The sequence below is a fragment of the Puntigrus tetrazona genome, chromosome 4 (genome assembly GCF_018831695.1).
Source record: "Puntigrus tetrazona isolate hp1 chromosome 4, ASM1883169v1, whole genome shotgun sequence".
In the NCBI taxonomy this organism is placed as follows: Eukaryota; Metazoa; Chordata; class Actinopteri; order Cypriniformes; family Cyprinidae; genus Puntigrus; species Puntigrus tetrazona.
This window is the reverse complement of record NC_056702.1, coordinates 3,618,875-3,753,874: the sequence shown is the minus strand read 5'-3', so window position 1 is coordinate 3,753,874 and position 135,000 is coordinate 3,618,875. Positions and strand designations below refer to the sequence as shown.

The 135,000-nt window shown below is 41.0% G+C and overlaps 5 protein-coding genes and 1 pseudogene across 5 annotated transcripts in view; 4 read left to right on the top strand and 2 right to left on the bottom strand.

The window, feature by feature from the left end:
• pnpla3 (patatin-like phospholipase domain containing 3) overlaps nt 1–1,508 on the top strand; it is a 7,373-nt gene extending 5,865 nt beyond the window's left edge. Inside the window, exons 7-9 of the mRNA XM_043237554.1 lie at nt 1–57; nt 318–425; nt 915–1,508. The exon at nt 1–57 is cut by the window's left edge and continues 76 nt beyond it. Coding sequence (XP_043093489.1) covers nt 1–57; nt 318–425; nt 915–1,176 — 427 coding nt within the window. The 3' untranslated portion in view covers nt 1,177–1,508. The remainder of the gene's footprint in view (nt 58–317; nt 426–914) is intronic.
• A 973-nt stretch (nt 1,509–2,481) lies between these two features.
• Nucleotides 2,482–28,699, top strand: ttll12 (tubulin tyrosine ligase-like family, member 12). The gene is made up of 14 exons (XM_043237959.1): nt 2,482–2,663; nt 2,872–3,014; nt 3,792–3,990; nt 4,936–5,095; nt 8,234–8,367; nt 8,504–8,580; nt 9,617–9,733; nt 9,812–10,006; nt 21,151–21,262; nt 22,375–22,526; nt 24,081–24,162; nt 24,243–24,311; nt 27,685–27,823; nt 28,488–28,699. Exons 1-14 carry the CDS (start codon nt 2,529–2,531, stop codon nt 28,637–28,639), a joined length of 1,866 nt encoding a protein of 621 aa, XP_043093894.1. The 5' UTR covers nt 2,482–2,528; the 3' UTR covers nt 28,640–28,699.
• A 4,050-nt stretch (nt 28,700–32,749) lies between these two features.
• On the top strand, nt 32,750–41,260 carry LOC122343407. The gene is made up of 2 exons (XM_043237851.1): nt 32,750–32,935; nt 35,410–41,260. The coding sequence occupies exon 2, from the start codon at nt 35,470–35,472 to the stop codon at nt 40,357–40,359; it is 4,890 nt and encodes a 1,629-aa protein (XP_043093786.1). The 5' UTR covers nt 32,750–32,935; nt 35,410–35,469; the 3' UTR covers nt 40,360–41,260.
• Nucleotides 41,261–52,660: 11,400 nt separating this feature from the next.
• adipor2 (adiponectin receptor 2) lies at nt 52,661–75,630 on the bottom strand. The gene is made up of 8 exons (XM_043236806.1): nt 75,486–75,630; nt 68,564–68,845; nt 57,974–58,126; nt 56,004–56,175; nt 55,154–55,340; nt 54,305–54,492; nt 54,018–54,211; nt 52,661–53,929 (listed from the first exon to the last, which is right to left on the bottom strand). The coding sequence occupies exons 2-8, from the start codon at nt 68,609–68,611 to the stop codon at nt 53,801–53,803; spliced, it is 1,071 nt and encodes a 356-aa protein (XP_043092741.1). The 5' UTR covers nt 68,612–68,845; nt 75,486–75,630; the 3' UTR covers nt 52,661–53,800.
• A 2,951-nt stretch (nt 75,631–78,581) lies between these two features.
• On the bottom strand, nt 78,582–93,258 carry LOC122343370 (protein Wnt-5b-like). The gene is given in 6 exon segments (XM_043237790.1): nt 78,582–79,238; nt 85,133–85,168; nt 85,171–85,430; nt 87,478–87,725; nt 88,229–88,359; nt 93,044–93,258. Coding segments are annotated over 5 exon segments (1,095 nt in total). The 5' UTR covers nt 88,321–88,359; nt 93,044–93,258; the 3' UTR covers nt 78,582–78,779.
• A 16,464-nt stretch (nt 93,259–109,722) lies between these two features.
• Nucleotides 109,723–111,495, top strand: LOC122342409 (annotated as a pseudogene).
• The last annotated feature ends 23,505 nt before the right edge of the window (nt 111,496–135,000 follow it).

Sequence of the window (135,000 nt, the reverse complement as noted above, 5' to 3'; positions counted from 1 at the left end):
CTACATGCTGATGCCGTACACGCTGCCGGTGGAGTCAGCGTACTCGGCAGCTCAGAGGTCAATATCATCATTTGAACTAATCGGGACAGTTTTAATACACTAGCTTTAAAACGTCGGGGTCAGTAATGTTTTTAAATGCCACTTTGAATCCTTCAGCTCAGCAAGGTCGCATTAAATTACAAAAAGATGATGTTTCAGATAAATGCTTATTATTCACCAAGGAATTCTGGGGATCATTAAGGTTTTATAGGAAAATATTAAGCAAATATTTGCGTGAATGTGACAGATGCGCTCTTAATTTCGGCTGTGTTTGAAAGGTTTTGGGAATGGATCCCAGAAGTGCCTGCAGATGTGCGCTGGTTTGCTGAGGTAGCAGGAGGTGTTTATAGACTGGCATGGAAAGGTGCAGCGTCAGACACAAGCAGGTAAATTATTCAGGGTCACCATTAAAGGTTAACTAAAAATCTAAACATACTCTCTCTCTCAAGCTATAAAGGATTTAGTTGAGGTTGTGTCTTCGTCAGAAAAGATTTTAAGCATTACGTCGCTCGCTCACCATTGGATCCTCTGCAGCGAATGGGTGCCGTCAGAATTAAACAGTCCAAACAGCTCATAAAAACATTCACAGTACTATTTTAATCTACTACAGTAATACACATAGCAAGCTTTTTTTAAATATTATTATATGTTATAGAAAAAACATTCAAGAATCAGCTGTTTTCAACCGCACTTAAAAAAAAAAAAATCTAGATATGGGACTCTCAATAATTAATTGATTGGCATAGATATGAAAGATAAGCTATATTAAGTATATATATATATATATATATATATATATATATATATATGTCTAATAAGAGAAAAATTCTCCACAAAACAGCCAAAATGTTTACAATGTCTTGTTTATTTCGCAGTGGCGCCCATTTGAGAAGATGTGTGAGTGAACCGCCAACGTTAGATACACAAATGTCCATCTCAAACTACAACGAACACATACCTATTTCTGCCAGCAACCTTGATACTTACAACTGGACTTTTCCGAGCGATATGAAAGCAGCTCCGTCTGTCGACCCGAGGGACAGTCCCGTCAAAGACACCGGCACCTCCCCTAGGCAGAGGTGCTTTTATGTTGGCTCAGAGAAGCAAATGGACCAACTCAGGACCTTTTCGGCTTAGTGCAATATATACTGTGCCTGATTGCTCTGGTCATGTCATGCTGCAGATTTGGGCGGGCGGAGAGACTGAGCAAACGCTCGGGAATCCAGCATCAAGAATAAACAAACATGACATGTCAAACGCTCCTTTTGGATACTATCCAAACGTGCCTTCCTTCTCCATTCCAAACCAAAGACGTGTTTGATCTGTTGTGTCAGCTTGTACCTTGCGTTTCGCTGATGATTGACTCTGTTTGTATGTCAGAGTTTACTTCGCAGTTGGTGCTAATACTCAGAGACCTCGAAATACTTGACACGAGGTGTACAATCAAATAAAGAGTCTGAGGCCATGAATCTTTTGTTTGATTTCATAAGACATGCGCTGTATAGCCTGTTCGTCATCGTTTCTTATTCCCTCACATCTTGGCGAATGGTGACATTGTTAAAGAAAATGGTAAAAAAAAAAAAAAAAAAAAAAAGCCTTTACAAAAAGCTAAGTGAAGTTCTGAAAATACTTCATTCTGATTGGTTAATCGTACTAAGGCCATATATTTTCACTAGTGTACTACTTTCACTCCGCGTCTCGTATCCATCCGCGGTCTCTCTCTCTCTCTCTCTCTCTCTCTCTCTCTCTCTCTCTCTCTCTCTCTCTCTCTTTTAGTAAAATAGCGCCATCCTGAGACCCTGGGCGGTTACAGAGTGCAATAAAAGTGCAAAAGAGTTTAGTATTGATTTTTAGTCTTCGCATAACACGCGTTATAGATAAAGAAACGCGTTATAGATAACAAAAACTTAAGTTTCTCTAATTAAGGCAAAAAAAAAAAAAAAAAAAAAAAAACGAAAGAGCAACGAACCAATAAAGTACACGAGAGAAATTAAAATATAAAACAAATTCAGATTTTTGGCTAATATTGATGTGGTGTTGGTCTTGTTTCTATGCTGTTTGTTTTATACATTGTATGGATTTTTTTTTGTTTTGTTTTATTTTTATTAGTACGATAACAAATTCATGTAATTTATCTAGAAAATTACTAAAATAATGTCTACATTATACTTTGCACGGTAAATTCAGAATAATACATTAATTTCATACAGTCCCCCATTGTTTTGACCACTTTGCAAACTTAAAATCAGCAGAAAACGATCGACCTTTTATTATTATTATTATTATTATTATTATTATTATTATTATTATTATTATTATTATTATTATTATTATTATTATTATGCAACAGAACATACATTAAAAGAAAATTAATAGACTGTAAAATCAACCGTCGCAGTAAATCATACGCTCTGGCCCTTTAAACCGGTTTCCCATGATGCACCGCTCCACGGTTCACGTGTGAGTTGTCAGAAAGAAAACTATCAAAGATGCAGAACGGCAACGAAAGCGGGGAAGAGGATAAAGAGTATCAGCTCTTCCTCTCTCAGCACAGCCCTGCTTTAAAGGCGGCGAGAATCCCTCCGCTTTACTGGAAGAGTCTGCATTTAAAACTTGCCAATGAGGTAAACACTCCAGTGCCAGTTTGACAGGGCATTGAATTAATTTTACTTTCGTGACATCCGAGTTATTAACTAATACGTTCGTGCATTTGTTTTCGTTAACTAATAGTCAGAAGACTTTAAAATAATAGACTTGGTGTTCTGCGTTTAAGCCCAGGTACTCCAGTGTTGGTATGGGCGGGTTAATTCATCCACTCCTTTTCTCCTTTAGGTATTTGATGCTGGTGAGGTGTTTGGGATCATGCAGGTGGAAGAGGATGAGGAGGATGAGCGCAGAGTCAATCCTGGAGATGATCTGTCTTATAAAGTGATTGTGACCAGAGAAAACGGCCTGCAGGCTGCAGATCCAACCAGGTGAGGGCAGCAGCGAGCTGTTAGAGAGGCTCCCTGCTCGTCTTATTGGAAGCATTTTGAGGTTTGTTAGGATGAAGGAGTCAAGGAAAAATATCTTATATGTGTGTTTTTATGTAGGGTTTCTGAATTACGCTGGGGAAGTTTTTAAGGTTAATATAGAGGAATGTCAAGCAACGGTGAATATCATCGCTGGGGACTGCTGAGAAAACACACATGAGCAGATAAATAGACTTTTAACTGATGATCATCAGTGTGATAGAAATTAGTGTGACGTGTTTCGTTTTCGGTTGAGTGATTCATTAAGAATGCACCTGTTTTTTGGTGAGCAAACTTTTTAGACTTTCTTATACTAAATAGGCTAATTCCTATACTATTTTAAATTAGCTTTTTTTATGTGTGCACCCACCTTTTTTTTTTAGCAAACGATTTTATACAATTTAGTAACAATTTAAGTGTTTCTATTGTCGTTACGTGGGTGCAATAAATAACCTTTTTAAGTTGTTTGAGAGCAAATTAAAAATGTTAAAAATAGCCTAGACCTATACTGTAATAAAGATGATAACACACAAATACATAGTTTCTTCCTTAAGGTGGAAGACCCGAGACTGTAACTAGGCTCTAACTTTCTCGATTCGATACTTTTCGCATAATCAGAGTGTTAGGTGAAGTGGATACTGGAAATAAACGAATTCAATTGCTGTTATTTGCTAGCACCTTGCTTCATTGTATGAGCATGACTTATGGTTTTATTGACTTTCTCTTTCTTGTGGTTTGTAGTGTGTTTCTTGTAGATCACGCCTGGACGTACAGGGTGGAGAGCGCCCGGCAGCAGCTGCTGGAGATTCCTGGACTGCTGATCCGGATGGCCAGTCTGATGGGTTTGCCTTTTCACGGAGAGGCACCTGATCCAGACATCGTGGATCTGGTCCTGGACAACATGTGGAAATACAACCAAACCTATCAGCTTTCCCAGGGGGTAAGAGAAGGAGAAAAGTCTATTAAAGGAGTAATAGAATTGTTACTCCCAGGCCTCCCGAAATGTAAACGAGTTCTGGATCCTCTGCAGTGAATGGGTGCCGTCAGAACGAGAGTCCAAACAGCTGATAAATGCGTCACAAAAATCCACACCACTCCATTAATTGAGTGAAAAGCTGCATGTTTGTAATGAACAGATTCATCAAGGCATTTTATCCATAATATTGCTTAGTTTGTCCAATGAAAAAGTATGAATTATGGTTATTTACTTTTAAGATTTATGCAAATATTAATCAGTGCAGTAATGCATATGCATATATATCCCATAGTGATCAGGTTTTTACATATACTTTATAGAAATAAGGATTTTCTGTGCTGACTTTTTATTAGAGTGATATATGCGTATATGTGTGTGTTCGTACTTTAGTTTTTGGGCTCTATTTCAAAGTAGCATGATTCTAAGAAATAAAGCGGAACTGAGAAGCGTATTATATTGTGGCATGCATGTAAGGCGTCTAGAAGTATGTAATATATCACTTTGATATCTTGCAATCAAGTGTTAGAATTATTTTACTAGATCAGGCGCGAATATGACCAGTGTCTTTTATCGTATGTTCTGTATACAGTTTTGTAGACGGGAGGAAATATATAGAGAGAAGGTCAGAACTCTAGTTTAGTGTGTACTTTCTGTACTCAACCTGCTCTTTGAGAACCTTTGCTTATAGAGCTGGTACTAACACAGCTTTGTTTTTTTTGAACACCCATTCTGACGGCACCCATTCACTGCGGATGATTCATTGCTGAGCAAGTGATGTAATGCTACATTTCTCCAAATCTGTTCTGATTTTTCTGGTCTTCGGCATGAGTCTGATTAAATGATCATTAAATTAATTTGATATGTTAATTAGTGCGATCGTTTGATTTGATGATAATGACAATGCTTCAGTCTGCAGAAGAAAAGGTGCCTGTGTGGTACGTCATGGATGAATTTGGATCGCGGGTTCAGCATTCTTCCCAGCCGACTTTCTCTATGGCTCCTTTGTTCTACGCTCCACAGCAGATCGCTTACTCTGTGCTGTGGCCACTGCAAGACCTGGAGAACGGAGGTATGCATACACAAATATGTGTAACAGAGCAAGCGATTTTTAATACATCGCCACCTCCAGGTATTTTGCTATATTAATGTAATATTGAACAGATATCAGACACAGCCATATATACACCTTCCTGTGTGTCTCCAGCTAGGTGGATGATTTCCCTGAGTGCATATCCTTGACTATTCTGATAACAGGCTTTAACATACTTGTTTTATTAAAGGAGTGCAGACTGTGTCTGCTGCTTTGATTTAGTTGCTTTGTGCCAGGTCAAAAGTGATGAGATATTTCATTGTGCTTCAGCATTTTATGCTTAAACGCCTGTTAAATTAATAGACTCACACCTTACCCCATGTCTCGGAGCTCTAAATTCAAAATAAATCTAACACTTGATTGCAATATATTAAAAGTGTCATATTCCACGCCTTTCGACGCCTTGCATGCATGAGCTATAAAAACATATTCTTTCGTTTCCGCTTTATTTCTCGTAATCAAATTACTCAGAAACAGAACCGAAGTACATTAGGTCACGCATACACATAGATGTACAGATCTAATATTGTCACTAATTTAGCTCTTCATAACAACTGGGTTGCTCAGGACACATCTCAACATAGAAGTTAATATAGAGAATACTTATTCCAATGTAAATATGTATATGTAAAACCTTATGATAGCTATGCATATGCATAACTAAAGAGATTCATATTTGGATTACATGCATTTTGCATAAATCATAAAAAGTTGATAATCATAACTGAAATTTCTTATTAATCGAGGTGAAAATCCAAACAGGGTTTTGTCTTTTTTTATTTCTCTGCAGAGAATGATCTGGTTTACAGTCGAAAGTATACATTTCGAAATGACAAAAAATACCTTGCATCTCTTGCATTAAATGGTTAAAACATATCACCCCATCTTATGCACTGATGTCTGGTTATTCTCCGCTCAATCCTTTCCTGGTACGGAGTCTCCGTAAGATAAGTCCATAAGTCGTTTTTCATCTGCAGCAGTCACATACAGAAATTCTTTCATTCTTACACAAAATCACAATCATATTCTACCTCATAAACTAATGATTCAATTTTAAAAGATAAGTAAAACATAGATGCATTCAATTATTATAAAGTAGATGAAATAATCAATGTGTTAGTTTGTCTTTGTATGTAATTAGTGAACTAGAGTGTTCCATTGCATCGATAAACATAACTTCTTAATTTCAATACACCAATATTATATAAATATTATAGTTGTTTTATGGTTATTCGTGAGATGTTATAACACGTAAGGTTTTTATAATGCATTATGTATGCATTAAAATGCCTTAAGAATACTCTTATAATGAATTATAAATACAGGCTTTATAGAAAGTGTTGCTTAATATTTTTTTACTGATGTGCCACTGTAAGCGAAACAGGTCACAGGGAGTTAATAATTGTATTTATAGGGACTTTTGACAAAATCGCTGACCTTAATCATTAATTGTGTCTTTGCATTGAGTTAAGTCTATGAAAAATATTGAGGTATTGTTCGTTTCTTGCACTGCGTCTGCCTTCTGCTGCATAATTCTCTGAAACGATGGAATTGGGAAGTCAGTTGTGTGTCATAACGACATGAACTTTATACATAATATGCATATATTTATACGTGTTTTGTGATTGTAATTGCATTCTAAATAAATAAAATATTCCATATCAGAGTGACAACTACAATGGAGAGAAAAAAGTTAGACTAGGCTGATTACAAACATGAGTGATTTTAGGAATTACCTAATTTATTTTGCCATGCAAAGGTAGTCCCTGTGCCGTTTAGAAAGGCACAGAGGACTTTAGTCTTGTGTTTAAGGAAGAGGCCAAAAGGTCTCAAAAAGGAATCTGTTTTTTAGCTGTTTGAAGTCCTGGGAGGACAATCTCCCTGGCATTCGTCTTCGGTCATGATTCTTCATGTGATAGCTGGAATGTGCCATCTTCTGGCCCACTTATCTTGAGTTAACATCTTAAAGTTGGCTGTGCCGGATGGGGATATTATAACTCATACAATAGTTGGAGGAGTAACTAGTTAACTCAGACTTGCTGGTTCCATATTGACAGGATCTCATTTTATGGTCTTATTTTTTTAATCTCATTTTGATCACTTTTGTCAAGGTTTAACTTCTTCATTAGCCTGTATCCCCGTATCGCTGCATGCTTTAAAGAACTAATACTACACCTCGCTCTTTTTATGTCTTGAATGACAAGATCAAATAGACTTCTATCTGTCCTTAATGCTCCGCAGGGAACAAAGGGGATTACACCACAGGCTGCACCCCCCATGGAAATGAGCTTTTTTCACATGTGTGTGTGTGCATGATGATAAAAGACAGAACGAAGATGCTCCGTTAGGTGTAGCAGGCAGACATTTAGGTCGCAATAGGCAGGTGTTAATATCAGATGTTAACAGGACCTTTATCATTCAAAAGGCAATTTGCCGTCTCTAGGGCTCTAGGTCTTCCACCCCAGAAAAAACAGAAAAAAACAAAGAAGATTATCATTCACACCTTTTTTCAAGTTGTTTACGTCTTGGCTAGTTATCACGTAGCAATTAGTTGTGCTTGTTTGATCCTGATAAGTCCTTAACTCTCTGTAGTCTGGTACACATGATAATGGACACAACGTACTGTAAAATAGTTTGTAAATGTAAATCAATTCGTTCTTTATAATAGCATCGCAAAATCCTTATACTTAGATGCAGATAAATCTAGCCAGATGAGATGATGATGATATTGCATAATAATGGTGAGAATTGCAATTGCCTTTGATGCTGTGGCAGAAAAACAGAATTGTGAGAAAGCCAGGATATGCAAAAAAAAAGGTCACAATTAGCATTTTTTAAAATCCAGGTGATAATTTTCTAAAGAAACACTGTTGTTAATACCATTGTATCAAAAAAATAATATTTGATATGAGATCATTACTCCTGCAGAAACACAATGTTGCATGTGATACAGTAGGCTTTAAAGGGTTAAGTATTATGCAAAGGTTCGCACGCATATAAAAATGTCAGTAAAAGTTGCTTCTGTTAAAAAGGACATTAAACTGATGATTCTTTAAGCATTGTGAGTAAACGTGATTTATTCAAATGTATATTTTTGATTTAATTTGACTTGATCAGATGAGGTGACTCGTGATTTTGCATATGGAGAGACAGACTCTTTGGTGAGGAGATGCCGCCTGTTACCATGGCTGCCTGATGAGCTCGAGGCCCTGAGCGACGACGTCCAAGAACCGTCTGACCTTTACTATGAAGTGAGTTAATTAAATTATTCTTAAAATATTATTTGCTTTGGAAGTGTTTGTCTGTGTGGGATCTTATTGGTGGTTGGCACGTGAACTGTTAAATCACTAAGTGCCATTTTCTCTCCACATCACTGCGCTTTTCCAGACGATTCTGCAGGAGAATAAAGAGCAACTTCCTATAGACATCCAGCCTTACTGTGTACCAGATGGAAAAGTGCTGAAGTAAGTCATTGCGTTTATACTTTTAGGTTATTTTGTGTTTTTTGCAACTTTAAAGTTTTCTTCATAAGTTCAATATTTGTTTAATAACTGTTTACTAATGTATTTACTAACAATTTTAATCAGACATGATTAAAAAGGAGAATATTGAATTGGGATCATTTCTGTTGAAAGCAATGATTTTACATTTATATTTTAAACATTGTCTCACTGTCTGACCATGATTTTTGGTTTATGTTCTGTGTCTAAAATCCAAATATCTAACCCTTTTTATTCAGATTTTAATCATTATTCATATTTCAGTCATTTTAATCCATCATATTTTTGTAAAATATGGATGATTCGTAAAAATTTGTTAGTTTTAATTAGATATAAAATATATATGTTCTCTTTTATAAAAGATTGAGCTCCTAAAACGTCCTCAGTTGGACAAAAACATGCAATAATTTACAGCCCCTAATGAAAATCTATAAATCTTGGGTCACAAAGTCAGCACTTTGTGTTCTTCGTCTAATTAAAAACATTCTTCTTCCTTCAAGGCTGGCGGGGTTTTAAAAAAATCTTCAAAGCTGTCAAGTATTCAGATAAAACAAGTATTAAAGCAAGATTAAGCAAGTATACTAGTTGGCACCAAAAATGCAAACACAGATTAGACATAGGCATGAAACAATCACTTTAACCTCAGTCAACCACAACAATCCCTTTACTGCTTAACACACACTCTTATGTGGTGTGTATCCTTTGCTTTCTCTATCACACTCTGGTTTGGGCAACTTATTGTATGGTTTAATGTTTGCTATTTATGTAGCTTATGTAATATAGCTCTCCAGCAAATTTTAAAGGCCGTAGAGCAGATGGAAAATGCTTATTCTCATGCACATTCTTGACAAAGTATTTATACTTTGAATAGTACCTGTATTTATATGCCTACACGCATAATATAGAAAATATTTGACTGAAACATAGAAAAAGCATGATTCTTATTCACTATGTGTGTGTATTATTCACTTGGTTGCCGTTTCCTGTGTACACAAATCAGGGTCTACACTGAGATGAAGCAGGTTTTAGACCATCTGAAGCATCCACGTTTCCAGTTTACTGAAAACAAGGAAGAAGCTGATATAATCTGGGCCTTCTCCCATATCCGAGATTATAGGTGAGCACGTTCACGCTCAGGCTTTTTCTTGTTTTACTGCAGTGATTTTCTTTGCTCAACCGACTCATTTACTTTTAGAAAACTAAGTGAGGAACGGCCTCATGTCCTGCTCAACCAGTTCCCCTGTGAGACGGTGCTGACCACTAAAGACTGCCTGGCATCTGTGGCACGGAGAGCCAGGGGAGGTCAGGGGGCGCCGTGGCTGCCTAAAACCTTTAATCTACAGACTGAGCTCCCTCAGTTCAGCAGACATTACCTACAGAGACAGGAGAGGTGAGCGTCTGTATGATCACAGTGCTGGAAAAACATGTATAGGGACTGCAATAACAACCTTCACAAACTTGGATCTGACTAAAGGTGCTTGGTTAAAACATACATTATTGAAGAACTGTCTAGGAGTCACAGAATGATTTCAAAACATTTCAAGATTGCACAGACTAGGTAGATGTCTTAATTGTAAGACAGATCTAGTTATAGCATTCATTTGTTTCACTTTCCTTCATTGTTAGATGCACATTTGTACATTTTTGGATTTTAACATAAGCATAAAACATAAAATGGGAATGAACTCTATGCCTCTTGCTCATTTCCGATTTTCTAGTGAACTATTTTGTATTTGTAAACTCTGGTAGTTGCATTTGCTTTATGCTCTATTTCTATTAATTGTATTATTGAGTAGTATATAATGTAATATATTAGCTATAGTAAATGTAACATTTTTGTATATAGATCTAGGTCTTGCTGAACAGTTGCTATGGTACTGTGTTTGGTTACTAGGGAGGGGCTTGGCAACTACCAATGATTTTAGTCCAAAGGCTATTTGCCAGTATGAATGATAAACCAAGCCCCATGTCTCTATGACATTCAGATTTAAAGATATGTCAGTTTGGGTTGTTAGGTTGCTCGACAGTGGTTGCTAGGGTGTGGCTAGGAAGAGTTTAAGGTGATTTATGATTGGCTGTTTGCTGCCCCAAGTTAAATGAGCCCAGCCCCATGTCTATGACACTGTGATCCAAAGATAGCCATCTTGGCTTCATCTTCGCCTTTGGCTTCCCGCTCTGAACTATTTAGACTTTATTTAGAACCAATAAAGGAGGAAGTAAACGTAAAGAAGGGTGCAGTTCATACACTTCTTATACCTTAGCAAGATCAGATAAGCGAAGGCCTTCATGCTTATGAAAAGCACAACGTATTTCAAGGGTCAGCCCTGGCCCTATGAATTGTGACTTCAAATATACTAAGCATTGTGGTTTTTCACATCTTTGGACCTAAAATGATCTGGACATTTACCGAGGTGAAGCGTCTGCAACCTTTTGAACGTTCATTCCGATGGGAGGTTATCAAAACACATTTTTTTTCTCTTGGCACTCGGTTGCAAGCTAACAAGTTTTTAGCATGATTCACAAGTGACTAGCATGTTTCTAGCAGGTCTCTAGTATAATTAGACCCCAGAGATGCAACCAGTTGAAGACAAATTTATTTAAGTAAATAATTGCACAAATGCACATACACAGACGAAACTACTTTGAGGTCTAGTAGCTAGGCTCTTACTCTTATCAGGTACTATTCCCAATAAAAAAAGAGGTTTAGGCAGTATTTGACTTTTATTCTTTAATGTTTGAAAGGAAGAAAAAGTAAAAGCTCTGTTATTAATTGGCTTTGTATACTTGGGACCCTTCTTTCCTGTGGTACTGTGGCGAGGCAGAGGAAGCACAAGAGAAACAGGTGCAGTGAAACCCCGGAGTGTATTTATTAGATAATACACAGAAGGTGCGCGGTGAGTTCGAGGCGTGCGGGAATGCAGCGGTGCGTCCGGGAAGTGTAGCGGTGAGTCCGGTGAGTGCAGCGGAGCGTTGTCTTCAGTGCTTTCCAGTGCTCGGAGTGGTGAGGAGTCCACGGTGAGGCAATCGGGAATTAGCTCAGGTAGGCTCGTCACGGTGAGGCTTCTGGGAGATAAAGAGAAAGACAACAAGTTAGTGTGCAACCCGGAGTCTCGTGGCTCACTGAAGCCGTCGCCTGGCCGGGCTTATCTGGCCCGCGGCTGATGAGCTCCAGGTGTGGCGAATCCTTCGTTGAGTGGCTGGTGAAGGTGTTCCTGGTTTGTTCCCAGGGCAACGCTGATCCGTCCTCGGGGCGCTCGTCACCTCCCCCCAAGCGCTGTCCTGGTCCTGGTGGATAAAGCAGAACGTAGTAACGGGAAATTTGGGGTGGGTGGGGAGACCCTGACAGACCTGCAAAAGCCGACCACATCCGTGATAGGCCGTCGGCGTTGGCGTTGGCTGTCCCAGCGCGGTGTTGCACGTCAAAGTGGAAGTCCTGGAGCGCGAGGAACCAGCGGTCACCCTGGCGTTCGTGTCCTTAGCCCTGGCCATCCACTGTAGGGGTGCGTGGTCGGTAAGTAGGGTGAACCGCCGGCCCAGGAGGTAGTACCGCAGTTCCAGGACTGCCCACTTGACGGCTAGGGCCTCCTTCTCTACCGCGGCGTAGTTCTTCTCGGCGGGGGTCAGCTTCCTACTGATATATAGGACCGGATGCTCCTCACCCTCCTGGATCTGGGACAGTACGGCTCCCAGACCCACATCAGAAGCATCCGTCTGTAGCAGGAAGGGGCAGCCGAAGTCCGGGGCTCTCAGGACAGGGTCCGAGGTGAGTGCGGCCTTAATCCTCCGGAACGCCTCCTCTGCGTCAGGGTTCCACAGAACCCGTTCAGGCTGCCCCTTCCTGGTCAGGTCTGTCAGAGGGGCGGCTATGGAGGAGAAGTCGGGGATGAAACAACGGTAATACCCTGCCAACCCCAAGAAGGCGCGTACCTGGGTTTTGTTGGTGGGCCTCGGGGTCTCCTGGACCGCGGCGATTTTGCTCTCCTGTGGCCGGATCAGTCCTCTCCCAACTCGGTAACCCAGGTACTTCGCTTCGAAGAGCGCCAGGTGACATTTCTTGGGGTTGGCGGTGAGTCCAGCCCGTCGAAGATCGCGAAGCACCCTCCGCAGGCGCTCCAGATGGTCCTCCCAGGTCTCCGAGTGGATCACAAGGTCGTCAAGATAGGCTGCGGCGTACTGTTGGTGGGGTCGTAGTAAGACGTCCATTAGTCGCTGGAAGGTGGCTGGTGCCCCGTGTAGACCGAAGGAAGGGACCGTATTGCCAGTGGCGCGGGGTGGAGAAAGCCGTTTTGGCTTGGCTTCCTCTGACAGCGGGACCTGCCAGTATCCTTTGGTGAGATCGAGGGTGGAGATATACCGGGCCCTTCAAAGACGTTCCAGCAGTTCGTCTACACGGGCATGGGATATCCGTCAAACTCGGAGACCTGGTTGAGTCGCCGGTAGTCATTGCAGAAGCGGAGGGTGCCGTCAGGTTTTGGAACCAGGACGATGGGGCTGGACCACGGGCTCGCCGATGGTTCAATCACCCCAACTTCAGCATCTGATTTACCTCCTCCTCAATAGCTCGCCGGCGAGCCTCAGGGATCCGGTAGGGCCGCTGCGGGGCGATGACGCCGGAGGGTCCGGATCTCGTGCTGGAGGAGGTTAGTCTGCCCGGCGTGGGCGAGAACACATCCGAGAACTGACCGACCAGATGTTGGAGTTCCGTCTTCTGTGCGGGAGCGAGCAGGGCATTGGTGTCGACGACCGGGCCCTCCTGAACGGTGAGTGCGGATAGGTGTTCCCTAGTCCCCACCCACTTCTTCAACAAGTTAATGTGGTATATTTGTTCGGTACGTCGACGGTCTGGTTGGCGGACTCGGTAGGTAACCGGGCCGATCTTTTCCAGGACGGTATATGGGCCCTGCCAGGTGGCCAGGAATTTGCATGCATTGGTGGGGACCAGTACCATGACCCGGTCGCCGACCTGGAATTCCCGGGTTGTGCAGGGCGGTTATAGTGCCGTTGTTGTTGCTGCTGGGCCTGCGTCATGTGCTCCCGCACGAGGGCATCACCCGTTCAATCCGGTCCCGCATGGCTTGAACATGTTCCACGACCGACCTCTGGGCATCCGGCTGCTGCTGCTGCTCCCAGGCCTCTTTTGCCACGTCCAGCAGGCCTCGCGGCTGTCGACCGAACAGCAACTCGAATGGGGTAAAGCCGGTGGAGGCCTGGGGCACCTCACGCACCCGAAGAGGACGTGGGGAGCATCTGGTCCCAGTCGCGTTTGTCCTCGGAGACAACCCTTCTCAACATTTGCTTCAGTGTCTGGTTGAACCGCTCCACAAGTCCGTCCGTCTGGGGTGGTACACTGAGGTGCGCAGCTGCTGGATCCGTAGCAACCGGCAGAGGTCGGCCATCACCGGGACATGAGCGGGTGCCTTGGTCGGTCAGTATCTCCCGGGTATCCCCACTCTGGTGGACAGGGTGAAGAGCTCCTGGGCGTCGCCTTGGCGGTGGCTTTGCGGAGTGGGATGGCTTCGGGTACCGCGGGTGGCGTAGTCCACGATCACCAGGATGTGTTCGTGGCGCGGGCAGACCTCGGCAGCGGGCCCACCAGATCCATCCCGATGCGCTCGAAGGGCACCTCGATTATGGGCAGCGGGATAAGTGGACTAGGGAGGTGGCGGGGCGAGGTCTTCTGGCACTCTGGGCAGGCCTGGCAGAAAAGTTTCACGTCTCCGTCGAGCCCGGCCAGTGGAAGCGGTCCCGGATCCTCTTGATAGTGTTGGCGGCCCGAGGTGTCCGGCCAGCGGGTGGGCGTGGGCGAGCTCCAAAATGGTGTCCACTTTCCTCGGGGCACCACCAGGAGCCGTTTCCTCCTCCCCCGCCGGGCGACACAATAGAGCAGGCCGTTCTCTCCACAATAAAGTGGGGAAGAGGATGGGGGCCGGGCCGCGTCTCCTCTCCATCCATGAAATGTACCTGGTTCCAGCAATTCTTGAGCCGGTCATCCTCCCGCTGAGCCCGGCCGAGCAGGCCCCCTCCGACTACCTGTTGGAACACATCAAAGAAAACATTAGTTGTAGGAGGAGGGGACTCACCATCTCTTCCGCTGTCCGATGCTAGGAGAACGGCAGGGCGGCGGTTTCCTCTCCTTCTCGCCTCTTCCGGCGAGGGTTTCGGGGCTGACAGGCTGTGTCGCGGTGTGTAGCGCCTCCTCGAAGCCCGGCCAGTCCCGCCAAGGATGATTGGTACTGGCAGATCCCGTGACGACCCACCTCCAGGGGCCAGCTTCCTCCGGCCGTCGTCACGGTGATGAGGCGGGTGGAAACTTTCCTGGTGTCCCCGTGGACGCAGGTCAGTGGCAGCTGTTTCCGTGGTTCCGTGCGCGGGGTAGGAGGCGGGACTGAACCAGGCTAATGGTACTGCCAGAGTCAAGGAGGCGCTGAACTTCTGTCCATTCAGGCCGATGGGGATTTTTCGGTGCGGCGTGGGAAGCTCCCCGGTGGAGGCTGCAGCCTGCCAGCCACGCTCTAGGGGTTTGAGGCCTCTTCGGTTGGCATTGGCTCATCTCTCGCGGTCGGGACCGCCGCCTCTCCATCGGTCGCTGGTGCCCTCCGGCGCGCGTCGCTCCTGGGACACCCTCCGGGAAAAGATGGCGCCCGCTCCCGGCCTCGGACGCTGGGCGGCTTCCGCCAGCTCGACCGCCTCCACCAACTCCGCAACGTTCTTGGGGTTTCTCATACCGACCGCCTGGCGATAATTTGAGGAAGAGCCGCAGGAGCCGGTCTATCACCACTCTTTCCACAATGATGGCGGGGGTTGGTGTCCCGTCCAGGAGCCAGTGTTGCGCCAGCCGAGTAAGTTCGGCGGCCTGGGTCCTTGCCGGCTGGCGAGACTGGAAGACCCACTCTTGGAAGGCTTGGGCTGCGCAGACCGGTGACAGACCGACCCTGCCCAAGATTTCCTTCTTCAGGTTATCATATCCCTTCGCCAGGTCGGCCGGCATGCTGAAGTAGGCGCGCTGGGGCTCTCCTGACAGCAGCGGGGCCAGCGCGCGTGCCCAATCCCGCCGGTCCCATCCCTCAGTGGTTGCGACGCTCTCGAACATCTCAAGATAGATTTCGGGTCGTCGCTGGCGGACATCTTGGGTATCAGCTGTGTGGCTTGCATCCGGGGATCAGGCACGGCGGGGCGTGGTCGAGTGGCGGCACGGAGGGCAGCGAGCTCCTGCTCGGTCTCATTCTGGCGGGTGGCCAAATGCTCGACGATCTGTTGCTGGCGAATAGAAACCTCTGAGAGGCGTTGGAGGAACTCCTCCATCTTCGCCGGGAAGCGAGCGCTTTCCTGGGGGAAAAACAAAGAGAGAAGTTGATGTTGTGGGGGACCTTTAATAAAGGCGGCGACAGCGTTCTTCCTTTTTCTTTGTTTTCTCTGTTCTCTTGCGCTTTAAAACTGCGCGCATTCTCCACCACTTGTGGCGAGGCAGAGGAAGCACAAGAGAAACAGGTGCAGTGAAACCCCCGGAGGGTGTATTTATTAGATAATACACAGAAGGTGCGCGGTGAGTTCGAGGCGTGCGGGGAATGCAGCGGTGCGTCCGGGGGAAGTGTAGCGGTGAGTCCGGTGAGTGCAGCGGAGCGTTGTCTTCAGTGCTTTCCAGTGCTCGGAGTGGTGAGGGAGTCCACGGTGAGGCAATCGGGGAATTAGCTCAGGTAGGCTCGTCACGGTGAGGCTTCTGGGAGATAAAGAGAAAGACAACAAGTTAGTGTGCAACCCGAGTCTCGTGGCTCACTGAAGCCGTCGCCTGGCCGGGCTTATCTGGCCCGCGGCTGATGAGCTCCAGGTGTGGCGAATCCTTCGTTGAGTGGCTGGTGAAGGTGTTCCTGGTTTGTTCCCAGGGCAACGCTGATCCGTCCTCGGGGCCGCTCGTCACAGTACCTAGGCCTGTCAAGAAGGTCCTGGGAAGTACAGATGTGTTTACCATGTATTAGAACACTAGTGTGCATTAAAGTCAAAACTAACAAGTCAAACATCAATCAAGTAAGTCTAATTGTTTACTGATTAATATCTTGATTAAATATGGATTAAATGAGGAATTTGAAGCCATGCATTACAAGGATATAAGTGAATGCAGTCGGTCATGGTGTGCAAGAAGATGGGATCTGCAGAGAACTGTCAAAACAAAGCAAACATACATGCATGTATAATATGTGAGGACTTTAAAGAGCATGTCAATAAGACAACAAAGCTGAAATCTGGACATTTTGGACAGTGTAGAAGTCCTGGCTAGGACACGTCTTACGTTGCATGCAGTTGCAGACTGGTGAATTGAAATTGAACAGTTATGCTTATGCTCTTTATGATTTAAGGTTTATGCAAATAGTAACCTTTTTTTAGTTATTCATGTTCTCATACATAAATATACATGTACTCAGATAAACACTCTTATAAGGTAGTGTATATTCTTGATAACTCTCTTTTGAAATAGCTGCCCAGTGACTGTTCACGTCTGTGCAACTTGAACATCACACACATTCATATCACTTGAATGTAAAGAATAGTTTTACTGAAATGACAAGAAAAACAGAAAGCACATCTGTCCCTAAAATTATTGGCACAAGAAATTGATCTTGTCGTAGTTCCTTTCTTTCTCGTGAAGAATCAGACTCAGTCAAAGGGTTTTGATGCCAAACAGTGGACTTTATTTCCAACAGAATAAAGCAGAGTATCTCTCTGCAGAGGAGACCTCCAGAGTGTTTTTCGGCTGTGTCTTTTATACAGATTTTTAAGGCGTGGTCTATACATTTACCACAATTGACCTTATGTCTACAATAATGGACAGAAGGGGCCCAACCACGTGTTACGATAAAAAAAAAGAAGCCCTTTTACTTGCTACCCATCGAGAACACATGGTAAAGAAAAGTCAATTTAGTTTTGTCCACACACTTCAGGCTTCCCCCTATGCCAGCATGTGACCCAGGCATGATTTTAATTCCCAATATACTGGTTGCACATACAATTTTTATGTAATCTTTGTTAGCTGAATGAAAAATCAACGGATGGTCTGTTGGTTCCCACTTGCTTTGTTCTGCCTTTCTCATCATTGGTCCTATATCCTTTACTTCCCATTTTTTCCTACATATATTGCAACGTGTGGGATGGAATTAGTTACCTTGAACCATTTCTCCATAAATTTACCCTCTGGTACATTTAAAGCTGCTCCCTGTTTACCTACTATTAGATACTGTGAGACTATTTCAATTTGCTGTCCTTTTGTTTCTTCCTGCTATTTTTGTTATATTTGTTTCATCTCTCTCTGGATCATATATCACAGTGCAATGAAATTCTGATTTTGGTAGGTGTGCTTCAGGAATCTGAGCCTCAATAAACTTTCCCCACTTGTTGATTGTCTGTTCTAGCCAATTGACATTAGTTTTTGGCTCTGCAATCATCATTTGTTTTTCTTTTGCTATTGTGTTTATATATATCCCTTCTGGAGAACACCAAATTTGTAACCCTAGTTTACATAAGGCATCTCTTCCTAACAAATTGACGGGAGGCTGATTTGAGACCAGGATGGGTATGGTTATACTTTTGATTATTGGTTTGTAGACGCACTGGAGCTGTCATTGGAATTAATTGCATTTGTCCTGAGAATCCTATTGTCTTTGCAAATTTTCCAGACAAGGGGAGATGTGAGGCATATTTTAAATTTAAACATGTATAAACTGCTCCTGTGTCTAACATTATGGGTGGGGTTTTTCCCTCTATTTTAATTTGCATAATAGGTTCTTGATCAGCTTGAGTTGTTAACATTGGAAGCTGATTTTCCCCATTGGAATTCTCTGGGCACCATTAATAGCCCTGATTGGGACCTCCCCAAGGGTTTGCTGGGCCCTGCATTGTACCTCGGTTAGGCTGCGGCCAATTATTTTTATTTTATTTCCCTTTTGTATCTTTCTTCCTGATTCTTTAATTTTTGCTTCTATTTCTTCTTCCATAGCCTCTACTTGTGCTTCAATTCCTCTTTCTTTTCTCCTTTTTTCTTCTAACACTTCTTCTAACACGTCTGTTGGGTCCGGATGCCCCTTTAAGATTCTTTCCCGCCGAAGTCACTCTTGTTAAAATAAAGACACAACAATTTGTTTGTTATTTTCAAAGAGCTCGCAAGTGACGTCTTCAATTGCAAGCAAGAGCGTTTTCCAGTCTGCCTTGGTTTGCATCTGAAAGCCCCACCAGGAAACCTCCTTTTTATTGTGAAAAGATAAGAAAACACACCATGTCACAAAGTGGAACGTCTTAATCATCATAGCGTGACTCGTCCAAGGTTGAGTTCTGAGTTTAAGACCGTTTTCCCAAAACTTGCGAGAAAGCGGCCTTGGTATGCGATAAGCAGGAGTCCAAGATATGAGAGAACAAGCAACCTTGAAGATATGCACACACATCTGCTCTGGAAATTTCCATCATGCAGTCACTTAATGTCAACATTAAATCACAGAAAATCTTATTTCATCTAACAACTTCCCCATATCCATTTTTTCTTTCCTTCATCCTTTCTAATGCTATTCGTGCCTGTCTATAACAATCCAGTGGTAGATACCCTTTCTCGGTTTCTTTTGTCTGTCGCATCATTGGTTTTACATCTAGTTCCTTCTGTTCTTCTAATTCTATCTGCCCTTCTATCTGCATTTCCCATGAGACTTCTCCTGTACCTTTTAGTATTGGAAACTCTCCTTCTGATGGATATGGTGGTGGTTTAGAAAATAGTGTTTCTTTTTTCTTTGTCTCTCTCTACCTCCTTCAGTATTTTCCTTGCCTGTTTTATACTTTTTAATTCATCCTCTCCTTCCTTTTTGAACATGGCTATGACTTCTTTCTCTTTCTCTCGTTTTGCCTCTCTTTTTTTCTCTCTTTTACTGATGCTTTTAGCTTTATAGTTCTTAATCAGAGTTTCCATTTCCTCACATAATGCTACGTCAAAGGTTCCCTCTTTTGGCCATTTTGTCATCATATTTTTAGTTCTTTTTTGCCATTTGTTTGATACCTTGTTAATCAGCTCTTTACACAGTGAATATTTTAATCCTAACATTTCCACCGGGGTGGCTGCCATATTTTTCCTATATTACAATCCTTATAATCCTTAAATTATATTTATATTTCTTATATAGCAACTCAACTTGCTATTTATTTCCCCACTTAACTATTCTAACCTTTTGTTTTTTTCTTATCTTAGTCTTTATTTTGTGTCCTTCTGTCTAAAGCATGTCCACTTTTTTTATGAATTACTATTCTTATATTCTTCTTTACAATCACTTCAGTATGCAAAACTCCTCAAACTAATTTTTTATATTTTTCTTCTCTTCTCTCATATTTTAATTATTTTATTTTCTGCTTTTATAATTATTTCTTAATATGTTTAATATATTACATAATTTAATGCTTTGATCTCACTTCTACTGCTCTGATCTTCAGAAATTCTCACCTTCTCTTTCACAAAGACATCAACCAGGCAAAAGCATATAAAGCATCTTGATTCAATCTGTATTGATACTATTTTATTAATACAAATCTGTATTAATAAAATCTAAGAATAAAAGAATAAAATCTGTGTGACACTAGCTGCGTTTCACTCAAGGGAAATTTAAGAGTGGGTGCCTAGCTTTTTTACCTACGCCATACAGAATTTCTTTCTTTCTCAAAGCTTTACCATCCAATACACAGACACATATCCGGACACAGACATAGTTTTAGACACATACAGCCTGCCCGTTCAGTCCCCTATAACTCCCAAACACCTTTTACAGGGCGGTATCCACAGACCTTCTGCGCGCTTCCTATCATTTCTATACTATATCTGTTTCCCGTTTATTTCTGTCCCTTTCCGGCCCAGTCAATAAACACAGACCATTGCATGCAATGTATGTCTGCCTACACCGTCCAGTTTCAATTTAGGCTATCCATCGAGGCCTTCCCAACAGTAAAACAGATGTGCATGCAGCTATTTCTTTTGGAAACCCTTTTCTCCTTTTTATATTCTCTACATTCGGAGGAGCAGATTTGAAGTGTTCTTACCACCAAGGGCAGACCGACAAACAACACCTTTTTCTTTGGTGGCCACCGTTTGTGTTGCTCGTCAAAGTCCACCCCAAGTGGCATTCCACTCTGCTGCTTCTTTCCAATCCTGTTTGTGACGCCAATTTGTCGTGGTTCCTTTCTTTCTCGCGAAGAATCAGACTCAGTTGAAGGGTTTTGATGCCAAAAGATAGACGTTATTACCAACAGAATAAAGCCGAGGTCTCCTCTGCAGAGAGATACTCAGCTTTATTCTGTTGGTAATAAAGTTTAAATAAAGTCTGTATATAATATAAATTTTTCTCCAGGGATTTTCTCCAGGGATTTTCTCCAATATCTTTCTTTTTCTTATGTCAGAGGACGGTCCAGCAAATTGAGCCAAATTTTCATTCCTCACGACAATATGCAAATTCTTGAATGTCGATTCATCGCATAAAATAAAAAAATGCTTGACAACTTATTTTTCAATGATAATTTCAGAGGACTGGATAACCACTGGATCTGCAAACCTTGGAATCTGGCCCGCGGTCTGGACACACACATCACAGACAAGCTCAACTACATTATCAGACAGCGAGAGAGCACCCCAAAGGTATCCCACTTCTTCCTCTACCGAGTCATTTCCATTTCCATCTAGAGTATAGACATAACCTGTAGAAACTTCCAGCTCTCTTTTATGAAGGCTGCTGATAGTGTGGTGCTTTCCACTCCCTCCTGAATCCTGGGATTTTGTTGCCAGAAGATAGATTTTATTATTTGAGAGAACCAAACCGAGAGAGTGTCTGCACATTTCATACAGGTTTAAACATATATGTATATTAAAAAACCTTGTTGTCATTTTTTTAAGCATTTTTTTTAACCTAGTTTGGCTGTAACTGAAAGAAGTTATTTTTAAGTTGAAAAAAAGACCTCCTTATATATTTTGTTTAAAACGGGAATAACATGATACATAAATGCCTGTTCTCACATTGATCATAACAGATTAATTCATATTTTGATTCTTCATATTCTTGAGTCTTCCAATCCGTTTTCCAAATCTGTTGATGCACAAACAAACTCATCTGCATCTTGGACGGCCGAGGGCACATTTTCATTTATAAATGAGCTTTTCTTTTAAGCATTGATTCATGTTAGAATAAATTTATAGATCTGAGTCGAAGATGTGCTGCAAGCTTAGGCTGTGCAGCAGAGGAATCAGGACCCGGGAGCCAAGAATAACACAAACTAGACTCAACGACATGTCATATTTATAGTCATTAGAAAAGTATCTGACACATTACAAAAATAAGGTTATTTTTATTTATAAGGTTAGTTAAAGACGCACAGCACAGAATGTTCAGTTTGAATCTTACATTTCGAATTAAACGTGAAAGATGGTTATTATACAGAAATACTTAGACTAAAGACTTTTCTCATCCATTTCAGAATGACTATAACTACATTTAGTTGCTGTGTGAATGAGATTGTTCAACCTATCCTGTCTCATAGAGCAAAGTCACGTGACTATCTGACTCGGTTATGCACGTTTTTTTTAATGCACATTTTCTGAATTCATGCGCATCTTGGCATTTCCATCAAGTGTTTTTATGCGATTATTCCAAAGTGTGCATAAAAATAGGTGGATGGAAACGCAGCTATGTCTGTGCAATATTGCAAAATCAAAATCACGCCCATCAGGACTTAACCTGTAAGTGTCTTTCTCAGGTGGTGAGTAAGTACTTGGAGGACCCTGTGCTGTTTCACAGAGAGGAGGTGGGCATGGTGAAGTTCGACATCCGCTACATGGTGCTGCTGCGTTCTGTGGAACCTCTGCGTCTTTATGCATATGACGTCTTCTGGCTGCGGTTTGCTAACAAGTAAACTCCAACATACAATCCACACCATTCATCCAAATCTTAATAATGTCATCCAGTGTGTGGTCGTAGTTCCTTTATTTCTCGTGAAGAATCGGACTCAGTCGAAGGGTTTTGATGCCAAAAGATAGACTTTATTACCAACGGAATAAAGCCAAGTATCTCTCTGCAGAGGAGACCTCCAGAGTGTTTTTCGGCTGTGTCTTTTATACAGATTTTTAAGGCGTGGTCTATACATTTACCACAATTGCTCTTATGTCTACAATAATGGACAGAAGGGGCCCAAACACGTGTTATGATAAAAAAAGAAGCCCTTTTACTTGCTATCCATCCCCAACACATGGTAAAGAAAGAGGGCCCTGTTGAGACCATTTCACTCAAACGGCTCTTTACCAGGAAGGATCAACTCAAGCGAAATAAAACACAAGACAAGTTCTTTGGATTTTTAGCTTGCAAGGAATGCGCTGTCGGTTGCAAGCGGGAGAAAAGCAGGTTTCTCTCTTTTGCCTCCGAAGCTCAGATCACAAGTTGCTTTATTTATATAGGAAAGGACAGGGTGAGATAAGTAAAAAGGAATGAACAAACAAAGACTTCAAACATGTTGGCCACGTAAATTATCATCAACTACATATCTTTTGTGCGTCAGAATCTTCACTCCTTCAGATTCTTCTCGCGCCCATACCAGCCCAAGATATTATATGGAGGTCATGTTATGACCTAGAACAAAGAGTGAACCGAACTGAGACTGAAGGGCCACAGGTGCATATATGTCAATACACAATTCCAACAATGCACAACTCCAACAGGCCCTTTTACAGATAACGCATGTCTGTGTGTCCACACACTTCAGGCTTCCCCCTATGCCAGCATGTGACCCAGGCATGATTTTAATGGAGGAGTCACATGACATATACATGACTAGTTTCACATTGATTACACCTGATAAATCCATATTTTGACTGAATAGAAATCTTCTACAGATCCTGGACCACAAACCAAGTCTTAAGTATTTAGCAATAGCCAAAGATGCATTGTATGGCTCAAAATTATAGTTTTTTTTAATGCCAAAAATCATTAGGATATTAGATCATGTTCCATAAAGATATTTTGTAAATTTCATACTGTAAACATATATCAAAAGTTTTGGTTAGTAATATTCATTGCTAAGAACTTAATTTGGACAACTTTAAAGGTTTTTTTTTTTTTTTTTTTTTTGTGCTTTCAGATTTTAAAATAGTTGTATCCAAATATTGACCCTTTTGACTGGTTTTGTGGTCCACAATGGAGGGAAGTTAGCGAGGGAAGAGTGGGAAAAAACTGGAATGCAGCCCATGAGTTATAAATCAATATAAATCAAGTTTATTGCTGACAAGAATTTAGCTTGTAAAAGAATGTAAGAACATAGGTATTTTTTGTCTCTCGGCTAATTATTCTCCAACACTTAACATCACTTTATATTAGCAAACTTGTTTCTATGTAATGAACATATTATATGCAAGCATATAACACCGTGTTTGTGAACATAACTGCATTAAGATACTTGTCTTTTTTTCCCAGACCTTTCTCGCTGGATCACTTTGATGACTATCAGAAGCACTACACTGTGATGAACTACGCCACTGATGTGCAGCTCAAACAGGTACTAAAACTCTGCTTTGGCTGTATGTTTGGCTCTGTAGAGTTGATCTTAGATGATTGATGGTTTTGTTTTTCCGTCAGATTCACTATGATGAGTTCATCCCAATGTTTGAGAGCCAGTATCCACAGTATCCATGGAAACAGGTTGAGGTATGGCTTTATGCACTTCAGTTTCAATTTGTCCATCTCCACCACATCATACAGTTGTTATCTTCGGTTATATTCGGTTTTGTATGCCAGCAGTATTCATGCACAGATTTCCAAAAGGCTTCTAACGTCAGGTTTCATGCCTTTTATTCTTTAGCTAATTAATACTTTTACGATTCCATGAAAATATTGATAATAAAAAGAGCCTTCAAATCTGACCGGAGAAATGGCTGATGAAGATTTAATATATCATTACAGAAATAAATCATTAAATCTAATAAAATAGAAAATAGTGATTTTAAATTTGTAATAATATTTCACAACTATTTTTATGGTGTGGTAGAAATGTTCCTACCCACCGGATAGCCACTCAAAAAGAACAATTCTGTCATTTCTGTGTTTTTTTTTTATTCATATAATTATCATTTAATGTCATTTTTTAATTATGATTATCCGTCATTGATTAGTCATAATTACTCACCCTCATGTCGTTCTAAACCTGTATCTTCAGAACGCAAATAAAGATATTTTGGATTAAATCAGACAGCTTTCTGAATTAAAAATGAAAAATCAACTCTTGATGATAATTTTCGAAGCATCAACTGTTAGTACAGTTTAGCAACAATACCCTTATGATTAAACGAACACAGTCTACAATCAATAAAAACTATTTGAAATAAGTAAAGGTACCACCTGAATGAAATAAAAACCTTCATACAAGTTAAGTCAAAGTTTTTAAGGTGCACCCCGCTAGAAGACTGAAGCCCTGAAAAGGGGAAGTTGTAGGAGTATAAAGAAGAAGAGGAATCTTTTTATACACTTTCAAGATCTGATATGCAAATCGGATGTGCAAAGAACGTTGTGTTTTATCAGAAATGACGCTATGCATCATGGGATGTGACACAAAAGGACAGAATATCTAAATTAAACCTGACTAGTTATTGTAAGAACTTCTCTTCTTCAGTGTATGCGTCCCCCTGTGTCCGTTCATCAGCAGTACAGAACAAATTCAGGCGCCTGGAAGCAGCAGTCGGAACAAACCACACGAGTGAAATCAAATCTGGTTTATTCAGAATGCAGCTTAACACAGAGAGAAAAACATCAGCTTTTATAGCCCTTATGGGGCGCTGACCTCTATTGCATAGCTGGACATGCCTCAACTGCCCACTACGGAGAGCACAAAAGACCACTCCATATACGGGTTGAAGATTCACAAAACTAGCAGACTAGATACAAAGCAAGTCTATATAAGGAATGAAAGACTGAAACTATACCTGCAGGGCGAAAAGGGACTAGACCAATTGTCATACCTTGCTCACACACACACAGTAATAGAGGATTAATTCTCTCAGTTATAAAGTCCATTCATGGCTGAGTACAATGTGCCCTTCAAGTACTACCAGTTTGTGGTTTGTACCAGTTATTTGAAAAAAAAAAAAAAAAAAAAAAAAAAAAACCTTGCAAGTTTGAGCTATGCAGCAGAGGGAACTGGTACCTGGCAGCCTAGAATGACTTGCAGGGTATAAGAGTTGATCTGACTCACCCTAGCACGCCAACAATGCGGAAAACCTCAGAAGTCGCTAACCTACTAGAAAAGTTATTTCGGACAATATTATAAGTTAACCAAGATTAATGTTTATTTTGCCAGGCAAGAATAGTTTCCAAATTCATAGACATTTGCACAACTGATCAGCAGTACAAAAATAACACAAAACAAAATAAAACAAACTTAAAAGGTCATTATACCTGGTCTTTAAAAAGTACATAGTGTAGTGTATGAGGACACACACCACACTACGGGCCGATCTGGCTACAGAATCGCGCCTTGTTGTGCTTTGTCACTTTCCTTATATACTCAGACCAGACAAAGAGATCCCGAATTCAGTTGTGAAAACCTTTTGGTGTTTAGGTTCCCGTGCTCCTGGGTCACACCTGGCTGGAACACTTTCAGAGAATCACCAATCAAATGAGACCAAACATGAAAGTGAAGACCAATAGGTTCATAAGACACATGACATATAATGCCTTATTCCTAATAAACTCAATAAAATAAAATCAAAGGTTACTTGGAAAATAAACATCTGATTCAACAGATCCTTCAGATTCTCAATGATTCTCAATGAACGAGTAACAAAACCTGCATTATACAAGGTGCTATTATTAATGCAGTCAAAATCAGTAAAGCGATAGGTATGATGGTTTGGAGAATCCTGGTTCCCCAGGCACCCCATAGGGTGCCAAACCTTTTTTCGAGGTCTACATTGTATGTAAAATGTATTGGTTGTGTTTTCCAAGTTGTTCGCAGCTGCATGCAGAGCTATCATTCTCCATCTACCTCATTTTTCAGTACTTCTCTTTGTACGAGTGCTAGTGCACGTGTGCTCCTATATAGTCTATGTCTGTTTTTAATACACCCTTTGTGTCAGGACAAATTTATCCAATATCAGTCTTCACATAAACTTCAATTGTTTGGTACGCATCCAGCCACAATAATATGTTCCTGCATCAGTTACTCGTACATTACATTTAGTAATCATGAATATCTTACGAATCCATCTGACCAAGTTACTCTCTTCATTACACAGCACAGAGTGTTTGGTTTAAATCTCACAAACACTTTGGTGCATTCATGCAGATGATTATGCACTAATATCTGCTATTTCTTATATTGTCAGTTGCTTTTTGTCATGTTGATCAAAACATATTATTCCGGTTTCGGTTCCTTGCATGAGTCGTTAAATGCAAAATGGTTGAAATGGCTGTGAAGCATGTTTTCTATTCATTTTCACTAGACTCTGTTTGCAAATATCTCCTGAATTGATGACTTGGGCAGGTCACTAATGAAAGGAAATGTAAAGCATTAGATCAACTAGAGATGAACCAGTTCTTTATAATAATTTGGATGTGCGTCTTGTGTAGTTTAATATAGAGAGAGCACAACACTGTGTACAATTTCTGATAATGGATGAACAATAAGAAAAAAAAACAGAGTCAACAGCCTGGCCACAGAAGAGAAGAGAAGAAAGTACAATGATATATTCGTTGACAACACTTTCTTTTGAGAGATGATCTGAGGATTTTAAGTCGTGGGGCTATAAGTTGGTATAAATGTCAAAAATGCACTGGAAAATTTTAATGCATTAAAAACATGTTTTTAAATTTTTAAAAATCTTGTAAAAACCAAAATAGTTTTATTTACATATTAAATATTAAACAAAGCTACAATAAATCTCACCACGTACAGTACACCAGTGGTCTCTTGTGAAAGTATCCATTTGCTTAAACACTTCCCAGACCTGAAAAGTTGTCACTTTTGGTTCTTGATTTTCTCGCACACATGCAACACTCTCACTATATGCTCCACAATTTGTTGCAGGCGAGTATCTTCAAAGCGTTTTCAGAGCTTTTCCAAGCAGCTTCCTGCCGCCCCGCTCCTTACGGGGTCTGTGCCTACCCCTCCTCCAGAGCCATATACGCCATTGACCTCATGCTTAAATGGGACCAGATGACAGAAGGTAAGGTGTATACCATAGTTGGTCAAGTTGCACTCTCTCTAATAGCCATGCTACATGTATTAAGATTAGGATGCTGTTAACTTTAACTTTTGTTTAGGAGAGAAGTTTAACAAATTTCACCATTTTTATTCTTGTCAGACAGTCGTACAGAAACCTCAGTTTGAAACAGAGTGTGATAAAGATGGCTCTTCTCCACCTTATATCTCCTAATTTTCAAGGTTCCCCACTGCTAGCAGTGGTATTTTTTCTTGTATACGTCACTGTTTTTCTTTCTCATATACCACCTTTTCTCTTGCTACTTTTGTAAAATACTTCATGCATGTACTACTTAACGAAGTATTCAAAAATACCACCACAATGTGAAGAAGTGAATGAGAAGAATGAGAGAAAGTAAAGATTTTTGTACTCTTATACCCTGCAAAATCAGATCAGAAAAGGCTTGAAACTTGCAAAAAAAACCCTTAAAAACAGAGCAGTTCCTGCGAGATAAACAATGACAGTTAATTTACTATTTAGCATTTTTCATACATTTTAGCATTTTTTTTATATTTTCAAATTGTGAGAAAAATTCACAATCATTTTCTTATTCGATGGCGGAACAGACGTCCATAACAACCTGGAAAAAAACAAAACAAAGGAGTTAAACAATGTTTTTCTTCTTCAGGAGAACGCGTGATGCAGCCTCAGATACTGGAGGTGAATTTTAGCCCCGACTGTGAGCGGGCCTGTCGTTATCATCCCAAGTTTTACGACCACATGTTCCAAACACTCTTCCTGGATCAGACAGAACAGTGTCCTGTCACTCAGATTTTATGACCAACTCTCTCTAAATGACTGTCTCCGTGTTGCTAGAAATAAAGATGACTAACCTTTTAAGCGTTATTTTATTTTTTTCTAACTGACTTTGAAGAATTGCTTGCAGTGTGGTGGCTTGTGCTGCTTCGGTGAGAAATCACTCTTAAACTCTTTTTTTATTTTTTTTTATGTCTAATGAAGCTGTGTAGAATCTACAGATTCAGTCTGTGTCTGCACACTTTTTTTACACAGTCCTTCCATTTTACTCTCCTGTAGTCCTCCAAACATACATTGTTTATGTATGTCAAGCGAACTTATTTATTGTGTCTAAATGTTGCCATACGTTTCTCCGCTGGGTCAGAGTCAGGAAAGGGTCACGAAGGTAAAGGATTTGTGGTTTTGAAAAGAACATCTTCCAAATGCTAGCTTTCGGAAAGAACAATAACAAAATGTGCTTTTTGTATATCAACCCAAAATGTACTACGTGTACGAATATGAATAAAAATAATATGAATCTAAAATAAAACGAAGTATAAGTCATAATAAATAATTATATATAAATGAATAGAAATTTGCATGAACACGAGAGAAAGATATATTTAAAAATCTTCTTTAAAGACAGTATTGTCATACTTTAGGCTAACTTGCCATATTTTGAGTATACATATTTGTTTTTAATGGTAACTCGTAATAAGGATCCCCAGGTTTCGCGCCAGTTTGGAATGTCTCAGAAGGACCGAAATCTAACAGCATTTAAATAATAAAAAAGTATAACGTGTTTGAAATTAGCGCCGCTGTCGTACTGATTCACGGGAAAGCATCGAATCATATGAATGATTCCTAGTCGAATCGGACACAGACGTCAGGATCGTCAGGTAACTACATTTGCGACTGTTTTACGCTTTGTTGTTTTGTGGGGGTTGAAGTAACCGTTTCCAAAATGGAGTATAGAAACACAGGCGTGCTTGGCCTACGTCTCGGTGTTAGCAACGAACACGAATAATCGCGCGCGGATCTGTGAAACGTGTAAAACACCCGTCAAAGGCGGTAAATATCGCAGATCCTGCAGGTCATAAACATATTAAAGAGCAACTGGCAGACAAAAGGGCGCCAGCACTGAGGCGAATCGCCCCTCGTTGTCACTTCAGGTGTTTTAAGCAATGGCCATTAAATCGCTGAAGAGTGCGGTTCCCAACCCCCATTCACACCCACAGGGCAAGACACTGCCATTTGTAGCTTGAAAACACATTTGAAAGCTTGTAAAATACACATCACAAATGCGTTGCTGTTTTTGTAAACTTTTTGTTTTTGTGAAAATGCATTGTTTGCTGCATATGCATCAACACGGAGAATTTGAAACAGGGTAATTTCACTACTTAAGTTGATTTATTTTTTTATTTTTTGTGACTAACCACCATATATAAAGAGTTCCTGAGGGAAATCCATTTTGGAAATGAAAGTGACGCTCACTTTTTAACTCAGTATGCACTAGTATTGCAAGGAGACATTACACCTCCTTAGTCTGATTTGAATGCATTAGTAAAACAAGCCAGGAGAGCACCTGCAATGAGATCTTTTGAAAACAACTCTCAAATGTAAGAGACAGACTCAAGAGTTTTATTCGTGCGAGAAGGTCAGACGGTCGTACAGAAACGCACAAGTTTGCTGCAGAGTGCGACAAAGACGACACTCCTACCTTTTTATGCCTTTTCTCACCCTTAGGGGTTACCATTCTTAACAGCTGTACTTTTCCATGCATGGATAGGAGATCACGCCCTTCTTTTAATTGTGTAGTAGACCCTAAAGGTCGCATTCAGTTGAAACTAAGTCCTCCTGTTACTTTCAATCAAACCTCTCTTGCACGCTCAGCTCTTCCTTGCATTAAGAAGTGAAAAGACAGGAAAAATACAATTTCTGTTAAACTGTATAAGTGTGAGTTGCAATTCCCATCGCTAAATGGCTTCTCTGCTGGATATTCTTCAAATAAGTGAAGACTTTCTACAGCAAATAAGTGTGTATTATATTTATGTCGTAAGAACAAGAGCTGAGAGGCACTAAACTTCCCCAAGAGCTCCTCTGGAAATCTGAATTTAGCTCATTGGTGCATGTTAAATAATGAACTTCTTCCTCTCGTAGATAACTCTAGAAGGATTCTCGATCTCAGAGGGTGTGACGGCCGGGGAGCAAGAAAACACACAGAGACGTATATATGGGCAGTTTCACCCCTCTAGCCAATGAAACAAAAGATGACATATGTTGTATACATGCCAAAATATATGTACTTATATAAGATGGCGACATCAAAAGGAAGTTATATAAGGAATACCGAAAAACACTTCTTATTGCCAAGTATCAAAAGTGTAAAGCAAACCCATTCACCCCACGGCTCAGAGTAACGCACACACCAATGACCATCTGAACCCTTCTAACATCTGGACAGATGTATGGGTTAGAAATACTACAGAACACAAGAGGGAGACAAAAGGGGAACAGAGCAGACAGAAGAGTCTAATGGGAGGCTGTGTTAAAATCGAACAGTGCAAGAGAAAGCAGTAAATGTGACCTTTGTAGGACTTTGTTTCCATAGATCCTAAATGGTCTCAGTACTGACCTCTTTATTAAATTTTATCTAAAATATTATCATATGATGTGGATATACTCATATAGCATTGAGTGTCTCATAATTAGTTTGTCATTGCGGTGTATAAACCAGCTGATTGGACATGATCGGTGTGTAAATGTGTAACTAAACATTCATCGCTGACTTTGTGTCGTGGATTAGCCTGAAGGAGAATGTGATGAAAACAAAGCCCTTGCTGTCGGGTCTGGATGCCCCTTTAAGGTCCTTTACCACCCCGAAGACAGCTCAATAATTCAAGACTCAATAATAGACACAAGAATTTGTTCCGAAGGTTAAACTTGCAAGTGCCAACGCTTCAGCTGCAAGGGAAGTAAACTGTTTCCAGCTCTCTTCGGTTTGCTTCCGAAACGCAGCCCCTCACACGTCTTTATTTATGCATAAAGAAAGAGAAACACCCATAGAAAGATTACAATAGGGAACATCCGTTTCTGTGTGTTTGATCCTGATTAGATATCAGTTAGATGTAATCTGCTTGGGCGCGAGTTGAGCAAGAGTTGAGCAAGGTGTCAGCTGCGAACAGCGTCCGTTTTTTTACCCACACAGAAATTCTTCAAAACAACATTGATATATCAGACAATAATGTCAATAAAAATACGAAACAAGAATAGAAGTTCCAACACTTGCTGTATCTAATGCAAATTAAAACAGGCTCAGTTTCTTGCTTGCCTAAAGTTTGACATTATTTCACTCGATACAGAGCATATGTTTCATTATGAGGCTGAGGGTTATAGGAGTTCAGAAAACGTCTTAGTAGGCAATTTAAAAAAAAAAAAAAAAAAAAAGCTTAGATCCTTTGTGAATCATTTTGCTAATGCCACAACAATAAGAACAGCATCGGCGTCGTTGTACTAATTATTTTCTGCAATCCATGCGCATTCTTTTATCGAAGAGGAGACATAACTTTATATTCCAAATCATTTATTCGACAGATGCATATGATACAAACATCAGCTGCTGAGTTCATTCACACAAGAGAGTGTGTCCACACTCCAGCAGTTCTCAATATTTATCGTCGTCCCTCTTCAGTTCACACCCCCTCGAGTTATCTGACTCCATTGCCCATTCGGTGTTGTATCCTCTTTTCAAGAAAGCTGACCTCCTCATTCCATCTGTGACCTGTAGAACCTGAAGAGAGACATACATGACCCCTGACCCTCTCAACTCCCAAGCATGCAGCTTGCTTATCACTCCTCTGCACGCAGACATAGGCCAGGGACGTTAGCTGACAGTTCCCTGTTAAACTAACAATATATTGCTTGCACGAATACGATACTGCTTAAAAGATATATTTGCTATTTTGTATTTAAATACCATAGCTGATTATAATTGCTCAAAATAAACAGTGAATTAATACAAAACATTTGTATAAAAATATAAAAAATAAAACATCAGTAATATATATTCACAAAGGATAGAAAATATCCCACAGGTGGGCGGAGGGTGCGCGTTGAGCCAGCCCCTTCTTTTGTTGTGTCCTGGCGTTTCACGGCATGTGCTTATATCGCGGCTTCCGACGATCGCGACGCGTCTCGAGTCTCTTCCGCGCGCGTCGAACTTCGATGGCAGCGGACGCGTGTTTTGACGAGATCCCGAAATTCTCACGAGGATTAACATTTGCTTCGAACAGGAGAAGTTTGGAGTGGACACGGATTCAACGCGGAGATGATTTGTGAATTGTGAGTAGCCTATTAAACTATACGGAGTTAAGAGTATTAAAACTTGGCTGTGACTTAGAGAGGATGCTTAAAGCGCGTTTGATTTGTTTTACGGAGATGTTTACACAGTAGGCCTATGTGTAGTTTTTGCACGTTTCTTGCATCGTTCTTGTGGCGCTTTTACGCCCACTTCATTTCACACCCTTTGCGAGTTGCATAAAAACCCATCGACGCCCCTGCAGGAAGCGACTTTGAACCTCAATAAAATGTAATAAGTACAACTGACTAATTAAATAAGATGAGAAACGTGAAAATGTTGCATGCAATTTTGGAACAAACGAACGCGATTCGCTCGTTTGAGTCGGTTCACTTCAGTTCACTTGAACTCTTTCACGGTCCAAATGGAGTAGAACTAGATATTTTAACATAGAGAAAGTAAAGAGCACCACCTACAGTGTGTTGAAACCAAATTTGCAAATACATATAAATGTAAAAAAAGTGGTTTTATACCGCAGGTAAAGACAACACCAAATCATGACACTCAAGAGGCCATTCAAAAGAGAGGAAAATCCTCTTTTACCCTCACATGAATAAATAAAGTACTTTTTAAAATATATTACAATTTTTTTTAATAATCACAGTTGGCCTACAATATTGAGTGCTACTTATTAATTAGCTTCTAATAGGCTACTTTGGTGTTACTTCACCAATTGAAAAGTGTTATTTTATTAACGTAAATAAAGAAATACAGGTTAAAACGTGTTGTTGTGCGGCTATTACTAAAATGCTGTTGTTTTTATCTCTGCACATAACATGAATTACGTCTTTTATGAGCTTTCCCTTCCAAATAACATAAGTACAGAAGCCTCATATTGCACTAAAAATGAACACTGAATTATAGTTAGACAGCTTTTACGATCAAGCCTAGTCACAGCTCAGAGAGACACACATTTTAGGTGTCAGGAAAAAACTTTATCGACCAGTCTGAGACAGCCGCAGTCCGCCTCTCTCCTCTTGGTCTCCGTCTCTCCTTTTTAAACCCCTGCTAGCGTCCCACCCCACATACCATCAGTCTTAGGTAAGAACATCTGCGTTCAATCTTAGGGTTTTTGTTTCTGTCCCTTGCCAATTCTATAGGGTCTGTGTGTTTGACATGAGGCTCTCCTTAGTTATGGTTTCTTTCTATGAGAACTTGGTGACTACTGACCTTATTGAATTTACCAGTTCATTTATGTTTTGCAGACCCCACTGCCTTCGCACGCAATCTAGACCCCACTACCTTTGCACGTAATCTTCTAGCAGCAGACACCATTATGTTTAAGAATGGCACAAAAGTAACATGTAGTTGACTCGTAAATGTATAGGAATTATAAAATAAATAAATTTTAGGGTTTTTTGTTTTTGTCCTTTTTCTGTTCCATAGGGTCTGTGTGTGTGCGTTTGACATGAGGCTCACCTTATTTATGGTTTCTTTCTATGAGAACTTGGTGACTTATGACCTTTTTGTTTTACCAGTTGGCGTGTGTCTTGCAGACCCAACTGCCTTTGCACGCAATCTTCTAGCAGCAGACACCATTATGTTTAAGAATGGCACAAAAGTAACATGTAGTTGACTCGTAAACTTATAGAAATTAGAAAATAAAGTTGAAGGAAAACTTCGTCAATAGAAAGACAGCAAAACTTATTAACAACAGCTGCCAGTACAGCTGTCTACTGGGCTGAGATTGTATACATTGACTAAAATATGTTAGTAAAAAGTAAAATGTAATTTAGTGTGAGGTGTTATTAAGGTGTACAAGGTGTAAAATAAGGTGAACAAATGAACAAAATGACGCCTTAATACAGAGGGGAAAGATTAGCACTCATAATAAATAATCGCTTTTTATACCCTTGTTCTAATCAAATAATATATGGGTCATGCATCTTGCATGACATGTCAATGCTGCATCTTACAGATTTTCGTGGTTGTGATGAATCCAGGGAGAATACACAACAAAACCTACGACTAGATACATTATGTAACATTGCAAAAGTTAAACACTGACAAATTCATGCGATAACCCAGAAGTATTAGTTCAACTACTAAAGAGAAATAAAGTGAAAACAAAGTGTAAACATAAATGATGTATATAATTTTATATACGAATGCAGAATATTAACTGAAAACGCTGAAAAAACAAAAGGAACTTAGTGCATTAAGAAATCAGTAGTAAAAGTATGGAGAAATATGAGTATAGAAATTTAATAATGAACAATGGAATTTTGGATATAATAAAATATAGTCTATCTTCTGGGCACACGATTTTTCAGAGCAACGACAGAAGACACCACATACGCTAGGAGTTTTCATTCACTGTTAAGTTTCGGTAATTGTTTCTGCTATTTTCTTGTTTATCAATATGAAGCTGTTTTGGCACATTCTATATTGTATAAAGTACTATAGAAATAAATATGACTTGATTTTACTTCAATGACCAAAATTTTTTTTTTTTTAGAACTCTTATTGAATAACTCCACATAAAAGCAACAGGAGCAGCCACTGAGGAGCCTTTACCATGCAGGGATACACATGGGGTTCAAACCAGCATTCTTCACAAAGGTACCAGGATCGGCCTCCACCACAATATCAAGAACGACTTCCACCCCAGTACCATGAACGGTCTCCCTCTCTGTACCAAGGACAGTTCCCACCCAACTACCATGCTGTCAGGAATAATCAATCCTGTGCTTTCCAGGTACAGCACATCCCCCAACAGCAAACCACATTACAAACAAGATATCTCAATGGTCAACAAGAGGCTGCAAATCAGGGGAACGCTTGCTCAGGTAGTGCAGACTCTACTACGTTTCAGCAGAACTCGAAAGGATATGATTGGTTGAAGCTGACAAACCACATCCAGCACCAATCTGCAGCCTCTCAAACACCGCACCATTACCCACCTGACAACCCTAACGCATATAGGTATCATGCTCAGTGGCATGATTCCTCCCCACAGAACTACAGAAACACAGGCTGTAGTCAAGCTCTAGTGCACTGGACTCCACAGTCAGACCATGGCAGCTCTGTGGGTAACAGCAGGGGTTGGAGTTCCCACATTTCCAACAATGGCAGTTCTTGCTCCATGAACAATCAGCAACAGTTTCAAGCTCCTAGAATGGGTGCTTATCATCACCATCAACAACATCAAGAAATCTCTAGACAATATTCAGGCCAAAAACGCCAAAAACACCACGCACAATCCTCTTCACGGGCCTACCAAAAAATCCCTAAGACTCAAGCTCAGAGCAGGACTAAGGTCAATCTTATCACATGCGACTCTACGACACCACCTTCTGGAGCTAATCATTTAAATCAAAGTCCTATTTACAAGAACAGACCTGAACTTGGGTCAAATGCATGTCCAGATGTATTGGCCACCCAGCCTCAGAATAATCAAAATGCTGGACAACAGTCTCAGGGCACAAACATTGGGATATGCAATGTTAATCAGACCTCTCAAAGAACTCAGACCAGTGAAGCCAAGCTTCAGCCCCACACTAAAACTAATTTTAACGTGTCATCTTATGCTGACTTATTAATATATAGATTACTGTGTTCAAATGGCAATGGACAATCAGATTCCCCTCAGAACACTTGTCCAGAACAGTTGGAGGTTCATGCAAACAAAAAAACTGACAGTCACTCAAAGGAAGCTTTTTCTGATCCAAGCGCAAACTGCACAGTTGAACCACCCAGCAAAAGAATGAAGAATGCAGTGATTCAGAGAGACTGTTGGAACAAAGTGACAGTAGTAGCAAAAGACAAAAGTGATTTTGGGGTGCAGTCTGCCCAAACTGATACCCATCAAACAGGTATCATTGAGAACAGACGTAGCCAACACAAAATTCAGTACAGTGCGGACCCAGCAGACTGTCTTGAAGTGGTTTTTGCACTACAGAAAGCTGCTCAGCAAAGTTTGAAGGCCATAGCCATCGTCCCACCTATTTCCCAACAGGTCTCAAATGCTGCACCGACAGCTGATATTAGCCAAAACAAAGCTGAAAGTCCACCGTTAAAGATTGATTGCGTTTGGTCACTTGTTGATGAGTCTAATGAACAAGCAACTTTATATGAGAAGCTGTCTGAATCCTCCTTGCAAGTCGCTCAACAGGACAACAAAAGCTTTGAAAACACAACTGAATGCCACATTGCAGACCCAAATGCATGCTCTGTGAGCCCAGCAGGATGTGAAAATGATGTGCAGCAAAATGACTGCGATTCAAGTGATTTTTCGTATGACTTGTCCAGTGTGCCTCTGATTGAGCACACACTGGACAAATTGATGGACTTAGTGAAGTCTTTAGAGAAAACAGAGATATATCCTGAGTATTCTGACAGTGTTTCCAAAAGGATCTTGAAACTCTACTGGAATGGGAATCCTTCCAATGTCTTGGAGTCTTTGAAATCATTTGGGGATATACAGCAGTCATGCATAGCATATGCAAGGGATTACAGCTCTGTGGTATGCAGAAGCATCGAAACTGAAAATCTGAAGAAGCTAGCTCATTATGACATTCTCAAAAATGAGATGTATTCATCGTCAGAGGAGTTCAAGTCTTCTTGGTTAAATGTTGATGGACTGCCAGCTGATATTGAAAAGGTACTTTCCGAGCCACTGTTGAATGACTCAACTGTGTTCAAGGCAACATCACAGACTTCATCCAGTTTAGGTGTGAATTCTCTCGCAGACATGCCTGAGATTTCAGAGGAGAGAAGTGTGAATCCACACACGAGCAGTCCAACAGAACTTTTCAAACAAAAGGCAGGAAATGACAGTGAGGAAGTGACTGCAGGAAACAATGAGCATTCACATGTAGAAAGCAAGAAAGAAACATTCAAGAAGAAAGAGGACATCAATCAAAATCTGAATTTTAATACAGAACTTTCAGACATCTCACCTTTAGCTGAAAGGCCTACAGAGAAACCTGCAGACCTCGGCAATGCAAAAGAAGTAATCACACAAGATCATGAGCAAACACGTGATAATGTATCAGCTTCACTGTCGTTGAGCCCTGGAAACAGTGCTTCAGATGGAAAAAACTCTAAGGCGTCCTTCTCTATCTCTACTGATACATTGCAGGTGGAAGATATTTCTAATGATGAAAATCCAGGGAATAAAGAGGCTTCGAACAACTCCTCAGACACTTGGCTGGTAGAAGATATTTCAGACAATGACAATTCTGGAAGTAAGGAGGTTTTTCTTATTTCCTCAAACATCTGGCAGGTGGAAGACATCTCTGATAATGACAATCAAGGAAATATGGACACTGCTAGCAACACCTCAGACATATGTGTGGTGGAAGATGTTTCTGCTGATGAAAATTTGAGTGATGATTCATTGTTTATGGGAATCACAGTGCTGTCAAAAGAAGACGCTAAAACGTTTTTCCAACTGTTTGAAAAGGAATCTGATCGTAACATCAATACCAAATCTCAGTCAAACTTAGAGCAACCTGATCTTGTAGAATGCTTTGATGCATACAGTCAGCCTAAACATAAGTACAACAAAGCAAATACTTGCTTTTGCTGTGGTACAGAAACTGCAAAATCAAGTCCCTCTAATGTGTCAAAGACAGACAGTGATGCTGATTTTTTTTGCCCAGATTGTTGGAAACAGGCACCGCTTTTTGAGTTAGAAGAGGAGCCATATGAGGCCAAGTGTTCGGGCTCTGCTGCTAACCCCAAAAAACTGGGTCAAAATTATAGTATGCCATGTCTTAAGTTAGAAGTCAGTGAGTCAAATTTAGCTTCAACAAAGGAATGCATTGCGTATGAAGGACAAAAAAGTGATTGTCTGTTAAAATCTAAATTGGAATTAAATTGTAGTCCACCATTTCTTGAAACAGAAGTCAAAAAGTCAGCTGTCGCATCAAATGATGAATGCACTGAATATGAAGGATGGGCAGGACAAAAGAGTGCCTTTTTTGTCAAATCAGAACAGGGACATGATTGTAGCCCACCATCTGTTGAACTAAAAGACAAGAAGCCAAATGTTGCTCTACCGGAAACATGCATCGCAGAACAAGGACTCACAGAACAAAAAAGAGACTGTATGGTCGAATCAGAACTGGTAGAAAACTGTAGTCAACCATCTCTTAAACTAAAAATTAAGAAGCCAACCGTTGCTTCAACAAAGGAATGCAGTGCAGGAAAAAACTTTATAATGCAATCAGAACAACAACAGTCAAAGGTCGTGATGCCAAAAGTTTCCTCTCTAGAAGAATGCATTGCAGATGAAGGACTGCAAAGCCCAAAAAGAAACATTATGGCAAAATCAGAAATGGGACAAAATTGTAGTTCACCATCTCTTGGGCTAAAAGTCAAGGAGTCAAATTTTGTTTTACAAAATACATGCATTGCAGATGAAGGACAGATAGGTAAAAAAAGTGACTGTATAGGTGAATCAGAACTGGGACATAGTAGCCCACAACGTCTTAAACTAGAAGTCAAGGAGCCAACTGCTGCTTCAGCAGAGGGTTGCATTACAGATAAAGGACTGACAGGACAAAAAAGTGACAGTATGGAAAAATCTAAGAAAGTTTCTAAAATTCAGGGGTCAGCTGAGAGGGAGCTAACCAAGATTCAACCAAGCAAGCAGAAAAATGTAAAAACAGAGAAAATTAGAGTACCTAAGCCTCAATCTCTCATGCAGTGCAGAAAACCAATTTCAAAGAAAATTGCATTTTCTAGGCGTAAGCTAAAATCTGGTAACACTAATACTGGGGCTGATGATTCTGTGCTTTTCTCTCCAGATATTGTGGTTAAAATGAACTGGCCGCAAAAGAAAAAAATACCTGCAAACAAACGTCGTAGTGGTGAGAGTCAGAACCACAGTAATGTGAAAAAATTCAAAGAACACAGGCAAGAAAGACAAGATAATCCTGACAGAACCTCAACGAACCATAGAGAAAACCTACAGAAAAAGACAGAGAAAGTGTCCAGTCCATTTAATGACACACCACCCAAGGGGTCAGAAAACAAGCTGGAACTGCATGGTATTCTGTCAGTGAAGAAAATAACAAGCACAGAGCCAAAGAAAGTAAGGTTTGACTTATATGGGTCCAAAACTGAAAAACAGTATTACGTCAAAGAAAGACGTTTTTCAGCGCCAGCTACCTTAACAGTCTCTGATTGCACAGGTTTTACCGATGTGCTTTCTGCCAAACAAAAAGTTCTCAACCAGTGGAGTAGCACCTTTATACCTAAAACAAAGAAGACTTGTCCTCCCAAGTCACCACAGAAGAAAAAAACACAGAAACCTCAGGACCTCTTGAAGTCAAATATGAGTGCATTAAAAATACATTTGACTCACAGAGCCAAGCTATCATCTAGTAGCGACACAGAGAAAAGTCACTTTAGAAAACCCTTTTTTCATCAAAAGCTTTGGAGAACACTAAGCAGCTAACCTGTGTCGAAGTTGCTGAATTATGTCTTTTATTATGTTTACTTAAATATGTTTACACATAATAGCTGTAGCTGTAATGTGTGACGACAGCTTTCTGTTGATAACTGAAAACATGAATGTTTTACTTTTTTTTTTTCTTTATGAAGAAGAACTAAATAAAGTTTATTTTTCTACAGCATTATTGTTTGTAATGCTACTTTGTATGTGACTGAACGATGCCTTTGATTGCAGTCATTTTGCAATGTTACTTTTTTATTTTTACTATTTAAAGCACCACTGAATGTTGTTGCATTGATTATTGTTTTATTTTTGTAATATTTGAAGTACTTCCGAATGTTGTTGCATAATGTAAGATATAAATATATGTGTATGTATTGTATTTACAAATACATGATTGTAAAGTTGACTGGAAAGGCCGTTGTTGTTTTTTTTAATTATGCATTTAGTAAATAACTATGTGTTTTAAGATTCTTTGGTTCTGCTGCAGAAGCTTTGATGTCTTAAAACATTCACCACAAGTTCAAGAAACTAATACTTTTTTTATCATTCAAGTATGATGTGTAATTATTAATTGAATAATTATTATTATTTATTTATAATACAGAGTGGTGTAGAACAATGATGCAGCAAATGTGGTTTTATATAGTGGTGTAATTAAAATCTAAAAACAGCTGTTCTTGACGAAGTTTTCCTTCAGCTTTATTTTATAATTTCTATACGTTTATGAGTTAACTACATTTTACTTTTGTGCCATTCTTAAACATAATGGTGTCTGCTTCTAGAAGATTGCGTGCAAAGGTAGTGGGGTCTGCAAGACACAAGCCAACTGGTAAATTCAATAAGGTTCCCATAGTAAGGAACGTAAGGAAAAACCGAAAAGGTCAGAAGTCACCAAGTTCTCATAGAAAGAAACCATAAATATGGAGAGCCTCATGTCAAACATATACACACACAGACCCTATAGAACTGACAAGGGACAGAAACAAAAACCCTAAGATTGAACGCAGATGTTCTTACCTAAGACTGATGGTATGTGGGGTGGGACGCTAGCAGGGGTTTAAAAAGGAGAGACGGAGACCAAGAGGAGAGAGGCGGACTGCGGCTGTCTCAGACTGGTCAATAAAGTTTTTTCCTGACACCTAAAATCCTGCTGTACGAGTCTCTTTGCTTGAGAAGTGACTTCGCCTCCAGATCAACAATAACATTCCACATCATTCTTAATTACAATAATATTTCACAATTATTTATTTCATATTTCAAGGTATTCTCATTAAAAACGTACACATTCTCAGGTATTTGAGGGGCAGTTTCAAAGGCTACTATATGTATAGAGTTAGGGTTAATGTAGTAGCAATAAGCTTGTGGTTAATTAATATTACTTAGTACTTAAATGCATAATTACACCGAAACAAGGACACCTTAATTTAATCATCGACTTTTTAGAATAAGAGAGATCTGGTGGGTTTTGGTTAGTCGAAGAGTAAATAAAAGAGCTCTGGCATGAATGTGATTATATTTAATTAAAGAAATGTTTATGTACTGAAAATAAAACATGATTGTTTTTATTAAATAAGAAAAGAAAAGTGGGTTAGATCATACGCTTTAAACACAAAATAAATGCTTTAAACACATAATAAAAGAGGATTGCGATACTGAAAATGCACTTTCAGTATAGTCTAACAGCGTTTTGATTTGAAATAAATTAATGGATAAATGTTGTGTTTGTGCCCTGCTCAGATACGAAACTGCATATCACACAGATATCCCTTCATTGGCCAAAGTTTGCATTTTTTAATAACTCAGTTTCAGGGCTTAGAGCAAAAAACAGGCATTTTCAGTATTACATAGTTAAGTGTTTGTAGAGGAAAATTCCTTTATATTGGTTTTTGTGTGGCCTTTATGTAATGCATGCTTTTCTTATATATAATTCTCGATCTCATAGGGTGTTACGGCCGGGGAGCAAGAAAACACACAGTATATATCCTTACTCCAAAGTTTATTCCCAAATGCAATGGTTTATATAGACATTTCCAGAGGGGAGTTTCACCCCTCTAGCCAATGAAACAAAAGATGACCTATGTTGCATACATGCCAAAAAATATGTACTTATATAAGATGGAGATATCAAAAGGAAGTTAAGAACATATAAGGAATACTTTTGGACACAGAAAAACACTTTTTCTTGTCAAGTATCAAAAGTGTAGAGTAAACCCATTCACCCGTCCAACATCCAGACACACGTGACTATGAGAGATGTTACAGAACAGTAAGGGAAGACAAAATTGCACGTCTTCAGAAAAAGGGAGGAAAGCATCCATGCGGGAACGCAATAAAGAACCAGAGGACAAGGACATGAGGATCTCCCAGAGGAGAGTGTGTCCAAATCTAACAGACACGTTCATGATCTCGACACTATGTCGCTTGGGATAAATATATTTTTCAAGCAGTTTAAATGTATGTGATTGTTAACGCGCAAGCAACATTGTTTTTATGGCTTTTTGGAAGCTAGTCAGTGAGCCAGCTGCCAGTTTGTTAATAAATAAAACGCAGTTCTCCTCCGCTCCACCGGGCGGCGTAAAAGTGCTTCACTTTCAGCCTTAGCATCCTTGACGACAGTGACGCTTATTTACGTTCATGAAGACTTGATTCACGTCTCTGAGGCCGTGAAAGCACAGTTTCTGCTGATGACAGTTCAGTGACAGATGTTGGACTTTAAAGGCAGTCCTGCATGTTCAAAAATTGAAGAAAGGTTTTTTCCAATATCCTGAAGTTTTATTAATAAGATCTAAAAAGTTACAGTGCACTGGGTTGTCAGATGAACTCCTCACGCCACATCACAAACCAACAACAACCCAAATCATTTTCAGACATGCATATTTGTATAGAATCTTCCGACTCCTGCTTTGTAACTGGGTGAATCTTCTCCCCAGCAACCAATCTTCTTAGACCACGTTTATCTGACTCCATCCTGTTTTCTCGGTACCTGCACAAAGAACATCTTACACAGCACATCTGCCGCATCCTGAGGTTAACAAGTGTCAGAATCTACTTCCCTTAAGCGAAGTTGTACAACCCATAACTCATAAAAACATCAACTCATTCTAATACTCTTAATAAAACTCTCAGGTTTAAAACTCTCAGAACATCCATCTGCTTTTGCGGTTCCACTCACATCCGTTTTGCTCCACTTAGTAAGTCACACACACACAGTTTATACTTCTGTATTGCTTTTGTCTTCTAGTAGCAAGCACATCTCATGACACGCAGCATATGATAAAAGACATGATGAATAAAATGAGATGAATAAAACGAATATATGAGTACAACGTCTAAAGCTCTTATTAAAATCCCACACAGACTCTTATTAATGTCGCTCAACAGCCAGCAAACACACTTCAAGAGACTCACCTGTGAGTAGCATTTTATGACTATATTAACTTCTTAGATTTTAGGTATTCATGAACAGGTTGTCTTATATAAAGGTATATCTCCTGTAGTTTCTGTAACCGAGGGACTACTTCGAGTGTTTGCTGGTCAGTGTGTAACCTACAAAAAATACACTTATCACTCACTAGCGAAACTATGTTTCCCAGACGCTATTTGCTGTACGTTTATAGAGCTAAGATAGATGATATTATTCGATTATTAACAGCTATTCGATTTAGTTTTGGACATAGGAAATAGCAGTCAAGGTTAACAAGCAAATCAATTAATATATAGTTTGTTGACCCTAGGTTTTTCTTTTTTGAGAATTATCTTTTGAGAAAAAAAATGTAACGAGCAAAAGCACGAAAGCAATGACTTTTCAGCAAAGTTTTGGTCACGTCGATCATTAAGATGGGCTAATGCTCATCTTCCACCCTTTAGTCAGTGTTTTGATTTCAGCCAATCACGTTGGCAAACATCGGCAACTTGATTAATATTCATGAGCACAGGCTTTAGACTAAATGAGGAAAAAAACATTAGAAAAGAGAGGTCATCTTCTTGAATACATTACTTTCTTAATGACCGAGCAACAGCACTAGTTCTGTTATTATGAAGAAAATGTTTACAGTTAGTTTTAATTATATATGTTTATTTGTTATATTATTTAAAAGAATGCTTGAGTGACCGATGTATTAATCATAATACATTTTTATGTTTTCTTTTCTGCAGGCTTGCCTCATTGTGATGCTGCTGTGTTTTAATCATGGTGCGTTGAGTTCAAATTCCTCCTCTGCTTTTGTAAAGCAGTGGAGGTTTACTTATAGCCTTACATATAACACTCATATAACAATGAGTGTTATATGTAAGGCTATAAGTAAAACGTGGCTTCAAGTCTTACCTTTGGCTGCTGGTTCGATCCCAGCTGGTTCGATCCCAGACGGTTCGGGTCCCTCCTTTTAGTCCCAGAGAGATATCCAGCAGCGGTTATGCTTTTTAGCCTGAAAACAAATGCATTGATGCATCCTAACGTGAAAAATGCAAACTAAATCAGTAAATATGAGCGAAGATTTTTGGTTTGTCTGAAACACACATTCTTGCAAGACTCTGCACCGATCAGATTTATTACCACAGATGTAGCATCCAGACAGAGAAGATGAAGAAATGTCTGTTGTGGGCGTTTTGTGGATGAAAAGTAGCACCTGTCAAGCACTAAATGTGAGTAAATGTTCTGTCTGGTGTTTGTGGTGTCACTTGCCGCTCTGTTAAGTGATAATTTCATAGTTGTTTATCTGAAAATGTGCACCGTGGTATGACTTCTGTCAGTAATTATAATCTCATTATAATTTAATCAAAAATGCATTTGAAATGTTATATTTATGTTGATAAGTGACGAAGGTTAGTGATGTTCAGATGTGCAGTCAGTCTTGCAATTCACCAAAATGACCACAAGGGGGCATAACCTGTAAGTTCATTTATTGCAGTGATGTACTTCAAAAAATCACCACAGGAGGGAGCAACCATGTTTATTAGATTCGATCTGCAGCTAACACAAACATTTTAAAGCCTATAAAACTCTATACATCTGTTCATTGCACTCGAAAATTAAGAAGTATGGATATTATTTTAGGAAAGAACAAACGCAATATATATATATATATATATATATATATATATATATATATATATATATATATATATATATATATATATATATATATATATATATATATTACAATACAGTTAATGCAATTAATTAAATGGTAAAATAATGTTGTAATCAGTTTTGCATTTAAATAGACTTTGCACAACAGAGTAACAGAAAAAAAAATCTATAGCATTAATAGATACAAAAATAATTTGTCATGACAAGTTTATATTTCAACATAGGCATGAGACAAAAAGTCTTTTGGAGATTAATTTTCTTGCGAGAAAACGACAATCAAATCCAGATGCTCATCTTATCCTCTACGAAGCTAGGTCAAAATGTAATTTCTCACACTCAGCGTAATGGCTTTTATACTCTACAGATCGTATATTCTATTGCCCTACATCTACATGAAACTTTCTGCATTTGTAGTTTTTTTTTTTTTTTTTTTTTTAACTTTATTCAATAATAGCCTAATAATTTTTATTTTAAAAAATTATAAATTTCCTACACATAATTTTATTCCAACATTTGTATCTATTGCGGGACTATATGTAACTCTTTTAGGGGTAAAAACATCGAGGACCTCAGGTTTTTTCCCCCAGTTAAGAACCAGTGGACTGTTATTGTATACTGTATATTTATTTTTCCCTCATTTAATTAGATTACGTTTTGTGAAATGCTGGCACTGTTTTGCTCTCTGTGCATCATAAGAAATGGTTTTCTGCACGATTTATCAGCGCAATAATATCATAGCCTAAAAGACTACTGAACAAATGACAGCACTTTATATGTTGAACTTCATTTGTGTACATATATACTAAATATTAAATAAAACGTGTTTGTAAAAATTCAGAAACATGTATTTGACAAATATTAATCCACTTCATCTGTTCACCCCGTCGAGAAGGATATAACTGCAAGTGGGGGCCGGAGCTCCAAAATAGGGCGTGGTTTCTTCCCATTGACATTCTTTTTCTTCAGCGCAAGCCCCGCCCCACAAATGATTCTAAAGATTTGATTGGTTGTGTCAATCACCGCGTTAACGTCCTACGCTGTGCTAACCCCTAAACCTGCCCTACACCTGACCCTGACATTAACCAGTGAATTTGGTTGAATAGCGTGGTAAAGAAAAGAAACTCCCCAACCGGACCTCGCCGGACAGTGGCATCTTTTTAAGCTAAAGTTTTTTATCCAAAAAATAATATCAAATTTATTGAATCCGAACAATACTGACCACGAGCTGACCTCTGCTCTTAAGGACAATGTTGCTTCATATAACATTTTATTTTAGATAAACCAGAAACAAGGTTTGATTTTATGAAGTTTTATTTTAAAATGAAAGTCGGTAACAATTGGCCGAAGCCCCGTTTTGGAGATCTCCGGTCACCTCCTCAGGTAAGAAGCGCAGTTCCTCATCCGCTCCGCTAGGAGGCGCACGGCGAGCATCACTCAGCTTGAGCATCACGCCGGGAGATCCTCGACAACAATCACGATTGAGCCCGTCCTTGTCGTTTAACGGCGTCTAAATACAGGTGACAGCTCAACGACAGACTCTTTAAAGTCTCTCAGTTACAGCCCGCCAGCAAACAAACCGAGGAAAACTGCGGTAAAGTGCGGGAGTCGAGTGTAACGAGGCTCACCTGTAAGTAACTCCTAGTCGTATGAAGTCCGTGTGAAGTGTTTTATTTGTGTTAATGCGTGTATTGATGCGGTAGTGTTCACTCTGAGGCTGAATGACTCTTTAGTGTTTGTTTGTGATCCTCAGAAACTATACAGAGCGCTTGTGCTGCTAGTCGTTCACTAATAGTGTTTGGAGGAGGAGGGACTTGCTTTAGAAAGTACTTGATTGGACAAACTTTGTGTAGAGCATTATGAGTTATAAAATTTGTGGACGTGTGCTTTTTACATGCATTTGTTAAAAGCATGATTTCATCTGTATATAAATAGCCTGAAGCTGGTAGACATGGACACTTGATAGTCATAAAACCCTAACCACTTAGATTTTAAGATTTAAGACCGCGTTATAGCGGTGTTGACATGATATAGACGCTGTCTGTACATTATTCCAGAAAACAGTGTTGATTGAGAGTTTTAGAGGGTTTATGTCTGTGTTATGTTGATGGAACCAGGGTGATGTTAACTTGCAGGTTGGCCTACAGAAATGCGATCACTTCTGCTCTGTAAAAATAAAATATTGTGCAAACTGAAAAAAAAAAAAAAAAAACATTTAACAAAGTCTACACACGTAGTTTCTGCTTTGCACTTATTTTACTTTTCCTAGCATTTGATTGTTGTTTTTAGACCGCGTTTCTCAGACAAACTGCTAATTGTTTTAAATGTTTAAAAGTTGTTAAATCCGTGTTTAACCATTCATTATGAACTTTTCTGTGTCTGATTATTTGTTCTGCTACACATAGCTAATGTTTTCTGTCTTCATCTCTTTAAACTACAGAATAAGGGATGTTGAAAGCAGAATTCGGGCACATGTGGACACAGAAATCTGGTCATGCACAGGTAATGCTTACATACATACACATATATCAGGATCAGTAATATTAGTATTTAATTGTGCCAAATTTAATTAATGTGTTGGTAAATGTATTCTAAACATTTGCAACAATTTAAGACAAAAATATTTCTTGCCCAAAAAAATGATTATAATATTCTTTATATTAATAATTAGATATTTTAATATACAATATTTTATATATTTGCATATTATTTTTAATGTATTAGATATAAATGTTTTAATTTGCTTTATTATTGTTAACATTTTTCTTTAGGTGTACCTAGACACACACCTTTTAAAATGTGTAAATAGTTTATTTTACACAAGGAAAAAATATATATATAGTTAATGCAAAAACATTGTTTTAATAATCTGTTTCTAAGTCTTCACTTATTGTTCATGTATTATTTAAAATGTGCATACTAATTTTAATGGAAATTTGATTTTAATATTTAATTGAACCTATACACCAAACAATACCTTTTTTTCTTTTTCTTTTTTGCAAAAACTGTCATTTTAGCTAGCAAATTATTATTATTATTTTTTTTTTTTTATTCGCTGGGTGTAAGTGTGCTTATTTCTTATAGTAACTGAATGCCTCTCTTTGTGTGAGCTGCTGTGGCTGAGTGGTCAGAGCTCAGGGTGTAAGGTCCCAAGGTGACGCAGGAGATGTAGGTTCAAATCCCCCCTCTGCTGCCAGTTGAAACTGTGAGGGCTAATTTTCACCATTTTGGCAAAAAAAAAAAAAAAACGTTTTTTTTCCCCCTTCACTGGTACATCCTCTCTGTTGCACCATCCCCAGGTACTTCCTGTGCTACTCACTCTTTGGTTGCCAGTCTTGCGTTGTTCCCTCATTGGTCGGCAGTCTTGCCTTGTCCTTCTCATTGGTTGGCCTTCCCTCATTGGTTGCCACTGCGTGTTGTTCTTCTCATTGATTGGTTTGCCGGTCTTGCGTTGTTCCCTCATTGGTCACCAGTGTTGTGTTGTGTTGTTCCTCTCATTGGTTGGTTTGCCAGTCTTGCGTTGTCACCTCATTGGTCGCCAGTCTTGCCTTGTCCTTCTCATTGGTTGGCACTGCGTGTTGTTCTTCTCATTGATTGGTTTGCCGGTCTTGCGTTGTTCCCTCATTGGTCGCCAGTCTTGTTCCTCTCCTTGGTTGACCAGTCTCTTGAATTGTTCTCTTCTTGGTTCTTGTACCATTCCTTGTTTCCCATTGGTTGCCAGGTTGCTGTACTGCCCCAAGTACTTTTGCCACTGGCTTCCTTTTTCACCACCTTGCCCAGTTTTCCAGCATCTTTCTTTGGGATTTGAACCCACAACTCTGTGACCTTGTCCACATCCAACACGTGTTTAGCCACTAGCGCCATCGTGGCTCTCACACCAACTGCTGATATTTGGGCCACTTTGTTGGATACAGCACATATAACATAAGCAATAATGAGATTTGAACCCAGATCGCCCTGTCTTTAATGCAATGCTTTACCACCTGAGCTATTGAGTCCAGTGAGAACAGTTGGATTTTGTCTGGGCTTTATTGAGAGTTGTGGATAATATAAACATTTGCACGTGTTGGGATTGAACCCAGGCTGTCCCACACGGAAGTCAAACAACTACCTACCGCTCCACAGAGCTTGTGACATGAGAGACAGGTTTGTGGTCTATCACTATAAGATTTATAAAGTACTCACAGTTTAAAGCAAAACGTTTAGCTCGTGCACCACAGAGCCTGAAGTGTGTTCTGGGCAGTCTATTTTATTTTCAGCTGCAAGAAAGTTATACAAGGGATGGAGAGATTTGAATTCCAGTCTTCACGTTTCAAATGCAACACTATACTGCTTGAGTTTGTAGGTTTTCAGGTTGTTTTGGATGTGTTTTCATTGACAGTTTTGTTTTAAATGATAAGTTGTTAAGCAAAAGAGGGATTTGATCCCACGCTTTATTGTAGCAAAAAGCAAGCAGCCTTCCACTGCTCCACAGACTTTAAGATAACGTATTGGTTTTAAAAATAGTAGTAGTATTTTTCGTGTGATAAAGTAAAGGTCAAAGAATTGCTTATATGAATGTTGAAAAGCACCTTAGAAATTGTGGGATTTAAACCAAGTCATGTTTACCCACTGTGCCCATCTCAGTGTGGTTTTGGGGGTGTTTAAATTAGATTTTAAGAGATTTTTCATCATAATCATCTTAAGAAAGTACTGGTAAAATTACAAATTGCCAAATAAATCAGTTTGCATTATTTCACGTGTACATTTGTGTTTGTAATTAATTACATACACAAAGTGTGGTGCGGTGTTTTTGGCAGAAACAATGAAAACTAGAAGAAAACGTCACTTAGTTCACATACATTATTTATTAATTTACACTTGTTTGCATCTGTTTTTTGGCTCAAAAATAGTTTTATAAAACTAAACACAGTTTAATAGAAAAACAAAACAAAAAACCCACTTAAACATTTCCCCAACACTGAGAGGACATATATACTTCTCAAAAAACAACTATGAAGTCACATGTAGCTCAGAGGAACACTATTCTCAACAAGGGTAACACTACAATTTTGCAAAATGTGAAAATATAATGTAGCAATAAACATATATACGTATATATAAACATATATAATAATAAACATAATGCAAAACAGATCTGTAACCTATACTAGCTACAAAAAAACTGTTTTTCATATGGTATGTGAAAAGACATAGCTAATTAAATATTCATCTGCCATAGCCAATCACCAGGCACTGCATAATGCTAAACGGTCCATGTTTTATTTTAACCTCTCACACATCCTTCAGTCACATTCTCTCAAAAACCCGTAAGATAGCAGCCTTTATATAGTGTCATGTTTATCAGAATATTTTGTTTTTAAACGTAGACCTCATTAGTTGTAAATAATCATGTCAGTAATTAGCAACACCTGGAGGATCTAATTAAGCCTTCTCATACTATATCGACTCATTCAGAGCTCACGACTCAGTGATCTCTTTTCATGAGGTTTTACAGGAGAAACTGCGCCCTCTGGTGGTCGCATACACCACTGACACTGCATCGTTATCCTAAGATGTAACATCATTGATGAGATATGCAGCCATGAAATGTGACCACCAGAGGGCGCAGCCTTCCACACGACACACAGCAATTGACATCAGGTGTGTTTTTATTTTTATTTTATTTATATTTATATATAAGGACATGCGTTTCTCCATATATGTGAATAGAATTGTTAATACATATACTCACTGATAGTGATATAAACCAGATGAACTGAGTGTAATGATTCATATGAACATTATCTGGTATAATGCAATGTGTTAATGCGTTTTAAAAAACAATACTGTACATTAGTGTTTCTCCTCTTAAGACCCGCCTTTCTCAAACGGGTCTGTTTGTACAAAGCTCATCGTTCTACAAAGCGAGGTGCGCTCTGATTGGCCAGCTATCCAGGGCGCTGTGATTGGCCTAATACCTCCAGCGCGTTTTTCGAATGTCACGCCCCTTATCATTACGTGCGTAAATAACGTAAACAACTGACTGACTTCCGGCTTTACTGACTTCTGACGTGACCTACGACGTAAGTTGCCTCATACGTCGAGTCAAAGGTCAGCCAAGAAGCCGGAACTCAGAAGTCCTCGCGGAAAATAACACGAGGCAGTTATTAACGTTATGGTTTTAAAATAGAAATATTTAAAATAGATATTAACCGAAGGCGTTTATAGGTTAGTTGTACGTCGCGGATATATCCGATTTACGGAGCTTGAAAATAACGACCGCTATCCACGAGCATTACCAAGCTTCAAAGAGCCAGGATACACTTTCTAAAAAACTCCGACTGTGTTCGTCTGAAAGAAGAAAGTCATATACATCTATGACGGCTTCGGGGTGAGTAAAATATGGGGTTTTAATTTTTGCGTGAACTACTCTTTTAACCCTTTGAAAGACCCATGACTGAAATCTAGTAACTGCTATAATTGTCTATTAATATACCATTTTAATGTTCCGAGAAAGACAACTGTACGCAATTTAACATGTTGACCAAACAGTATAAATACTGCGATTAGTATTAGTTTTTTTAAAAGGTATAATTCAATAGTGTGGCCCGGTGTAATTATCAGGAGTCAGCAATAAAGTGATTAAAAGATGTCACATTGAGACGAGCGTATCAAAAACAAATCATTTAATAATATTAATAACAGAGCTCATATAAACACTATGTAAAATAGATCACTTTCATTCGTGTGTTAGATGCCATGCAATAATTTTAGAGATTGTGTAAAGTGAAGGTAGAGCTTGCCCACTTGTTCTTAGTTCGCCTACTTTACATGTCTCTCAGTTTTCTGCCAGATTGTTTTGAGCCAATCACCTGAGCGGCAAATGTCTTGTGAATAATTACTAATCTCGCACCCAGACCATGTTGACTGTACCGAGTGGCAGTTCTGAAAGGTAGCTGCTATCATGAAACTAATGTAAAAGGTGATAGACTTCTACTAAATAAACCTCTAGACCTTTAAAGAATGGTTCACACAAAAATAAATTTTGCCATCATTTACTCACCCTCAAGTAGTTCCATACCTGTAGGAATTTCTTTGTTCTGCCAAACAGAGAAAGACATTTAAAGCTTTTTGGGTCTCCGTTGACTTCAATGGAACTACTCGAGGGTTAGCAAATGACAGAAGTTTCATTTTTGCTCAGTAGGAAGTAAAGAAAAACAAACCACAACGGTCAGCGGTTTAATTTTTTAATTTGTTTATTTTAAAATTAAAATAAATATCAATGCATGTAAAAATCTCTGAGAAAACAAACATTGCTCATGTTTAAATGTGGAATATTACAGCTTGTAGGACAAGCTGTATGTTTCCCACTCCTTAATAAATTATGTCACATACAGATGGTGAACACAGAACATTACACAACAGATGTATCCTTGCACTGCTCGAGTATGATTTTGTGTACTTTGAAACAGCAAGTCTTTCATCAATTCATTTTTTTTCCAAACCAGGTTGAGTCAACATTCACAAAGATGAATAAAACGAGAACAGAGAGAGAGAAATAATCATAAAGATGGGAAACCGGCCTTCTGCGTGGGAAGAAACAGCACTGAGAGCGATATGAAGGCCTGCGGAGTACGTGAGCGCTGAATCCTGGCGGCTCCGTCGTGTGCAGGGCGTCCCACCGGCCTACAGGTGCGTTTTTAGCTCTTAACAGCTGTGCTTAGGATAACAGAACACCGAGGCTTCTGGTTGGCCGCTTCCGACTCGAGGCCTCACGGCTCTCTTTCCCCACATTCTCTCTTTCACCTTCGTTAAACCATATAATGATATAATGATGTGTTTTTTTTAAAAACATTTTATAACTTTATTTTCGTACAAATCTATATAACCCAAATTTTAGAAATCTTATTTACATGAAAAAAGTTTAAAATGGCTAACTGCCCACCCCAAGAAACGGTCACACGTTTGCATTTTTTAAAATGTTTTTGCTCGCTTTTTTTTTTTTTTTTTTTTTTTTTGACGCTTTTTCTCGTACAAAGAAAAAACAGCGATAGACCATCAAACGGCAATAGACCAAGCCAAAAAAGCTCTTCTTTCTTAATGTATGATCTTAGGAAACACAAACTGCCATCCTCAACCTGCGTCCACCTCATCCCATGATGCATTTTATTTAAGGGGGCAAAACAGAGAACAAACCCAAAACGGAAAGAGAAAAATAATACGAAAAATAATAAAGGTGGGTATCTTTGTCGTTCAGTGCTGTCCTCTTAGGTTTACCCCTCATGGGCAAGGAGGAACACTTGTTGGCGGCAAAGGTAAGAGGAACGTCGTCTCCCTCTAGTGGTGCGTTTCAAGCACCGCAGGACACAGGGCTCACGCCCCACCCTCCTCCGCACAGCCTCCGCCAGCTGTGTAACGAAACTCCTGCAGGTTGGACACACCGTGGAAGTGCACGAAAGCACCTGCTACCACCAGGATATGGAACAGCTGATGGGAGTGGAACTGCAAAGTAATGACAAGGTACGGATTAGGCTTGAAATGTAATGAGAGGCTAGCGCTAGGGTGTATGAATTCCAGGACGTGGACTCACCCAGATGTCACACTTTCCAGGGAAGAATCTTTCTGGGATGCGCGCGGCGTACAGGCAGGCTCCGGTGATGTACAGGACGGCCATGAGGAACAGCCAGCCCATCTGACCCATGGTCGTGGCCTTCAGGAAGCCCTCGGTGATCATAAAGTGCAGCGTGGGAACGACTCCACTGAGGCCCAGACCCACAAACACACCTGAGACACAGAAGACAGGACAGGTGCTCATTTAACCGATTTAACTCATTGCACTGTTACATGGGTTTTACACAGAGCGTGACGGTGTCTTACCAGCCCTAACTCCACGGTACTGTGGCGTGGCAAAGAAATCACACTGTGAGACGGTGATGGCAGCAATCCCCAGGATACACACCACTATCAGGTATATAAAACAGGGCTGAGGGGAGCAGTAGAAAGAGTAATACAGCCACGGTACAAAACTGCCCATGATCAGGAACGCAATGCCCGAGTAGTCTAACCTGTGATGGAAAGCAATGAGAGAAAAGAGCTTATAAAAAAACACATGAGACAAATAATTGAATGATTAAAAAATGTAATCATTTTAAATAACTAAATTTAATGACTTAAAATAAAAAGTATGATGTATTAATTTAAAATATATTCATTAAAATGTACTTAATTAAAAAATGTAAATAACAATAAGAAATATATATTAGCAGTAGTTTTACTACTCAATCTTGTTTAATGTTTACATATAAATTACCTTTAAAATAAATATTAACATGATTTCCATTAACCATTATGCCATAAAGTGACCCTAGTGCATTAATATTAAAATACATAATCTTCTAATAAAGTGTCAAAGTTAAAGTTGGTAATATTGTCCACCTTTACTTTGCAATGTGAAAGTAAGACATTTTCTGTGAATGTGCGAGAATCATTAGGCACTTAATAATATAAATAACTCGAGGAACAACAAAGTGTAGTAAACTATTTGCACTATAAACCAGTGTGTGTATAATTACAATAATACATTAAAATAATAAGAAACTCCAGTTAACAACATTAAGCGGCATAAACTGTTTTATACAGCTAAAAACAACTGGAAGTCTTTCATATTGAAGTTTCAAATGGCCATGCCACTCTACCTATAAAATTACACACACACACACAGCTTACTTTGAGAAAACACGGGAGACCCCTTCTGAGTGGCAGTAGACTGTGTGAAAGACCCAGGAGAAGGACAGGCAGAGTATGGCTCCTAGGAAGAACGCACCGATGACAATCTTCTCCTGGAACGGGGCCACAAACGACATATTGGGCCTGAACATGTACACAATGCCCAGACAGAGAAAGAACAGGCAGCCTGTAGACACGAGGGAAATACTGGTTATTTATGTGCGTTAGCCTTAAATCTCAACACCCATAAAAATGCTGATCATCGTTTAAAAACTTATACACAGGCCCCTGCTCTCTACGGGTCAATCGAATAAATCAATAAATGTACAAAGAGTAAAATCGAATTTAAACTGAACCGAAAGCGTATCTGAAAGCTTAGCGGTTAAAAGCAGATCGACATCAAACATCTGTTTTATCTATAATGGCGCAGTCACAAAGGTGCAGCGGATCAATAGCTGCACATTACGATCTCAGCTCCTGATAAATACCATTACCTACACCCACAGTCCATTATTGCTTAGCATGACCTTACACCAGCATCTACATTCAGTGTCATGATCAAGTGTCTCCACTAGGTGGCACTACAGCATGCAAAAAATAAACTTACTGCTCGGATGTATTTGTTTCCATTTTATTCAAATGTAATATTTATATTTTACTATATACGTGTGTATTTCTATTTATGATATATTTTTATGATGTATATAATATATAAAATACATTAAATGATTGTTTACACGCGGGAGTACACTTTATTTAAAGTGTATTTATATTGTAATATTTTATTTAACTCTACAGGTGGAAAAAAAATAAGCACACTTTATATGTTTTGTGTACAAGTGTGTTTTACCTAGAAGATGTGTCCAAATGTTGCCCGTTTCTGTATGGATTCTGAAGATGCTCTTGAAACAAGCTCTGAAGGAGGGCATAGGAGGCCGGTGACCGTGCAAAAGGAAATCATTATCCTTCAGCCAATCGGGGAGGACATCATGTGGAATGACACGCCATCTGCCCTCCCACATCTAAGGCGCAAAATGAAAAGAACACCGTAAGATCTCAGAAGCAACCCTGCAGTTTTAAAAAGATGACATATCTGGTCACTCTTTGACATATCATTATGCCAAGCTCAGGTCAGCATTACTAGTTGGCATGAGAAAAGCCCTCTCATTTGACTTCAGAAAGTAATTACACGGTCCATCCGTGTATGTGAGAGAAGCGGAGAGGAAGAGATAAGTATTACAGTAATTATGAGTTAAGGCAAAAAATTACACATACAGAGAGCCAGAAATAATTCTAAGGCTCAAAACATGAGTATGTGAGGGCAAAGCTTGTGTATTATTGCATGTACAAGCATACACTGCACTTTCAGCACAAGTCAACTAATGTCAAGGTTGAGCAAGAAGCTGTGAATCCAGCAAAGCAAGCTGAAATTTACAGCAAGCCACCTAAATAAAAACAAGTGCAGTTGAAGAAACTAGTTACATGTCTGCAGTGAATGGCTTTACTTGTATTATTGTGATGTTTCATCAGCTGTTTAGATTCAGACTCTTACGCACACAGTTTCATATGCACAACTGTCTATAACAATAATATTTTATATACCGTAAATTCTGGACTATAAGCCGCTACTGTTTTGAACCATGCGGCTCATACAAAAGTGCGGCTATTCTGCAGATTTTTTAACCGGAATTAGAATCAAAACTAAGACAAAATAAATGCAAAGAAGAATACGCTAGTTCCTCTTTAGCAGATATAAGTGGGTAGAAGCGGATAGAAGGACGACAAATTACCAATCCTGTCAAACTCTATCTTTTCAAATCCTCACCCCTTCATCATGGAACCCACACGAAGAAGTTCATATGATGCGGCTTGTTTATTTTTTTATTTTTAAAAAATAGTGGATGCGGTTTATATGCAGGTGCGCTTTATAGTCCAGAATTTACGGTAGATAGTATCTGGATGTTTTTTTTCCCGTAGGTGGTTTTTTTTTAAAACTAGGTTGTCTGGCTGTGGTACTGCTGCTGGGAGGAAGCTTTGCCGTTTCTCTGCAGCATTCAGTCAAATCACACTGATGAAAACCACTTCCGTGTAATCATACCAGTCACAGGCGTGACCACAGGATTACACCTAGAAGTACAGCACACGCAGTGAATACAGCCGAGGGCATGCCGTGTCTGCTGAGAAAACAGCTCCTAGCTCCGTGTGGATCTGGACAGACTTTTAAATAAATAAAGCAAATGAAACTAGGTCAGGTTGTTTGATCGACTCCACGACGTGCCTTTCGGTCATCTGTCAGGATGTGTGTTTTAAAGTCTTCCTTTCGAGATTCTGTACCTGAGTGCTGATAGTGAATGGCACTGATTGGATCTTGCAGCGCGTTTGCTCTTCGACACAGAGAGCTTTGGCTTCTTCCCCAGAGGGGGACAGAGGAGAGGAAGGAAAGAGCCATTAAAGCAGAAGGGGCTCAAAAAGCAAACTAAAATCGAGCTGGTTTATAAGGTTTAGCACTGCAGCACATGTTACAAAGGACGGCTTTCAGTTCCAGTTCCTGTTCCTGTTCCTTCGCATATGGCAGACTCTCAATACAAGATTGAGATGAGAGGCTGCTGGAGCCAGGAGATGGGCGTCTGTTTTGGCAGGCATGTTTTCCGCATTGGTGGACTGTGGCAGCTGTGAGCACTTGGCTCGAGTCAGGTGTGTCATGTGCTTTATCCCACCGCATGATCCTCGACATAAACTCGGTGATAATGCACGTCTGTGTTTCCAGAGCTGCCAGATAAGTGTGTGTGTGTGTGTGTGTGAGATGAGCTAGAGTCTGACCTTGTGCACAAACTCCTCCATCCTCTCCATGGCATGGTGTGCCTGTAGCAGGAGGCCTTCATCAGAGCTCTTGTCTTCTTCCTCATCGTCTTCCTCTTCTCTTTCTGTCGTTTTCTCCTCCTTCTCATGTACCACCCTCCTCACAAAGAGACACTGAAAACAAACACACAGCTGTCAGGTTTCAGCATATTCTAGCACAGTATACATATTTTTCATTTCATTTATGGATTTTATTGTTTGTAAAATCTATATCTGAGCTTGATAAATATATACAAGTTTATTATTTTATGTTTATTAAATTATGAAAAAGGTAAAGATGCATCTCTAAAAACACTGAGGGCAATTTAAAAAATATATATTTAAAGAACAAAAAAGAAAATAAATATGTAAATTCTATGGACGACTAGTCAACCAACCTGACCCAAACACCCAGTCTACCAGGACATCACAAACTCCCAGCCCATATAAGGTCATTCAAGCACTCTCTAGCACACACACTCAATTTAATTAATACTGCATTGATTGGTATGACCTTGCTTATGGCATGTTCTCAGCGCTTTGTGTGTTGGAAGCAAAGCCCTGCTGACTTGCTCCAATTTATCTCTTTGCGCGCAGCGTGTGCTTATACCAACAATCAGTTCTGTGTGTGTGTGTTTGGGGGGGGCATAAAGACCGCCCCCCAAGAGGCTTTTATATGTTCATCTATCAAACATATAAATGTTGAACACACCAGGGTGCGTGTGCAAACATCACTAACACAAACTAGCTATCGCTATCTCTCAGCGTACCGCCACTGCTCAGATGTATAAACACACACGGGCTTTCCCCAAGCAGCCTGCATTGAATACATATCAAGTCGGCGTTGCCTTGTAGCAAAATGCTGGACAAACATATAAAGATGGAGGGACAAAGGGTTACAGAGGGTGAAAGTGTGTGAAAGTGTGAGGTGTTTAGTAGTACAGGTTAATGAGCCTCTCTTAAGCAGATCAGACTTGGCCAGTGGGACAATCAGTGTCTTGGTAATCAGTGTTGACATGGCATTAGCGTGGTACTAATGCCCTACCGGCTTTGAGGATAGCCCCCTCCTGTTTCCTCAGGCTGTTACTGAGAAAAACACACACACAGCTGGAGGGTGTCCTCAACAGAATAAGGTACGACCGGAGCGGAGGCATGAATGCTGGTGACCTTGAAGGCCCTGAGCTTCTAGTGGACAGCCAGCAGGGGTCCTACTGCAGCGTGTTCAGTGGCATTCTGACAATGTAACACACACACAGACGTCAGAAGATGAGATTCAACCGCGAACGCATCTGAAGCACATTTCTCTTACTCTGTAATTAGGTGCAGCCAGTCAATAAAAATCAGAAACAGACGCTTGCGTTCTTGCACCTACTTTTTGCTTCAGCCTGGAAGCGCTTTAAGGCAGGTCCATAAATAGACACGCTTCAGTGGTTTCTAAACTTATTCAGCCTTGAGTTTAGCTATGCAACATCACCAGATTAGCAGAAAGACGAACTACATTTTTGCATCAAATAAAGGCAATTCTTCACACGGGCATTGTAAAATGGATGAATGGAAATAGCATAAAAATAACATTAATATTTGTAACACTAATAGATTGTTCATTTCATATTGTCAAAATGATTTTCTTTTTTTTTACACATTTAAAATAATATTTAAACAATATTAATAATAAAACAGCATTAAATAAACTCAATTTAACTATAAAAATGTATTAATTGCATATTTCTTTTTTCCACCGGTATCGCAAACATAATCAGTTTAGAATTGGTTTAAAGTAAAGAAATAAATAGGCTAGCAACTGTTATTGTTAAACAGTAATTGACTACAAATTCACCATTAAAGAGATGAGAACATCCCTATAATATTATATATTATAAATCTATGCCAGGCAGACAATTAAATCAGGCACAAAAAAATTTTTAAATAATTAAAATTTTACTTAGAATTATTTTTAACCATGAAAAACAATGTCTGGACATCAGCAGATGCTACAAATCCAATGTGTGTGTAGTTGAAGGGTTATGTTCCTGATAATGTCCTTCTGAGTGTGACTGAGATGAACAAGGCATTGTGCAATTCAGTGAAAGACTCCCGAGAGTCCTAAATATATTTTCACCTGACAAACTATCCATCTAACAAGCAAAATCTGGGACACTTCCATGAGCAGAGAGGTCACGGGTAAAAGGCCGAGCAGCACAGTGTGTCTGTCTTGTCAACAAGAGATGCCAAGCAGGACCAGAACTGGATCTATAATGCATGAATAACCTACTTCTGATGCCTGCCAGCAAGACGGCGCACTGTAAGACTGACTGTGTTTGGTTTGCTCTCATTACAAGAGTATGTGTGCATATTAAATGTGTGCCGTCTGCTAGTTTCACCCTAATGCTGAGATTTTCAAGGGTGCCATCCATAGCTCTGACAAAATGTATCACCCGTGCTTTCCGGTGAATGTGTGTTTGTATGTTTGGGGTACCCTGTTGGGGTACTTCATGCCTAAAAAGGGCCTCATATAGCGCTCTCGCTGGACTTAAAAAGTCTACAAAGAAACAGATGAGACATGAATCTTGTACACACTTCGAAAGCAAGCATTTATGCGAGTTTGTCAGCAGACTCAAACTGCTGTTGTGAGCACATGCTGTAGTTAATTTCGCAGTCTGAGAGAACAGGGTGTGAAATGACACGAATCTCTTAGCAATGGTTCAATCTTAGCTCACCAAAGGAATACTCAAACACACCCTAAAACAATCCCAAACAAGCACCTGACAAAAGACATGTGCAAAGAGTCATGCAACAGGTCTCTCACTCTCTTAGACCTGTAACGTAGGAAATGGCACCTAAATTAAATTTGTCATCAGAAATGCAACCAGTTTTAGATTTTCATTAGGTTTTGTCAGCCGGTACAAATATATAATGAAAGGTTCCATGTAAATAAAATGGAAAGTATAAAAAAAATATTAAATAATAATGCTAAAATTATCATCATTTATTAAAACCAATATTTTTCATGTGCATCCAAGATCTAAATAAATAAAATTAATTTAAAAAGATTTTTTATACAAAATTTCCATTTAAAAATGTGCATTATGATATATATATATAGTTACTGTGATCTAAAATGAGTCATGCTGTAATGTAAGATTTTGGTCACACCACACCGCCCTTAATCCCGGAGTAATTGAGACGTGCAGTGTTATGCTCACTGCTTGCAGTGATTGGTTGGATGTAATGACCCTCTCTAGAGATCATCAAGAGCCATAATCACTTTCCTGCCAGCAAGAGAGGGAAAAAAAAAACTGTTTGCTTGTTCACCAGGGACACAGCTGGGACAACTTGTATAGATCTGTGTAAAGAAAAAAAAAGAGAATAAATACAGAAAAAGCACTAGGTCTACACCTCATAAAACAACCATGTAGGTTTATTATGGGGCCTGATGGGAAAACTTAAAACACCAGCACTTCAATGCCACATTGCAGTCCAGTGCACTTGAACTGTTCAGTATGTTTGCCCGAGCCTAACAGACATGCAGACTGTCTGATTTGCTGGGTTTAGCATGACTCAGCTGTAATACCCCCGCCACCTGCTACCTAATAACACTGCCAGCATCTTAAAAGCTTTGTTTAAGTGTTGTTTTTCCTTCACTGGTCAGAAAAAAAAAAAAAAAAGAGAGAGAGAGAGACCACATATGGAGAAAATAAAGCGTCACGTATGGTCAAGATGCATCAGTGGCCGCAGTTGCTGAATGCATGCAATAAGCTTTAGAGGTCAGGGAAGGTTATGTAGCAAACTTTTATTCAAGGTCTCTTGGGCCGAAACGCTTACAAATTAGTTTCAAGCCTCTCTGATTTCCACAGTAAGTTCTAAAGTATTTTGGATGCCCTAATTCAAAATAATTAACAATCGGTTTTCATTACATGACTAATGAATTATTGGGGAAAGTAACTTTTAAAAGTACTGCATTACAGTGCAGTGTTATTTTTTGTTACTTCTTTTTTTTTTTTTTTTTTTTTTTAAATAATGTGCAAGGTGCATTAATGCTACTTGCACATTAGTTTTGTCAGATATTTTATTGCAAATGTAAAAACGATGTGCTACTTTTTTAAAAAAAAAAAGTTAATATGACTTGTGTTGCTTAAATGCGTTACCCCCAACACAGCTGTTCAGTAGACGAAGTGTTAAACTTATTGAACAGACAACTTCAAGACTGTGTCAACCTTATATATAAATACAGAATAGGGAGGAACGCGGGATTTCTTTGCGGGCTCTCTGGCAGCTCTGGGGTCTCGTGTGAGATTAGCTAGTGGACAGCAGGTCATATTGTATTCCTGTACAAGTTTAGAAGTCAGATTAGGCCCAGATCATATGTGAGCTACTTTACAGAGAAGGGCTTGGTTTAAGTTTTGTACTTCAATACACCACAAAGTATTAGCTTCAGAACCGCTGTAATGATGGATTTTTTAACATCAAAAGGTTCTACTTTGGACTCAGTAAGACAGCGTTTTCTAACCAGCTTCAATAATCACAAGTTATACTGTGCTCACTGAAAGCAAAATACTGCCAAAATTCACAGCTAGACGTAATAAATCTGATGTTTAACAGCAGCACGAAGGTTATAGTAAAAGCAGGATGAAAGGAAAAACAATTGTTTAACAAAACATGTCACAGTTGCAGCTATTTTTGACAAAAGCCGGAAGATATGCTATTAGCTGTTTGGTGCTTTATCACATCAGGCCTGATGAGAACAAAGTGTAAAGGTTCCAGTGAAGGTATGTTCCATCATTAAATGACCTCATTAAGTCAGTGCGAATAGTTAAAATGGTACCCACTTGATCTTCAACAGACAGCCGTGTGAAGACAGTCAAAATATTTACACCGAGCATGCTGGCACCTCATCACTGGCAATATAAAAATAATTTAGCACATACGCATGGCACTCCAAGGTGACTTTGAAAGACCTTATAAGACATTTTGAGAGAGAGAGAGAGAGAGAGAGAGCGGAGCACGTGTCGTTGACAAACAACAGAAGCCGATGTTTGGCAACGTAGCACGGGTTTGATAGGGATAGGAGTCTGTGCATTTCAGTTCCTGGAATGCTGGGAACATCCTGTTGCTAGCCCCTGGAAGGGCACAGTCTCAGTGGGAGGGTCACGTGTCTCATTTAATACAGCTCAGGGGCTACAACACCTATGTATCTCAGAAACAGAACTTTTTTTTTTTTTTTTTTTTTACACATCTAAAATTCATTTAATCCCCCTCTTTTTCCAGGAATGGGTGAAACACATTTCTGTGTGGTAACTTTAAGAGCAAAAGAAAAAAAAATATGGCAAAGATATTGTTTCCCTTAGTCAAAATGACTTTTTTCCTTTCGTGAATATGTGGTTAACCAGGGAAAAAAAAAAATTACGTTACATCACTGCTTATCGACAAAAGAGATGAGACAAAATACAGATACTTGGGTACAAGTAGGAATACCATTTATAAAATGTTTGTTTTTAAAAAATGTTGACGCAGTTGTATTTTGAAATATTTGAACTAATTAGGGCTGTAACAGTTATTTTGGTATTCACGTAATCTGCCGATTATGCTGATTTTTAGTAACAAACAACTTAGTAACTTTAGTATGACTAATTATAAGGCAGTAATAACTCTCAAATGAAATATCAAAACCAAATAATTACACGGTTTTATTGAACACTTAAAATACATAATGTAATATACCTATACATAATATGAACAAAAATGAAAAACTGAAGCAGATAATGCACTATAACAAATACCTGAGGAAAAAGGACCAAAGACCTGGTGACATTTCACTTTATAGCGTGATTAAACAACGTTTAAACCCATATCGTTTTTATATCTGGCCACATGCAAACTCGATTTACAATAAATGGCATATATTAAATGGATTATGTATTCTCCTGTGTTGGCAAAGGTTTATAAATGATTTACGCTGCAAATCTAGTGAGATAATACACACAGTTCTCCCTGATGAAAGTTAAGCCATTTAAACTCACAGCATACGAAGAGGAGGAGTTTAGCCCCTTTCACACACACACACAGTCTTTACTGGTAAATTACCGGCAAGTTTACACACTAAGAGATAATGTTTGAACAGCGACAGGATCTTTTAAAAAACTCCTGATAAATTTGTTCTGGCAATCATATTGATCTCATGGAGATGACACGATTACTCCGAGCTGCTTACAAAGCTCCACTGCTTTTTAATTAATTCTTCCATACAAATATGGGCTATATGAAGATGCGCTTGTCCATTCATCAGTGTTTATAAGAGCACAAATTCTGTTTAGTAGTGTTCGTTTGGCTGTGAGTGAAGCTGTGCTCCTCTCATACCATTGGTAAGTGAACTCATTGACTCCCCCAATGTGGAAAATGTGTGTGTGTGTGTAAATACTGAGATGTATCCCACTTTGTATATTAACATCATTAACAGTAATTTAATTGCACATTTTTTCCTCAGTAAATGTAACCGATTGGTTATTAAATTAAGTAACACTGTTGCATGTAACTATTTAACTCCCAACAATGATCTTGGAATATTTCAATATTAAGTAGTATTTTAAAATGTAATTAAACTGAAAGGGAAAGAAAAGAGCAGCATTTATTTGAAACCGAAATCTTTTGTTATATCTTAAATGACTTCTGTCCTTTTTGATCAACTTATTGTTGAATAAAAGCATCAATTGTTTTACAAAAATATCTTTTTGGCCCTTGTAGTGTAGTGAAAGTCTCCTGATACAGTATTACCGTATCTCAGCAATGATAACATGTCTAGGGTTGAAGGTCAGTCATGATCAGCAGATCTGGACGAGGAGTAAAATCGACGGATAGGATTGCGAGTGCACTCCAGGACCTGCTATTGCGCAACTGTCTGAGAAGTTCCTAGAATCTAAAGCAATGCGTTTCGTTTATTTGCCTGCCTGTAGAGAACCACATTGCTTACAGCCTAAAACACAGATTTGTCCTGCAAAACAACATATTTGTCCTTGGATCACTGAGAGCAGAATGCAATCCAGCTAAGCAGGTTTGGCCAGCGCTATTAGTCACTGATAACAATCATTTAAGGCTCGCATAAAAATACATCACATGACAGTGTGGAAAGAAAAACAACAAAAGCTTGTTTTCATTTTCATACCTTCTTAAATGCTATACATGGATAACCTTTGCTAGAGTGAGATTGTCTTGATATACACTTCCTGGATATTCACACAACTTGTGCCATCGGTGCTCTCAGGTTACTGTAACAAGCACCACTTAGAAGGAAACCCCTTATGGGAGCAAGACTGTCCAGGGAGACACTGTCCCAGAGGACTAATTTTCCACCACCTCTCTCTTTGCTCACTAGGAATCCTACTGTTAGTGGCCATTCTGTCTCCCTGCTCTCCTTGCCGGTCCATTAGGGTCACATGGACACAGAGTCGGCGGACCCAAGGCCATCCATTTTTCTTAATCTCCTTCCTTTCACCGATCTCCAGTCCTCTCATTTCCATCATAAACATCACATGTTCGGCACAGTGGAGGCACAGTTTCTTGCTCAATCAGGAACTGACCTTTATACAGACTAACCCCAGCGCCTGCCTTACCGCATGCATGTGACGCTGACGCATTTACTCAAACTCTAGCTTCATGTGCACACAGACACACAACTTAAAAGACAGATTTTTCTACTGAATCCCCCAAGGGACAGGAGGCTGGAATAATAATGCTCTTCATCCAAAAATATCTTCTTTCCTGAGTTCCAGAAAGACAAACATGGGAATGGATCAAACTAATCACAAGGGCACTGCTCGATAAGAAATACAAGAAACTGTTAAGGAACTCAACAGTTTGGGAAGATCGATAATGCAGACTTTAATTTCCAGCACCCCTCTGGTTTGACAACACGTTAATGGTAAAATCAAATGCGTCACTGAATAGGAAGAAAAACGAGAAATACCATAGAAATACCACAAACTGGAAAGCACCAGGGAAAGTTATGACTGTGCGGTGAGACTGAGCTATCAGAGATTTACATCTGAAGAGTTAAAATGTTTAGTCCACCAGATGGCCGAGTTCACACTCTGGCAAGAGGTCACACATGACATCATCCCATATGAGTGATTAGACTGACGGATGTTCAACTTCACCCCCTTTATTAAGGGGAAAAAATAGCTTAAGTCTTCCAATCAAGTATCCAGAATCAAGTAGTTCCTGGTTAATATTTGACCTTGTGGAGCAGATAGATCTCCAGTCTTCCTGCTGTTGCCATACAAAAACCAATCATCTAACTAGACTGTTGCCATAGCGCCAAGGCAGAGCTGCAGATTGGAGGAAAACAATCGGTTACCTTCGGAAAACCAAAGAGCATAAAGCAAACAGATGAAATGCACACTCTCTCATTAAGATCATCAGCACCTGGAGATCAATTTCTCAAACAACCCATACACTGCAACTTCACTTGAGCCTTAAATATGAGAGAAACATCCATTGTAGCACCTTTATGCCTCACACGAAAGCAGGTGTGTTTACTAGTAGTTTTGTGACCTATAACCCAGTTTACAGGTGAATTTGTACTAGTGTAGTGAGCTTTAGAGCATGCTTTGATAAGTGGAAGAGACAGGCTGCATTCCATGTTAAAAGCAACATTATTTTAACAGCGAGTCAAGATATAAAGCATAAAGGAAGATAGAGAAAAGAAAAACAAACAAACAAAAAAAAAAACACTGGGACTGGTCACACAAGATACATTCTAGAAAACAGCGAGATGAACCAGACTACAAACAGGCGCATTTATACACATATTAATTGCTGTTTGTGTATTTGTTTGTTTTTTAACCTACTTGAGTCATTTTCATAAAGAAAAAAAAGAACATTTGGATAAACCCGATTTAAAACCTTTAAATGAGTACCAACAGAATGAAGTACATTTCTCAGAGGAGTAGAAATATTACAATAAATTAATTTTTAAATATGCTTATCCCACCACCAGAACTGGTTTTGCTCATTTTTACACTGACCAATACAAAAAATGGATTGTGAAAATGCATCCTCTGTGAATGACTAGGACATATTCAAAAAAAAAAAAAAAAAAAACACATGCTAATTTTATGTACAAAGCTGTTCTGTGAACCAGGACAATTATGGCATGCTCAAGAGAAAATAGTTGATTTTTATTTTCCAGGTATGCTCACATGCCACAATCTCTCCTGTGTATCGATAGGCACATGATCCAATTAAACACTCATTCAATTTAAAACAGATTCCTAAATGGACACAAACTCAACCACGTCCACCAGAAACATGATGCAAAATAAACAAAGAAGAGTGTCGATTACTGTGTCCTGAGAACTGTTAAAATTTTATCAGCTTGGCCTTGTTGTTAACCCAAAAAGCCAGTGGGGCATCTGCTCTGGAGATGGTATAGTTTTACACCTGCCCTGTCTGACCGCACCACACCTCGGCAGCCAACCACCACGTGGCTCACAATGCCTGACACAAATATTGCCCGACTCCGATTACACAATACACAACCATTGTGTGCATTTGTGTTGGAGGCATGCAAATAACAGACGCGGACAGCTCATGCAAACACAAAGAGTCTCCTCTTTAAACCTCCAAACAGCTAACTGCATATCAGTGTAACATGCAGCTGATGCAGAGACTTGAATAAGAAGTATTCAAATCCGGGCATGTAATACAAACAAAGCGATATCAAACCAAATGAATAGGAAAATATCACGACCCACAGATAAGACAATCTGGATTGCTCCATAGATCCTTTGAAAACCTTTTGAGCCCATACAGACTCCTCTGAGACTATAATGCTTTCTCTGTCTATATTAACTTTGATAAGTAATTATAGCTCACAAAAACAAATAACGCATAGGTACGTGATCCCCTATACACCACACCTCGAATGAAGAATCTGCTGGTCTCTGGGGCAATAATGGAGTACAGATGCAAATTAGAGTGTGTGCACTCACTGTAAAGCATCCATTAATAGTTCATTAGCTTTTATAAACAGTCCACTGAGTTCTCAAGTGAGGGCACTTATCTTATTGAGTGAGAATTATTTATAAGCAACCAGTTTAAGATACTTATAATAATATTATTATAAGTAAATAATAATAATAATATACATATGAAAGCAGGTTTCTGTGTCCTTTGCTATAGACAAGGATGATTTATGGTTTATACACTTAAATTAAACATGAAATCTGATCTGCTGAGGCTTTGTGAGGGCCTGTGACGCATAATCAAATTAATTTCTAATGTGCTAAATTGCTATAAACCATTAAAACGGTTAGTAAAAAGTAACTATTACTTGTCAGAGGACTGTGCTATTATCATCAAATTTTTTTGATTTGGTTAATGGAGCTTCATGTACTACCTCTAACCTTTTGTGTTATTATGCCCGGCTACCATAAAAAAAAAAAAAACAGGAGTGGTGGTTGACCAATACGTCTTACGTCAATCCCAATATCTAAAGAGCAGGATGGTTGATCAAGTCTGATAAAAGCTAGCCAGTAACTCATTAATAAATAGCAATGGCCTCTGTGGTTCTGCACTCACCCCATTGTGTGCGGGGCCGTCCGATCTGTGGTCTGCACTGGCACTCATGGTGTCTTGGCCGCTTGAGGTGGATGTGTGGGTTGGGTCAGGAGTGTCACTGGTGGTACAGACTCTGTGTCTCAGGACAAAGGCGGCGCCCTCGTCCTCCCTCACCTCCCCCCCGTCCAGCTTGCTTCCTGTTGCTGCTGCTCTTTCTTAATGCTACTAGACCACACTGAGGGCGCTCGACTCCAAAACTGTCCTCCGTGGATTCACAGCAGAACGCGAGACTCGCTGATGGACCTGGTAAAACAAGACATAACATTTAATATAATAGACTGCAAAAGATATAATAATAATAATAATAATCTTACAAAAACCTAATTTAAGAACGACAACCTACTTAATAATGCATTTACTATGTTTTCTTAATTAGCACAATAGGTTGCCCATTTACTTTTGCTTATGGGGTTAGATGGGAGTAAAATACATGTGACTGCAACGAGTGAGGAGTTATACAAGACTGCTCAATGGGCTTTCTATGAACAGAGTAAGTAGAACTCAATAAAACTACAGAGAAGTTCATAAATCCTATTTCACAATAGGTTTTGAAATAAGTGATGTTGCCTATTAGTTGTGGGTCAAAAACCATATGCGCAATAACTGACACAGCCTTAATCCAAGCTAAAAATCCAATACTTTCATCCTTACTGCTGCAATCAGATGTTGCAACCCCCGCGGCCCTGCCAGGGCACTCACACCACACAAGGGCACTTGAGTTAAAACCGGTCACCTGAGGTACAGTGACGCTAAATATCTCAAGTCATGCAAAGCTAATCTGGTGCCCAATGCTTCAGCATTAAACGATAAAAAGGAGCATGTTTTGAGAAGGCTAATCAAGATATCTTAGCAATCTGCCTCCAAATACTGACGAAACACAGATCAGTCTGGTTATTGTGCCACATCTATAGCATTTGACCGATAACTGAAATCAGCTCTTTCCTTCAAACGCTCTCTGCCAGCCTGAAGTGCGTTTAATTTGAGTTGGTATCAGCTGCGAGCCTTGAGCAGTCTGCCAAGCTCACAGAAGCGAGAGGCTTCACAGCCACAGCTGTGAAACTGACAGCTTCCGTCTGCTTAGAGTTTCACTCCTTTTGTAAATGAAAAGTATGGCAACAGCTGTGTGTTCACAAGCCAGGAAATCAGATTGAGCTAGAAACTCTAATTGCACTGTGGTCTGTGTCCAGTTTGGCAAAAAAAAAACGAGACAATGCCCTCTTCTCAAGTTCAGTATTCTCTTATGTCACAAACCGTTTTGGTATCATGTGACACACTGGAGTGTGAAACCGACCCCTCTTGCTTCCTTGGACTGTAGTGCAGGACTGTTGTGCCCGAGGAGAAAACTGATACAAACAGTTTCAATGTCTTTATACATCCATCCAACCGTCCCTTCAGAGGGTGGGGAGGAGTCAACAAGTCATTATCGGTTAATTATCAGGTCATTCATTATGTTCACTTAATAAATGGCTGCTCAAAGGGTCTGGCGTCGCTTAACTTCCACATGAGTGTCATATTCGTATGCTAACCTACAGCTGTCGAGTCTTGCCTTGCACAAAAGTTGTGTTTTTTGATGTTACAAATAGTTTAAACAGTCAGAGCAACACAGAATATTTCTCAGATAAAAGTGCAGTGCTAATGTTGATATTTCATTCTTGCTTTTTTAATTATTTTTTGTTTTTTAAATGGTAAACCATAAAAAAAAAAAACCTGTTTCTAACAGGTGTTTTCAAATACATCTTCACTCACCCAGTCCTCAAATAACAGACTACGCAGTGAATAAGTGAATGTGTCAGCGTCAATAGAGTAGCTTATGTTCTCATGCACTTTGTAAGCAACTTTGTACAGCATGGCATTACGTTTTCTTGATAGACATGAGCAGTTGTTTTTGTAGGAGTCTCTTAGCATCATGTGGACACGTACATCTACACTATCATCGATCAACAGAAATACGCCAGATATTGATTACACAATCCGGACAAACATATCTGATTTTAAAAATTATATTGCAGAAAGATCAAGCAGACTGCATTTTTGCGCAGTGTGAACTAATTCAACAAAGTGTCTAGTAATTCAGGCTTTAAACACACTTGTACAGATATCGGGGACAATCTATTCATGAACAAAATACACTTCCAAAGAAGCAGGTAGTCAATTTCCATTGTGTAGCTCAGACGTTTTCTGCAGAAACGAAACTGAGAAAGAAATAAATCAATTGAGACACCAGCTAGCAAAAGTGCTTACCAGGGAGTACAGGAAAGCAGGAGGAAAAAAACAGAAAGAAATGACATTTGAAATTGATTTTCCTCTGCCACTCAAACAGCTGACCAACTGCCAGCTGACTTTTTCTGTGCTTTCAGCTCTAAATTGTCACAGCTCGAGAATTTGTCAGCAATTCCATATCCGCAAAGACAAGTTTCATTCTCAAAGGATGGCAGTCTTCACGCTGTGCGTTAGCACTGCAAGAACTGTCAAAGAACACCTAAGAGAGTGTCGCTGATCTTTGAAACCACACTTAAAACTACATCGCTCTCTCTCTACAGCTCCATACACTGTCACTTAGATCCGGTGCACCTTCTCCAGAACCTGAAAAGCCATACATCCACGCTCTCTGACTGCTGGAAAACTCTCCAGAAACGGGAAGAACGCTTTTCATGGGACTAACTGCAAAATGAGGAACAGCAATCAGAGCAAGTGAGACTAGAATAGTAAGCCGTGTGTCACGGTCTCCCTGTCCATGGAACAAAGCCCACTTGACCCTGGATGTTCTTCACAGCATCAGCCGCTGCTCAAGAGTGGGCATGAAGGAAATGAGTCACTATTACGCTGTGAGGGGAGAGATTGAGACAGATACATATGCAAAAACGCAGTCTACACTACACCTACAGATGGACAAATAAACAAACTGCAAGACATGATGATGCATGCTATACCGTCACGTGTGATGACTAAATTGGTCCGAGAAATGCTAGCATTACGCTAGACAAGTGAAAAGCTATACAGGATCCACCTCTCGGTTTACAGAAGGTTGAGAACCAAATTCAGTAGAAGTAGAAGTGGTGATTCATGGAATTGTAACACAGCTTTTACGTTTTGGCAGGAGATGAACCTCAGGAATGCCACAGATCTTTGCAAACTCAACGAATCAAGTATAAGATGATAACATGCATGTGACTCAGATTGTGTGTAGTGACTGCTTGAGAATTTCATTTATGCTAATAATATATCACACACACACACACACTTGAGCCACAAGATATAAATTTGACATAACAGTCCAAATAAACTTAAGTCTTCACACTGTATGCAATTAAGTATTAGGCATACCTTAAAATAACCTAAAATTATGGTCACTGCACTCAAAGAGCTATTTTAATTTATTACATTAGTTCTAGGAACTTTAGTTAAATTTAGTTATATTAAAATATAATACAAAATGTAATTAAAACAAAAAATAAAACATTAATATTTTAATATGCAAATAAATAATATTTAATATTACTAAATACAAAATAAACGATTCAGTGAAAAAAAAAAAGCTAAGAATTACGGTTTCACGATACCTAATAATTCATTGACAGTGGGGAGCCCAATTCAGATTTTTCCAAAAACAAGCAAGAGACGACAAAAACAAATCTTCGTGATTTTCTACCCATTTCCTTTATTTTGTTTGGCTTCCCTCCGCAGCGGTATTCAAAGTGGCCCCAGTGGTGCTAACTAACATGTCCTACACATCTGCAACATTTGATTTTCCGGTGGATTACTGATTGAAGGAAAAATGTCTAAAACAAAACAAGTGAGGGAATGGAGAAACCCAAACAAAAGCAGTTGTTGGAGCCAGTCGTTGGGTGTGTGTGTGTGTCATGTGACTGAGTGAGAGAGTGAGAAAAGGGGTTAGAGGTGCCTTTGTGTGCCATTTGTCGGTCATGAGACCAGAGCTGACCACCAGCGCAGCACTGAACTTCTGTCAGAGAGGAAGAGGCCCTTTGTGAGAGAAACAAAGAGGAAAACCCAACTACTAACCTATATATTAAAAAAAAATTACATAAATCCGTGTTTTAAAATAAATTCACTGTATCCTCAACCTCTCCGATGCTAGAAATCAGATATTTTTGATTTCAGCCAAGATTCTGTCGTGCATCACTACTTGACACTGAATAATAGTAACTACAAGTAATGATGCAGAAACAGATTAACCTGTCCTTCACACCTCACCGTGTGCCACGGACGTACCAGACTGTCAAATGCTTCATTCGCTTTCACAGAGGCCCAACTCATGTGCAAACCAGTGTGACCAAGGTCAAACGGGGTGTTTCGCCTAAACCTCCAATTCACCATAGTGGACTAACAAAACCGCTGGTGTCAGAATGAATAGACTAAGGCAAAATGACATGGATTACTGAGCAGCTTTCCAGTATGTTATCTACACAAACAGGATGAGCCAGAGTGGAGACGGTCGTCTTGGCAACGTCATCCCACCTTGTTCAGATTACGGGAAGTGAGGAATGACATGCTGATGTGCCTCACAGCACATCGCTTTTTTGGTTTTAGACACAGTATGTGCCCTCATACCCACCACAGGCCAAACCAAATCAATGAAGATTTTCAGGAGTGGAGTGGCTCCCTTGACATTTAAGAGATGTTTGCTTTGTCGATCAATGGCACACAAAACAGCCTCTCTGATAAGGTGCCTTTTTTCCACTGCAGAAGCCCACAACTACTGCTGACACCATAATAGAGATGGACCGATAATCGGTTTGACTGACATTAACAGTTTTCTCTTAATAGGTCCTTGGTTCTTTAATATCAGGTCTAGCTATAAACTGCAAAACAAAAACAAAGAGCACAAAATGCACCACCAAATAACTGATGTTTCACACGCAAAGTACCTTAATGTATTTGGGATTCGTTTTATGCATACATTTATGAAACACTACAAAAAAACAAATACCATACCTCTACATTCTGTCTAGATGGCTGCAACTGACTACAATTCGGTTTCAGAACATCTTCAATTGAAGCAATACGGTCCAATGAAAGGACTGTAAAAGACTGCCTGTCACTTTCTTGACGTACAGACAGGCAAAGTCAATTTGAAATGGCAAGTGTTTGTTCTAAGACGCTTACCTGATGGCAGGCAGCTTTGACAAGCACAGGCTCTATTTATAGCCATGAGACACTGTACAGGGTCCCTCGCCAACAACCAAAAGAAGCTAATGCACTTTTTCGTAGTAGAGATCAACTACAGATTATATTTAGTATTCATCCCGTGTATGTGAGAGGGTCTGTCAGTTATTTGGAAGTACTGGCTTGGGGCAAGACTTCTGTCCCATGATAGCCAATTTATTTCAAGATGACTAGCTGTCCTGGAACATATATCCAAAAGGCTTCACCTTGCTACAAAAAACACAGAGTTAGGAAGACAGCATTAAAAATAACATGCTGCCTGCTAGTTGCAACAGTAGTGATCAACTGATATAGCTTTATGTAATAAAGATTCCTCTAAAAAGGTTTCATAAGCAAAAAATTAATTTTGCTTTTTGATACAGTAATAACCGTATGCCTTAGTCTATCAAAGCAATAAAAACAAGGTTTTTTTTAAATCACAGTTGCTTCATAAAAAAAAGTTTTTAGGCTGTTGAATTGTAAGAAATGTCTCACTTTAAAAAAAAAAAAAAAAAAAAAAAGTAATTCTACAAACAAAGAGTTACTAAATAATAATAATAAAATAAAAAAGAAAGAAAGAAACTGGTTGAGTTTATCAAATATTAATGTCTATCTCTAGCAACCATATGACCGGACAGCAATATGACATTGAAGTGGATCTGAAATAATGAAGGGGACTGAGCGAATTCATCCTCACAAAAATGTAGAAGAACCTTGTGTACTCGTGACAGGGAAAAGAAAACTAGGTCATAAATGCCTGTGGTTATGACAAGTCAATAAGATCAACAGCAAGCTGTCAAACACTTTCACACTTTTGGCGATTAGCACGGACGTCAACTGGAATGCTTACTATTTTTTCCCCACTGCCACTATAGTAAAAAACACCTATAATGTCTATCGCTTGACCTTCACCACTTCAATCCTGTTACTTAAAGGCCTGCTCATCCAGAAATTACACTTCCATTAAAATGTACTCATCCTCACCTTGTTCCAAACTTTCTGTCTTCCTTAAAAAATATAAAAGGAGATGTTAGGGGAGATGACAGCATCAGTCACCTTTCGCTTTCTTTGTGTTAGGGATGAAGAATAACTCAAAGTGATTGGTGACTGAGGTTATCGTCCTGCCTGTCGTCTCTTTTTGTGTTTTTAGGAAGATAAACTCGTACGGGTTTGCAACAACATGTGGGTTAGTGAAGGATGCCAGAATGTTTTTTTCATTTGGGTGAACTGTTCCTTTAAATCGAAGCGGCTTTGTTCACAACCCAAACAAAAACAAGCCTCTTTTACTGTCGTGAACCTCGGAGAGAACTCTTAACGGGCATGAAAACTTGGAAAAATACAAGTCAAGAGCATGAAAACTCCGAACAAAAGCCCCATCAGTGCACACACTCACCTCTCAGAGACTGACACAAACAAGTCTGAAAGTGACTAATGCAAAGGGTTTAGACCGCGTACTTTTCTTTCTGCCGACTCACATCATTCTTCGGAAGATTTAAGACGCCTCTATGATAATATACCGATATGTTATATCGTTTAAAATCAAATTCCCGTTAGGACAAAAAGCTGGAAAACAACAGACGGACCGTTCCAGGCAGCGTAGCAACGGCAGCTAGTCAGCTAGCAATACTGACACAAACAACTTCATTAGCGCGGAAATACAGTCAGAAACACCCTAAAATGTGCTCCAGCGACTACACGGGGGTGTCGTGTTTTAGCTCACCTGTCTGCGTAAGCGGCGAGCGGTTGTCCTTCAAGCGTGTGTTTTTGTCGGAGTGGCGCTGCGGATCCAGCGGACTGACTGACTGACTGACTCGACCTGGCTGGATTTTCTCGATATCCTTGCGTTTCAGTGTGACGCCCCTCGCGTGAGGGCAGAGTGGCCAGTCAGAATGCACGGCTGAGGTCACGTGACAGAGTTTCGGGATGACTCGTTTGACGGGATTTGTAGTCCGCGCGTGACTTGTTTGTTTGTGGGTTTCATGTTTTCTTTCATGTTTTTTTGTTGTTGTTGTTTCTTTTTGTTCACCGTCACTGTGTATATTTGTATGAAATGTCGTTTAAAATTTTAATCATTTATACACTACAAAACCATAAGGACATTGTCATATAAGGATGCAACCAAATATTGATAAGACTGAGAGGGAGACAAATGTAAAACGTTTACAAACCTGTCTTTAAAAAAACCATGTTGATCGACTGCTATTGTAAATACCAAGGAAGACTCTTGTGAGGCCCCCAATGTCTATAATGTTAACAACCCTGCTGTCATGGGTCTGTGATGATTTGAAGGCTACGATTTTGTGCAATCACAGATTCGAATATTTACATTAGAAAGCAGGGATATGCAGTGACATCCCTCCATGTCAGTTATTCAGATATGATATCAGCTTTAGTTGTGCAATGTTGGAAAGTAGCCTGCTTCGTTCACCAATGATGTAATCTATAGCAAAGGTTATAGAGAAAATGTACTATGATCTTTCTTGGGAAATTATACCTCGGCTTTGACCATTATCACTAATCATGACTATGTGGGTGAGCATATAGGTTACTGCAGTACACCACATTTTATGCCAACAATAAAAATGTTTTTGCATTTGCATTAAATTTTGCATTATTTCGAGGTCGCACTTTTCAGGAAATCTAAAGTTTGCATTTATTTAGCAACACTCGAACCGAACTGTTACTGATAGCATAAACAGAAAAATATAAGCACTGGATTCAATAGTGGACTTTGTCTATATGCGGTTAAGTGGTGTTTTGGCCTATATGAGCTTTTTGGAGATGAGGTCAGGTCATGGTTTATCATTTGACCATACAGACCCAATGAGAAACTGAACAAGTGGAACATAAGCCTCTGTGTTCAAGCTGATAATCACCCAAATGAAAAATAAAGCACTCACCTATTTCCAAAACAGATGTTAAAGGAGGACATGCAGGCCGATCTGCACCTGTCAATACTTTCTGTGCCTGGTATTGAGCCAGGGTCGCTGGAAACACTCCCAACCTGCGTGCGGTTCACACAGTACACGCAGTTCGTGCCAGTGTCTTCTAATTGCATAACAAAACCAGTCGGCTGATCTACTAATAATGACAAATGGTAGCACTGAAACTAGTCCGGGCCGGTGAAAAAGAGGTGTGAACCAAGAAACTGGAATTTGAATTGAGATGTTGGTGTTTGGTTAGCTTTAGAGAAAAGCTGGTGCCGCCCCACCCTGTGACTTCTCCAGAAATCACAACTTGATCCGCACAGACCTTTCAGGTTAGAGGCCATATTGGAAATGAGGCAGTGATGGATAGACTTAAAGAGTCTTTTAAACAGGCACACTCTGTATAAGGGTCCTAGATCACATAATATTCACAATAACTGGTATGTTGTTAAACGGCAGTCCACATGCACTTTTATCCATCACAGCCTCATTTTCCTGTCAATATGAAATATGGTGTACCCTCGCTAACTAATCACACGATCACTGCCTGTATAAAAAAATGTTTAGTGTAAGTGTAAAGGTTACATTATGTTTAGTTTACAACACAGATAATGTATGATACCAAAAATGCTTGACCATATCAGTTGAATGGATAATATGAGCAGCGCGTATAACTTCATGCAATCTTTAAACCCGGTCATAAATGTGATGAAGTCGTTCCACAAATCAAACAAAACAAACAGAGTTAAACAGGAAGTAAAGCAGCAGAGAAGGTGATAATAATCACTATTCATATTTTTAATATTACTGGTTTGAATGAGGGGGAATACACACAACAAGCATATGATCACAGGGCAGCAAACAAACTGTGGAGTGACATGTCAAAGAGATTGTAAGTGTTAATGGCATATATGACTGACTGTTATTTACAAGTGTACTTTTCCTCCAAAACACTCATGAATGAACAAAAGATCTTATTGTCCTGTTCTGTGGCCTGACAGTGGGAGAGCTCGGCTATGATCGCCCGATCCATCCAGTGGCCAGTAATATCTCCTCTGCTAGCATATAAATCCCCAGTAAAAAGCTTCTTTATTAAAAAATAATAATCAGAACAATACATATGATGTATAAAATGAGAAGCAATTAATAAAATATAATCTGAACCACTAGTATTTGGTTACAATAATAGTTTTTGCAGTCCTCATCATGTAGCCTTGATTTATTTTGTTTCCTATTTTTCCATTTACCAGACACACATTCATTACATGAGTCTTTCAACAATGTCAAAGACAGTGACGGAACAAACACAATATTCTCTGCTCTAGATTAGATGTTAATTTCAAGATGTGATGATTTACAGAAGCCCCTGAAATGCACCAAAGGTTCATAACAGACCTTTGAAAGCCTATACGACGGATACAGATCGAATGATTTTGTGTGTGTGTGTGTGTGTGTCGCTTGAATTTAGGTAAAAAGGTTTCTGGTTTCATCTTTCACACGTCTCTCCAGGTTTCTTAGCAGAAATGCTTGTGCGACAGCTAACAGGCAGCATTCTGTTCTTGTCATATCTCAAGGATCTTTATGACATCTCGGGAACGCAACGTCCGATAATTCCGCATTTCTCTGACTCAAGGTTCTTAAGAGCTCTGATATCGGCAAGGTGGAGTTTGTTTGTGGAGGCGAATCAGCGGCGGACGTTGCTCTCCGTCCTCTTGCTGCATCTCTACCGTTTCTAGAGTCTCTAAAGAGTTTAGGCTCTTCTTTTCAGAACAAGCAACCAACGAGTTCGTGCCTCTCTGGATTCAAACATCGAGAGAACAACAGCTTGAGCCAGAAAACGTCACACCGGTGCCTCCTTTTCATCAATGACGTCCAACTTTTGATTCTTGAGTCAGAAAAGGTCATTAAATTACTATCAACGGCACACGTACACTTATTTATATACTTTAATTTGTTGCTATTTAATATATCATTTTACATTTAATTATCTCTAAGTCCCCCCCCCCTCTGGGTCCGTTAAGGGTCCCGTTCCTCTCCCGCTAATTGCTCAGTGCCTCTCCAGGGCGTCTGTTCCTGTCCCTAGGCTGCTACTTGCACACGAACTGGTCTACGAGCGACGTGCAGCGCTTGCACTTGACGTAGCAGCACCAGTGGAACTTGCAGTGGCAGCGCTCGTGTTTGTAGGTCTTGAACTGGTCGTAACCGCGACCGCAGCACATGAGCTCGCAGCCGTCCATGCCCTCCGAGGTCTTGTTGCAAAGGCGGCCCTGGGTGCCCAGAGAGCCCGTGGTCTCGTTACGCAGGCAGTAGTCCGGGCTGGGGTCGATGTAGACCAGGTCCTCGCTGGTCGGGGGGTTGAAGCGGTGGTTGACCTGCTCCAGCTTGCCTCGTCGGTTGATGCGCATGGCGGCGGCGCTGTCGTACTTCTCCTTCAGGAACTCTCCCACACGCCGGAAGTCGGCCAGCTGAAGCCAGCAGGTTTTCAGGCTGCACGAGCCGGAGACCCCGTGACACTTGCACGCGACGTTGGCCAGATTGTACACTGCCTGTGAGTGGAGAGACAACCAAAAGTGATGTGAGGATATGACTAGACCATGTTACTTATAATTATATTTGTCCTGCTCGAATACCAAAACCTTTCGTGGTTACTTTCCGCTGTCATATTGTTTTAAAGCCTTTTCATCTGGTAAAACTGGATAATATTGTCTAAACTGTAACAATGGTAGGTTGTAAGCATCAGCAGAAAAAGTGATCAATAGTATTTCGCCACGCATGCCATAAAAAAAAAAAAGTGTACGAATTTGCGGTTTCCTTTGTAATTATAAAAAACGTATAATTATTGCAACTTAAAAATGTATATGATAATATGGTATATGATGTGTGAAATATAAAAGATAATAATAAATAATATCGTGCAAATATTCTGACATAAGCATAAAATAGCAAAAGCATTTAATGCTATATATTTACATATATATATAAACATATTTAAAATTATACATATAGATGTTTTTAAGTAGATGTGACAAAATATATAATATTGTGATATGATTTTGAAAAAGTTCATTTGAATTGTATAGATTTGAATAAAAATTTAGTAAAATTACTGTTTAAAACATAAATATGAAATCAACAAAAAGATATACAATAATGAATAATAATAATAATATATATTAAAATGTGTTGGGGACAATAAAACTGATAAGCTGACTTTTGAAATGTCAATTATAAAATTGTGTCTTTTTACTTCTTAATATGTTCCCTGCACAATAAAACCAATAAGTATCATGGGTATATTTGCAGCAGTACAGTGATTTTTCTTTTTCCATCAAATTTTTTTGTACATTTCCTACCATAAATATATCAAAACGTCACCGTGGTCACAGACAGGACATCCTAGCGTATTTATTTTCATGTTTTATATTAATTGAAGTGAATGAACTTTCTTTAGAGCAGCAAAATAAACCGTAATGGATCAACGGCGCTCTCTAGAGGCCAGATGTGTCCAGTTCGGCCAGTCCTTTTGAACCTGGCGGGGGCCTCCTTTGAGTTTACGGTCCCTTTACAAACAGAGAGCGTTTGGAGAACAATGGGATGAATAGTCATTCTGTTCTAGAACACACAGAGAGTCCCGAGACCACTGACGGCAGACTTCCTGCTGATTAAATTCAATGAAACCCCCAGCTGAATCAATAAAGAAGCACTCGACATATTGTCGTACTAAACTAACGGCTGTTCTTCCCTTTCCTTTTTAACCATTTAACATGTAACATTAACAGACTACTCGTTTTCATTAACCGCCCGCCCCCCTCCGACGGGCCGAACCGAACGCGTCACGTCTCACCGACAAACATGAAAACAAGCTAATGAGTGCAACGTCTGGGCTCAATCAAGTTTGGGTGGCCGGCGTGGGCCTTTCCCGCCCTCGGTTTGTGACGCGTCTTGTTTGCCGTGTCTTTTGTGTCTGTTTAGTGTCCTGAACGAGGGAACATTAAAGGCATTTCTCTCTCTGTTTCTCTGTCATTTAAGCGCAGGCAGTGCTCCTCCCTTTAACACCTCACGTGAGAACATTTAACGGTCGTCTTTGAGGATGTGCTGCCGCGGCTCTTCAACCCCCCTCCGGAGGCAGCTGTTAAGCCCCCTCCATTTTACCTGCTCGCACACAGACATTAAGGGGAGTTCCAACACCTTTCAAGTCTCTGTCATCACCGGCCCTACCTGCATACCTGTCTGCAATCCAGAAACAACACACACACACACGCTTTCCCACACAGCGGCGGCCCACATCACGCAAGCTATTTACAATCTTGCGTGTCAAGCGGCAGTTCTGCTACCTCATCCAAATGATCTCACACAAAAGGGGTTTTGAGCATTTCTATGCAACATGCGCGCCCGACTGAAACTGCGTTCGCATAAAGGCCGCCGATGCGCTCTTTTATTCGCGCTCTCTTTCATCTATCTCCTTTTCGCGCCCCTGCTTTTCTCTCTTTTCTCTCTTTTTGGCCCGAGTGACCAAGGTGTGATGGATAGACAGGTTCATCAGTGCGTGGAAGGGACACGCATGCGGTGCTGCGCACAATGGAGCACGCTCAGACGGGGTCGGGGTCGGCTGCTGGGCGGGGTCGGGGCGGAGTGCGGAGACGGCAAACAACCATCCCTGGAGGTGTGGAGATAAGAGACGCAGCACGAGAAAGAGAATCTAAAGTAAACAAATACAAGTCTCTCCGAGCTACGCTCAGAAAATGTAGCCATTTGTAAGGCCCCAGCTATGTATCAGTAGCAATGAGATGTATTTTGAAAGATATAGATACCATATGTAAGGTTTATTTAGCTGCACATTGGGGACTAAATCTGGCAAAACAATAGTTTGAGGATGCCATCAGAGGTAAAAAATATATATTTAAGTAAATAATTCAAAAATTATTATAAAATAAATTCTTCATTTAATTTGATTCTGTTTTCTAATATATATATATATAATAATAAATAATAATAATAATAATAATAATATATATATATATATATATATATATATATATATATATATATATATATATATATATATATGACAGTGGAGAAATTTTTTTATATCATATATATTTATACTGATTTGTCTTGGTGATTAGACAGATTCGATATTTGACCGCTATTTTTGTTAATACTTTGACACTAACATTTCTTATTTCTGCCATGAATTATAAATCAATCGGAAGACGATGATATTTTAAACAGGACACAAACCTGTACATATTTAATCATGTTTGTTTTCATTTATTTTTCATTAGCGCTCACCACACATCCAAACTTTTACTCCAAAAGTGCGCACATTACGTATTCACACTTTTACCTCGTATTTCTTTAAATAGAATAGAACCATCATTTTTATGACACAGAAAGAAAGTTCTCTGTCGATCCACCGGTCAATAGTGTGTCATAATTCATATAATGGCGATGGTAAACTTTATTTTATTTTACTCTAGGACACTAAAAAGCTAGGAGACAACTTTCAATCAGTAACTGCTAGTAAATTTCACAAATAATTACAATATTTTTTTAAGTAGGAAGACTGAAACTCAATTTTCTATTATTATTTCTATAATTCTTCACATACACGCTCTAATTGTTATACTTCATTCATACTTTAAAGCTGGTGTTTGATATATTACATTTTTTATTTATTTTATAGATAGATAGATCACGTTCAGTCCAAACACATCCATTTTAAATAACCCAATGTTATTTTATAAATATCTCTCTATTTGTCAGTTTTAAACACTTGATAATAATGTCTTCAAATCTGAGGTTTTTCTAAGATCATAAGATTCATGATTCAGTCGCTTTTGACTAGTTGCGTAAAAAAAAAAAAACACACACAAGCATATGTTCCATCCTCATTTAGATAGCTAAGTAAATATGCGTGTCTGTGAATACAAAAGCATTCAAACATTAGTAATGCAGATAAATTCGCTGAATGAGTGAGACCGAAAGCCTTCCCAGTATATTAAAATGCGCTACGCCTACATGTGTGTGTGAGTGCGTAATAAAGTGCTTCAGATTAAGGTGTGTGTGTGTTTGTCTCCGCTGCAGTTGATTAAGAATGAAAGAGGCACAGAAGCAGGTGATCTTTATAAAGGGTGTAGGCCTCCTCCTCTCTGTACAGTCTGGGTCACAAGTCTTTGTGACCCACAGGGCCGAACCACACGCACCAGCTTTCACTACACCCTTACATCCCCACCCGCCCCGACTCCACACCGAGGGGCATCCGATACGCTTCTGTCGCCTCCACAAAAGCCCACCAAGACTAAGCCTTTCCAAGCAAGACAAATCTCCGGCAAACAGGCCCCCGAGAAAGGGACCGCCAGGGGGCGGGAGGCACCTTCAAATCCACCTCCATCAAAAAGCAGGTGCCAATAACTCAAAAAAAAAAAAAAAAAAAAAGGATACAATTGAGATCTAATCTGGTGCACGTACAGGACCCGTCCAGACCTTGACCTCCTCACCTCCGGGAACCTCCAGGAGAAGAGCCAGGGATCTCAGATGTGCCATTACTCCAGAAAAGAGGCCCTCTCTTCTGTAAACACGTTAAATACACTCATCTTCTCTAAGACAAACATACGCGGCGGAGCTCTGCGCACGGCGAGCACCCACATCGGCAGGCAAATGGACTTTTACGAGGCCGCTTGGTTTTAAAAGCACTCAAATAAAGAAGAGGATGGGATCGAGTGCGATGCGACAAAGCGTGGGACTCGCAAAGGGACGGAGGCACGCATTCCAGCTTGATGGCGTGTTTTGGCAGGACGTGGTGACATTCTGCAGCGCGCGTTCTCCGGGAGGGTTTTTTTATGCCCACCTGAACGTGGCAGGGGGGGCCACAGTTTGTTGGAGCCAGACACACACACGCTCGCATGTTTGGAAACGCTCCAATAGTCCCTCCACCGTGTAGCTGTTCTATAAAACAGCGAGAAGTCGTTCAACAAGAAAATGTGCAGCGTCAGAGCGTTCCTGACTAAACATATTTCACCACACATCACCTTAAAAAAAAAAAACGCAGAAAACTATTTGTTCTGGCATTGACTGCTCCAATAAATTAATCAAAGGAAGATTAGATCTGAGCTACATGCTGACTGAGAGAAACGCGGGACGCTTCATCCCTGGTGGCGCTTTGACTTCCTGACCCCCAGCGGTCTCCGAGAGCGCTAGCCGTTGCATGGGCGCCATTTGGTCATTTCCATTTAATTAGCTCTCTCACTAGCCTGCGATCTAAATGCAGAGAGTTATTTTTATATAAACCCGAAGTCTTGATGACTAACTAATCATCCAACAAGCGACTAATCAGGTAAACAAGCTTTATTCCAGATGTGTGCATGCTGCTAGACAGCCATTTTAGTTTTAATTGCATCTACGCCTTAAACAGATGTTTTTCCTTTTTCCAAAGCAACTTTTATCAGTTAATGCGTTCCCTGAGAACCAAACCCACAACCTTGATGTTGCAAGTGCCATGCACCAACTACAGGAATTCTGCGTTTTGTAATTCATCTGCTTTAAAGCACACTTGGCCCCTGCTTTTAAGTGTCCTTTCACCAGGATTATGTTTTCAGGTACATAAAAGGCGCCTCTTCACTTGCTTCAACTTTTCAGGCCAAAAAGGTCTCTGCGTCTATCGTCAGTAGTGTTGCAAAGTTTGAAGCACAGCTCAGTCACAGTCCAAATCAATTGTGCGCGAAACTTAGGACAACTTCATAAATATTCTCAAAACTCCTAATCGTGAATTCCTATTAAAGCAACAGGTTTTTGTCTGCACAACCTCACCAAACAATCGCAAATGCGACCCAGCGTTTTAACTGAAAATGGACTTCCTTACAAAAAATTTACCGATCAGTTGTTCAGATAACTCCCCGGCTAGTCCATTTAAAATATGTTATTGCACATCTTTAGCTAAAAGTTAAATATAAGACCACACACTAGCCCGCCGCCTTAAAAAATAATGAATCATTTTACTTTTGAGAACATCTGATTTAGTCAGGCGCAGCTAACTCCTAAAAGCAATTGCGGTCCCAGAGTGCATCTAAGTAAACACATTCACTACACAACAGAGGAGAATAAAGTAACCGTGTTTGTTATTGTGTTTGTGGTGATCTGCAGGAGACATTACGGCTGCCTTTGGTTTATTCGCGCACAAACATATCTAAAGCTGTGTTTATCCGTTCGAGTGTGCATCTGGCCTCTTATTTCTCAATATCACAATAGAGGTTGCGACAAGTTGTGAATCACGGAGAAACACACCTTAACCAGACCAGCGCGCTGAAGACTCTTGCTCAAAATGATATTTCGCGGATCCCGATGGATTTAACGCCCACAGAGTGGGTCGGGATACACAGTTCGGACGCTGGTCGCCGTCTATTAACAGATCGTTAACCGATGCGTGCGTTCATTTCCTCACCATTCTCCCGGCCTCGTTGTTCTGTAGGTTCATAAGCGTCGCGTGCGCGTTTTACGACAGACCCACGGCGGGTAGTTTTTCTCGCGCTCGCGGGCATCCACGAACTCCCGGGCGAAGCGGTAGCCGTAGTTGACGTTGTCCCCGCAGCCGCCCCACAGCCAGTCTCTCGGGAGGTCCCTGGGGCGAGCCGCTCGACTGCAGCCGCAGGTGGAGAGCTCGCCCTCACGGCACGCCCGACTCACCGCATTCACGACGCCCGCTGCGCTGATGGCGTAAGTAAAAGCTGTTTCTCTGCTGCCTGCAGAAGACACACACACACATAATTAGGACACAGACGACATTCCACCGGCTGCAAATCACTTCGTTAAATCATCCACAACTCTTCAGTACACTATTTTTCTTGATTATTCACTTAGGAAGTAAGGCAAAGAGTACAACGACTCATTTCCAGAACCCCACAGATGGTAACAATCTTTTTGGTAAGCCCTGCAGTGAGAGATAAGATTATCAGAAACGTGTGCATGTACACAGACAGCACTGATTCATTGTTCCATTGTTATATACATATATATACATCTCGATGGATATATATGGAAACACAAACGAAAAGAGACAGGTTTTCCAGTGTTGGTACACTTGATATGAGGCATATGATAACCCGCAAAGCGTTGCTGCCAAAGAGGCGCTAGGTTTATAAAAATTTGTGCTCTTTTCGCATCTGTTGTGCATGTGTTACCTGATTTTTTCCCCCCATCTAATAAGCCATCTGGAATGCAGATTTCACATACCTCAACAGCACAGGCAATACAGTTAATAGCGTTTAACGTTTAAAAGCTGTTTAAACATGTTAAAAAGTGCCGGTGCAACCATATTTAGAGATAAGCACTTTGTATCAATGCTCGGCGACACAGTAATTACGAGAGGAAATTTGTCAAACAAAACGTTTTGTAAACTCCAGGCCCGGAGAATTCCTTTTTTTAATGAACCGGCCTTCCTCAACGCCTTAATGAAAGTGAACCTGCCCCTGACTAGACTGACCACGAGTCACGTTTTGTGCATAAAAAAAAAAAAGCATGACGGGAGCGCATAACGTTAATGCTTCACGCATTACCTGATTTTATGGCTTTTTCGGCATGTAAAAATATAGATCGAACATTTTAGCACACGTTTTGGATGATAGATATACATAGCGCGCCATACAGAAAGAAGTCCCACAGTATCACACACACAAAGCGGCGCGTGTAAACGGGTGTGTACCTGCATTCCAGAGATGCGCCTATTGAATTCGGAGGGCCACTTTTATTGGCCTTTGGTGCCCAGACTTCAAATAGAGTCCCGGATATCCCGACTCTGTGTCATCGTGTCATTGCATTTCAAAAGCGACGCTGGACAATGGCCCGACTAACACCTCAATATAAACCTCGCGATTGACTGCAAATAAGTCCCATGCTATTTGGGGTGGCATGTCGCGTCTTACACCTTGTTTCACTGATGAGCGGAACTAACACTCAATTCAGGCAACGAGCGCTGTCTTTGCGTGAGAGATCGACGCGCAAAAGAGCGTGCATTAGATTCAAGCAGCGTGCGCGCTGCTTACGGGTCACGTGAAGGATTGACACCATCCGGAGAAACTTTCTTCATTTAAATATGCCGTATAAAGGATAAGCATGCATGCATTAACGAACATAGGGCATCCGTTCTTCTTAAATAACAAACAATGTTACATGAAATCCACCACATCGATGTCAAGAGGCGCAGCGCGTGAGCCCCGGAGCTGTTGAATGCGTACTGAGCGCGCGACATGAACACTTTACGTATAGGCTACGTATAACTAAATAAAACCAAAAACGTTTGTTAGGCACGCACGTTATTCATTTTTAATGAAAAAGATGGCAAACAAAGTACCATATTTTCATATATTTGAATGATAACATAAGAACAACTGGTTATATTCCATGCCTCATATTAAATAGATTAAAAAAAACTAATTTGTACGTGCACCGTGATCCTTAATCAAATGAAAGACACTTAATTACACTAAAACACAATAAACTAAACAAAAAAACAATAAATAATATATCTACCAAATATGGTAGATATAACTATTTTTATGAAGCTTTAACACATTTATCATCTTTCTGAAGAGCAAACCGGAATTAAACAGCTAGTCATGTGACTATTAAGAACTTCCATTAATAGTCGACAATTATCGCACGACCCTTCCATTTCAAAAGTACACTGTGGTCTGAAACGCGAAAGCAGGCATGCATTTAATAACTGCATGCTTTATGTTTGTTTGTGATACTTGCTTCGAGTGCATTGTAAGCGTCATCCCGTTTACTCACCTATCTGCATGACGGGGCCGAACACGGATGTGTTGTCCACCGTGCTACAGTTCCATCTCCTTTGCCTGAACTGATACTGACACTCCTTGATGCCCGTCTTTGCCCCCTCTCCGATATAAACCATATGGTCCTGATAGAGCTGGCAGAGCTTCCTCTGACCCTGAGACAGGCCCATCAGCTGGCTGCACAGAGGCTGTGCTCCAATGATGTACATCTCCGGTCTTTGGATGGGGTTCATAGCTAATGACCTGAGAAAGTAAGACCAAAGCACAGTTCATCAGCTAAATAAAGTGCGGACGACTAACCTGCAGCGTGCATGACAGAAAAAACTTTGTAAAAACCTCAGTTAGGCTATACTTGGGTGTTTATCTACTACTTCTTCTTTTGAAGAATGCAGATGTTAAGTCAAACGCTAAACCTGTGATTCAATGTGCCGGCTTACTTTCAAGCCAATTCATTTTGTTGTATTAAGTTATGGATTGTAAAGGTTTAACTGTGTCTGTAACTTATTATTCAATCGAAAACGGTTGGAAAAACAGTTGCCATGTTGCCTTGAATGCCCTTATTTACAAACAGTTTGACCATTTGTTGCCCAAGGTAAATATTGTGACAAAGCCTTCACATTTGTTCTCAGCCAACGGTTTTCTTACGCATCGTTTCGTCCTTCACAAAGATGCATAACTCACTATGGCGTTATTCGGAAACATAGACATGTATCCTAGATTATTTGGCAAATGCAATCTGATCTTACCACCATGAGTTGGCGACCACCAGCAGCTGTGAGTTGCAGACGATGAGAGTCACTGCCAAAAGTAGGTGTCCTTGGTTCATTCTCACATCCATCCTTCCTCGTCCAAGAAATGGAAACGCGAAGAGCCTCCTCTGGGGAAACATTTAGAAAATGATAGTAACCCACTTGGAGGAGCTGCTTCGCTTTAACTTGACTAAAAAAAAAAGTCCAGCGCGTCTGAATCCCTCAATGTCGCCCCAGCTCAGTTTTAAACACCAGCTGTGCGTAAAACACCTAGATGACCCGAGGCACTAACGGAGTCTGACATCTGTTGAGAATGTTCTTTTCAAACTCCGCTTCATAAAACGCAACGAAGGTGGATGCGATGGACATAAGCGCCACATGGATGTAAGTTAAAACGAACGACAAGAAGACATAAGTGCAACTATGCAGTGGTAGTCCAAACTCTCTCTGTCTCTGCCGGCTCTCTCGATATGAACTAACACCTCTGCGCTCCGATGGCACAGCTTAAAACCTCCCTCCTGCTCCTCGCGCTACAGCGCACCCCCTTCGTTTTGACGCGGATACAATGAAGAGGAGGAGGAGCGCGAGGGGAAGCCGAGGAACTGTTGAGGAATTTGGGGCGGCCAAACAACACAAGAGGGCAGCAGATGAGCCTTGATCCTCCGGCGCGCAGGAGCGCGTTTTGCGCTCACGCTAAATCACGACGCGACGCACGTATTAAGAGGAGCTCGAGATCCTCGCGAAGCGTTTCTATGAAAATCAAAAGAAGTCAAAAGTTCACGGAGGGAGACGGAATAAAAGAGTTAACGGCTTGGAAAACATCATTCTTCCATTAAAGTTCGCATGCGTATAATCGCTATTCTTTTTAGCTCTATGGTTTACCGCAATAAATCCGAACGGGGGGGAAACAAAAAAAATCCCAGTTTGACGCGAGGAATAAAAGCCACGCATGTGATCTTTGACAGTTCGACTCCTGCTACCCTCTAAATCACTTTGCGCATAAAGACGCGGTTGCGTTAAACGCGCTTGGGCATGAGATGTCCGCTCACACTTCAGCGAGCAAGACTAAACCGGGATGTAATGTGGGAAAGTTTTATCAGCACGCCCGTTTTAGACGAATTTACGGCTGATAACCAACACTGCAGACATAAACAGCCACATTGCACCTATCCTTCAGAAGTGCGGTGTAAGGAATGCAAATACAATGAGTGTTTTACGGCTCCAGACTCTTGGAAAGGTTTGGGAATTGCAGAGATCCCTGTGCCATTCCAGCATCACCCCCACACCTCTCTTTTGAGCGCAGACATGTCAGAATTGGTGTGAGAGACGCCACTCAATTTCCGAGCAGTCTGTGCATGATAAAGCGCCTCTCCGGACCCTTTCATCTCCTCTAATCCACACGCCCAGCCATCACATCTCAGACCCGGGCTCGTCTTCACGCCCCTCCTCACCCTGGGACCCTGGGACCCTGACGCACAGCGAGCAATAAACCCTCTCGATTTTACTTAGAATCACTGCAATAATGCGGTTGATCTTCCGTTTTTGTAAATGCAGCGTAAATCCTGTAATAATTTCAAACACTAGGATTTACTGGACGACGATTCGAGGTAAATCGTGTATAAAAATATTAAACAATGTCTAACAGACTGGGTTCGGGTTCATCTGATAATGCGCATAAATTCACGAATTTCTTATTTTTAAGCACGACGTTGTTAGTGGTTCGTTTGAGTTCACATTTATTAGGAGAAAATGGTGTTTGCTCCATCTGGCGCACTGATTAAGTAATTACAACACACTTAAATTAAAATAAAATATAAATAAAATTGTACTGTTTAAAAATAAGTCCATACGCTTGATAAATAAATTAATAAAGTATCAAATTTTTATTATTATTTCCCAGCAATGCCACAGAAGAGCCGTTTTGTTTTGGTTTGTGAACAGTTATTAAGTTATTAAGATTCCACCGGTGTTAAACTGTTCTTCATGGAATCATAGATTGCAATAAAAAAAAAAAAACTATGAAAACAAAGACCAAAAATAATATATTTAACTAGTCGAAACTGCGCTGGAATAAATAAAAGTTACCTGAATAAGTAATTCTGTATAAAATAATCTACTTAACGTGTAAATGTAGCTATTTAATTTTGATTACTTAATAAAAAAATAGCAAAGTCATGTAATTATTATAATTAGTTTTTTTTACAAAACCTATTTTATAAATTAACTCATCTATCGCTCACTTTCCATTCACAGTTCACAGTCGTGGTTGTATTACTGCCTCTCACCACGTGGTGGCGCACTTTAGCAAGAAATGAACCCGCACTTCCGTTTTCTCACGAGGTCTATGCAATCGCAGCGCAACCCAGCGCAATGCTCGCGTAATACACGGCTGATGCCTCATGCTTATCAGTATGCATTAAGCTCTTTGTAGGTGCTAAGAAAAATATGCATACTGGGAAAAAAAGAGATTGAATTGCCAGAGCTTGTGTATAAACGCCACTGCCTGTAATTTGATTTTATTTTTAAAGAGTCCTGTGAGGTCTTTTGAGTAGAGCCTCTTCGATCCTCTCTGGCAGGTCACCTCTTAACAGTGAGCTATAAACCCTGTAAGAGCAGATATACGTTGCTTATGCATTGCTCAATCTGCCTGAAATCGGTGCTAATTATACACATTTCAATGTGACCTTAAATGGGCACGTTCTCTCTCTGTTGGTCTGTTCTATGCCATCTGTGCTGCTGCCAGCTATGGTTGGTAAATGATGACATCACTGGCACGCATGAATAGAATCCGAGCATCCAGTGGCTTTCTGAAGCTGGATGCCGTCTTCGTACAGGCTTTGCAGATTTGTACTGACTTATATTAGCAGGGCGGCTGCCAGTGCTGGAACGAAAATCCTGTCATCGTTTACTCGCACTCGTTGTCATCCAACCTGAATTATTTTCTTGCTCGCATGGAACACAGAACAAGACGTTTAACAGAATGTTGGCGCTGCTCTTTCTAACATAGAATGATCGTAAACGTCAGTAATTTGCATGCTATTTTCCAAGTTGTGGACTCTAAAAACAACAAGGTTTTTTTTAACGTGATCATCTAAAGACGATTTTCCACTATGAGGAAACTTTTGAAGAAGGGAACGGTTCGACTGATGTTAAAAGTTCTTCATTGAACCACAGATATCAATAAAGAAACGTTTATCAAGTGTATGAGAAGAAGACCACATTTTTAAACAGATCTGACCACATTATTGGCCAAATGAGCACAAATAAGCATTGAGAGACCATTTCGGTTTGTTCCTCCCACAAAGCTATCATATGACTTTGTTATTAACTGTATTGTAAAGAACCTTTTGTTCCACACAGATACCAATAAAGAACATTTGTTTTTAAGCGCGTGACGAGAGGATTTTTGTAACCAAATCGACCACGTTACTGTGCATATTCAAACTGCACAAATGCTTCAAGAACTCTTTTGGTTTTGTTCCTCTCACAAAGCTATCATATGACTTTGTGTGCTATTGTCGTATTGTAAAGAACGTTTTCGCTGTAAAGCAACCTTCTTCTTCCATGGATGTTAAAAGTTCCAAACGGAACCATAGATGTCAATTAAAAATTGACCACAGTATTGACCAAATAATTTCTGAGAGTCATTTGGTTGCCAATGAATGCCAATAAAAACCTTTGTTTTTAAGACTGCACTGAGAAGACCGAAGCTGACCACATCACTGACCAAACGAGGCGCTCTGAGAGCTCATTTTGGTTTCGTCTCACACAAAAATCAATCGTGTGGCTATTGTTAAAATGCCTCGTCACCATTCACTTTCATTAAAATAGCGGGCTGAATGCTCCGCTTAACATCTCCATTGTGTCCCATAGAAGAAACAATGACACAGCATGAGTAGTTTTGCTTTTGGAGTGAACCATCCCTTTAAGGTTTGGAACAGATTATGTAAACAGCTCAGTGTCTGACACAGAACAGGAAAGAAACAGAGGTGAGAGAAGACAAGGAAAACACTGGAGCCAAGCAGACGGCGTGTGTGTGTGTGTGTGTGTAAATGTGCAAGCGAGCGAAGATGAAGACAACCTGGCTAAAGCTCAGGAGAGCTCTTGAACTCTGTGATGATCCTCCAGTTACACAACTGAGCACAAAGAGCTCCGGCGCCAACGAGAGAGAGACAGAGAGACTGAAAGAGAAAAGATGCCACCCATACCAAAGATCCCGAGTAGCATAAAAACAGCCACTAATCAAAACAGTCTGCCCAATGCCTCGGTCTCTGCGCACGCAGAGAAAAAAACGAAGGCACGGAATAAAGAGCGAAAGCTTTTAATCACACGGCATCAAACAGTCATATGCGAAGCAGCTTTCTGGCTGTGAATTCACAGCACTTATAATAACCAAAGTGTTCACAAGTCTGTAAAACTCGCTGCTTCCCGTTGAGTCACACGTACTGTAAATGCCCCTCTCTTTCCTCACACACAACGCCATGTGGTTCGGGGCACGCTGGAAATGACGGGGAGGGGGCTCTACACGTGCTGGGGGTGGGGTTAACCGGTCCAGCTGTGTTTCCCAGGGTGCTTTGCGGCAGCCGCTGGGAGATCAATGGCGAGGCAAGCCTGACAGATCTGTGTGCTGAGGTGTCTGAGTGAGCGAGCCTGCTGTATATCATTAAAACTGCAGCGTCTCTCCATAACGCTGTCTGTGACTAACTCCAGATTGCAGGCAGACTCCCAAATCAAAGACATGTGGGCTGCACGCACACACACACACACACACACACACACACACACAAAACATACACATACAATGCCTCTCACCGCTCATGCTCTCTTTTACTGTCAACTCCGTCACTCCCACCCCATGTTGCTCGCTTTCACTCCGAGACACTTTCCTGACGTTCCCACTGTGCGCTCTTGAAATTCCATCATTTTTCCTCTTCTTTCTCCTTTAGCCCGCTCCACAATCTTTCTGTCTCCTTTCTGCCCTCCACCTCTCGCCTTCCACTTCCTTTACTCAGCGTATAGTCTCTCCCACAGCTTGTTTTGCTTCTCTTCTGCCATTTTGCATTTATTTCCTTATCCTACACCTGCTTCTCAGATGTTTCATGCCCCTGTTCCTCCTCCTGTCGTGCTCCCTCTCCTGTTATTCATTCACTCTGTTCCAGCCGTTCTCTCTCACTGTTCTGTTTCTTTGTCTTCCTGTAACTCTGCTTAGGACTCTATTATGGCTGTTTTGTACTAGTGTATTAAAATATATATATATAATTATGAATATATATATATTTTTAAACCCCTTCCAAAATGTCAAGTTAGCAATGACACAGTAAACTTTATCGCAACATACATTTTTATTTTATATATTTTAAAATATATATTTTATTATATTTTGCACAGTAAACAAATTAAGAAGTATTTGTTAGACAAATATTTATTTTTGTAATTAAACTTGTATACTATTAAAAAATGTTTGGATAAAAATGCATTTACATTTTTATTCATATTATATTTGAATTATCATTCAGAATTTGTTTATTCATATGTTTATACATGCAAAATCTTATATTAATTTTTAATATAATCTGCGTGTTTTGGGGGCAATTGAGCTGCTTCAGATGCAGCTTCTGTGCCGCTTTTTCCGGGTAAAGCTGGGATTGTACCCTCTATTTCATTTCCCTCTGTAAAGCTGGAAGAAGATGACTCATGCACGCTGCTCTCGTTGTGAAAGTGAATGCATGTCTCTCTCTCTCCTCTGAACCCATATGGCTTTCTGCACTGACTGCTCAGGAAACCAGACACAGGCCAAACTGGCCACACATCAGTCACTCTCTCTTCTATGACGCACACGGCCCCTCTCACTCTCTCCTTCCTCCTTCCTCTCCGTCAATTTGTTCCCAGTAAGAAGTCTGATAGGACTTGGTGTAGTGTGGAGAAGCAGCAGGGATCCTGCTATAAAAGCGCAGGGGCTGTTAGAGCTACTTTATTCCCTAATAAATAGATGGACGGAGCAGTCAGGGGCCTGTAGCTGCTGGATAGACCATGTGTCTGCCAGGTTCCTGATGTGATGGCGGGGGTGGAAGAGGGTGTCCTGACAGCCGCTCTTCACCGGGACGGGACGGGCCTGGGGTCAGTCCCCCCAGGGCCGAGGGGGACACAGCACATGTTATAGATTTGAGGGGTGATGGTGTAATGGCACTGGAGGCGTTTGGGTCATATTCTTGTTCTTTCAGCAAACGCAAGCTAAAATAAACACGAAACACATTTACATGAACAACTCAATAACAACCTGAAAATGGTCTGTTAAGATCAGAAATGCTATCAAAAATCTGTCCTTGAAAAGATTTAGGTCGAAAATCGAGTTTTTGCATCAAAGGTATTACAGAGTAACAATGTAAGGAAGCCCGCCCCAAATTAAAAGAATAAAAAAGGTTAACTGCAACTTTATTTCACAATTCTTACTTTTCCCGCAACTCTGAGTTGTGAGACATAATCTGAAAACCTGATGTAAACTGATGAGGTCAACAAAAAAAGTCTACATTTCTAGGTATAAGCTAAATGTAGACAAAGTATGAGATACGAATTGCAAGAAAAAACTGAATTCTCAGTATATATTTCACAACTCTAAGAGTCTAAACTGTAAGATAAAAAGCAAAATTGTGAGAAGTTATTATTTTTGTGTTAATTCTGTGCTGGATACAGGTTTGCATAATTAACCATGTTTAAGGTTTACAAAGAATAAGCCGTGACCTTTTAATTGAAAAATGTAATGGCAAAAATCTAACTGCGATAGGGTTCTTCGTACACCGTTTATGACCTTTCCCTCATGAAAGCACACAGTTCTAGGCATGTACATGACCTTACATGCTGTCAGCTTATTAAGCATAATCAGTGCAACATCATGCATGTCAGTGCATTCACTGCGTGCAATAACTATCAAAAAACAGCTCATTAAAAACCCACGTTTTACAGGTTCACATGCAAACCACACAAAACCCATTTCACAAGAAAAACACGTTTTCGTTAGATACATTTAGAAATGACTGGCCTCTTCTCTCCATTACATAAAATGCTACGCAGTCAGACTAGATGCGCGAGGAATACAGAGACCGTATGCGGTCTTTGCATCCGAAGCGAATGTTCAATTTGGTTATGCATAAGCCATTTATGACCTTTTCCGGATAAATTAACACTAGCATGACTAAAATCATTAAAGCATTAATAAAAACCATGTTACATCCCATATATAATCACAAGATTGCTTGAGAGAGGTATGCGACCCGGGACGTGGTTACAAGTGACTGCAACCGCAATCCTGCTCACTCATTACTGTGCATTTGAGCAATGCACTTAAACCCCAGGATCCAACAGTCACAATTAGAGCATTGTCAGATGCATTGGGTGAACAGGCATTGATTAAACAGTAAAAAGCTCGCCAACTGAACGGCTTCATCCTGTTTTTTTGGGGTCAAACAAGTCAATGGATGCACTTTGCTCATCTGACCCTGGATGAATCTGTCTGGAGTATACAGGTCAGTTACGTATATAATGCTGCTTTCTTCATCTCCTTTCTTTCACTCTACGTCTCATACTCTTATCTGAGTAGAGTATAGGGGGTTCATTCGCTCCCCAGGCAGCCCGAAGGCCGCTGTCAGCCTGGGCACGGTGCCCACATCGGTCCTGGCACGCTGACAGGCCGCTGGCTGCCCATCAGTCCTCTTGGGCTGCCCTGGAGAGCCCGTTCCATTCCCTAGCACCTCCTCCTCTCCTCCCTCTCCCCAGCCCTCGTTCACCACAGGAAAGGTCTTATCGCACATCAAAGATGGCAGACAATCCAGGGTTAATTTGTAGAACTGCAAATTGTGTTATCAAGTGCAAACGTGACTTTCGAAATTATGCACATTTGTTATTCCTAAAGAGACCTGATCAATATTATGCCAGCAGTTATTATATTAGTACGTTCAAGACAGGGGTTAATCACTATTATGCTGTTTTTATGACAATGAATCAGAGAGAATCTTGTATTACTATGTATTTTCTAAATGTGGTTATACAAATGTTATATATATATATATATATATATATATATATATATATATATATATATATATATTGTGACGAAAGGCGTCGAGGATCGATCAGCGTTGCCCTGGGAACAAACACGGAACACCTACACCAGCCACTCAACGACGGATTCGCCACACCTGGAGCTCATCAGCCGCGGGCCAGATAAGCCGGCCAGGCGACGGCTTCAGTGAGCCACGAGACTCCGGAAACGCAAGCTAACCTGTTGTCTCTTTCTTTGTCTCCCAGAAGCTACAACGTGACGGGCCTGCCTGAGCTACTTCCCTACTACCTCACAGTGGACTCCCTCACGTTACTAAGCACGGGAAACACCGAGACGACTCACCGCTGCACTCACCGGATTCACCGCTACACCACCCCCGGACTCACCGCCGCACTCCTCGCACGGACTCACCGCTCACCTTCTGTGTATTGTCTAATAAATACACCCTCCGGGGTTTTTCACTGCACCTGTTTCTCTTGTGCTTCCTCTGCCTCGCCACAAGTGGTGGAGAATGCGAGCAGTTTTTAAGCGCAAAGAGAACGGAGGAAACAAAGAGAAAAAGGAGCGCTATCGCCGCCTCTATTAAAGGTTCCCCACAACATCAACTTCTCTCTTTGTTTTCCCCCCAGGCAAGCGCTCGCTTCCCGGCGAAGATGGAGGAATTCCTCCAACGCCTCTCAGAGGTTTCCATTCGCCAGCAACAGATCGTCGAGCATTTGGCTACCCGCCAGAACGAGACCGAGCAGGAGCTCGCTGCTCTCCGCGCCGCCACTCAACCACGCCCCGTCGTGCCTGATCCCCGGATGCAAGCCACACAGCTGCTACCCAAAATGGCCGCCAGCGATGACCCTGAAATATATCTCGAGATGTTCGAGCGCCGCAACCACGGAAGGATGGGACCGGAGGGATTGGGCACGCGCGTTGGCCCCGCTGCTGTCAGGAGAGCCCCAGCGCGCCTATTTCAGCATGCCGGCCGACCTGGCGAATGTATACGATGACCTAAAGAGGGAAATCTTGGGCAGGGTCGGTCTATCACCGGTCTGCGCAGCCCAAGCCTTCCAAGAGTGGGTCTTCCAGTCTCGCCAGCCGGCAAGGACCCAGGCCGCCGAACTTACTCGGCTAGCGCAACACTGGCTCCTGGATGGGACACCAACCCCCGCCATCATTGTGGAAAGGGTGGTGATAGACCGGCTCCTGCGGGCTCTCCCCCGGAATTATCGCCAGGCGGTCGGTATGAGAAACCCCAAGAACGTCATGGAGTTGGTTGAGGCGGTCGAGCTGGCGGAAGCCGCACAGCGTCGAGAGGCCGGGGAGCGGGCGCCATCTTTTCCCCGGAGGGTGTCCCAGGAGCGACGCCGCGCGGAGGGCACCCGGCGACCGATGGAGAGGGCGGCGGTCCCGACCGTGAGAGATGAGCCGATGCCAACCGAAGAGGCTTCCAACTCCTCTAGAGCGTGGCTGGCAGGCTGCAGTCTCCACCGGGAGCTTCCCCGCGCCGCACCGGAAATCCCCATCGGCCTGAATGGACGGAAGTTCAGAGCCCTCCTTGACTCTGGCAGTACCATCAGCCTGGTTCAGTCCCGCCTCCTACCCCGCGCGCGGAACCGCGGAAACGGCTGCCACTGACCTGCGTCCACGGGGACACCAGGAAAGTCTCCACCCGTCTCATCACCGTGACGACGACAGGAGGAAGCTGGCCCCTGGAGGTGGGCCTCGTACAAGACCTGCCGGTACCAATCATCCTCGGGCGGGACTGGCCGGGTTTCGAGGAGGCGCTACACACCGCGACACAGCCTGTCAGCCCTCAAAGCCCTCGCCGGAAGAGGCGAGAGGGGAGAAGAAACCGCCGCCCTGCCGTTCTCCTAGCATCGGACAGCGGAAGAGATGGTGAGTCCCCTCCGAATACTACTAATGTATTCTTTGATGTGTTCCAACAGGTAGTCGGAGGGGGCTCTGTTCGGCCGGGCTCAGCGGGAGGATGACCGGCTCAAGAATTGCTGGAACCAGGTACATTTCATGGATGGAGAAGAGACGCGGCCCGGCCCCCATCCTCTTCCCCATTTTATTGTGGAGAACGGCCTACTCTATTGTGTCGCCCAGCGGAGGGGGGAGGAGAAACGGCTCCTGGTGGTGCCCCGAGGGAAAGTGGACACCATCTTGGAGCTCGCCCACGCCCACCCGCTGGCCGGACACCTCGGGGCCGCCAACACTATCAAGAGGATCCGGGACCGTTTCCACTGGCCGGGGCTCGACGGAGATGTGAAACTGTTCTGCCAGGCCTGCCCCGAGTGCCAGAAGACCTCGCCCCGGCCACCTCCCCCTAGTCCACTTATCCCGCTGCCCATAATCGAGGTGCCCTTGAGCGCATCGGGATGGATCTGGTGGGCCGCTGCGAGGTCTGCCCGCGGCCACGAACACATCCTGGTGATCGTGGACTCGCCACCCGCACCCGAAGCCATCCCACTCCGCAAAGCCACCGCCAAGGCGATCGCCCAGGAGCTCTTCACCCTGTCCACCAGAGTGGGGATACCCGGGGAGATACTGACCGACCAAGGCACCCGTTCATGTCCCGAGTGATGGCCGACCTCTGCCGGCTGCTACGGATCCAGCAGCTGCGCACCTCAGTGTACCACCCCCAGACGGACGGACTTGTGGAGCGGTTCAACCAGACACTGAAGCAGATGTTGAGAAGGGTTGTCTCCGAGGACAAACGGGACTGGGACCAGATGCTCCCCTACGTCCTCTTCGGGGTGCGAGAGGTGCCCCAGGCCTCCACCGGCTTCACCCCATTCGAGTTGCTGTTCGGCCGACGACGCGCGAGGCCTGCTGGACGTGGCAAAGAGGCCTGGGAGCAGCAGCAGCAGCCGGATGCCCAGAGGTCGGTCGTAGAACGCGTCAAGCCATGCGGGACCGAATTGAACGGGTGATGCCCCTCGTGCGGGAGCACATGACGCAGGCCCAGCAGCAACAACAACGACACTATAACCGCCCTGCACAACCCGGGAATTCCAGGTCGGCGATCGGTCATGGTACTAGTCCCCACCAATGCTTGCAAATTCCTGGCCACCTGGCAGGGTCCATATACCATCCTGGAAAAGATTGGCCCGGTTACTTACCGAGTCCGCCAACCAGACCGTCGACGCACCGAACAAATATACCACATTAACTTGTTAAAGAAGTGGGTGGGGACTAGGGAACACCTTTCCACACTCGCCATTCAGGAGGGCCCGGTCGTCGACACCAACGCCTTGCTCGCTCCCGCACAGAAGACGGAACTCCAACATTTGGTCGGTCAGTTCTCGGATGTGTTCTCGTCCACGCCCGGGCAGACTAACCTCCTCCAGCACGAGATCCGGACCCCTCCCGACGTCATCGTCCGGCAGCGGCCCTACCGGATCCCTGAGGCTCGTCGGCGAGCTATTGAGGAGGAGGTAAACCAAATGCTGAAGTTGGGGGTGATTGAACCATCGACGAGCCCGTGGTCCAGCCCCATCGTCCTGGTTCCAAAACCGGACGGCACCCTCCGCTTCTGCAATGACTACCGGCGACTCAACCAGGTCTCCGAGTTCGACGGATATCCCATGCCCGTGTAGACGAACTGCTGGAACGTCTTGGAAGGGGCCCGGTATATCTCCACCTCGATCTCACCAAAGGATACTGGCAGGTTCGCTGTCAGAGGAAGCCAAGCCAAAACGGCTTTCTCACCCCGGCGCCACTGGCAATGCCGGTCCCTTCCTTCGGTCTACACGGGGCACCAGCCACCTTCCAGAGACTAATGGACATCTTACTCCGACCCCCCACCAACAGTGCGCGCAGCCTATCTCGGCGACCTTGTGATTCACTCGAGACCTGGGAAGACCATCTGGAGCGCCTGCGGAGGGTGCTTCGGGATCTTCGACGGGCTGGACTCACCGCCAACCCCAAGAAATGTCACCTGGCGCTCTTCGAAGCGAAGTACCTGGGTTACCGAGTTGGGCGAGGACTGATCCGGCCACAGGAGAGTAAAGTCACCGCGGTCCAGGAGACCCCGAGGCCCACCAACAAAACCCAGGTACGCGCCTTCTTGGGGTTGGCAGGGTACTATCGTTGTTTCATCCCCGACTTCTCCTCCATAGCCGCCCCTCTGACAGACCTGACCAGGAAGGGGCAGCCTGAACGGGTTCTGTGGAACCCCGACGCGGAGGAAGCGTTCCAGAGGATTAAGGCCGCACTCACCTCAGACCCTGTCCTGAGAGCCCCGGACTTCGGCTGCCCCTTCCTGCTACAGACGGATGCTTCTGATGTGGGTCTGGGAGCCGTGCTGTCCCAGATCCAGGAGGGTGAGGAGCATCCGGTCTTATATATCAGTAGGAAGCTGACCCCCGCCGAGAAGAACTACGCCGCGGTGGAGAAGGAGGCCCTAGCCGTCAAGTGGGCAGTCCTGGAACTGCGGTACTACCTCCTGGGCCGGCGGTTCACCCTACTTACCGACCACGCACCCCTCCAGTGGATGGCCAGGGCCAGGACACACGAACGCCAGGGTGACCCGCTGGTTCCTCGCGCTCCAGGACTTCCACTTTGACGTGCAACACCGCCGCCCCGGGACAGCCAACGCCAACGCCGACGGCCTATCGCGGATGTGGTCGGCTTTGCAGGTCTGTCAGGGTCACTCCCACCCACCCCAAATTTCCCGTTATTACGCTCTGCTTTATCCACCAGGACCAGGACAGCGCTTGGGGAGGTGACGAGCGCCCGAGGATCGATCAGCGTTGCCCTGGGAACAAACACGGAACACCTACACCAGCCACTCAACGACGGATTCGCCACACCTGGAGCTCATCAGCCGCGGGCCAGATAAGCCGGCCAGGCGACGGCTTCAGTGAGCCACGAGACTCGAAACGCAAAGCTAACCTGTTGTCTCTTTCTTTGTCTCCCAGAAGCTACAACGTGACGGGCCTGCCTGAGCTACTTCCCTACTACCTCACAGTGGACTCCCTCACGTTACTAAGCACGGAAACACCGAGACGACTCACCGCTGCACTCACCGGATTCACCGCTACACCACCCCGGACTCACCGCGCACTCCTCGCACGGACTCACCGCTCACCTTCTGTGTATTGTCTAATAAATACACCCTCCGGGGTTTTCACTGCACCTGTTTCTCTTGTGCTTCCTCTGCCTCGCCACAATATATATATATATATATATATACGATGGTTGAAAATGATTTTGTTTTTGGATTGTGATACAGGTTTAATAAACAAGATCAATGCAATTCCCATTCTTGTAACACTTTACAGTTAATAGCCATTTATTAGTGCTAATAAAGAAAATACATCCCTAATCCCTACATCCCTAATACCTAAACTTAACAACGACCTTACTAACTATTAATAAGCAGCAAATTAGTTAATTAAGGTCATTGAAGGTCAGTTAATGGCTTGTTTATAGCAAGAATTGATAAGCTACTTCGCTTTTCAATTATAATAATCTTTAATTAATTTAAAGTACTAAAGCTGGGTTCATTTAAGTTGCTGAAGATAACTAATATAACCGCTATTCAGCTGATTTTATCAATCAATCAATCAATCAATCATTTTTATTTATATAGCGCTTTTAACAACACAGGTTGCATCAAAGCACTGTACAGTATAATGACAGGGATATATAGTGACGAGAGTGACCAATTTCTTATTAAATGCAGAGACGGTCTCTGTAGTCAATTCAACGATAGTCACTAGAAGTTAAGTGTCCCCAACCAAGCAAGCCAGAGGCGACAGCGGCAAGGAAACAAAACCCCATGCATATAGAATGGAGAAAAAAAAACCTTGGGAGAAACCAGACTCAGTTGGGGTCAGTTCTCCTCTGACCGGACGCCCAGCACTTAACCTCCAGTTCAATTTTAAACGCAGCTGTGTCAGGTAGTGTAAATGACTTAGTGTGTGCGTGTGTGTGTGTGCATCAGGATCTGGTGATCTGTCGATATTTTATATGTTTTGTATGTTTTTATTTATTTATATTCTTACTCCATAAATAAATAATAAAAAAAAATCTAGAATGACTCTTTTCCCAGACTTGCCCGTCTAAAATTTCCTCTTGTATTCTGGCTTTGCCAGCATCCCGGTATATGTATTTATATTTGCATCGCTTCGGCCTTCTCGCATGTGCAATGTCTTCACCTTCATCCAAAACTTAGACATTTTAGCCAATTTAGAAATCCTGGCCAGGACATCCAGGAGGGGAAAAAAGAAGGAAGTATGGTCAATGTATTTAATCAAACTCACGGTCAAAACGCGGTTAGATAGACGGAAGTACAGAAATGCTCTGCAGCCTTGCTTATACATGAGCACACATGCTGAGGGAGAGGAAAGAGGACAAGTCCTCAAACGTGACCACACATACAAACACACTGGCTTGAAGCAAGCAGCTGGAGGGTGGAGAGGTCGGAGTCTCCACAGTCTCGGCCTGATTAAAACTCCCAGCACTGCCTCTCACTCCCCCTGGATTGATTAACCTGACCTGTATCGGATCAACCCCTCGGGGCCTTAGCGCAGCCCACTTTCCTGAAGTGGATGAGAGGAACAGCAACGGGGTGGGAGGGGGCAAGAGGCAGAGACGCAGAACAGGAGATGGGCAAAAAGGGACCACGCAGGAAGAGAAGGAGAACAAACCAGACCAGACTTGCAGGTCAGCACATCGGCGGCATACTAATCCCTGCATTCAGGTTCTGCGTTTCCGGCCCTTTATGCTTAAAACTTCTCTTTCCTCCATCAAACACAATACACCTTCTTGTAATGTTTAATTCAAATGCAAACAACGCATTTCTGCGCGAATGTATCAATTATTTAGGTTTTCATTATTGTTATTATGAGGGCAGCACAGCTGCTCGGTGCTCCGTCAGCAGACGGCTGTCTCTGAGTCCCAGCACTGAGACAAACAGCTCGGCTTTCTTCTCCACAATCAACACTCTCTAAAAGAGATACTCTCTGACAGCTATGGCGAGATGAACCAAAAATAAACGGGAATACGCATGCACAGATATTCAGTGTCTCGCAAAATGACTCCCCATTAATAAAGTAAATTACAAACCATTTTTGTGTGAAATGATTACTTCCTTAACCTTATATATATATATAGTTAATAAAAAAATGTATGTATGTATGACTATATGTATTTTTGTTCTTGAGCTGTTCCTATACGTACTAATATACCTTGCTGCTTGCTGTTTTTGAAACAGGCCCTTCTGCCATATTTCCCTGTATTCTTTCCCTCACTATCCATTCTTCTCTTTTAACAAGATGCCCAGTGTCTGCTGATGAAAAACAGCCTTACGGTGTGATGCTATCACCAGCATGCTTCACAGTAAATGTGATGTTTTTTTTTTGCTGTGTGGGCAGTGTTAGATTTTCACCATACGTATTAGTTCAGATTTTAGCTGAAAAGTTTCATTTTGGCCTTGTCTAACAAGACAAACTTTTCCTTCACCGTAAACGGAGTCACAATTACGTTTTTGGCAAACCCCAAACTTGCTTTCACTTGGTTGTTTTTGAGCAATCATTTAGATGGCACAGATTTCCTTCTTTGTGCAGACAGTTTGAGAAACGATTACTTCTCGATAATTAAACCAACAATAGGCCACTGGGGCTGCGGATTACTTTGTAGCCATTTTCTGAAATGCATTCGCTTTGCTTTAACTTCTTTGGAATGCTTATTAGTCTTGATTTTTGTGGCAGGTTCACAACCTGAATAATGATGCCTTAACTGTTGGGTTTCATTTAGAAAAGATGAAAATTACTTTAATGATTCAATGGTAAAGGCCGAATCATTAGTGTATCGAAGTGTTTCTCAACTCTGTCTGAACTCAATACTTTAACTTACAAGACTTTAACTTAGGAAATTAAGTTCAGTTGCTCTTAAGTATTATCAAATTGACTGTATAAGCAATTCCATCTTAATTATATTAATTATTATATTTAAAAATTAAATAAATGCATTAAGTCAAGTCTCTTGAGTCTCTTGATGAGTTAGAATAATGGGAAAAATATGTTTTTTTTTTTTAATTAAAAAGATATTAAAAGAAATTATTTAAATAATGCATTCTATCTAACGGCTTCAAGCGTTACCCGAACATACTGCATTGACTTTGAAGTAAAATAAATAGCATAAAATGAAAATAAACAAGCTTGTGTCAGTTCTTTAAAACAACCTAGATGGTTTACGGGCCTAAATACTTTCGCGAAGCACATTTTCTCAGACTTCTCAAAGGCTGCAAACCGTCTTTGTTGATAAAACAGGCCTCTAAACACTTATGGCTCATGACCTCACTGCTAAAGCTCGCATTAACAGTAACCTCTCCTTGTGGGTGCGGGACCTATGACATCGAGCGCTGGGTCTCAAAGGCCCCTGATGCTGAGGGCTTTACTATCTGGGTGGCTGATGTGTGTGTATTCTGCCCTTGAGTCACACAGTTGTTTGAAGAACACTTTTCAATGCGTTCCTAGTTCCTCCCTCTCTCCAGGCCCGGACATGCAGCAGACTAATTCAGTCATCTCTCTGTCTGTTTTGCTCTCTATTTTGTCTCTTGAAGGTCCCAGGTGGGCACTGTGACCATTGTGCAGCCAAACGGCCTGTTATTGTCGGTCATGCTATGAGAGAGAGGTTGAGCTCGGTGTTTTTTTTGTATGTGTGCGTGTGTTTTGATGAACCCACTGCTTTCTGCCCTGTCAGTGTCTCTCCTCTTCAGCACATTAGCCCGGGCTGTTCTTGCGACTGCTTTGATGGTGGCGCGCAGGGCTCCGATCTCTGTTTCAGGTTGTAATTACTCTCTGGAGGGGCCTCACCTGGCTGTGGGCTCCAGGCATACAGAGAGAAAAAGAGAGAGAAAAGAAAAGGGAAAGAAAGTGGAGCTATGAAAGAACAGAAGATGTGAAAGGAAAGGTGGGGTAAAAGGGCAAAACTTCAAAAAATACAATGGGGCTAAGAGTCTGAGACAAGCTAGAAAAAAATAAATAAATAAATGTATGCACATGCCTATGTCTCTTTTGCTCAGCAAAACTGCATTTATTTAATCAAAGATACAACAAAAGAGTTTAACTATATAAAAGAACTGTTTTTTTTTTTATATATATTTAAAAATTGAATTTATTCTACGGTGTAAATGTTCAGCTGTTTAGATGATATATTTATATTATTATTAAAAATAATATACAGAAAATAAATAGTCGAATAATAAAATTTTACATTTAATTCTCATATATTTATATATTTCTAATTATATAATGAAAATTATTTTATACATTATTATTAAAATGTTACAAAATATTATTGTAACATATACTGCATGTATTTATCTATTATTTTATATAGCATATATATTTTTTAGATATTCTGTTTGTTTAGATTAATTACTATTAGGTTATTATTAAATAATAAATTCCTCTGTACATGTTAATAAAAAAAGTATGACTATTGGTATAATTTTTATATACAATGCTATTTTTTTAATTATAGAAGAACATAGAAGCAAATGGTTTTATATTGTAATAATATTTCAGGCATATATTGTATGTGTGCGTGTGGGTGCTTAAATTTTAGATTATATATTTAGATTAGATTATTGTTATTAAAACTGAACATTTTGATTTGTCATTGTTAGGATCTGTAATGGAAAAAATTACATTGTTATAAAGCGTAATCAAAAACACTTGTAGTTAAAAAAGCTGCGTTTTTAAATGACTAAAAAAAAGTGAAATATTTTCACTAGCAGCCTCAGATTTTTGCGCTACACACGTAAACCAATACAGTTTTATATCTATAAAATATGCAATCAACATCTCTTACTTGCCTTCTGCATCAAACTACATACTGCTGTATTTCTGAAGCAGCATCAGAAATCAAACTTTGCACTCCGTCAGGCTGCATATGAGAGAAAAGTGCACAAACAGAGCACAGAATTGAAACGTTACGGGAAAATAAAGGGATTTGCTCAATTGGCATCACTAGCGGTATTACCATTACAATGCATTATATGCAGAGAGAGTATTACATCATCGCCTGTTCTTTACACAGACACAGAGAGCATCGGCTTCCTGGTGCTTCCCCTGTAGTACCCCAACGGGGTTGCAGCTCCTAGGAGATTCGACCTGATTTGAATAGAGTAACGTAGCTTCCCTGCTGTAGAAGAAACTGTTGTCTGATTTCATGAAAAGCCCATTCAGCGAGCTGGATGTATGCGAGCGTTGTGCAGAGTTACATCCGCCAAAATCTCTCCTCAAACTGCCACCGCTTGCAAAACAAAAAGCAGATTGGAGTCATACACGATTCCGTGAAGGAGCCAAGCGAGAGAGAAACTACAAAGTAGCCTAAAATCTATTCATGAGGTGTCAGCTTTCAACAGCATGTTGACACATGCCTACGTCTCCTAGGAAACGCTTGCCCCAAGCGCAGTTATCAGCGCAGTTCTGTGGCATGCAATTATCCAATTATCTCCCTCCCCTGAATCAGCACATCAAATCACATGACAGATTTTTTTTTTTTTTTTTTTTTGCAAGGCCTACAACACCTTCGCATTTGCATGTAGCACTTGTCCTTCCAGTTCTCACCGGCTCCCGGCTTCATTTTCACTTTCCTTCGCTGCAATCTTTTGTTTCTCTTCCACTTCGGGATCAGAACGTCCTTAAACACTTTCCGTTTCGCCTTCTGTTTTGCTTCCACTTGGTGCAATTTAGCCGGAATGATCGTAAACTGTTAAATTAACAGCGCCGTCGCTCTGCGTCTTTTTTAATTGTTAGCTTTCGCCTGCTTTCTAAATCAAACCCCTCCTTTGCTTTCTCGCTCGTCCCCTCCTCCCTCTCTCTCTCTCTCTCTCTCTCTCTGCTTATTTCCAGGAGCAGCTTGAATCCTGCTTTTGGCTCTGCGGGCCTGCTTTGAGAGTCTCTGACTCACAGCAGTGCAGTTCTGGAGCGGCCCTCCTCTCTGGCGGTGAGGCCGGCTGGAGGAGCCAGGGAGAGGGGCCGCTGTCACAGACCTCTCGCCCTCTTACACGCTGGGCACCGGGGCTCGGAGAGCATTCAGAGCCCTTCATCTGTCCACCATACAAGCCCAGGACCTGTCCGTCAGAGCGAGCGCATGAATTCAGCTCCACGTCAGCGTGAGACGGAGTCCGCAGCGTTGTTTTATTCCAGTAATCTGACGTATTTCAGAGATGATCTGGTTAAGTGGATGATAAAAACAAGAAGGATGACGGAGCGAGGTTTGATTAAAGACTTCAGTGCAAAAACGGCTTATCTTACGCCGTATTTTTGTCTTGTTTCTAGTCAAAATATCTAAAAATTCTTATACTGAGATGCAATTAATCAATAAGCCAAAATATTTAGTCTTGTATCCCGAAGGGGGAAAAAAAAAAATCTAAATTAAGTGCATTTTGCTGAAAATAAGGAAAATTATCTGCTAGTGCGAGAACAAAAAGTATTTTATTCATCCCACTGGTTGATCATTTTACTCAAAGCAAAGACTAAATATATTTTATCTAGTAAATGCATCTTAAATTTTTAAATAATTTGACTAAAATAAATAAACCAAACAACCAAAAACAATAAAAAATGTTTTTTTTTGTATTGCATTGCTTTTATAATGTTTATTTATTTATTTGTAAAGATTTATTTTGCCATTTTCATCTTTATTATGATAGAATAGATCAGAACTAAAATCAGAGGTAAAATAGTAGAGAGATGGGGCAAGATTTGGGAAAGGTCCTCGAGTCGGGATTTGAACTCAGGACAACCGTAGGGCAAAGGTACTATAAGTCAGTGAGCTGTCCACAAGGCTTTCTGAGCTAATAATAATGTGCCTTTATTAAGTGAACACAGTAAGAACACGGAATAGGATGCATTTTGATTTCAAGAGAACTTTCAGCACCGTGTGCTACTTCTGAAGTAATGCTGGATAGAGTTTTCTGCTTTACACAATTATAACCTGAACCAGTGAGAGCGGAAGGAGGGGGATGGAAAAAAGTGACATTTATTGAAAAGAGAGAGAGAGAGAGAGAGACGTTCGGTGAGGTAGAAAGAAGGTTCGAGACAGACAGAAAGCCGGAGTGGGGAGGGTTGGACTTGTGCTGTCAGTTGTGCTGTGCTGCATTTTCTTTTGTAAACACAAACGTGTGTGTGCTGCTTTTCTTCCTTCTTTCTGCTACACTCCAGTACCTTCTGCAAATGCTCCCGTCATATCAGCTAACAATGCCAAAGAGCCCACAGAGGGGGCCTGGGGCCCAAAGACGGGAAATATGCAAAAGGTGGAATAAAAACCACCTTACGTAAGACTGACGGGGCAAAAAGGCTAACTGTTACTGCCAGAGCATAACATTGCACGCCTTTTTGTTTAGTGACACATAGCCTGCAAGAAGTGAACAAAGTTATGACTGTATATAATAGATAAAGAATCACGACTGAAATAATGAATAAATGAATGGCAAGATACGTGCATCCGTTTTTTGATTAAATTTAAAACCGAAGCAATAATTATCTAACAAAATATTACATTTATGCCATTTAAAATGAGCACTTTCTATTGTTTGTTTGCTTCTTCAATGCACCTAAAACATCAGTCATTGCCACGCCGTGTCACTTTAAGAAGTAACTTTACTCTAATAATAAATAAAACTGAAACAAACACTGCAAAAAAATACCAGCATCTGACACGGAAGCTGAAGGGTTAAGGGTAAAGTGAACTGAATTGTAAGAAGTTGGTTTCCAGGGGAACTATTCTTACTGTTCCAGCTGAGTTGGGCGAAACCACTTTGCTTTCGAAAAGGGGGGCGACAAACACCCACAACACGAATCTCTTTCGTAACAGTTTAGAGGAAAACAGAAGACGGGCTGGGACAATAACTACAAACACATGCCGTCCCGTTTTATAAGTTACAGCCTGTTCCTAAACAATTTGCGCGGTTTTGACGGGTTTAAATATGCGCGCCTCCCCCGCAGCCGCTCTGTGCTGGCGGCCCTGCCAAGTCAGTTTGAAAAGATCAGACAAAGGCAGCAGGAAGCCCCTCGGCAGGCAATGAGTGCGAGCGGAGCACAAACGCGAAACGAAACCTCACTCTTTTATCTGATAGCGGACTGAATTTATTTTCTCCCGAGGTTTGTGGCAGTTTTAGACATCTTTTGAAAATGTACGACCGTCTGGATCCCCGGTCGAGCGAAGACTATTATCAAAGCGCCAAACGGGCAGCAGCGCTGCCTGACCGCCGATCGCTGTCGGTCTGAATCGGATCAAGCGTCTTTTGGGGGCATTTTTTTGCTTTTGAATCCTTCCTACGCCGCTGAAAGGATCACTCGGGACGGGGAGTTGACGATTCACACAGTTAAATGCAAACGGAAAAGCTTGAGGAGCTTTCTAAAAGCCTTTTTTCTCCTGAGGACTACGAGCCGCGACGGTGACCGTTGGTGGGGTTTACCGCCGTTTGTTTTCTTGAGCGCGTTTGGAAGATGGAGACGCACATCTCGTGTCTCTTCCCGGAGATTTTAGCCATGATTTTCAGCTACTTGGACGTGAGGACCAAGGCAGAGTGGCCCAGGTCTGCACGGCGTGGAGGACGCATCCTACCACAAGTCCGTGTGGAGGGGTGGAAGCCAAGCTGCATTTGAGGCGAGCGAATCCGTCCCTGTTCCCCAGCCTCCAGGCGCGGGGCATCCGGCGCGTTCAGATCCTCAGCCTGCGGCGCAGCCTCTCAGCTACGTGATCCAGGGATGCCCAACATCGAGAGCTTGAATCTGAGCGGCTGCTATAACTTAACGGATAACGGCCTGGGGCACGCGTTCGTGCAGGAGATCCCTTCCCTGAGGGTGCTCAATCTGAGCCTTTGCAAGCAGATCACGGACTCCAGTTTGGGCAGAATAGCGCAGTATCTGAAAAACTTGGAGGTGCTGGAGCTGGGCGGCTGCAGTAACATCACGAACACGGGCTTGTTGCTCATCGCGTGGGGTTTGCACAGACTCAAAAGTCTCAACCTGAGGAGCTGCCGGCATGTGTCGGACGTGGGCATAGGGCACTTGGCTGGCATGACCCGGAGCGCGGCGGAGGGCTGCCTCAGCCTGGAATACCTGACCTTGCAGGATTGCCAGAAGTTGACGGACTTGTCTCTCAAGCACATCTCGAAAGGCCTGACCAAGCTCAAAGTGCTCAACCTGAGTTTCTGCGGGGGCATCTCGGACGCCGGCATGATCCACCTCTCTCACATGGCGAGCCTGTGGAGCCTTAATCTGCGTTCGTGCGACAACATCAGCGACACGGGCATCATGCACCTCGCCATGGGCACGTTGAGACTCTCCGGACTCGACGTGTCGTTTTGCGACAAGATAGGCGATCAGAGCCTGGCTTACATCGCGCAGGGCCTGTACCAGCTCAAGTCGCTGTCGCTGTGCTCGTGCCACATCAGCGACGACGGCATCAACAGGATGGTGCGCCAAATGCACGAGTTGAAGACGCTTAACATCGGCCAGTGCGTGCGGATTACAGACAAAGGACTGGAGCTGATCGCGGACCACTTGACGCAACTGACCGGCATCGATCTGTATGGATGTACGAAAATCACTAAGAGGGGACTGGAGAGGATCACGCAGCTCCCCTGCCTTAAAGTTTTGAACCTGGGCCTTTGGCAGATGACTGAAAGTGAGAAAGTGAGGTGAAACTTGGGGGGTTTTGTAGGGAGGGAGAGGAGAAGGAGAAGGAGGAGGGAGGGAGGGAGGGAGGAAGGGGGATGGGTGAATTTCAATAGAGCAAAGTACATAAAAAGAGGCTTAAAATGCTGAATGTGATACATGTGTCAGTTATTGCTATTAACACACACGAAAAGTTGTTTTGTTTTCTCTTAACAAATCGCAATATTAAACCTCCTTCTCCCCGAGTATCGCGATATTTTGGCTACCTCGTTAGATGTATTATATTGTTATTCTTAAGAAGAATGAGAATTTGTGCCTAGAAAAACAACCCCCTTCCCCTTTATCTCGTGTTTGGCTCGAGGAAAGCAAAAAGGCCGAAAGAAAGGATGGATCATTCAGACTACCTTTTTTTTAAAATTATAATTATTTCCCTTCTTTCGACAAATGAGGTTTCAAAAAAAAGTCTATGGGTAGTTGACATCAAATTTCAAGCAGTTTCGCCAGCGCCATGTGATGTGACAGCTCACCTTAAAATGTTTTAGGCCTTTGTCATTATTAAACAACGCCGTTTGTGATCTTACATTAACCGAGAGGCTACATGCAATATTTGTGCTTAAAACAAATAATTGATCACACCGTAGGACCATTTAAAATTAAGTAGCGATTAAAAATGACAGAGGAAAAAAAAAAATAGCGGTCGGTATAAATTACGAGAATAAAATCTGCAAAAGCTCATGGACATGCTTTATGTCAACTACCCTTATGCAAAAATACTGGGTTTTGTACACTTAAGCTTTTATATTTCCGATCTCTTTTAGTTTTTGCTCAATTTTACAGGCCTGAAAGCCTTTAATTCCTGCTTTGAATAAGAGGTTCCCTCTGCTGATGTATTTATGCTTATGTAAGCAGATATTAATTAATGGCTGTTATTCAGGCGTTGTACTTCAAATTGAAGTGAATTTTGTCCCTAAAAAGAAAAAAAAACCCGTTGGCAGTTCTCCTGGCGCCTTGTTTGCCTCTTCACGTGACTGAAGCGGGGCACATCGTGTTATAAAACAATCCGTCTGTTTTAAATACAATAATATTCAACTTTACATATAAAAGACATGGTCGAAACGAGGGTAACACGCAAAATGCATGTCAGGCCTATATACGTACCATGATGTATCGACCTGCAACATGTATTGAGTCCTGCTGAGAAGCTACTGTGTTCTAATGTACTGTAAATGTATTTGTAAAAAGAATCCCAAATTAAAATGTTTTATATTCTTACGGTAAAAACATTAAAGTTGATATTTATATAAATAAAAGAGCCACTCTGAATTTCGTTTGTGGGGAAAGGTTTTTTTGCTGCTTGTGATTTGTGTTATAAATCCGTGCATTCGGTTTGGTTCCGTGTCCTTTTGACGCTAAACGTCACGGCGTTCAGGCAGCATCGCAGATAATGCCGCTGTAATAGGGTTAGGGGTATATTTGGTCGATTGCCAATGTTGTGGATTTGAGAAACGAGCGCTGGAGGACGCCGGAAGTGATATTTGTGTGTTAAGGGCATGCATGTTTGTTACATTATTTATGAACTGCAACAAAATGGATGCTTCCTTTTAATTGTGCAAGTTAGAGGGTGTTAAAACGGCAATGCTGCTTCTTTTACAATGCAATGATGTGCGTACTGTTACAGCACCTGATATCAATTTAGCAGCTATTAATAGCGGTTGCATTTCACCCAGCGAAATATTATAAATCCTGTTCTCAACAGTTGCCATTGTTTCCCCCAAGTTAAGAAGCCAGGTTTAGGATTTTTTTTTTCTTCTCCTTGCTCAGTCACGCATACCAGATCTGAGAGACGGGGTTTGTCCCACGAGTCCCCCACCACCACCAGAAAAAAAAAAAAAAAAAAAACGGCCCACCCCCCCTTTCCTCAAACAGACACTTTTAAACATTCCTCACCATCATTCAAAGCATTTAAGCTTTAGTCTTTGCTCCCCTCCACCGTCCAGAGGGTGGAGGATTTAAATGGGGGCTCCGAGCGCTTGATGAGAGAGAATTTAAGCCCTTCTGAAGGTTACCGCCATCTCTTTTTACTAACTTCGCTGAGTTCATAGATTCTCTTTCTTTCCCGAGCTCGTTTTTGTTGCATTTTTACAACTGGAGCTGTTTGTCAGGCGTTCGGATATGTTGCTCGCATAGATCTTCTTTAAAGTCATAAAAGATAGCAGCGATATTTTATGATTTAGCTGAACCGAGCACGCGAGCAGAAAAACCCAGTAAAATAAAAAAAGATTACGCCACCTTTTTTAAAGATAAAAACACGGCTCGGTTTTACTGCTGGGAATTCTAACAAAGCAGTCGGAACATTAGCAGCGACCTGTATAGCTCTCCCAGCACCTGTGGTTGAAGGTGTCTCTGGGTTACAGTCAGGGGCTTTGAAGTTTCTGAATGTTCCAGAAAGGTGGGGGTGGAAGGGTCGGAGGTTATTCTGCTCCTGTCTGGAGTTAAAGGCGTTTTAGTAGGTCCGTGTGATTTGCTCAAATCAAAAAAAAATCGAATCATCTGATAAAAGTAAACATCGTTTGATTTGAAAATCGCGACGAAAATCTGATTTGTTTTCGGTCAGGGTTATAGGAAAGGTGGCTGGAAGCCGTGCCTGCCACATCGCTGGAAAATGGACAGGAATTTGTGAGTCACTGTTTGACTTTGCTCTGTGAAAAAAAAAAAAAATATGCGGTGCAAGAACCCTGTCTGACTTAAGGAGGCCGGCACCGTCTAGCAAACATGGCACATGAGAGATGCTTTAGTTTTGCGTCTCTGTGTGTGGCATTGCTATTTATTCGTTCAGAACAACTGCATCAGGCCAAATGAGAAGGTCATGAGCGGAGAGAACAATCTGTTGCTTCATTCAAATACTTAAGACTCAACTTTCTCTCTGTGTACAAATTAAGCAACAGAAAATCTTTTAACTCAAAAACAAAAAGTAATATCTCCGTTCAGAAGTTTTTTTCTATCAATAGAAGTTTTTAGCATAATGTTTGTTACCACAAAAATAATAATTAAATCTTTCTGTCTTAATTCTTTTATAACAGCATCATACAATGGCAAGGTTTTTTGTGGAATAATCTGAGATTGTTTTACATTTAATTTAATCTGCATGATTCGAGCTGTAAAGTGGTTGAAAAAGTTTTTAGTTTATTACACTGTAATAGCTATGAAGTAAAAAAAAACATTAAGTCAACAAGCATAGCAAGTGATTTTTCTTGCATGCTAAAATCATATTTACACAAATATCAAATTTTTCTGTATTGATTTAGTTTTTTGCTTTATCTTCATTTTGACTTCACATATAACAGAATTGTCCATAACTTCGACAATTCTCCGACAGAAAATTAACAGCACATTTTTTATTTTCATTTTATAGTGCATTGAAACAGTATATTAACGTTTACAGATTGGACCCATTAACTTCCATTGTAGCCCAGATTTCTGCTGTTTTAAGAGGAAAAACATTGCCATAAATACTCGATGGAGCTTGTACAGGACTTACAATACTCATTTAATTTTGAAACGGGACTTTATAAAGCTTAACTTTAGAGTCACATGTTGGTGATTAACCAGATTCTTCTGTGGCTGAAGAGTCTGTCAGCAAGAGCTGATGCAAAAGTTTGTGACTCAGTGCGCAGAGAGAGATTTGGGTTTGAAAAGAGTGGAATTAAGTGGTGAAAAAGGCGTATGATGGCTACCTGTCTCGCATGGCTGTCAGGTTTTAGTCATACTTCTCATTAGAACTAATCCACAGCGGTCTTTTCACACTGTGGACTGGATGACGGCCATATGGCATCTTTACGAGCGCACAACTGGTTTACTGCACAAACTGTACGTCAAGCGCTTTTTTTTGAAGCAGCCAGATGAAAAGGTAGGTTTAAGGCGAGTAGATGTGTGTGTGTGTGTGTGTGTCGTCCAGGTTTGCTCTGGTTTGTCGCTGCCAGCTCTCCCCCGGTGAGGTTGTGACAGAGTTTGACTGGTGTCATGTGACCTTGCTGGAAGTGTGAGTAAAGAGGGCTGGGCCAGGAGACCCAATCTGTCGCTCTCGCCCCACCCTTCACACACACGCGGGAGACAGAAACAAATTTGCAAAAATGACCCGTACAGGCGCAAAAATCCACAGACGCTGTTCAAATTCTAGGCAAAATTTAGGAAAATAAAGGAAAACTGTGTGACTTGGCGGATGTGTGTGTGTGTGTGTCTTGCTAGGGAGTGTTTGCCATCTCAGTCCTATCAGACGCATACACACACACGCACACAAACTTAAACTCTATTTTTCTCTTTTCTCGAAAAAAAATGGGACTCCGGCTTGTGTTGCACCAGTTTTCCCCTTTGTTCTGATTGTATTAGGTGACGGGTCCGCATGTTCTGGATCGTATCTGCTTTCATATGCAGTGAAATGCAGCTCTCCGGCAGCACTCTGGAGGCAGGAGGTCTGTGCATGAAAGAAACTTGAGTGCGAGACTGAAAACCACACCGCACAACAAAAAACGATATGGGGGGGGGGAAAAGACAACCAGTGATTGGAAGCTTTGTTGCTTCTAAACCGCCCATTTTAGTGTTAATCCTTGACCTCAAACTGTCAGGCGCACCTTTTTTTTTTACAGTCAAAAATACTAATTCTGTCTGAACAGCTGATTTAAAAGCGTATACTGAAGAACGCATCGCTTCCATCCTGGCTGCTGATTGGTCGACGCGGCACGAAAATGCACGAAACGGGAAGAGATGCATGGGAAACAGGAAGCCAACCTGCTTGCGAATGTACAAAATTGCGAAAGGCCGGTTTATTTGTTAGCCTCCACGTTGGGCTTTATAATTTAAAAGGTAATCTGTCAGACGAGTACATGCGTGTGTGTCCGGGGCTACAGGCCGACTGCACAGGAGATTTGTTGTTACTCAGAGTGTGGGTGGTAGAGAGGGCGTGAGTGTTGTGTGTGGCGCTCGGAATCCACTCAGAAAGGGAAGCGATGGAAAGAGAGAGAGAGAGCGCTAAAAGGAAGAAAGTGGATGAGAGATGGATGACGAGGGGAACGCAAGCTACTGTAGCTAAAACCTCTTCACAGAAACACAGCAGCCTCTGGCCGTCACATCCGTCGAGACCCCACACAGCCTGACTGAGCTGCTCCCCACAGGGGGATGTATTTTTAAAACCACCGTGGCATTTGGAATTATCGAAGAGGCACGTCCATAATGTTTTGGTTATGTAGGCACTTTTTCAAGCACTGCGTATACAAAAAGCACGGTAGGTCCGATGGGTTTATAAATCCAGCGGAATTTGCAGCTTGCCAGACGTTTGTTTTGAGCGAAGCTGGATCAAAGTTATTGGTTGAAATGAAATAAAGCTGTATCCTGAGCAAGGTACAAAAGAACCCCTTCGCATTGCCAGTGGAATCTGGATTAGATAAATCTAGCAGATCCAACATGGCACCACAGCCATTACAGGAAAACTGACTTTACCGCTACGCCACAGATTGACGACACGCATTAAGCGAATGACGGGAACCAGTGGCATTGTGGCATTTAAAAGAACGAATGGATCTTTATTTGAATTATTAAAATTCGAAAAGCAATTCTCGTTCGAAAACAGAAAATCCTGTCATCGGTGACCGATTCCGGCACCACTAGTCTAAAACAACTGCTTCTGAAGCCAGATGATCAGAATGTGACTGGGAATTCAACACGAGGCTGGGTAAATGATGAAATTGTCATTTTGTGTCGGCTGTTTCTCTCGAAGCGGCGACGCTCAAACTCCGTCTGTCAGACTTTGTAGAGCGTTCAGCTTTTTGAAAGCGCGGAATATTCTGGAAGACTGTAAATAGCCGCGTGTTCAAAGCAACAGCAACAGAATTGTGCCTCTTTTCTCTCGCTCTCTATCTCTCGAGCCTGGGTATTGCATGGCTCAGTCGGAGATGTAGAAAAGGCAGTGTTACACAACAGGAAGTGAAGCATGTCTCAGGAGCTTTAAAGACAAATAGACCGGTTTGATCAGGTTTTAGTGCCGGGCTCTCTTGAGCCCACCTCTCAATACCGGCTCAAGTGCACAAAACACAGGAGAGCGCGGGGAGAGAAGGAACACTCATACTGCCTGATTGAACTCTTTGTTTAGTGTTTTTTACCTCCTTAAATGCCAGAGGAAAATGCTGCTTCTGAGAATAAGCTACACAGTCTGAATTGATGAGATATAAAATCTCGATATCTGCCTACAGTGTTGGGGAAAGTTACTTTTATAAACAATGCGTTGCAATATTGAAAAAGTAATTGCTTTACTTAGTTACTTTTCATGGAAAGTAATCTGTCTATCTATCTATCTATCTATCTATCTATCTATCTATCTATCTATCTATCTATCTATCTATCCCATTATTCTTAGAGCCTGAGCACAAAAACAGCAGTAAAACAGTTACTAAAATGGACAGTCGACTTCTAATGGTGGTAGAAGTATAACTAAAAAACAGGATGCAATATAGATGAGTGAATCATATTAAGATCCTGCTTTGGCAGTTAGCTGCTTATTAACGCACCCGCACCCACAGGGCTACATGCACCAGGCCCACTAGCTCAAAGAATAAGTTTAAACCGTAGCGTCAGCAAAGGCGCTACCATTGTTTCAGCTTTACAAAAGAACGTATAGACTGGACGGCTGACAGGAAGTGGTTGGAGCTGCTAAAGGTGGGTATTCACAGAAATACAAATAAAGCGTTTAAAAGGCTTTGCTTTTAAAGGGACGGTTGACTTAAAATATCAACATTTTGGTGCGCTATTACTTTAAGAGCTGTCTACGAGAACTTTTTTCGACTGAAGGTATATATAAACCGTCCCCTTCACAGCTGAAGACTCGAGACAAGACGCTCTCTATGAAGTCCTGTGTAATGACAAAGCAAAATGTCTGGACTTTAAGATGATTGTTTTGAGGGGCTTAAATTAGAAAAGAGATCAGGGTGAAGCAGTGCTTCGGTTCTTAAAATAAACGCTTTGCAAGATGATTGCGTTGCTTCTGGCCATTTGGGCAGAGCTAAAAAGCTGAGAGCGATGCGGGAATACGAAACCAAACATACCGGGCAGCACCGAGCCCATTTTTCATCTCATTTCCTCTCTTTCTCTGTCCTTCCTTTTTCCAGACGAAGCCTTCTCGCTCTCTGACGGCCGTCCATCATTTTTTTCTCAGCCCACTGTAAATGCCATGCTCCCTCTCTCTCTATATCTCTCTTTGAGATTTAGAGGCTCTGAGTGTGACATGGAGAGGCTCAGCTTGTATGTCTGCCTCGAGGCAGTGGTCCGGCTCAGCCGGGAAATTTATAAAGTGTCTGACGTTATCGCCATGCGGTATGCAGAGCATTCTTTCTCCCCTCTTCTCTCTCTCTCACCAAATCTTTAACCGTTTTACATTTCTGACATCTCTGCCCTGTTCTCCAACATCATTCTTCACATGTATTTTGCACTCTCCATGTACTTTTCAATATTTAAGGGGTAGTTTGTCATTTACTCAACCCCATTTTCTTCTGTGGGAAACAAAAGGAGGAAAAAAAAAAGGTGAAAGAACATTTTAATAATCTAAAGAGCCTTTCTCCACTATTAAAAAAACATAAAAAATGATCAAATGTCTTCACGAAACATAAAAATGCCAATAAAGAATGTTTAATGGTTAAAGAGCACACATCTTCGTCATGCAATAGCTTTATTGAGGCCAAGACTGAAGTCTTAAGTTGCTCTATGCTGAAAAACATGCAAATTACCAAAGTGCAATCGGTCACAAGAAACATGCACGTCATTAAATAATCGATCATCAAACCTGGCACCATAGCCATTAATTCTCAGTACTGAAGCATATATGAACATCATCAATGAATAACAACTGAAAGCTAACCTATACTTGATTGTATGTTGTCACTCAAAAATGAATATTCTGTCATTACATACTCGCCCTGGAGTAGTTCCAAGCCTTTGTTTTGCCGAACACAGAGGTAGAAAGCATTTTTCAGACTAAAGAGACTGACAGAATTTTCATTTTTGGGTGAACTACTCCTTTAACAGTGTCCCTTCCCATTCATTCTCATCGAGTGGAAAAGAAGATCTTTTCACACAGGTTTGAAAAACTGCATTCTTTTCCTCTTTCATGTACCTGCATATATCTGCTCATAACCCACATATCTGCCACGCTAAAGTCCTGTTTGCTGTGCGTCGGCTACTTTTTCCATCTGTTCTTCCTCCTCCCTTCCTGTTCCTCTCTCTCTCTCTCTCTCTCTCTCTGTCTCTGGATGCTGGGAAACTGTGGATAGTGTTTTACTTTTGTGCTGCCACTTCTCTCACTCTCTTTTTTTGCTTTGTCACTCAACACGACATGTCCTGTCACATGGTTCATTCACTCCGACAGACACAGGGCCGGAGAGTGCTGCCTCTCTCTCCCCCACATTTCAATCTCCCTCTCTCATTCTCCCTCTTCCTCCCTCTCATTTCAGCCTGGGGTCTATTCTGAGGCAGGAATTGGAAACTCAGTCTTGTGCTGATGTTTATCAGCCCATTCCAGGCCCTGCATTTCTATCTGAGAGTGTATCAGAGCCCCTGATTTTAGATAGATATGATTAATGTTGTTACATACTCCATGGCATTACGCGGGAAGGGGAGAGGAGGGGGGGGTTATACACAGCCAATGATTTTCTGGATAATCTTCTTGTTTTGCTCAACAAGAGATCTTCGTGTGGTAGTGGCTAAATGGAAAACAACACAAACTTGCAAATGTGCACGGTCATATTTAGAAATGTATAATGTGCGTTTGGATGGATGTAGCCAGAGAGGGACTCTGGAGGGAAAAAAGAGAGAGAAAAAAGATTGCTCTGGAGTGACCCTATTAGGGAACTAATGTTAATACATTTCAGCAACATCCACCCGCTCGTGTTACTGCAGTGATGACACAAGACTTCAATTAAATCCAGGCCAGACGGGGAATTCACACACAACTATCTGCTTTGATTTCTCAAGCTCTCAAGCACAATACTTCCACATCTGACCGCCTCAACGACTTTAAAATAGGAAATCAAAACGACTTTAAGAAATTTAACTTTTTGTGCATGAATAAAAATGCAACAAAATTCAGCTTTTTAGTATATATATATATATATATATATATATATATATATATATATATATATATATATATATATATATATATATACACACACACACATCTAAAATTAAAGTTTTTGCTACATAGTGTTTAGGTGCAATTAATTGTTTGATTTACATGTTATTTGTTATGGCAACATTTCACATTTTTGTCATAGTTTAATATAATTACGTTTTTATAAAGCCTATCGTCAATTATTTATATTTTACATAAACCTTATTTCAGTTACTGAAAAGGTTTTTTAATAGTTTTGGTTTTAACAACAACAACAACGCTGGAAATATGCCATATTATAGAAAATAAATGAGATATGAATGCAAATGAATGCACAAAGTAACACACACAAAGTGTTTCTCCATAAATGTAATGTAACGGTCTCTCATTCTGTTCCGTTCTCCTCGCACCTCTTCATCTCTGCCTCTGTAAAACGGATTTGTCTCTCAGGATTAGAGCTGACATGATTGCAGATTTTGTTGCAGATGTGTTTTGTTTATGAGCATTAAGTGATTCTGAAAAAGGCCTTGCCACTTCACTGCTCCCCATTTCCGACTCTTGCAATATTCTGCCGCTGATGTGCTTTAGAGACTTTCGGAGAGACAGACAGGGACTTTCAGACGGAGCAGAATTTTTAATAAGTGGAAATCTACTGCACCAGGATGAGGAAAAATATATATATCACGGTTTGAGAAAAAAATAATATGGGAGTCGAACCCCAGCGTGTCTGGCTTTAATTCAAAGCATACAGGCGGCAGAAGACCCTGCGCTTTTCCCCTTCAAATCATCTTATCCATATTTAAAGGATAAGACCTGAGTGCAATAAGTGAAAGCAGCTTTGCATACTGAGATCACAGCCAATTAAACTGACAGTTTCTCTCATTCAAGAAGGCGAGGGGGAGTCAAGTCAGGAATTTCTCAAAAAGTTGCCTCAGACAAAGAAGAAAGAAAAAAAACCCCGGAATATATACGACCTGTCCGGAATACCAGGAGAGAGAAAAAGAAGCCTAAAAGAGACGTAGAATAAGAGAGGGATGGAGAGTTAAACAAAGGATGTACAGTTGTTGTATCTAGTCTCGAGCCTGCGAACACAAAAGGCCTGTTACAAACCTAGTGAACTGCATCACTGCCTACAAACTTTACAACTTTTACACTGAACAGTCTAATTTTAACATTGTATAAAGGCAAAAACGTTGTTCCAATGCCATATATATATATATATATATATATATATATGTGTGTGTGTGTCTGTGTATATACACGTAAATAAATGTGAATATTTTCAAAACATATACTGTATGTGTGTATATTTATACATAAGGAATGTATATACACAGTACACAAAGGTATACACAATACACACACACATATATAATATATGTACAATTTTCATATAAAAAATCGAATACACACATGTATAAAATGAAATGCACGACTCGCTGTGAGAGGGCAAATGACTACAGGTTCTGCACAAATGAAAAAATAATAATTTGTACATGAGGGAAAATAAAAAAAGCAAGATTCCATTTTTCAATATTTTTATGATAACTATGCATACCAAAACTAGAGTGAAAATACAAACCTCATGATCCCCACAGTAGACAATTAAATTCTCCAACTTTGTATAACTAAAATGAAACCAGCTTCTCGAAGAACAGCTCATGACCGATATAGGTCATTCTGAACAATGGCGCATATTTAGAGAGACGCAACGGAGAGAAAATAGGAGGAAAAAAAGACTAAATAAATGAAATAACAATCTTAGGACTGTCAGGCACTGGAAGCGTACAGCAGCCGAGCAGAGGAGGCTCAGAGGAGAGAGAGAGAGAGAGAGAGAGAGCAGTGAGGGGGTGGAGCCTGAAAGAGAGAGAGAGAGAGAGCTAGGGGAAGAAGGATTGTGAAGGAGGACAGAGAATAAACTGATAGATACTGAGAGAGGAGAACAAAGGACAAGAGTGTGAGTATTTTAGTCATCGAAAAAAGCAAAAAGCATGAATGTCAGAAAAGTGCGTTTGCTGAAAGGCAGAGAGAGAGATAAAGTGAGGAGAATGACAATACAGACTAGAACACAATCCAAAAAGCGACAGCAGATAGTTGGAGATGTACGCTCTTCTTTTGAGAGTTTGTAGGAGTGTGGGTGTTTCTTCCATTGCGAGCACATTCCTGTCATGGTTGATTTTTATTAAAACAGACTTCAGATTTTTCTTTTTGTTATATGAAGGACAAATTAAAGGGAACTTTTTCACTTTTTTTTTTTTTTTGATTCTTTGGGAACTTTTGCCTCAGACTCGCCCCTTTCATTCATGACTGTATGTAAACAGTCAAGCTCCAGTTCCTGGAGGGCCACAGCTCCGGACACTTCTGCTCCAACCAGCTTCAAATCACACCTGTTTGGACGTTTCTAGTGATCCTAAAGACCTAGGTGAGCTTGATCAGGTGTGTTTGATTAGATGGTTGAGCAAAACTCTGCCGAGCTGTGGCCTCCAAGAATTTATATATATATATATATATATATATATATATATATAAATAATGCAATTTTTACCTTTTATTTTATTTTCTCCAAAAATGGCAATCTCTACAGCATCCACAAATAGCCACTAAATAAGTCAGCCATTTTGTTAAAAGAAATGTAAATGTTATCTTCACCACATATTTTTTATAAACAAATAAAACATAGTTGTATTTGAGTTGTGCTGTAAAAACCTAGACAGTTCAGAAAAAAGAATTCTCCTAAGATGCCTGACTGTATCTCTACTGACAAATTAAACAAACTATAGAAAGTGTGAAAAGCATGTTATAAGTGTGCATATAGTTGAAAAAACTTAAAATAATAGTGGAAAGTCTATGGAAAGTCACAATTCACAGAAACAAATCTGTGTGTGTGTGTGTGTGTGTGTGTGTGTGTGTGTAATAGAGAGAGAGAGCGAGCGAGAAAGAGAAAGAGAATAAGAGGGAGGGGCGAGAGAGTTTGTGTGAGGTAGAGAGTGTGATGGTGATAGAGCTTTCTCAGTTCTTTGTGTGTGTGTGTGTGTGTGTGTGTGTGTTGCTGGTCAACGCTCAGCAGTGCAGCAGCTCTCAGCCGCCCAGCAGGAAAAATCCCATCATTCTCTGCATACCGCACAAATTCCAGCTCGGCTTTCACCTCCTGGCCCCACTCCTCCACCCCTTCCCTTCCCTCTCCTCCTCCTCCTCCTCCTCCTCCTCCTCCTCTCGGCCTGCTCTTACAGACCAAGACTGGTCTGAACTCTCTCAGTCCCGGGGCCTCTTGTCTTCTCTCAGCCTCACCTTTGACTGCAGACCCTCCTGCTCAGCTTTAGATTTCACTAATGCCGTAACAATATAACCACAATAAAAATCTGTGTGTTGGCATATACGCTTCACAAAAGAAAAAAAATAACAGATCAATAAAATAACAGTTCCCACAAACTTTTCCCACTCACACTTTCAGCCTCACAGTCTGCAAAAGAAATGTCCTATACTAATTTCCACATTAAATATATAACTCTTTTAATCACTTTTTTGAAAATGTGTGACAAATTTGCTCAAGAATTCTAATTAAAAATAAAATCACTTATACATCCGCATTTCATCCTGAACTTGTTTGATTTTCGTTTTCTGTGATGCACAAAATATTTTGGAGAATTGTAATTTTAAAATTAAATTTAATTTTTGTCAGCTCCACTGACAAAAAAATGTAACAATATTCTTTAAAATATTTATTTTTATGTACTGCCTAGGTATGACGTACAGGTGAGTAAATAATTTTTATTTTTTGAATTATCCCTTTCCCCAACCCGGTGGATAATTATTTACTTTGCTGAATAGGTGAAATCCAGGTGTGTACCAAAAAAAAAAGGATCAACGTAGAGAGGACCTTTATTACGTTTCACGCTCATTATGATATCACTGTAATCAAATGGGCTCACAGCACAGTCCTGATATCATCTATGTGCTGTTGACACACCGTCAAGGATATTCACAGAGTCACTTTACACCATAGTGAGACAGGAATTACACTATTCTAATCATTATCAACTTATTTTTGCATCACGGTCTCATCCTGGGCGACTTGAAAAGCCCTGGTGCTTCAGCCTTGATAAAACTTGCATAAAAGCATGAAAGACTCTTTCATGTTTCTGACCGTATTCTTGCATGGCGCTTTGGACCTGATGAAATACAGAAAATGTCAGAGTCGTCGAGTTCATTATGACCTGACTTTGAAAATAAGAGTCTTGACTTTGGTTCAGACTACAACTGCTGTACCGCCACACAAAAAGAAAAGTGTGCTGTTGTTTTTTGTTCTAATGCATATACAGTCCAAATAGGTATTTGTCATTATTTTTTTATTACTAATAATATTTTAGTGCACAACAATTAAAAATAGTTATAATAAAGAGGAAGGAAATTTCTACTTGAATTTATTTTAAAAGTGCTTCTGTTTTTATTACAAATAATTACAAATTATAATTAAAAATTATAATTACAAATAATATGTAAAAGCAGATTTTAACTATTTAAGTTAACAGTGTTTACGCAATTAAAGTAGTTCTATCTTAGTTTCAAATAATACTGAAATACATAAGAATTCAAGTAATAAATATTCCATTCATCATTTTTAAACAAAATGAAATATGCTTCTATTTTGATTACAATTACAAATAATACTTAAAACCATAAAGAGTTTCTATTGCATTTAGCAAATAATATTTAAAAGCGTAATTAAAAAATAAACTATCTATATTATTTCAAGATCGCATTTAAACATCGGTATAGATTTAACCTTCTCTTTTGGACCCAATTGTATTTAAGGACATAACATTTGTTGCAATATCTTCAGATAATACACACACATAATGTCCTCATCTTCCTTTAAATCTAGCTTTCTAGAGTGGATTGAGAGTGAATACTCTCTCAGAAGAGGAAGAGAGGAGAGCCGAGGGGAAAACAGAGCTCTTGTTTTGCCTCTTTCTCTCTCAGGGCCTCCCAAGATGCCACTCAGGGAGAAGCTATTAATCATTGACAGGCCCCCGTGGCTGTGTGTGTGTGTGTGTGTGTGTGCAGGGCCGTATGGACTCAGCACAGGCAGGACATTGAGAGTAGATGTCTAAAGCCAGGCTGCACATAGAAACATTAGCAGCATTCTCCACGCCCACTGTAAAGCCCTCTCTAAGACCTGGGAGTCTGTCCCTACAGCAGGTGAAAAAACTCCCCGCCGCCCCACAAAGAAAGCACAACGGTGGCATGCATACACACACACACACACGCACACACGCAAACACACAGCTGAAAACCGATCTCCCACAGGATATGCTTACAGCCCTGGCTGCTGCCTCTCTCACAGACTGCCAACAATGTTACACCCAGGAGAGTATGTGAGAGAAAAAGAGACGGAGAGAGGGAATCCTACACAGGGTGAGGGGAAAAACCAGAAGGAAGAGCGAGAGGCAGGAAAAGGCCAAAAGAGAAAACGAGGGGGTGTCTTTGGGGACAAAAAGTAGAATAAAAAAAACAACAAACCCGAAAACACAATGGAAACCGAAGATGGAGAGAGTGTGGAAAAGAAAATGCGAGGAACAGACGGAGACGGGCGTGTTAGCATGAAAAACCGGTCTCGGAGTAATGTTGCTTTAATCTGGTATTTCCTTTTCGCAGAGCGAGGATATTCCTGGGGAAGGGTGGGAGAGTATAACACACTCGAAGCCGTCTCCTGGCCTCCCGAGACCAGCTGCCAAGAGGAGGCTGCGCTGCCCTGCCTGCTCACTGGGCCTTAACAAGAGCCACATCTAGCCTGTGCGCCTCAGGCCTGTGTTACCAAACACACACACACACACATACAGAGACAGAGGTATACAGTCACTCTGTCTGACTCTCCACCCCATAAATATATAGTGACAGAGTGCAGGTGGACCCAACACTCACACAACCGTAGCACGGCCATATAATGCACACCAACAGAGCTTAGAGTAAAAAGCATCAGGCTATTTCTTTCACGCAAAAGAAAATAAAATCATTGTCTGGCTTCTTATTAAAGTAGTTTATAATGCATTAATTTTTATTAAAACAGAAATTCTGCTGGGTTGCAAACGTCGGAGCGTAAGTTCAAAACAGTTTTCCAATGATAAGCTGCTAGTAAGAAGATTAATACTCAGCAGTAGGTGATTTTTTTCATATCTTTGTGTAATGCACAAATGAAAGTGTTCACTACTCTAGAAATATGCATGAGGCTCATTAGTATGCGCTGATAGAGATTAGCAATCCTCTCATGCGCAATCTGAGATACTGATACAGGTCAGAGGTTATAAAGGTCGCTGTGAATCTAATTCCACCAGGGCTTTAGATCACGCCTTTAACGCTGTGTGTGTGTGTGTTTATGGTAGAGTAGAAACACACTAACAAGTGACCAGCAGGCAGAAAGTTCCACACTTGCGCATGAAGAGTTAAGCAACTCTGGAAAGCACCATTAAATTCATAGAGAAGGACTGGTCAAAAGGGCCTTGTTGTAAAATTAAATTTAATGATTAGCTAATTGGATTAAACAGAGTCAGGAGTCTAATTTGTGTCTTCTGATTGGATCCTATACTTGCATACGGTGCTGCAGAGTTCTATAATGTTCAGTATTATGTTCTAGTTTTTCTAGCATCAATTGTCACCCCTAGTGAAAAATAAATACACAATTGGACTTTTACTATACTAAATTGATCCCTAAAATTGGAAATTTGTAATTATTACCCTTTCACTGTGTATACTGCTAAAGTATATTGTGCTAGAGCGTGATGTGCACAAGCATTTCAAATAAAGTTTAATCCTAATTTCTGTATCAATTAGGGTTAGTCTCAAAAGCGATACTAATGGTATATGCTAATGGTTTTAACTGTACTTAGTATGCAATAAATGCATTTTAATACTATTACCTTTTTACTAGGGACGATCCAGAAATCATTCTAATATGCTGATTTGCAGCTTAATGCTTCATATTTCTGTGGAAACTGTGATGCAATTTTTTCAGGACACTCTGATGATTAGTAAGAACATTTTTGAAACACAGATATATTTACCATCACTTTTGATCAATTTAATGCAATGAAGGCAATAATGTAAGCATAAACAACTTAAAAACAACTCCAACAATAACTTAAAAATCTTCCCCAACTCAGTTTCTATCAAGCTCGCGTATATCAAGTTATTTATTGTAAGCGCAGCTGAAATCTGCATGCATGCATGCAACTGTGCTTCCTACCCCAGCTGTTCGGCTGTTTTCAGCCCCTCCGGCGGAGGCGGAGCTTACATGCACAACAAACAGGGGGGCGGAGCCGTAACGAGTCAGACACCGCCCATACCATAACTCCAGGTGAAGATATCAGAAAAGTGTGCAGGGTTAGAGATAAAACGGCTATGCACTTCGTCCTTTGCATTTCTTTTTACACCTCTGCATCTGTCACAAATCCCTCTCTCTCTCTCTCTTTCTCTCCAGGGCTCACTGCACTGGTGCGGTGTGGCTGTCAGCGGTGCCTTACATCCTGTTTGAAACAGGGTGCTGCACCGTCTCAGGGATTATCACGGCATAGCGGCACAACATAAAAGATGCCGGCTAATAAAACAGCACAGAACAGAGAGAGAGAGAGAGAGAGAGAGAGAGAGAGAGAGGGAGAAATGGGGGGAGAAACAAAAAGAAAAGCTTGTTCAATATGGATCAGACTGTCTTCCACCCTCCCCATGGCTCTCCCCGGTCCATCACCTGCCGTGGTTGGTCCTGAGGCAGCAGGCAGGCAGGCGGGCGGGCAGCTGGCCAGACGGGGAAAGGCACGGCTGGGCTGGTCTGCGCTGCGCTGGGCCGGGCTGGGCTCAGACCATGTCCCTGGCCTTCTGAGGCAGGGAGCCGCTGGCTAGAGCCGCTTTCATCCTCCCAGCAGAATTAATCACCAAAGCCTTCAAGCTGCCAACCAGCAGAGGAGACTGTCAGCCAAGAGGGGTTCTGGCACCAGCCCAGGCTTCTATCCCTGCAGGGGCCTTCTATCAGATCAAAGACTGCCACCATCATGTCCCCCTCTCTTTACCTCTTTTTTTGTTGATGTGGCAGAGGGGGGATGTAGATGATTCCGGAGATTTTATGAGGAAAGATAGCTGGCTCGATGAGGACGTAGATACGTGTAATTAGATTCTGAATGTCTAATGAGGGATGTGCGGTACGTTTCAGGGCTCGGGGAAGATGCTGAGCACCTGCTCGAAGCGAAAAAATCACTCCATCCACTAGCACCTCAGCCAAGACACATCCCCATGACAACCACGGGCCAATGAGACGGCTGCCACACGGGTCACACAAGCCTCCCACAGCACTGGACAATACGTCTGAGAGGAAATGCTCTCGCTCTCGTCTGAGAGATATACGGCTCTGTTCATCGGGTTGTGAAAAATGGGCTGTGCACTGTTGTTTACCACAGTTGCCAAATGCCATAGTTACTGAAGTTCATGTAACTATGAAATTGCAGTAAGATAAAATGGAATGGCTTTTTTTTTTTTATAAATGTATCGTAGTAATCACTCAATCAAAGAAATTAAGCAAATGGCAATTTCTACTTAGGGAGGCACAATATATACTCTGTATCATATCAGTTATCAGCCAAAAGATATCCTTCTAATTTGCCAATAGAAATATGGGATATGTAGGGTAGCCTGTTTTCGCTGTTTTCAGTTGTGACTTTTACTCATTATAATTGTTAAAAAATTTCAGAATTTAGACATTGTTTCTTGTAATTCTGAGATAAAAGAAAAGCTAAATATAAACACAAAATGTGGAGATAAAAAAAATTTTTCACAGTAAACTTACAGAATTAAGGATATGATCCCCAAATAATTTTTTTTTTCGTGAAAAAGACTTTTTTTCACAAAAGGACACAGTTACTTTAAAAATATATATATATATGTATATATATGTATATATATTGAATTATGCTCACGTCCATCTGTCCATCCATCTGTCCATCTGTCATTTTATCCATCCATCCATCCATCCATCCATCCAGTCTGTTCTTTTATCCATCCAACTGTCCATCCATCCATCCATCCATCCATCCGCCCTTTAATCATCCATCCATCCATCCACCTGTCCTTTTCATCCATCTTACTGTCCATCCATCCATCTGTCCATCTGTCCTTTTATCCATCCATCCTTTAACCATCCATCTATCTATCTGGCCTTTATCCATCCATCCACCCATTCATCATCTATCTATCCATCTATCCATCTATCCATCTATCCATCTATCCATCCATCTATCTCTTTTTCACTCATAGAGCCTGAGGAATCATTTGCTTCTCTTCTCTCTTCCCTCAGGGACAGCAGGGTTTTAATTGATTAGTGTCTGGCACAAGACCAGATAAACATGCAGATTTGGCATCTTGGCCGGGGACTGTTGCTCATCCGCCTTAGCGTGCACATACCTCCACACACTCACACACTCACACTCACACTCTCTCTCTCTCTCACTCTCTCTCTCTCTCTCTCTCTCTCTCTCTCTCACTCTCCTCTCTCACTCTCTCTCTCTCTCTCTCTCTCTCTCTCTCTCTCTCTCTCTCTCTCTCTCTCTCAGTATTTTGTCAGGGGGTTGTGCTTCAGTGGCACAAGGAGGCAGCGTTAGGTGTCTGCAGGGGACTCCACCCCGCTGAAGGCAGCCGACGTCGTGGCTACTTATAGCCACGCCATAAATCAAGCTGTCAGTCTCAGTCACGCTTGCTGGCACACTCATGTTCCAGAGCGGTCCTCTCCACACGCCCTGTGCTAAACTTTCTCTCTGAGATGCTGTGAGAGCCCAGCGTGCCGTGACCTGAGTTGAAGTCATCACAGAATATGTTGCAGGAATAAAAACAAGAACTGAGAGAAGCGGCTCAACATGTCGTCGCATATTCAGAAGGGTGTCTTGATTCTTAATGTAAATGCTCTTGCCATGGCAAAAGGTTTCCTTCATTAGTGACGTTTAGATCTGTGCAGTAAAAAAAAAGAAAAGTCTTTTCAAAGTTGTTCAAAGAGTAGATTTTATAAGAATATACTTTTCACTTTTTTTACTCCAAAATTAAAATTTGAATGTGTTAACAATTTCTTTGTAATTAATTGAAATTTACTAGTCATTTATAAATGGAAAATGTTTCCACACCAATTACTTGTGTGTGTCTAAAAGAGTGACAATTTTTTTAATATGATTTTTGCTTTTTGTAAATATTGACACGCATTTAACAGTTTCAATAATTTTTAATAATACTTTTAGGAGAAAATGCCTTTTCCCTCCTAATTAAAATTTTTGTGGCTTTTCCTGAAATATTTTTTATATTTTCCAACTTCATTTCAGTTACCAAAAATACCAACATTTCCCAGTTCAATTCCCCCTTTCCTTCTTATTTCCTGTCCTCTCTCTACTTAAATAAAAAAAAAAAAACAAGATAGATAAACAAAATAAAAAAATAAACCATCCAACAAAGTGCATTGTGAACAATTAAATAATCTAAATCTCTTAGATTAAGCAAAATCCATTACATCTGACATATTTCTGCAATGTCACCGGGAAGACAGAAATGCGAGTTTAGCGCTTTAGGCCGCTGGGGGATCAGGAAGCTGGTTCCCTGCTGAAGGAGCTCCAGGTCAGGGGAGAACCAGGTGCTAATGAGCCACGGCTCAGGGCCAGCTCCAGGGGCTGCAAGGGTGACGCCAATCTCCCGGCTTTTAAACTAAACCGAGAGAGAAACAGAGACATTAGAAGTAAAGTAAGGCGGGATTGTGGGTCAAAGGCACCTGTTGTCCACCCTGACCCCACGCGCCTGCTGCACACACATCCTCATTCCCAGCAATCCCTCCATGACCAATGTCACAGCCTCCGTGGAGTCTGCCGATTTCACGCTAAGGGGAGGTCGGGGCAGGCAGGACACTTGTCTGTCCTGGCAGCCTGCTGCGCTGTCATCAGCCCCTGTGGCTTGAAGCATATGGGAAAAGCTTGTGGTAAACAGAACAGATCCGCTCTGGACACTGGAGCGACATGCTGGGGCTTTATGATGGATGCCTAGGGCTGATAAAGAAAAGCGGTCCGGCTTGGCAAGAGTGAGCGGATATATAAAACGCTCAAATGTGTAAACAGGGTCCGGCGTGTTTTGCGATCCGGTCACATAAACCTCAACGGTTTGTGAATGCTAATGCAGCCTGTTGTACCACAGACAACAGTGAAGGACGTACTCCGTCCAATACCCAATATCACTGCACCAAAACAATGTCTTTAAAAAAAAAAAAAAAAACTTATGAATATGCAAAAATTCCATTGTTGCTCCGTGACACCTCACTGAAAATGCAGCGATTCTGCATAATTGTGGTGAGTTTTTTTTTGTTCTTAACAATAGGCAGTAAACGCTGGCTTAGCTTGTGATGTATTTAGCCGCAAAATATCAGATTTGAAATGTGATCACGCTTGGTCACAGGAGACACATCTGAGAAGCATGTCACTACTAGGTGTAAACAAGCAATGTGTCTTGGCTGACCACGTGTGATCTGATCACCCGAGATGAATGTTAATAGCAGGTGTCAACACGGCCTAAAACACGTGACCCATACAATATCTCAGATCAAGTGAACCCATTCGATTTTGGTTTGCAAAGGACAATATGACAGGACGATAAGTTTTGTTAACACGGAACGCATTTTGCATTTCACTGGGCTGCTTTTCGATTGTTTTTATGTAAACGTGCTGGATGAACATCTTTTACAACCTCTCATGCATGACACGGCATTCTAAAAGCATGCAACTCATGCAAAGTTAAAAGAAGAAAAAACAATATTTGTGACACTGGAGTCACAAAAACAGCCATAAGTAGTATGAGTATATCTATAGCAATAGCCACAAATTATATAGCTCCATTGTATAGGTCAAAATGATAAATTTTTCTTTTATGCCAAAAAAATCATTAGTGTGTTAAGATCAGATAAGATAAGATCAATATTTAAATCCTAAATGCTATCCCAACAAACATGAATGGAGAGCTTATTTATTCAGCTTTCAGGTGGTGTATGAATCTTAATTTTAAAAAATGGACCCTTATGACTGGTTTTGAGGTCCAGGGTCACACATGGTGTTTTTTTAAAAGTGTGTTCTGTGTGAATGGCATAAAAACTGTTTTTTTCTGTAGTAGGGCTATTTCTCATCTTGAGACCTTAAACGTCCACAGATCATTTTATTAATATATTTCAATAATCTAACGTAAATCTAAATGCAACCTTTACAAAATAAAAATACTAATAATAATAAATAAATAAATCAGAAGTTAACATAGTATTGTAAGAATCTTCTGGAATCGCACTTTTTATATTCATTAATTTAATGCATAAACACTCCCAGTTTCTGTTCATTTTAGCAGAAATATCAAAAATAAATAGCTTGTATAGAGGGGACTTTGTATATTTTGTTCAACAGAAGTCAAGTTGGACTAAAGCATTTAAGTGACATTTTTGCGACAAATTATTTATTTAGTCCGACAGAATATGAACTTTTTAAACTGCATGTAATGGCACTTAGTGTCTTTGGTAGGTGACCGTCCTTTTAAAGGTTTTGACCTTTAACTGTGTGTTCCTCAGGGTCTCCGAGTCTTTCTACTGCCACGCTGCTGAGAAAAAAAATGCAGGACATGAACAAAACTGTGTGATTCTCTCTTTCTCTCCTCGCCTCTCACGTAAGTTTTCCTCCCTTGTGTTTTTCCAGCCGAGCTCTTTCTGTGAAAAACAATTAGACTAAAACTGCTCAATACCCAAGGTCCTCTGAACGCTTCTTTTTTTTTTTATAGAGCCGTCAAGGTGACTTTTCTCCAAACACCCACTGCTTCTGTTTTTTTCTCTCTCCTCCTCCTCCTTTTCTCTCTCTCTCTCGCTCGGTCTTTCACACACACACACACACACACTCGCTCACCGTTTCCCTCTCACGCTGTTATTTCCCACTGCGAAGACTATGTCCGATCAGAACACCTTTTTCTGACAGAACACGCAGTAAACGCAGTAACAGTGTGTGTCGTCCCTGTGAGAACAAACCCATGATTCCCTGAAGTGTGTTGGGCACAGACAGCAGGGCAGCTAGAAACACACACACACACACACACACACACAGATAAACCTCAGATGGACTGACTCTCTTTGCTTCCACATAATGAAAGAATAGTTGGGTAAAAAGCAGTGTATGAGCATAGAGGTGGGTTAGTCAATTGTAAAATATACCAAAGGAAATTGCAAATTTCTCAGAACTAACTTCAATCTCCTGATTTTTGCAATGATTTTTAACAAAAAGGTGATTTTTAGTGGATGCAGGAAATCAGTTCACCTCATATTAAGATACTGCTCTAACTACTTCACTACTAATAATGTACTAGACTACTCTAATAATGGCTTCTATCCTAACCTTACAGGTTTATCACAAACTATAAACATGAAGTAAATGACAACTAGAACATATCCGAATACTTGGTCCTTGAACTGTACATCAAAATTTCTTTTTTATGAAATGTTTACAGTAACACTTTACAATAAGCTTCCGACTGTTAATTGTTCGTTAACTACATCAGTTAACATGAACTATAACATCTTTATTAATATGTTATTACAATCAAAAAAGTTGAAGGTATGTAAGTCGCTTGTAAATAAAGTAAATGCACGGATTATTGTTCATGGCATTAACTTTACGTTGACAAATGAGACTTTATTGTAAAGTGCTGTTTGTCTGGAAAACTGCGCTTGAGCTATCTTTACGATAAATGCTACTTCTTGTGACGCTTATCGCATGCAAGGACGCTCCAACATCTTTAAGCTGCAATAAGTGTCTCGATGCATTTTAAGGCTGCTCTCAGAGATACAAAAGAGTTGGTGAGTGTTTGAGAAGGCGGAGAAACAGCTTAAAGCGAAAGCGGTAAGGCCTAATAAACAAGCAAAAATGGAAAATAAAGCATCTTGCTTGAGCGCCTGTCCTTCTTTCTCTCAGAACAGATTAGCTATAAGAGAGAGAGAGAGACTGAGAGAGCCCAAGGCCACGGCTGGTCTGATCCGCCCAGCTCCCGAGGCACTCTTAATTCTGACACACATTCATCACTTTCCCACACTTCATCATGAGCACTCCTCTAAGCTCACACCTCCAGATGAGATCCCAGCCTCCCTCCCGCCTCCCTCCCTTCCTTCTTCACGATTCCACTCTGCACAAAAGAAACATGGCTTGTTTTTATGAGAAATTACCAATGTCAAATGTGAAAGCAGCAACAAAACACCTCTGAGGGTGTGTCAAAGCCGCTCTCTGACGACACAAAACTGATCGCATCTCTCTGATGGGCGTGGCAGAGATGGGAAAACGCACCACAAGGTCATTTAGCCTCCTCCTGCTGGCTCGCATGCCGTCAGTTGGCCAGTAGAAGAAAAACACTGAATCTTACAGACCAGTTCTCCATAATCAGGGCAAGAACTACGCTGGATGACAGCCGTCTTGCTCTATTCACCTTAAAAAGCCTGAGATGTTTACATACAAATGAAAATGACTGTCTATGATTTAAAGGCAAAAAGAGTCTAAATTGTCTGTTTTGTGCAAGTTCACTTTATCATTGATACATGTGCTTATATTCACCTTTATGGCCTAATAGGCTGTTTGTAAAAGAAGCAAGGGTTAAAATGTACTTTATGCAAAATAGACAGATCCTTCCAGTTTTGGTAAGGCTGATTTACAGTAAATGTGTCAGAATGCAATGTATACTTCATGTACAACCACCCGCTTGAGTGCTAATGTTTGTTACTGCATTTAAAAGAGTTGTTCAGCTTGAAATATTATGTAAAATGCTTTTGTTGATTCAACTTTTAACTTATTTTAGTTGACAAAACAAAACATTTTAGGGAGCGGGCAACAAGTTATTTCAAGTTAAAACTTTT

Coding starts and splice junctions, on each gene's coding strand:
- ttll12 (XM_043237959.1), top strand. CDS start 2,529: ATGCAGAACGGCAACGAAAGCGGGGAAGAGGATAAAGAGTATCAGCTC. Junction 8,368..8,503: donor CGTCTGACCTTTACTATGAA/GTGAGTTAATTA, acceptor GCGCTTTTCCAG/ACGATTCTGCAGGAGAATAA. Junction 21,263..22,374: donor AGCGAGAGAGCACCCCAAAG/GTATCCCACTTC, acceptor TGTCTTTCTCAG/GTGGTGAGTAAGTACTTGGA.
- LOC122343407 (XM_043237851.1), top strand. CDS start 35,470: ATGCAGGGATACACATGGGGTTCAAACCAGCATTCTTCACAAAGGTAC.
- adipor2 (XM_043236806.1), bottom strand. CDS start 68,611: ATGAGTGCCAGTGCAGACCACAGATCGGACGGCCCCGCACACAATGGG. Junction 58,127..68,563: donor ACGGCCCCGCACACAATGGG/GTGAGTGCAGAA, acceptor GTTTGTTTTCAG/TGTCTCTTTGTGAGGAGGGT. Junction 55,341..56,003: donor CATTTGGACACATCTTCTAG/GTAAAACACACT, acceptor TCGTGTCTACAG/GCTGCCTGTTCTTTCTCTGT.